This window comes from Dendrobates tinctorius, unplaced genomic scaffold, assembly GCF_039654945.1.
Source record: "Dendrobates tinctorius isolate UK_male_01 unplaced genomic scaffold, ASM3965494v1 ptg000041l, whole genome shotgun sequence".
Taxonomy (NCBI): domain Eukaryota; kingdom Metazoa; phylum Chordata; class Amphibia; order Anura; family Dendrobatidae; genus Dendrobates; species Dendrobates tinctorius.
The window spans coordinates 3,513,747-3,657,925 of record NW_027361709.1 but is presented as its reverse complement, the minus strand read 5'-3'; the positions used below and the strand labels follow the sequence as shown (position 1 = coordinate 3,657,925).

Here is a 144,179-nt window from a genome sequence, read left to right as displayed (position 1 = left end):
GGGGCCCAGGATGGGGGACATTATACCAGGAAGGGGCCCAGGATGGGGGGCATTATACCAGGAAGGGGGACAGGATGGGGGGCATTATACAAGGAAGGGGCCCAGGATGGGGGACATTATACCAGGAAGGAGCCCAGGATGGGGGCATTATACCAGGAAGGGGTCCAGGATGGGGGGCATTATACCAGGAAGGGGTCCAGGATGGGGGACATTATACAAGGAAGGGGACCAGGATGGGGAACATTATACCAGGAAGGGGCCCAGGATGGGGGACATTATACCAGGAAGGGGCCCAGGATGGGGGCATTATACCAGGAAGGGGCCCAGGATGGGGGGCATTATACCAGGAAGGGGCCCAGAATGGGGGGCATTATACCAGGAAGGGGCCCAGGATGGGGGGCATTATACCAGGAAGGGGCCCAGGATGGGGGACATTATACCAGGAAGGGGCCCAGGATGGGGGGCATTATACAAGGAAAGGGCCCAGGATGGGGTCATTATACCAGGAAGGGGCCCAGGATGGAGGACATTATACCAGGAAAGGGCCCAGGATGGAGGACATTATACCAGGAAGGGGCCCAGGATGGAGGACATTATACCAGGAAGTGTCATGGGATCGGGCACATTATTACAGGATGGGGATATTGTTACATGGAGGGGGAAAACGCGTATGTCTTCGCAGGATCTGGAGCACTACAAGGCCAATACATCTGACAACCATGTCGGTGAGGGCCGCGGTCCAAATTTTGCACCAGGGTCCATGGGATTCTTAGTTACGCCTCTGTCTTCTGGAATAATAAAAGAATACTTTAGTCCTGAGGAGATGACAGGTCACCACTATGGAGGGACATGCTGCAGCCCCATGACAACTCTGCCTGGCCTTAGTGCATAGCTCCAGCATTAGACAGCAGTGGAGCCGCCTGTACGGTCACATATCACACAGCTGCAGACACATCTGAACGGAGTCGCGCCTCTCATCTGCGGAGCAAAGCTGCAATAAATGCCACTCCACCTGCATCCTGTAACAGCTGATGTCTCTGGAACATAAATCCCCATCTCTGCAGCGTCAGCACAGGGCGAATCTGCTGCAGGGAAGGTGTGGATAGAAAATAAATGGCTTACAGCAATGGATCCGCTCTGTAAGAGCGAGGCGACAAATCGGCCAAAAATCTGAACGCCAAAGGTACAAAGTCAATCATGCATCCAGATCCTGGGGCCCGAGGAGGCTGAAGACCCTGAGCAGATAAAGAGACCCCCAATGCAAAACATGCATCAGGGCTCTAGTTGCTACCGCAGCCCCCCTATCCTATAGCTATGCTGCCCCCTGTATGAGACCCTTTACACCCCCTGCACTTACTACAAGTCTCCTTCTTCTTCCTTTATTGAAGGATCAGAATCATTTCTTTGCACATGCAGACATGCCAATGGTGTGTAAGAGGGTACGTGACCCCCTCCCGGGGGGGAAATGCTCATTTCAATTACTCTGGCATCTCTCTCCCAGACCCCATCACATTTACTAATGAGATTGAATTGTTTTCTTAATTATCTCCCTGCATGCACTGTAAGACCAGCGAGTTATTCTACAGTCTGTCTGCGGCACCACTTAACCCTTTCCATGAAGTCTCCTTGCCAAAAGTGAAACGTCCTTCCTATATAATTTTTTCCTCTGGGAAAAAAATATAATAATTGTCCGATAATTAGTTAATTTCTTACTTCTGTTTAACAAATAATATTTACAATCTACTGTCTGCCCAATACTGAGACTACACAGCGGAAACAATGAGTAGAGAATGACACAAAGTGCATTTCTACCTGTAAACCCTATTGTTCTGCTAACTTAAATATTACCCTCCATGTACAAGAATATAACTACTACAATACTTTTCCTATGTACAAGAATAAAACTACCATACTATAATACTGTCCCCTATGTACTAAGATGTAACTACTATAATACTGCCTCTATGTACAAGAATATATCTACTATAATACTGCTCCTATGTACAAGAACATAATTACTATAATACTGCTCCCTATGTACAAGAATATAACTACTATAATACTGCCCCTATGTACAAGAATATATCTACTATAATACTGCTCCTATGTACAAGAATATATCTACTATAATACTCTTCCTATGTACAAGAATAAAACTACTATAATACTGCCCCTATGTACAAGAATATAGCTACTATAATACTGCCCCTATGTACAAGAATATAACTACTATAATACTGCTCCTATGTACAAGAATATATCTACTATAATACTCTTCCTATGTACAAGAATAAAACTACTATAATACTGCCCCTATGTACAAGAATATAGCTACTATAATACTGCCCCTATTTATAAGACTATAACTACTATAATACTGCCCCTATGTACAAGAAAATAACTGCTATAATACTGCCCCTATGTACAAGAATATAACTACTATAATACTGTCCCCTATGTACTAGGATATAACTACTATAATACTGCTCCTATGTCCAAGAATATAACTACTATAATACTGCTCCTATGTACAAGAATTTAACTACTATAATACTGCCCCTATGTACAATAATATAACTACTATAATACTGCCCCTATGTACAATAATATAACTACTATAATACTGCTCCTAAGTACAAGAATATAACTACTATAATACTGCCCCTATGTACAAGAATATAACTACTATAATACTGCTCCTATTTACAAGAATATAACTACTATAATACTGCTCCTATGTACAGGAATATAACTACTATAATACTGCCCCTATGTACAAGAATATAACTACTATAATGCTGCTCCTATGTACAAGAATATTACTACTATAATACTGCCCCTATGTACAAGAATATAACTACTATAATACTGCTCCTATGTACAAGAATAAAACTACTATAATACTGCCCCTATGTACAAGAATATAACTACTATAATACTGCCCCTATGTATAAGACAATAACTACTATAATACTGCCCCTATTTTCAAGAATATAACTACTATAATACTGCCCCTATGCACAAGAATATAACTACTATAATATTGCCCCTATGCACAAGAATATAACTACTATAATACTGCCTCCTACCTGAGAGGTTGTGTGTTTGTAGCTCTCCTGATGTCTGGAGCAAGCCCAGGGGGAGGCCACCCTGGGCGGGGTAACTCCCCAAGCAAGGCCCAGGCTTCAAGGCCTAAACTTGGAAGTAACACTCAAGTTGTGTCTAAGGCGGATGCAAGTCCCAAAGTTGTTTCTGAGGGAAAGAAAGCTCAGAATGGAAGTAGCAGCAGCAGCAGCAAGAAAGGTGAAGCTGTGAAAGTGCAAAAAGTAACCGAACAAGGAAAAGCCATGGCTGTGGGTAAGAAAGTTCCAGTTAAGCAGTCGGCCAGCCAAGGCCAGCAGAGTGAAGTGCAACTAGGAGAAATCCAGGAGAAATCTACTGGTGAGAAGCTGAATGGAGGAAAGCAGCCTGCAGCTCAGGAGGTGCCATCACCATCTTCAGGTGTGCAGCTGACTCCCAGCAGACAGAGGAGAACCTCACTGGAGAGACAGATGCTCCAGGAGAACCTGCAGCGGAAGCATGTGGTGGCCAGCATGGCGAGCTCTGGGCGCACAAGGTCGCAGTCAGGTGGCAGCAGTAAAAGTGCTGTGGAGCCTGGAACCACGAAACCAGTGGTGGTGAAAGTTAAGGAGACGTCTGGTTTCAAGCATCCAGGGACATTGCTGAAAGCAGGATCCCAGGAGGGGACGCCATGTGCACCTGAGCTTCAGGTCGCAGAGGAGATCCCAGGACTGGTCAAGAGGCTCGGTGAGTTACAGCAGCACAAAGACTTGCTGCAGAAACAGATAGACATGGGCTATAATGTAAAGGCTGCTAATCCTGGTGGGGATCACACCTTTTATGATCAGACTCTGAACATGCTTGGTATACAGCTGGCAAAAGTGGTGACAGACATGGACTGTGTCCTAGAGAAGATGGAGCCCCTGGCAGAGACTTATAGGAACCTGGAACTGTTTATGTCACACAAGCAGGACTCTGCAGGTTCCAGCTCAGACATTGTCCCAGGTGAGCCCCAGAAGCCGGTGCGGCCAGTGCTGCAGCCTGCAAGTTTCTGCTTCCAAAAGGGTCAAATACTGCAGCCGCAGCAGCCTGCGGCAGACCCCAAGCAGCAGCATGTTATGCAGATTCCAGCAGGTGTACCACAAGTCTCAGAATGCCCAGCAGAGCAGCCTGCAGCAGATTCCAAGCAGCAGCATGGACTGCACTTTCCAGCAGAGGGACTACAAGTCTCAGAATGCCAAGCACCAAGCACAACAGTTGGGAAGTGGACATGTGCCGGTCATTACTGATGGTGCCCAGCAGGGCTCTGATGCTGGGGATAACCGCACTATATCTGGGGGGTCGGGGGCTTGGGGGAGCACAGTATCTTTGGTGGACGCTGCACAGTCTGATAATGACATTGATGCTGATGATAACAATGTGCATGATAATGTCTGTGATTTCCCCCCTTTAATTTCAAGCACACAAGGTGTGGTTGCCCCTCCTGCTGCAGACCTTCACCCCGTCAGTCAACCCAATGTGACCCCGCACGGTCCCCCCAGTAATGCCTGGAGTCGTGGTGCTCCGTCCTTTACCTCTGGTTCCAATTATACAGGCCAGGCGTTTAAACGGAGAAACGTCGTGCGTTTCCGGCACAGAGGTGCCAAGGAGGACCTGCCAGACAGGAGGTTTGTCGTCAGGGAGCTCTTGTGCCACCAGATGGGGTTTGTGCCAGTCAGCATCCTGGCAGTGATTAATCTTCCAGACAGGCAGGGCTATGATGTCAGCTTTAAGCTCATGTCTGACCTGGACAGATTCTGGTCTAGTTTCCCCAAGTTTAGAGACTCGGAGGGCTGGAGTAAGTTCAGCTTTATTCCTATCTCTAAGCCAGATACCGTTACTGTTAGTGTCATCTTCTGGAATGAGTCTGTTCCCCCGCAGGACATTGTGGTGTGGCTCCGGAGGCATTGTGACCTGGTCTCAGACCTCACCAAAAGCAGAGACAGTGATGGGATCTGGACGGGAGGGTGGCGGGTTTTGGTGAAACTGCGCCAATGTAATAACATCACTGCCCATTTACCGAACTCCTTCTTTATTGGGAGGGAGAGGGGTGTGTGTTTCTATCCTGGGCAGCCTCGTAAGTGCTTTAAATGTGGCAAGGCAGGTCACCTGGCAAATACCTGTACTGTGGTGAAGTGCAGCCTGTGTGGGGAGGTCGGCCATCTAGCTGCAGACTGCCAGAACATCAGGTGCAACCTCTGTGGGAAGATCGGTCACCCTCACAGGGACTGTCCAGACGCCTGGCACAATATCTGTAAGGACTTTCCTGACGAGGACTTGGTGGCAGGGGCAGAGATTCTGGAGGAGGCAGCTTTACTGTCAGGGGAAATACTGACCAGACCAGAGGTCCACCAGGGGTCTACTCAGCTAACACCAGAGCAGCAGGGTTCAGAGAGAGAACAGGGGAGTAAGGAGGTTGTACCTCAGGGGCAGCAGTCACAGGAAGGCATTACTTCAGTGCTACCATCTGTGTCTGAAGAGTATAGCAATAATCAGAAAAGGAAGAAAAAGGACAAGGCCTCCCGTAAACCTGAGGGGTATGACACTGGCCAAGGAGCCGGGAAGAAATTCCAGAGCTCTGCAGGTGTAATGGTCGTATCTAACAGGTTTGATGTTCTGTCTGAGTCTGATGGCGATTTTGAAGATGACCTTAAGAGAATTGACGCAGAGTGTGATAGGGACGTAGAGGACTGTCCTCCGCCAAAGCGGAAGCCCTTACCTGAGGGCACTCGGGAAGAGTCTGAGATGGAGACCGGTGGTGAACAGAATAACTCCGACTCAGATCTGTGACGCTGTCAACCAGATAATGTCCGAACTCAGATAGGGAAAATCATTAGGAGAAATTAGGAAATGTTAAGATAGAGAAGGATGAGTCACTGGGTAGGAACATGATGAGCTCTGTTTGCAAGTGTTCTTTTTTTTTTTTTTTTTTTTTTTCTCTCCTCAAACTAGGAGTATGGACTCTAAGTTAATTTGATATGTATAAACTGGATATGTAATGAATGTATGTACAATCCTAGTGAATTCAGTTTTGTATTATTGGAGGAATGTTATTTGTATTTGTTTTGTTTTTACAATAAAAATTGCCCCTATGCACAAGAATATAACTACTATAATACTGCCCCTATGTACAAGAATATAACTACTATAATACTGCTCCTATGTACAAGAATATAACTACTATAAAACTGCCCCTATGTACAAGAATATAACTACTATAATACTGCTCCTATGTACAGGAATATAACTACTATAATACTGCCCCTATGTACAAGAATATAACTACTATAATGCTGCTCCTAGGTACAAGAATATAACTACTATAATACTGCCCCTATGTACAAGAATATAACTACTATAATACTGCTCCTATGTACAAGAATAAAACTACTATAATACTGCCCCTATGTACAAGAATATAACTACTATAATACTGCCCCTATGTATAAGACAATAACTACTATAATACTGCCCCTATGTACAAGAATATAACTACTATAATACTGCCCCTATGCACAAGAATATAACTACTATAATACTGCCCCTATGCACAAGAATATAACTACTATAATACTGCCCCTATGTACAAGAATATAACTACTATAATACTGCTCCTAAGTACAAGAATATAACTACTATAATACTGCCCCTATGTACAATAATATAACTACTATAATAATGCTCCTATGTACAAGAATATAACTACTATAATACTGTCCCCTATGTACTAGGATATAACTACTATAATACTGCTCCTAAGTACAAGAATATAACTACTATAATACTGCCCCTATGTACAATAATATAACTACTATAATAATGCTCCTATGTACAAGAATATAACTACTATAATACTGCCCCCTATGTACAAGAATATAACTACTATACTACTGCTCCTATGTACAAGACTATAACTACTATAATACTGCCCCTATGTACAATAATATAGCTACAATAATACTGCCCCTATGTACAATAATATAACTACTATAATACTGCTCCTATGTACAAGAATATAAGTACTATAATACTGTCCCCTATGTACTAGGATATAACTACTATAATACTGCTCCTATGTACAAGAATATAACTACTATAATACTGCCCCTATGTACAAGAATATAACTATTATAATACTGTCCCCTATGTACTAGGATATAACTACTATAATACTGCCCCTATGTACAATAATATAACTACTATAATACAGCCCCTATGTACAAGAATATAACTACTATAATACTGCCCCTATGTACAATAATATAACTACAATAATACTGCTCCTATATACAAGAATATAACTATTATAATACTGCCCCTATGTACAAGAATATAACTACTATAATACTGCTCCTATGTGAAAGAATATAACTACTATAATACTGCCCCTATGTACTAGGATATAACTACTATAATACTGCCCCTATGTACAAGAATATAACTATTATAATACTGTCCCCTATGTACTAGGATATAACTACTATAATACTGCTCCTATGTACAAGAATATAACTACTATAATACTGTCCCCTATGTACTAGGATATAACTACTATAGTACTGCCCCTATGTACAAGAATATACCATAATTATTATAATACTGCACCTATGTGCAAGAATATAACTACTATAATGCAGCCCCTATGTACAACAATATAGCTACTATAATACTGCTCCTATGTACAAGAATATAACTACTATAATACTGCCCCTATGTACAAGAATATAACTACTATAATACTGCCCCCTATATGTAAGAATATAACTACTATAATACTGCTCCTATGTACAAGATTATAACTACTATACTACTGCCCCCTATATGTAAGACTATAACTACCATAATACTGCCCCCTATATGTAAGAATATAACTACTATAATACTGCCCCTATGTACAAGAATATAACTACTATAATACTGCCCCCATGTACAAGAATATAACTACTATAATACTGTCTCCTATGTACAAGAATATATCTACTATAATACTGCCCCTATATACAAGAATATAACTACTATAATACTGCCCCCATGTACAAGAATATAACTACTATAATACTGTCTCCTATGTACAAGAATATATCTACTATAATACTGCCCCTATATACAAGAATATAACTACTATAATACTGCTCCCTATGTACAAGAATATAACTACTATAATACTGCTCCCTATGTACAAGAATATAACTACTATAATACTGCCCCTATGTACAAGAATATATCTACTATAATACTGCCCCTATATACAAGAATATAACTACTATAATACTGCTCCCTATGTACAAGAATATAACTACTATAATACTGCTCCCTATGTACAAGAATATAACTACTATAATACTGCTCCCTATGTACAAGAATATAACTACTATAATACTGCCCCTATGTACAAGAATATAACTACTATAATACTGCCCCCTATGTACAAGAATTTAACTACTATAATACTGCCCCTTATGTACAAGAATATAACTACTATAATACTGCTCCCTATGTACAAGAATATAACTACTATAATACTGCCCCTGTGTACAAGAATATAACTACTACAATACTGCCCCCTATGTACAAGAATATAACTACTATAATACTGCCCCTATGTACAAGAATATAACTACTATAATACTGCCCCTGTGTACAAGAATATAACTACTACAATACTGCCCCCTATGTACAAGAATATAACTACTATAATACTGCCCCTATGTACAAGCATATAACCACTATAATACTGCTCCCTATGTACAAGAATATAACTACTATAATACTGCCCCTATGTACAAGACTATAACTACTATAATACTGCCTCCTATGTACAAGAATATAACTACTATAATACTGCTCCCTATGTACAAGCATATAACTACTATAATACTGCCCCCTATGTACAAGAATATATCTACTATAATACTGCCCCTATGTACAAGAATATAACTACTATAATACTGCCCCTGTGTACAAGAATATAACTACTACAATACTGCCCCCTATGTACAAGAATATAACTACTATAATACTGCCCCTATGTACAAGCATATAACCACTATAATACTGCTCCCTATGTACAAGAATATAACTACTATAATACTGCCCCTATGTACAAGACTATAACTACTATAATACTGCCTCCTATGTACAAGAATATAACTACTATAATACTGCCCCTATGTACAAGCATATAACCACTATAATACTGCTCCCTATGTACAAGAATATAACTACTATAATACTGCTCCCTATGTACAAGACTATAACTACTATAATACTGCCCCTATGTATAAGAATATAACTACTATGATACTGCCCTATGAATAAGAACATGTAGGGCAGACATTTTTGGACTAACACTTCAGTTTTGTCACTGTTTTCTTGTGAACTGATAGACTTTCGCTGAGACCAGACTATTGCCGTCCTGCTGTGTGTGAGGCTACGTGACAAAGTAATGAATTTTCTATGGAGTGACGCACAGGACAGAAGCTTTGTTAACCACAGAAGATGACAAATATTACAATTCTCAGGGCAACAAGACGACAATAGGAATGAGAAGAAGGCACAGCGTCTTGATAAACAGTCTTATTTATGTTCTCTCTGATCAGACCTGCAGAGACTGTCTTATTACATAAGAAAAATCTCACTTGCATGGTAATGAAGCACCTACATGTCTCATACTCGTAGGTACCTGGTAATCTTTTTCTGATTAAAAACTAATTAAGGAAATTGATTGCGTGAGCTGGAAGCAGAGTGAGAAGAGAAATACTATGCTGGAGCACAATGAGTGTACAGAATATCTTCCCAGAGAATGAGGTTTAAGTCCAAAAATTGCAACCAGTGTAATAGCGGCTTATGGTCAATGTCAGACAACAGCCGCGAAATCCTACAGATATCTCCCCACCGTTGCCCAATGTTCACGAACCAGCACCCCGCTGCCTCCAATGTTCAAGCAATTACGCAATTGGCTGACAATTGATGGATGAGGCTGCGGCTTCTTTGACCACTATGCCAGATATTAGGGAGCTGACAATGGATGTATGGTATATACACATCCAATTCCAAAGCATGGCACATATATATATACTCCAGTTCGGTCACCGCCAAGCTTCCCAATAGCCCACGAAAAACTAGCTGCCACCACCAATCATTTATACATGCTGATTGGAAACTGACAGCTAGAGTATGGCCTCAGGGGTGCGGTTTACAGAGCAAAAGGAACGGAGCAATTAAATTTTACATATTTGTTCCAGAAAAGTAGCCAGTGTTTAAAACAAATATAGAAAGATGTTACAAAATAGGAACAAAACATTACAGTATATACAATCACATGGAATAAAATTGATAACAAAAGAAAAAGTGCTAAACCTGTGTCAGAGAAATGGCTCAGATCTTAGTGGAGGGAAGCACTACTTAGAGCAAATACAGACAGTGTCACAGAGTACTGTGTCTTCCAGAACTGACCAGTGACAGAAACAGAACCTCTGATTTTATTAAATCAAGGTTACGCCTACATACCTCTCCTTGGTGAGCTCCTACAGGGAGCTGGTCGTGGGATGTGCTAGGTCTTTAGAAGATTATGAGATTCCCAACTTTCAAGATATCTTCGTCTCTGGAGGTCCTAGGAGGGAGATATTGTTATGATGTTTCCTATCACGATTCTACCTTTCTATAGAGATGAAACATGGCATGGACAGCATCATCCATCTGACCAATATTAAGTTGGAGGTGTTAGGTTGGCCTTATGGTGGTGTGAGTGAATGCATTATGTTCATTACTTCGCCATGACTCCAAAAATATATCTCCCAGAAATATCGGATCGTTGCAAAACCCAATATTCATTATTGATCACTGGCTCTAGAGTGTCTGAGATAATTCCTTTGAATAGAAGAAGCCCCTACCTGTATGTCTCCGCATCTGAATATACTAATCCTAGACTTGGTGATTGGCTCTCAGCAGATCCTCTGTTGTAATTATCTGTTCATGTCAGGAGGTCCTAATTCAATGGAGGTTGATGTGTCAGCTCTTTCTCTCAGTTATAATTAATCCCATATGTTCAATGTGAGGGTGATATGTCTCCTCTCCGGAGAAATCTGTATGGATTTTACAATTTTTTTCTGCAAAAGGCAATATTTACCATCAATATTTTTTAAACCAGTCAAGCACTAGGGAGTCAGATTCAGAAAAGAGAACTCATAAACTTATCAAATATCTAATTTTATGCCTTGCAAGAACCCTGTTGTCTCCAAAAAGAGTGGTAGGTTTGTCTCTACTAGAACCATCTAGTCCAAGTGTCATTTGACCCTACTTGAACCAAAAGTCTAGGTATGGCTTGACCCTACTAAAACCAACAAGTCAATATTCTGGCTTGATCCTACAAGAAAGAACAAGTCCAAGTCTGGCTTGACTTTACTAGAATCAACAAGTCCATGTTTGGCTTGACTCTACTAGAACTGACATGTCAACAACAGGCTTGACCCTACTAGAACCAACAAGTCCAAGTCTGGCTTGCACCTTCTAGAACTTACAAGTGCAAGTCTGACTTGACCCCACTAGAATCAACAAGTCGAGTTCTCATTAGTAGGTACAACTGCAAGTACATATCATTAAAAAAACACCGAAAAGAGAGTAACTCGAATTTACTGGTCTAAGAAGAGGTCAATAAATATATCAATATAATATAAAAATTATGAGACATACAAGATAAAAATGTAAAAAAAATTGACCTTTATTTAGACATAATTGGTTTACAATAATACTAAAAACAGAACGTGCCGGTACTTGGATTTATATGATAAGTCAAATAGATGATGACGAGTATCAAGCTTGCGAATAACTCGGCGGACCAAACATTTGCATAATATATAAATAGAATACACATGCAGAAAAAATAATAGTAATAAAAGTATATAATAATTGGTCTATATTCAAAGCATGTGTAATATGAATCATCTAATATATAAAGCTCAATGTGTGTGTGTGTGTATGTCCGGGATTGGCATCCGCACCGACGCAGCTACAGCCACAAAATTTGGCACAGTCACACGTCTGGACCCCGAGAGCGTCCTAAGCTATGTTGTGAGGCGAAATTTTAACCCCGCGTGTTCCAATTCACCAAACAATTTTGTCCCTATCTACATACTGGGGAAAAAGTGTGTGCGCGTCAAGCCCCGCCCCTCATTATGATGTCATAATGCCCCTATTTGCATAATGGGGAAGCAGTGTGTGCGTATCAAGCCACGCCCCTCATTATGATGTCACAATGGTTACATGGCGACGCTGATGTCATCATAGGTTGCAAGCCCCGCCGCCGCTAATTATGATGTCATAATGGTTGACTATGGGATGGAGGATGTGTGATGGGTATATGGGCACTGGACTATGGGATGGAGGATATGTATGACGGGTATATGGGCATGGGACTGTGGGATGGCGGATATGTATATGGGCACGGGACTATGGGATGGAGGATGTGTGATGGGTATATGGGCACTGGACTATGGGATGGAGGATATGTATGATGGGTATATGGGCATGGGACTATGGGATGGAGGATGTGTGATGGGTATATGGGCACTGGACTATGGGATGGAGGATATGTATGATGGGTATATGGGCATGGGACTATGGGATGGAGGATGTGTGATGGGTATATGGGCACGGGACTATGGGATGGAGGATATGTATGATGGGTATATGGGCACGGGACTATGGGATGGCGGATATGTATGATGGGTATATGGGTATGGGACTATGAGATGAAGGATGTGTGATGGGTATATGGGCACGGGACTATGGGATGGAGGATATGTATGATGGGTATATGGGCATGGGACTATGGGATGGAGGATGTGTGATGGGTATATGGGCACTGGACTATGGGATGGAGGATATGTATGATGGGTATATGGGCATGGGACTATGGGATGGAGGATGTGTGATGGGTATATGGGCACGGGACTATGGGATGGAGGATATGTATGATGGGTATATGGGCACGGGACTATGGGATGGCGGATATGTATGATGGGTATATGGGTATGGGACTATGAGATGAAGGATGTGTGATGGGTATATGGGCACTCGACTATGGGATGGCGAATATGCATGATGGGTATATGGGCATGGGACTATGGGATGGAGGATGTGTGATGGGTATATGGGCACGGGCCTATGGGATCGTGGATATGTATATATATATATATATATATATGGTGATATATGGTATTTGCTCTTTTGGGTTATATTGGTGTTTAAGTACATATCATTGGCTAGCCTGGAGTATGGTAACCAGCAATCAAAGTACTCGGAAGAGCGAGAGCACAACACCTAGCAGGAAAAGAAGCCCAGAAGGACAACCAAAAAAGAGACTCCAACATATCAAAACAAAAGTGAAGATAGCCCCCAAAAATAAGTATCTATAGAGTCCTGTGCAAAATGTTCTTGATATAAACTCTTACCGAGTAGAGAGAAGTTTAGGCAGGTGACCGATCCACAGCTGAGGGAACTTTACCGATGATATCTTTTGGCATATGGACTATTGACAACCTCTTGGCACTGATGCCGTTTTGTTGAGACTCTCTTTATACAATGGTTAGTGAAGATTTTTGTGCCAGCTTGATCATTCACTGCAGACAGTATTTGGATGGGTCTTTCTCATCACCTTCATCACTGTTAGGTACAACCTCATAGGTTTGGTTTTTTCATTGGTCTCTGATTGAGGAGAGCGATATGCCTGACGAGCCAGTACACGGAAGTTTATAGGCAATGCAACGTTCTTCTGGGAAATTAAATATGCAGAGGCAATTTGCATATTGAATCTAGTAAGTAACTGTTCCTATAAATACATCTGTTCCCATGACCAATCATGACGTACATTGATGGTGTTTTGGGTACAGTCCATGACAAAAATCCACCAATAAGTAATCTCCAGACCTCCTTTCAAGACAGTTATAGGACTTTATATGATTTATCAGATCCATGGGTACAAGAGTTTAGACGAGGCCTGCACAACATAGAACCAGCGGGCCACAGGCGACGGCTCCTTTTACAGATGTGAATACATTTGAACACAGTGGCGCCGCGACTAGGGCAGAGAAATCGCCCATCAGCCCCTGCTCCGACGTGCAGCGGCGTCATGGGGTCGTTGCACTGCTGCCGACGCTGGGGCTGCACAGGCAGAGGAGCTGGTCGGCACTGGTAAACGCTTCACATAGGAGCCGAAGATGAAATGTCATGTTATTTTAGATGAGTCGCTGATGTAATGTGACAATTTGTGACATTGTGGAGGACATTATAGGGCAATTTGATATATTATGGAAGATATTGGGTAAATAGGGGGATTGTGAAAGGGACATAGTGTAGCAGGGGACAGTTGGGTGGGGGGACTCGAAAAGTGGCAGTTTGGGGGAGATATAGAAAGGGGCAGTATGTGGGGGAGATATTATATAGAGGGGCAGTGTGGGGGATATTTTGGAGTGAGACAGTGTGGGGGAATATACAGATGGGCAGAGTGGGAGGATATTTTGGAAAAAGGCAGTGTGTGTGGGGGTATTTTATAGAGAGGGGGGTGCAAGTATTGATGGTGGTTCTGGCTTTGCATTCATGTACTGATGGTGTTTCTGCATCTGCATTCATGTACTGATGGTGTTTCTGCATCTGCATTCATGTACTGACGGCGTTTCTGGCACTACATTCATGCACTGACAGTTTTTCTGACACTGCACTCAAGTACTGATGAAGTTCTTTCACTGTATTCATGTACTAATCATACATCCGATGCTGATTTCATGTAATGATGGTGGTTGTGGCACTGAATTCATGTACTGACGGTGTTTCTGGCACTGCATTCATTTACATATGTGGTTCTGATGCTTCATTCATGTATTGATGGTGATTCTGGTGCTGAATTCATGTATTCATGATAGTTCTGGTGCTGAGTTTATGTAATGATGGTGGTTCTGGTGCTGCATTCATGTGCTGATGGTGGTTCTGGTGCTGCACTCATGTTTTGACAGTGGTTTTGATCTTGCAGACATGTAGCAATCCATAGGGAGTATCATGGCTATGCTAAAACTTGAGGAGGAGTTAGCAAGCTTCTGCTTAAAAAATAGTTTAATGGTAGTTTCGGTGCTGATTTCAAGTAATGATGGCGGTTTTGGCACTGAATTCTTGTACTGACGATGTTTCTGGCACTGCATTCATGTAGAGATGTGGTACCGACGCTGCATTCATGTACTGATGGTGATTCTGGCGCTGCATTCATGTACTCATGGTGCTGCATTTATGTAATAATGGTGGCTCTCGTGCTGCATTCATGTGCTGATGATGGCTCTGGTGCTGCACTCATGTTTTGACAGTGTTTTTGATCTTGCAGATATGTGGCAATCTATAACAAGTATCATGGCTGTGCTAAAACTTAAAAAATGCCAAAACCTAGAGATATGAGATTATTTTTTTACTTCAATAAATTTTTATTGCATATTTTTGAAAAAGAAAACATATAAGCATCCCCTTCCATTTAGCAGCAAAAGTGAGCCTAGCCGCAATCAGAATACGTGACACTATACCCCTGATATCTAAAGGAAAATCAGTTGTCCCTATATGCAACAGTCCCATTGATGGTGTCAAGTTAACCTGAATCCCAGTCACCTCCCTTAACAACACATTTATAGTATTCCAAAAACCGATTGCCACCGGACAGGACCACCACATGCGGCTCAACGATCCCAAACCTCCGCAACCTCTCCAGCGAGCCGCAGTCTGGTTTGGCCCATAATGTACCAGTTGTCTTGGACACCTATACCACCCAAGATATATCTTTTTTAACTGTTCTAGGTGACCAATACAAGATGATACTCTACGTATTTCTCTTAAACTATCCTTCCATTCCTCTAGATCCAACGTTGTTCCCAATTCCTCCTCCCATTTTAGCATATATGATAATTTAGCATCCACCTCTGGATCATTTAATACACTATAGAGGATTGAAACACCTCTGGGGCCTGATTCGGGTTGTAGGAGGAATCTCATGGCTTTGTGATTCACAGACACAGGGGGTTTAAGGAAGGGGGAGTCTGGCATATTTTGGAGCAGATGTCTGATCTGTAGGTATTGGTAAAAAAAGACGCCTAATACTAGGGAATTTGGAACAGAGTTGATCGAATGACATGACAAGAGAGCCATCTATCAGGTCCTGGAGGGATTCAACTCCTGCAGTGGACCAGCGTTGTAAGTTAATAAAGGGGATATGCATTTCCAAAGCTTTTAAGGAAATATTTGTTAAAGGAATATCTAGAAGGCTTGAAGCAAATTTCCTCCAATAACGTATTGCTGTTGATATGGTAGGTAGAGAGATATGAGATTATGAGGACGAGTTAGCAAGTTTCTGCTCCAAAAATTCTCAGTTTAAGTTAGCATGTGTTCACACTGATTTTTTTTTTTTTTTAGCAGAAACTCTCCAAATCCTTCTCAAATACTCAAAATTTGGTTCCGGTGATGTATTAATGCACTGATGATGGTTTTGCGGCATTTGGGATTGGTTCAGTATGGCATTGTGGCCCTTGGACTCAAAAATGTTGTGCACCTGTGGTTTAGACATTAGCTCCATTTATATAATCTAGAAGTAACATTATGATGGGTATAGACCATCAAGTAAGTTCTATCCACAGAAAACTGGGTCGTCTCGAGAAACTTGAAATCGAACACCTTGCTCAACAGAAGACGTGAAGCATAAAAAACTGTCTGAGACACCATGATTAGGTTTCAAGCACGATGTGACACTTGGGAACCCGCTTATCACATTTAAACTTGTAGTATATGTCCCTCAGAAGACAACCTTAAGCTAATTAAGTCCATTAAGCTTCCAGTCAAGCTTGCCATCTGATTTGTCTACAGAGAATGCACAGATTTGCACTCAACACTAGAGCAATTTCACGGTAAACCATGCAACTCCACCAAATGAATGAAACTGCATGCAGGATCTGTATGAGAAGGCGATGGTGTGGCGTGGGGCGTGCCGAGGGCGAGGCTGCTCAGAGCGCCATAGTCTACGGGTTCGTGATTCAATTCTGCCTTCATTCATTACAAGAGCTGCTTTTATATTGGACATTTTTTCTAACCCTAGTTAGAGTTGGTGCTAGGGACTTGCTTAGGGTTTGGACTTAGGCTAGGCTTAGATTTGAGGCTAGGATTAGGGTTAGACTCAGGGCTAGGATTCATTTTAGGGTTAGAGCTAGGGCTAGAGTAATACACTTTGCTTGAAGGTTAGACATAGAGCTAGGGCAATACAATTAGTTTTAGGGTTCGAGATAGGGCTGGGGTAATACAATTGTTACATATGAAAAAACAACAAAAATTATAAAAAGAGAAAATAAAACAAAAAAAAACAACCTACAATTTGAAAAATGTTTAAAACAAAAGCAGAAAAAATAAGAGGTGAAAGCTCCTAATTACAACAATATTTTCCTCAACTTACAATGCTGGACTGGTGGAAGGGACTAAACGGTTCACCGGTCAGGCAGCACAATACTTGCCTTCCTCCAGTCTCTGGCAACCCATATTCCGCAGCTGTGACAAGGGGTCTTGGACAACTAAAGAGAAGCCAAAGTTGGAAGAAGACATTTTTGGGCCATGTAGGTTCCTTCAAGAGATCATAGTTTGATATCCCGAGGCAACTCATTCTACGGAAGAGCTGCAGCACGAGAGAAGTTTTGAAGGAGAATTTGAAGGAAAGTCATACAGCAGGTGATCGGAAAATTGTGTGAATGAAGACCTTCTCGTGATTACTGCTATAATTCCACACAGTAGTGTATAAAATGAATAAGCCGCTCAGCCTTAACTATTATAGCACTGACAGCAGATGTGAAGAGACGCTTCATCTCTACGGTGGTTGTATCCATGGTAATTTTACCTTGAAAACCAGCCACTCGATAGTTTCCCCGCAGATAAATTCTTCTCTCTTTTCATCGCTGACATTATACCTGATGGAGGTGTGCATCCACATTCACCACTCGGAGGTTTAGCATTCTGTATTTCCCTGCGTAACCTCACACTTTAGTCATTACCCGCAGGGAGCAAAAGCAAATCTCTCTACTGTGATATTAGGAACAGAGGGAAGATTAACAGGTAATATTACATTCCGACTACGCTGCCACTGACATAGGTTGGCTGTATGAGTAGTTTGTAACATCGCCACCATATGCTTCCAGGAATCACAGCTATCCGAGGATCAGGGACGAACATTGACAGCAAAGACACCCGAAACCATGACCGACCCACTTATCTAAACGCACCTTTACATGTATGCACACATTAAGCACACACAGTAGTCACACATTATATAAAATACATGCTAAAACTTTACACATATACACAATGAAAAAAGAAGAAATATGCAGCACTCACCAATAAAGCTGAAAAACTGTGCGTCTTTATTTCACATGAATTCCATCAACAGATATGTGGACATGCAGGATATTAGAGGAATGCTAGGGGAGGGAGGTGCCGGCCAACGGCCGTTTCGCGATTGCCCGCTTCTACGGGTCCAGAATTCCTCTAACGTCCTGCATGTCCACATATCTGTAGATGGAATTCATGTGAAATAAAGACGCACAGTTTTTCAGCTATATCGGTGAGTGCTGCATATTTCTTCTTTTTTCATTTCACATTGAAATATTCATGTTTTTTCATGCAAACACCTCCGTTTTTTGACAAATATACACCGCAATACTTCAGATAAATAGCTCCGTCTATTAATGTGGTGATTTGTGTGCCCTAGTATGCCATTCATCTGTTTCCTGAGAACAGACATATATAACATACACACATACACATAGTACACACATACATGTGAAATAAGCACATACACAATACAAACACACAATCAACATATGCACACCAACATATCTATAATAATAAATGCCCTAAGCAGCTTCCGGTTGTAACAACTTCCGTCCAGTTGTAACCGGTGACGTCACCGCACACCTCTTTCCATGTTAACCCTCAACACACACACTCCTCTCACCTTTCACCATCTCCACTCACGTCCACTCACTCTTTCACTCCACATACGACCCTTTCTCTCACTCCGTCTCTCATACTCACGCCGTCATCGCCACTGCTCCACGATCCCCGACATCTTCTTCCACCGGCGCCATCCTGGATCCAGACGTCCTCCACGCCGGCGACATGTTCTTGTGGCGACGCCATTTTGGATCAGCGAAATCCCGCGATAGTCAAGATGGCGTCGCCGCAAGAACATGTTGCCGGCGTGGAGGACGTCGGGATCCAAAATGGCGTCGGCGAAATCTCGCGAGATTTCGCCGACGCCATTTTGGATCCCGACGTCTTCCACGCCGGCGACATGTTCTTCCGGCGACGCCATCTTGAGTATCACGGGATTTCACGACACTCAAGATGGCGTCGCCGCAAGAACATATCGCCAGCGTGGAGAACGTCTGGATCCAGGATGGCGCCGGTGGAAGAAGATGTCGGGGATCGTGGAGCAGTGGCGATGACAGCGTGAGTATGAGAGACTGAGTGAGAGAAGGGGTCGTATGTGGAGTGAAAGAGTGAGTGGAGATGGTGACAGGTGAGAGGAGTGTGTGTGTTGAGGGTTAACATGGCAAGAGGTGTGATGCTATCGCATCCTCCCGATGCGATAGCATCGGGCCATAATCTAGTGTAAAATAAGCCTATAAACATTACACACAGATATATAAAATGAGCACATACACATTAGCTGAAATAAACAAAAAGATCCCACTCCCCCTTTCCAAAGTTAATCCAGTCAGTTGGAAGCCCGGAAAGCACGACACTGCATTGAGTTTTAGGTAGATATGTGCAAGATTTTAGGTAGATACAGTTGTACACAAAAGTTTACATACCCCAGCAGAATTTTTGCTTTCTTGTCCTTTTCCAGAGAATATGAATGATAACACCAAAACATTTTCTCCACTCATGGTTAGTGTTTGGGTGAAGCCATTTATTGTTTTCTCTTTTTAAATCATGACGACAACCCAAAACATCCAAATGACCCTGATCAAAAGTTCACATCCCCTGGTGATTTTGGCCTGATAACATGCACAGAAGTTGACACAAATGGGTTTGATTGGCTACTAAAGGGAACATCCTCACTTGTGACCTGTTTGCTTGTAATCAGTGTGTGTACATAAAAGCTGAGTGAGTTTCTGGGATCCAGACAGACTCTTGCATCCTTCATCCAGCCACTGACGTTTCTGGATTGTGAGTCATGGGGAAATCAAAAGAATTGTCAACGGATCTACGGGAAAAGGTAGTTGAACTGTATAAATCAGGAAAGGAATACAAAAAGATATCCAAGGAATTGATAATGCCAGTCAGCAGCGTTCAAACTGTGATTAACAAATGGAAAATCAGGGGCTCTGTAAAAACAAAACCACGGTCAGGTAGACCAACAAAAATTTTGGCCACAACTGCCAGGAAAATTGTTCGGGATGCAAAGAAAAACCCACAAATAACATCAGCTGAAATACTGGACTCTGAAAACTAGCAGTGTGGCTGTTTCAAGACGCACAATAAGGAGGCACTTGAAGAAAAATGAGCTGCATGATAGAGTCGATATAGGTGAAAGTGCGGATGTCACGGGTCAAATGTACAGCCCGGCATCGTGGGCCAAATATACTCACCCTGCGGGTCAGAGTTTGACATGTGCCATAGAGGAATAACATACACCTGCGATGAGGGCTTAAAGGGAATCTATCACCAAGTTTTTGCCACTTAATCTGATAGCTACATAATGTAGGGGCAGAGACCCTGATTCTAGCGATGTGTATCTTACTGGGCTGCTTGCTGTATTTTTTATAAAATCACTTATATCAGCAGGAGGCCTGCTACCAGCTAGTCAAGAATATTAACGAGCTTTGCCCCTACCAGCTATTGGCAGCTTTCTGCCTATGCACAGTGTACAGAGCTGACAATCAATGCTTTGGGTGGGTTATACAGAGCTTAGCATACCGAGCTCTGGTAGATCTGCAGCAGAGAAAACAGTAAGTGACACATCGTTGGAATAAGGGTCTCTGGCCCTACAATATGCTGCTCTGAGATGGGGTAAAAAAAAAAAACCTGGTGATAGATTCTCTTTAAAAATTAGGGGCCCATCCATACTATTGACTAGTGAGGATCTATACATTAGGAGGGGAATTGGAGAAATGGGGGCAGAGGGGGAAGCAAGCACCAGCCCTGGGTGGGTGGTCCTCTGTGTGCTGGACGTCATATCCGACATGTAGCGCTGGGAGTTACGTGGAGGATCACAAAGGGACATTTTCCGACATATTCTTATCTCTGCCGCGTCCCTGGAGGACGGTGGCGAATGCGCATTCCCTGAGCCCGGCGTTCTCTGTTCTCCTAATGAGATGATTTAATTCTTAATGGAAGTTTGTGTGAGAGCGCGGCGCGCGCAGTAAATGCCAGCACCTCGCCGCTGAATTACCAGCTCCGACATCAAATGCCAAACACTTCAAGTGACGTGAGCGAAAACAAGAAGGATGCGGCCGCCTCGTGCCGGAGCCGAATGAATCTCCGCCAGTTAACCAACATGCAATCAACTTATGCAAATTCATGACAAGCAGGAGATGTTCTCCGATCCACTGGGGGATAAGGAACAGAAGCGACCAAGACACGATCCCGAGGGAAAGAACTAAAAGTTCCGAAGAAAAAAGGAATATATATAAGATTCTTAAAGTGATTGTCTGTTCTTTACACCATATCATGTTGTAATGTGTAAATGGCTCTAATGCCCTGTCCTGAATAAAAACGTAATGTATCTTCATATTGCTTGGAGATTCGTTTTCCTGATACAGATCTCCAAACCTCCTTTCTAGGCAAAGCATTAACAGAAATTATGTCTGCAACTACCACTAGAGAGAGCTCAAATAGATTGCTCACTTTATAAATAATGCACAGAGAGCTCCCCCTAGTGGTGGCTGCAACCAGAATTATATAATGTACTAATGTATATAGGGAGCTCCCCCTAGTGGTGGCCGCAGACAGGCTCTTAATATGTATCTGTGTATACAGGAAGCTCCCCCTAGTGGTGACTGCAGAAAGAATTATTGTAGAACCCGCATCTCTACCTGCAGCTCCTCTCTCCTGCAGAGACATCAGCGTGCTCACCTTTAAGGCTCCCATCCTGCTCCTTCCAGGTCTGCTACTGCCCGGGGTGCATGGACTCCTAGCAGGTCACCAGGCACTGTGCTTAGAGCATGCGCGCACACACTTCCTCTTTCTTAATGGGGCCATGTATTTTCCTCTAAAGTGTCCCCAGCCAATAGTTGGAGGTCTCTTACTATTTAAACCACCTTCTCCAACATGGAGGTGCCTGTGCAATGTTGTGAGTCTGTTCCTAACACGCTTGTCAGTTCTCAGATCCCTGTTCTAGCATCTTAGTCTGCTGCACACGCCAGTGCTCATCTTTCCATCAGACTGTCCTGTCTGCACCTGCGGTTCCTGTCACCTTCTCTACCTGCCTGCATCTGTTGGACATTCTCCTGGGCCATTCCAGCTATCCGTTCCTAGGGGTCAGCCGCCATCTACCCAAGGTCAGTCCTAGATTAGCACCTGGATCACCTCCTTTGTCTCTCCACAGACTGCGGTTTAGTTAGCTGCTGAGTGTCCGTGGTCGGATTGAGTGAGGCTCCTAGTCATGCCCCCCAAGGTCTTCCTTGGGCTTTGGCAGAGTGGTTCCATCACCCAGGCCATCACAAGTATATAATGTATTTACATATACAGGGAGCTCTACTGAGTGGTGGCTGCAGACAGACTCTTATCATGTATCTCTGTATACAGGGATCTCCCCCTAGTGGTGCCTGCAGACAGAATCTTATCATGTATCTCTGTATACAGGGAGGTCCCCCTAGTGGTGGCTGCAGAAAGAATCTTATCATGTATCTCTGTATACAGAGAGCTCCCCCTAGCGGTGGCTGCAGACAGGATCTTATCATGTATCTCTGTATACAGGGAGCTCCCCCTAGTGGTGGCTGCAGACAGGATCTTATCATGTATCTCTGTATACAGGGAGCTCCCCCTAGTGGCGGCTGCAGACAGGATCTTATCATGTATCTCTGTATAAAGGGATCTCCCCCTAGTGGTGGCTGCAGACAGGATCTTATCATGTATCTCTGCATACAGGGAGCTCCCCCTAGGGGTGGCTGCAGATAGGATCTTATCATGTATCTCTGTATACAGGGAGCTCCCCCTAGTGGCGGCTGCAGACAGGATCTTATGATGTATCTCTGTATACAGGGAGCTCCCCCTAGTGGCGGCTGCAGACAGGATCTTATCATGTATCTCTGTATAAAGGGAGCTCCCCCTAGTGGTGGCTGCAGACAGGATCTTATCATGTATCTCTGCATACAGGGAGCTCCCCCTAGGGGTGGCTGCAGATAGGATCTTATCATGTATCTCTGTATACAGGGAGCTCCCCCTGGTGGTGACTGCAGACAGGATCTTATCCTGTATCTCTGTATACAGGGAGCTCCCCCTAGTGGTGGCTGCAGACAGGATCTTATCATGTATCTCTGTATACAGGGAGCTCCCCCTAGTGGTAGCTGAAGTTAGTTTTCTGATGAATGAGGTTCAAAAAAGCTTCATCTTGTACAGACCACACAAGGGAAACTGAATTATTGCATTCAATGGACCCTTTGTATATATGTATATACCCCTGTGCATTAATAAATATGTAATTTTAAAGAATATTTATACAAAAATACATATACACAGTAAATTCAAAAAAATGACGTAAAAAGAGACTCATGGGACAAAGAAATATTACTTAGAGTTGTCTGTTAATTTTTTTTAGATCTAATCTTACAAAAAGTCAAAATCAACACAAATAACAGATTTTACAAAAATTCCGAAGTGAATTGAGTGAATAAATAAACCTCTTTGTTCCTCGCTCTCTGGTTTTGGGTCTTGATGCTTTCAGACCCCTTCAGTCTACATCTTGGTCTCGTTTCGCAGCTTTCTGCTGGTTCTGAGTCCGGCCTCCCTCGTAACTAGAGGTTTCTTCCCGAGTACAGAGTGCAGCTCTGCAGGGATCTGATGGGAGGGAGGGGATCATCAAATCGTGACTGCAGACTGAAAATAAACCAACCGTGAGCACAGTACCGCCATGGGGCCACCACCGATTACATCCACAGCCTCGTCTACTGACTATATGCTTTGTGGCAGCTTATGGGTCTTTCCGGTGATGACAGAACTTGTAGTAATTTGCAGTAATCTGGGGATGCTGTAAATACAGAGATTCATGTCTGCGCTCACATCATTCTTCATATGACAGCCCCCTCCTCATTTATCATAGTCAGATGACAGGGAAAAAATATACCGGAAAATGTACATGTCCTCATCTGTCAAGCAGCAGGTTTAGGCCATGTTTGTATTCCTGTCTAATCTTTACCAGAGAGCTGATCAACGAATATTTCTAAATGTTAACCTACGGCAATGAAGTAATCATCATGAACCTTTAAGAGCAGAGACCCACAGAGCGATTGCTGCAAAATGGTTTTTGGCTGCATCATGACTGTGTCACAGTTGCCTTTTGGATGGACTGGAGTGTCTATGCTGAAACCTACCCTTAAAGGGGTACTTTTACAGAATTTATTTTATTTGGACAGCCTACCTCCTCCAGGAGGTGCTTCTCCACTGATTCTGGAACAGTTTTTCTTTTTCTTCTGTGCCCCTCCTTTCCAAAGTTATGCACCTCGGTAATAATGATGCAAATTATCCCTTCAACAAGATGAGTTTTTCTGTGGGCGTTGTCTTTTTCTTCTCTAATGCTAGCCAATGAAAACACAGCCCCGCCCACAGGGAAGCTCTGAGGTATGCACCCATTTGGTTGTAGGGGATAATTTTGCAGCATTATTACTGGGGGTCATAACTTTGGAAAGGAGGGGCACAGTAGAAAAAGAAAAACTGTTCCAGAATCAGTGGAGCATTGCCAATTGGAAGAGCTACTCTGTTTAAATAAAAAACCTCCAATGAAAGGTCCCTTTAACCCTTGCAATATCACCTTTGTCATTGAGGATTGAGGCCGATATACAAGCCTAAAGTAGCATACTGCCCTCTCCTGTTGAAGAGGCCTCTCAGCCTATAAATATTCACTTTGATACAAATGAGAATTAAAAACCTCCAATATTTTAGCAATCTGTGTAGAGTATTTTAATAGAATCTAATCTGGATGATCGGTCCTCATGACCGTTTTTTGTACAATTTTAAAGGGGTTTGTGAGATTACAAAAAAACACATCTTCCTGTACCCTACTAGTTCACCCTATACCCCATTAATTCAACTTTTCCCTTGGTTCATGGTCGTCAAGTAATAGGACTGAGCTGCAATACCAGACACAGCCATAGATAAAGATGGAGCCATTTCTGAAAAAAAAATTAACAAATATCTCGTAGGCGTTCCTTTGCTTTAATCCTGCCACTGTCATGTAGATCACTGGGGAATGAGAGAGGTCTACAACAGAGTTTTCGTAGTGGCCCAGTGACATACCGCCCCCTAGTGTTGAATACCAGTGATATCAGAAATATACATGGATATAATATATGATTGTATCACAGTTCAAAGAATAAAACAGAAAATTTCAATTTCACAAAGCCTTAGGAAGGACGGGGTAAATGACTAAATAGGAATCTTGGGGAATTAGTTTTCATCCGAACTGTGGGAAGAGGAGAGATAACTCCTGCGCCGCTCGCTGGGGCATCTCCAACTTAAAACAGTTCTCTTTAGGCTGTATAAAAAGACCACAGGGGTCCCGTTGTCAGCATAGCATTGCATGCCTGATGAGGAGTCACTGCAGAATCAGCGGCCCCATAATCGTGCGGATTCTTCTTCTAGGTACCACCAGCTGAGCCCTCATTATAGCTCTGATCCAAAGTCCAAGCTAATCAGTAACTTTGATGCATAAGTAAACGGATTCACTTTTACTCACCGGTTCCAACAGTTCATTAACGTTGCCTTTTCCTTTCACGCATTGTCAAAGTATTTTACCATCCTTTCCCATGCCTGGAAGAAATCGCTTTCTCGGGTCTGTCATTCCACCACTGTCACAAGAATTCTGGGAATTAACCCTTTGATCCCTGTAGGTATGACCATGTACAGAGAATCTAAATTTTAGGGTTTCTGAACTTAGCCCATCATAGAGATCTATAGTGAAATACAATTAATATAATAGACACACAAAGGATCCATGGACATCACTTTGCTTTACTAAATCGTTGCAACATTTTGTGCAGTTAGGTAATATATTTTTAAAGCTGTTGACGTTTCAAATTCCTTATATGGAAAAAGAATGACATTGAAAGATATAATCTTCCTGCAGCCACCACTAGGGGGAGCTCCCTGTATACATGGTAAGATCCTGTCTGCAGCCACCACTAGGGGGAGCTCCCTGTATATATGATAAGATCCTGCCTACAGCCACCACTAGAGGGAACTCCCTGTATACAGAGATACATGATAAGATGCTGTCTGCAGCCACCACTAGGGGGAGCTCCCTGTATACAGAGATACTGTTAGGCGTCGGATTCCGGCGGAAACAGAGCAGTAATCCAGAGCCTCACATTCTGCGGTCTCCCATTATTTATCGACTGCAGAGGAGATTGCTCAGCAATCCCAGCATCACAGATGCTCTGCCCAGACCTGCTCCATGGGTCTGGCTGTTGCTGCCACCTTTTGGGTCAGCAATAGCAATGCAGACATCTCAGCAGCAAATCGCTCCAGAGGCTAAGTCCCTCCGCCGCTCTACTTCTCCTTTTCTCATTGGTCCATCTCAGAGATCTGGAAGGTCCCGCACGACTATAAAAGATCTGCATGGCTGCTCGGCCATGCGCTAGTATAGACTATACTTGCTATGTGTGAATGGTGACAGATGTATGATTCTGGTGACTAACTCATTCTAAAACCCCTTCCCTCTGATATTACCCATGTGGATAGGGAATTAGTTATAGTCAGCGCCAGTCAGTGGCAAGCCATATGCCACAGTGCATACCGCACCGCTACACTAGCGTCCGATAGTGTGATGCCTCACGGCACTGTCGTACAGCGGCAGTAGTTACCGCCGCGCTGCAGTTAGCAGCACTTACTGGCATCCGCGGTAGCGACGCCGCACGCACGGTAGGTCAAGACGGACACCGACCTCTGCCTTGGGCTGTGTCCTGTGACCATATACCATGTGTGCACGCCAGCTGAGACCTGTGAAGCTAACAGACTCGGCGTTTATGCTTTATTTGTACTAAAGCGCCTCTGTGAGTTTAACAGAGTCCTCTCTGCGCACCTCGGGTGACGTTTAACCCAAACGCAGTATACCGCCATATAGCGAGTCTGCCATTACTCAGCAGCAGTTGTTACACCTACTGCACGGGGTACCCCGGGCGGCGAACGCACTTCCTATTATTTATATTTAGTGCATTCCGCCGTCCCTAACAGATACATAATAAGATCCTGTCTGCGGCCACCACTTGGGGGAGCTCCCTGTATACAGAGATAAAGGATAAGATCCTGTCTGCAGCCACCACTAGGGGGAGCTCTGTTGTGAGTTTATTTTCCCCTTCACCGTCGATGTCTGATGAACTCCCTCTTCTGGTGAAGGAAGGTATTGAGGCTGATTACCAAACACCTGATCTGGTAGATGATGACTGGGTAACAGGAAATTCTGACTGGATATAAGGCAGCCGACGCCCTTCTGAGTCGCTGGTGATTTCTCTGCTAGATTCTTGGAGACCAGTCTGATTCCTGCTTCCCAAAGATAAGTTTTTGCTCTGCTATTGAACTCATTAGTTTTGTTTTGTTTACCTTGCTTTTTGGAGTTCAGCCATCCCCGGTCGGGGGTGTGCTGAGTTCCATTTTTGTCTCTGATCAGTTTATCTCTTTGCTCTGTCTTCAGAATTTACCTGAGTGCTGATATAGTCTTTTTGAAGTCCTAGCGACTTCAGGGCCTGTTTTTCCTATCAGATGGTTGTGACATTTTTTGGTAGGGTTTTTTACGGATTGCAGACTGCAGCTTTTCTATCCTGTCCTTTTTAGTTAGGTTGAGCAAACGATGGGGCCCAAGCTATCTTTCTATCTGTGTTAGTGTTTTCATCTTGCTTCACCGTCAGTATATGTTGGGGGCTGCCTATTGCTTTGGGGTCTGCTCTAGGGCAGTTTAGATTTCCCCTTTCTTTCTTTAGGCCTATTTAGCTCTCCGGCTGTGATTGAGGGGTCTAGGGCATCGTAGGAACCCCCCACGGCTACTGTTAGTTGTTGTGGATAGGATCAGGGGTCTGCAATCCGATAGCTACCAACCTCTCCGGTTTTCTGGACTTAGCTTGTATTTTTTGTTTTTTCCTCCTTCGGTGACTCATTCATAACAGAGCTCCCTGTATACAGAGATAAATGATAAGATCCAGTCTGCATCCACCACCAAGGGGAACTCCCTGTATACAGAGATACATGATAAGATCCTGTCTGCAGCCACCACTAGGGGGAGCTCCCTGTATACAGAGATACACGATAAGATCCTGTCTTCAGCCACCACTTGGGGAGCTCCCTATATACTGTACAGAGATACACGATAAGATCCTGTCTGCAGTCACCACTAGGGGGAGCTCCCTGTATACAGAGATACATGATAAGATCCTGTCTGCAGTCACCACTAGGGGGAGCTCCCTGTATACAGAGATACATGATAAGATCCTGCCTACAGCCATCACTAGGGGGAGCTCCCTGTATACAGAGATACATGATAATATCCTGTCTACAGCCACCACTAGGGGGAGCTCCCTCTATACAGAGATACATGATAAAATTCTGTCTGCAGCCATCACTAGGGGGAGCTCTCTGTATACGGAGATACATGATAAGATCTTGTCTGCAGCCACCACTAGGGGCAGCTCCCTGTATACAGAGATATACAATAAGATCCTGTCTGCAGTCACCACTAGGGGGAGATCCCTGTATACAGAGATACACGATAAGATCCTGTCTGCAGTCACCACTAGGGGGAGCTCCCTGTATACAGATACATGATAAGATCCTGTCTGCAGTCACCACTAGGGGGAGCTCCCTGTATACAGAGATACATGATAAGATCCTGTCTTCAGCCACCACTAGGGGACCTTCCTGTATACAGAGATACATGATAAGATCCTGCCTACAGCCACCACTAGGGGGAGCTCCCTGTATACAGAGATACATGATAAGATCTTGTCTACAGCCATCACTAGGGGGAGCTCCCTGTATACAGAGATACATGATAAGATCCTGTCTGCCGCAACCACTAGGGGGACCTTCCTGTATACAGAGATGCATGATAAAATCCTGCCTACAGCCACCACTGGGGGAGCTCCCTCTTTACAGAGATACATGATAAGATCCTGTCTACAGCCACCACTAGGGGGAGCTCCCTCTATACAGAGATACATGTTAAGATTCTGTCTGCAGTCACCACTAGGGGGACCTTCCTGTATACAGAGATACATGATAAGATCCTGTCTGCAGCCACCACTAGGGGGAGCTCCGTGTATACAGAGATGCATAAGATCCTGTCTGCAGTCACCACTAGGGGGAGCTCCCTGTATTCAGAGATACATGATAAGATCCTGTCTGCAGCCATCACTAGGGGGAGCTCCCTGTATACAGAGATACATGATAAGATTCTGTCTGCAGTCACCACTAGGGGGAGCTCCCTGTATACAGACATACATGATAAGATCCTGTCTGCAGCCACCACTAGAGGGGGCACTCTGCGGACAGTTTGTGCAATTAATTCGGAAATAATCCAGACTGCAGACAACTAGCCTCCATATATAATCCCTTACATTCTTTTCGGCTTTATAGCCTTTCAATGCCTTTTCGTTCCATCTATCCCTACCATACCTCCTGTGCGCAGGTAATTGTTGTACTAGGTCCCTGGTATCTCTGCTAAATAAGAAGACACCAGTATCACAAATAGTAAAGGTTAGAGGGGCGGCCTCGTTGCAGATTTTCATCGGTGCCCAGAACGGTCACATTGCACCCTGCTGTCATTTCATTATTCTCTGGACCTGCACACGTTGCAGTCGCCCCCATTTCTTGACATGGAGCCGTTTCCAGGAGGCAGAGGGTTAGGCTGGTACAAAGTATGAAATCTGTGCACTTGCAGAGGTTGCGAGGAACACGGCGGCTGCTGAAGGAAGGCTCTTGTAATTGTCTCCGCAAATCAAGATGAGCTCGGGAGCTGATGGAGCGTGCCGCGCATTAGATTCTTCATATTGTTTAGAGATAGGGACACAGCTGAATGCATTCTGCAAATAAAGATCAAATAACCTGCTGAGAATAATGTCTTAAACCCAAGTTCCCATCAGGGTCTCGTTAGAAGTCCATACACTCAGCAGGGGTAAAAAACGCCGAAAATGGGTTACACATGACTGCGAGGCAACGCAAAGCTGAATCTGCCTAGAAATAGAAAACTCTCTGTGTCTGTGAGTTCGGCCTTCCCTCGGTGTCTTAAATTATGAGAAGAGAGAAAAAGCGTCAACATTTCTAACTAATGATATCTCACAATCCTACACGGAATTTACAGAATACACAAGAAATATTTCTTAATTTGATTATTTTTATTTTAGCTTTATTTTTTAACAAATAAACACAATGTAACTTTGAGAAAAGAGACAAATATACAGGAAAATGTGCAACTGTTATTCAAAAAATGCTACAATCCAATCCAAAAGGAGCAGTATTATAGTAGTGATATCCTTGTATATAGGAGCAGTATTATAGTAGTTATATTCTTGTACATAGGGGGCAGTATTATAGTAGTTATATTCTTGTACATAGGGGCAGTATTATAGTAGTTATATTCTTGTACATAGGGAGCAGTATTATAGTAGTTATATTCTTGTACATAGGGGCAGTATTATAGTAGTTATATTCTTGTACATAGAAGCAGTATTATAGTAGTTATATTCTTGTACATAGGGACAATATTATAGTAGTTATATTCTTGTACATAGGGGCAGTATTATAGTAGTTATATTCTTGTACATAGGAGCAGTATTATAGTAGTTATATTCTTGTACATAGGAGCAGTATTATAGTAGTTATATTTTTGTACATAGGAGAAGTATTATAGTAGTTATATTCTTGTACATAGGAGCAGTATTATAGTAGTTATATTCTTGTACATAGGAGCAGTATTATAGTAGTTATATTCTTGTACATGGGGGCAGTATTATAGCAGTTATATTCTTGTACATGGGGCAGTATTATAGTAGTTATATTCTTGTACATAGGGGCAGTATTATAGTAGTTATATTCTTGTACATAGGGGGCAGTATTATAGTAGTTATATTCTTGTACATAGGGGGCAGTATTATAGTACTTATATTCTTGCACATAGCAGCAGTATTATAGTAGTTATATTCTTGTACATAGGAGCAGTATTATAGTAGTTATATTCTTGTACATAGGGGCAGTATTATAGTAGTTATATTCTTGTACATAGGAGCAGTATTATAGTAGTTATATTTTTGTACATAGGAGAAGTATTATAGTAGTTATATTCTTGTACATAGGAGCAGTATTATAGTAGTTATATTCTTGTACATAGGAGCAGTATTATAGTAGTTATATTCTTGTACATGGGGGCAGTATTATAGCAGTTATATTCTTGTACATGGGGGCAGTATTATAGTAGTTATATTCTTGTACCTAGGGGAAGTATTATAGTAGTTATATTCTTGTACATAGGGACAATATTATAGTAGTTATATTCTTGTACATAGGAGCAGTATTATAGTAGTTATATTCTTGTACATAGGGGCAGTATTATAGTAATTATATTCTTGTACATAGGGAGCAGTATTATAGTAGTTATATTCTTGTACATAGGGGCAGTATTATAGTAGTTATATTCTTGTACATAGGAGCAGTATTATAGTAGTTATATTCTTGTACATAGGAGCAGTATTATAGTAGTTATATTCTTGTACATAGGAGCAGTATTATAGTAGTTATATTTTTGTACATAGGAGAAGTATTATAGTAGTTATATTCTTGTACATAGGAGCAGTATTATAGTAGTTATATTCTTGTACATAGGAGCAGTATTATAGTAGTTATATTCTTGTACATAGGGGCAGTATTATAGCAGTTATATTCTTGTACATGGGGCAGTATTATAGTAGTTATATTCTTGTACATAGGGGCAGTATTATAGTAGTTATATTCTTGGACATAGGGGGCAGTATTATAGTAGTTATATTCTTGTACATAGGGGCAGTATTATAGTAGTTATATTCTTGCACATAGCGGCAGTATTATAGTAGTTATATTCTTGTACATAGGAGCAGTATTATAGTAGTTATATTCTTGTACATAGGGGCAGTATTATAGTAGTTATATTCTTGTACATAGGAGCAGTATTATAGTAGTTATATTTTTGTACATCGGAGAAGTATTATAGTAGTTATATTCTTGTACATAGGAGCAGTATTATAGTAGTTATATTCTTGTACATAGGAGCAGTATTATAGTAGTTATATTCTTGTACATGGGGGCAGTATTATAGCAGTTATATTCTTGTACATGGGGGCAGTATTATAGTAGTTATATTCTTGTACATAGGGGCAGTATTATAGTAGTTATATTCTTGTACATAGGGGCAGTATTATAGTAGTTATATTCTTGTACATAGGGGGCAGTATTATAGTAGTTATATTCTTGTACATAGGGGGCAGTATTATAGTAGTTATATTCTTGCACATAGCGGCAGTATTATAGTAGTTATATTCTTGTACCTAGGAGCAGTATTATAGTAGTTATATTCTTGTATATAGGAGCAGTATTATAGTAGTTATATTCTTGTACATAGGGGCAGTATTATAGTAGTTATATTCTTGTACATAGGAGCAGTATTATAGTAGTTATATTTTTGTACATAGGAGAAGTATTATAGTAGTTATATTCTTGTACATAGGAGCAGTATTATAGTAGTTATATTCTTGTACATAGGAGCAGTATTATAGTAGTTATATTCTTGTACATAGGGGCAGTATTATAGTAGTTAAATTCTTGTATATAGGAGCAGTATTATAGTAGTTATATTTTTGTATACAGGGGGCAGTATTGTAGTAATTATATTCTTGTACATAAGGGCAGTATTATAGTAGTTATATTCTTGTACATAGGAGCAGTATTATAGTAGTTATATTCTTGTACATGGGAGCAGTATTATAGTAGTTATATTCTTGTACATAAGGGCAGTATTACAGTAGTTATATTCTTGTACATAGGAGCAGTATTATAGTAGTTATATTCTTGTACATAGGGGCAGTATTATAGTAGTTATATTCTTGTACATGGGAGCAGTATTACAGTAGTTATATTCTTGTACATAGGGGCAGTATTATACTAGTTATATTCTTGTACATAGAGGCAGTATTATAGTAGATATATTCTTGTACATACCGGCAGTATTATAGTAGTTATATTCTTGTACATAGGGAGCAGTATCATAGTAGTTATATACTTGTACATAGGAGTAGTATTATAGTAGTTATATTCTTGTACATAGGGGAAGTATTATAGTAGTTATATTCTTATACAGTACATAGGGGCAGTATTATAGTAGTTATATTCTTGTACATAGGGGGCAGTATTATAGTAGTTATATTCTTGTACATAGGGGGCAGTATTATAGTAGTTATATTCTTGTACATAGGGGCAGTATTATAACAGTTATATTCTTGTACATAGGAGCAGTATTATAGTAGTTATATTATTATACATAGGGGCAGTATTATAGTAGTTATATTCTTGTACATAGGGGCAGTATTATAGTAGTTATATTCTTGTACATAGGGGAAGTATTATAGTAGTTATATTCTTATACAGTGCATAGGGGCAGTATTATAGTTCAAGGATATAACTGCTATAATACTGCCCCTATGTATAAGAATATAACAACTATAGCAGTTCACCTATTTTTGGGGCTATGCGCTTACATTAGTATGTATTCCTCCTCTGGCTATTGGGTGGTAGACCTCACTTTACTTTCAGATTCTGCTTTCATCACAGTCATGACTGTTTTCTATCAGACCTAATTAAAGTGCTGTTGAGAATCGCGTGTTTCGAGTGATGAGACGCCGCAGTCAGATTAATGGCGGCTTGAAGAAAAACACAATCAGATTTCATTCACTCCAATCAGAGCAGAGGTTTCCCTGCATGGCGGAGTCTATCTCTGTTCCCTATCATATCTGTGAATCATACTAATTGCGTTCAACAAGCTTCTCCTGTCATGGACTCACAAAGAGAAGTTATTTGGCGTCAAATATTTCCATGAAATTTGTTCTTTTTTTTTTCTTCTACTGAAACTAAAAGTTTCTTTTCACAGTCTGAGCAGCCATTTGTCATCTCTGGTGGATGAGTTTCTGACATTTCCAAAAATTCCTTTATGGGAGGAGAGGAAAGGAAAGTGGAGAAGGAGGGAGAGAGACATGCAAGGGAAAGAAAAGGATGGAAAGGTAAAAAGGGAAGTATAGAGAAGTGTGGAAGAGGGAAAGAAAGAAAACGGAAAGAAGTGATAGAAAAAGCAAAGAATGGATGAAGGGGAAAGAAGGAAGGAAGAAAAGGGAAACGTCAAGGAGAAGGAAGTGGGGAGATGAAAGGGAAAGAAAAGGAAGGAAAGGAAAAGAGAGGGAAGATGCTGGAAGTGAAGAATGGGAAAGGAAAGGGAAATAGAGGGAAGGAGAGAAAAATAAAGAAGAGAGAAAGGAAAGAAAGAAAAAGAAAAAAGGGGAAAATTGAAAAATTGAGGACAGAGAAGGGAACAACAAAAAAGGAGTCCGAGTAAGAAGTGGAGAGGGAAGTACAAACGATAAGTAAGAGAAGAGACAGAAGGAAACAGAGGAAAAGGATGGAAAAGAGAGGAAACTGATGGAGAGAAAAAGTGAAGTGAACGAAACAACTAACAGAAAGGATTGAAGAGAAGAGGGAAGGAAGGAAATGGCAGGGAAATGAAAAAGAGGGAAATAAATCATATTTGGGGTCACTTCTGTATCTGAGCTGCAGGTCACAGTTTATGGATGAAGGAGAAGATTAGATAAATTGTCGTCGTCAATCTCTCCATTATTTCTGAACCAATCGCTATACCGATGCCTCTACCTTGTGCCAGTCCTTACACTGGCTACCCATCCACTCCAGAATTCAGTATAAACTTATTACCCTCACCCCCAAAGCCCTCCATGGTTCAGCACCACCCTACATCTCCTCCCTTGTTTCAGTATACCACCCTACCCGCGCCCTCCGTTCTGCTGATGACCTGAGGTTAGCATCCTCAATAGTCAGAACCTCCCACTCCCGTCTCCAAGACTTTTCACGTGCCACGCCGATTCTTTGGCATGCGCTACCCAGGCTAATACGATTAATCCCCACAGTTTTAAGCGTGCCTTAAAAACACAATTGTTCAGACTGGCCTTTCACCTTAACGCACTAACCTAAATATCCCTGTGTGGTTCATTTCAAAATTTTTTACCATAACCAGGTTCCTCAAATCATGTTCTCACATGCTTTTTGCATTTCATAGCCCTCTGTGTCTGTACTGTTGCATATTTAGACTGTTAACTGGTTCAGGCAGCAACAGGAACACCCGATTCTTACACTAGGGATGGTCCAAACAATAAAAACAATTGTTACCATCCACCTTTTTTGTCTCCCCTTTTTCCTCATAGATTGTAAGCTTGCAAGCAGTGCCCTCATTCCTCTTGGTATCTGTTTTGATCTGTGTTTATTGCCATGCTGTAATGTCTATTGTCTGTATTTGTCCCCTCTATAATGTAAAGTGCTGCGGAATATGTTGGCAATATAGAAATAAAATTATTATTATTATTATTATTATTAACGTTGAATAGAATCTTTTAATTAGCACAAATGAATGAATACCTGAAGCCGCACCAGGTGCTGATCAGGAGCAGCGAGAAGTACAAGGCGCAGCTCACACATAAAAACGGGTTAAAACGCAAGAGAAAAATTGTCCCTTTTTACTGTGAAGCAGGTATGCAGTCTGAGAGCGGAAGATACAGGTGTCATCTGCACCGAAACATCCGCGACCACAAGCGATGAGTAACGAAACATCACTGAGAAGGCAAAGGAGTAACTTTATTATTATTTTTATGCATTTATATAGCGCCATTTATTCCATGGCACTTTACATATGAAAAGGGGAAATATAGACAAGTACAATAAACATGTGTAAGACAAGGGACACACAAGTACATAAGGAGAGGGGACCCTGCCTGCGAGGTCTCACAATCTACAGAAGATGGGTGAGGATACAGTAGGAGAGAGTAGAGCTGGTTGTGCGGTGGTTCAGTAGACCGAGGATCATTGCAGGCTGTAGGCTTGTCGGAACAGGTGGGTCTTCAGGTTCTTGTTGACGGTTTCTGTTGATGGTGAGAGTCTGATGTGTTGGAGCAGAGAGTTCCAGAGTATGGGGGAAGCACGGGAGAAGTCTTGTATGCGGTTGTGGGAAGAAGAGATAAGAGGGGAGTACAGGAGGAAATCTTAAGAAGATCGAAGGTTGCGTGTGGGTAGGTACCTGGAGACCATGTCACAGATGTATGGAGGAGACAGGTTGTGGACGGCTTTGTATGTCATGGTTAGGGTTTTGAACTGGAGCCTCTGGACGATAGGAAGCCAGTGAAGGGCCTGGCATAGGGGGGAGGCTGGGGAATAGCGGGGAGACAGGTGGATTAGTCGGGCAGCAGAGTGTAGGACGCACTGGAGTGGTGCCAGAGTGCTAGAGGGGAGGCCAGAGAGTAGGAGGTTGCAGTAGTCGAGGCGGGAGATGATAAGAGCGTGCACTAGTGTTTTTGTGGTTTCGTGGTTGAGGAATGCGTGGATCCGGGAAATATTTTGAGTTTGAAGCGGCAGGAGGAGGCGAGGGCTTGGATATGTGGTTTGAAAGAGAGTGCAGAGTCGAGGATCACCCCAAGGCACCGAGCGTGTGGGACTGGGGAAAGCGAGCAGCCACTGACATTGATGGAAAGGTCTGGTGGAGGGGTAGAGTGAGATGGGGGAAAGATGATGAATTCTGTTTTGTCCATGTTCATTTTGAGAAATCGAGCAGAGAAGAAGGCTGAAATAGCAGACAGACATTGTGGGATTTTGGTCAGTAGGGAGGTGAGGTCGGGTCCAGATAGGTAGATCTGCGTGTCATCGGCATAGAGGTGATACTGCAAACCGTGGGATTCTATGAGCCGTCCCAAGCCGAAGGTATAGATGGAGAATAGTAGGGGTCCTAGGACAGAGCCTTGGGGAACACCGACAGACAGGGGGCGAGGTGAGGAGGTGGTGTGTGAGAGGGAGACACTAAATATTCGGTCTGTTAGATATGACGAGATCCAGGATAGGGCCAAGTCAGTGATGCCAAGAGATGAGAGAATCTGTAGCAGGAGGGAATGGTCCACGGTGTTGAAGGCAGAAGACAGGTCCAGGAGAAGGAGGACAGAGTAGTGTCGCTTGCTCTTGGCGGCTAGTAGGTCGTTAGTGACTTTCGTTAGAAGTTTCAGTTGAGTGATGTGGTCGGAAGCCAGATTGTAACCGGTCAAAGAGGGGGAGGAGAGGTGGGAGGACAGTTCATGATGGACATGCTGCTCCAGTAGTTTTGAGGCGTAAGGGAGAAGAGATATTGGGCGTTAGTTAGACACAGAGGATGGGTCGAGGGAGGGCTTTTTGAGGATGGGTGTGATTGAGGCATGTTTGAAGGATGAGGGAAAGACACCATTTGTAAGTGAAAGGTTGAAGAGGTGTGTAAGAGTTGGGATGAAGACTGTGGCAAAGATAGGGATGAGGTGGGATGGGGCGGGTCAAGCGCGTAAGTGGTGAGGTGTGATCTTGACAGGAGGGTGGAGAGCTGATCTGTCATGGTGGAGAAGCTGGATTTGGAAGAACAGGGCTGAGCAGCTAAGAGGGGCATTGGGGGCTGCGGGCCAGAGTATTCTAACCTATACATACACAATTATATACAGGAGATGCCCAGGTTATACCGGCTGTACATACAGTACATTATATACAGGAGATGCCCAGGTTATATCGGCTGTACATATATAATCACATACAGGAGATACCCAGTTTATGCCGGCTGTACATATATAATTATATACAGGCGATGCCCAGGTTATACCAGCTGTACATATATTATTATATACAGGAGATACCCAGGTTATACCAGCTGTACATATATAATTATATACAGGAGATGCTCAGGTTATACCAGCTGTATATATATATAATTACATACAGTAGATGCCCAGGTTATACCAGCTGTACATATATAATTATATACAGGAGATGCCCAGGTTATACCAGCTGTACATATATAATTATATACAGGAGATGCCCAGGTTATACCGGCTGTACATATATAATTATATACAGGAGATGCCCAGGTTATACCGGCTGTACATATGTAATTATATACAGGAGATGCCCAGGTTATACCAGCTGTACATATATAATTATATACAGGAGATGCCCAGGTTATACCAGCTGTACATATATAATTATATACAGGAGATGCCCAGGTTATACCGGCTGTACATATATAATTATATACAGGAGATGCTCAGGTTATACCGGCTGTACATATATAATTATATACAGGAGATGGCCAGGTTATACCGGCTGTACATATATAATTATATACAGGAGATGCCCAGGTTATACCGGCTGTACATATATAATTATATACAGGAGATGCTCAGGTTATACAAGCTGTACATACAGTATATAGAGGAGATGCCCAGGTTATACCAGCTGTACATATATAATTATATACAGGAGATGCCCAGGTTATACCGGCTGTACATATATAATTATATACAGGAGATACCCAGGTTATGCCAGCTGTACATATATAATTACATACAGGAGATGCCCAGGTTATACCAGCTGTACATATATAATTATATACAGGAGATGGCCAGGTTATACCGGCTGTACATATGTAATTATATACAGGAGATGCCCAGGTTATACCAGCTGTACATATATAATTATATACAGGAGATGCCCAGGTTATACCAGCTGTACATATATAATTATATACAGGAGATGCCCAGGTTATACCGGCTGTACATATATAATTATATACAGGAGATGCTCAGGTTATACCGGCTGTACATATATAATTATATACAGGAGATGGCCAGGTTATACCGGCTGTACATATATAATTATATACAGGAGATGTCCAGGTTATACCAGCTGTACATATATAATTATATACAGGAGATGCCCAGGTTATACCGGCTGTACATATATAATTATATGCAGGAGATGCCCAGGTTATACCAGCTGTACATATATAATTATATACAGGAGATGCTCAGGTTATACCGGCTGTACATATATAATTATATACAGGAGATGGCCAGGTTATACCGGCTGTACATATATAATTATATACAGGAGATGCCCAGGTTATACCAGCTGTACATATCTAATTATATACAGGAGATGCCCAGGTTATACCGGCTGTACATATATAATTATATACAGGAGATGCTCAGGTTATACAAGCTGTGCATACAGTATATAGAGGAGATGCCCAGGTTATACCAGCTGTACATATATAATTATATACAGGAGATGCCCAGGTTATACCGGCTGTACATATATAATTATATGCAGGAGATGCCCAGGTTATACCAGCTGTACATATATAATTATATACAGGAGATGCCCAGGTTATACCACCTGTACATATATAATTATATACAGGAGATGCCCAGGTTATACCAGCTGTACATATATAATTATATACAGGAGATGCCCAGGTAATACCGGCTGTACATATATAATTATATACAGGAGATGCCCAGGTTATACCGGCTGTACATATATAATTATATACAGGAGATGGCCAGGTTATACCGGCTGTACATATGTAATTATATACAGGAGATGCCCAGGTTATACCAGCTGTACATATATAATTATATACAGGAGATGCCCAGGTTATACCGGCTGTACATATATAATTATATACAGGAGATGCCCAGGTTATACCGGCTGTACATATATAATTATATACAGGAGATGCTCAGGTTATACCGGCTGTACATATATAATTATATACAGGAGATGGCCAGGTTATACCGGCTGTACATATATAATTATATACAGGAGATGCCCAGGTTATACCAGCTGTACATATATAATTATATACAGGAGATGCCCAGGTTATACCGGCTGTACATATATAATTATATACAGGAGATGCTCAGGTTATACAAGCTGTACATACAGTATATAGAGGAGATGCCCAGGTTATACCAGCTGTACATATATAATTATATACAGGAGATGCCCAGGTTATACCGGCTGTACATATATAATTATATACAGGAGATACCCAGGTTATGCCAGCTGTACATATATAATTACATACAGGAGATGCTCAGGTTATACCAGCTGTATATATATATAATTATATACAGGTGATACCCAGGTTATAGCAGTCTGCTCTGTACCTGGTGTACACAGGATTAGGTATGAAGTGGCCGCTATAATCCTCTTGTTCTCCCATCGTCAGACATCTCAGGATGGAGATGATACGCGGCGCATGGTAAAGTCTGATTTTCCTACTGTAAGTGAGTCGGATCCAGCTGGGCTAAATGTAGCGTAAAACTTGTTTTCAATACTATACTGAATAAATAAGGTGAGAATTCTGAGAACAGATGATATGTGTGCAAGCAAAACACCGCCACACCAGACCGCTCCGCCGCCGCGGATTAACCCACGAGCTCCTGGATGGGTCAGTCACACGCAATTTATGGTTTACTACAAAAGGGCTTAAAATAAAGACCTCAGTTTTTTGATTCTCCGGACATTGTAAACTACAACTCCCAGCATGCAATGACATCCACAGGGCATGATGTGAGTTTTATCTGCAATATGTTGGGGACCGGCGTCCTGGCACCACCTGATCCCGGGTGCCCCCCAGTGCACATGTGGTGGCATTGTGCCATACAGCAGACTGGCTCCATGAGCTTCCAGCTAGTACAGGTCCAGATCGTGAAGGGTCACAAACCCCCCTATTAGTGGCCATCCACTCGCTACCCCACATTCACTTGTTCTTATTATAATGGAAAAAACTAGTTCTCAACATGGCGTCCTTTTATTTGACATTATTAGCATTATTATTATTTATTTATTTATTTATTTATAAAGCGCCATTGATTCCATGGTGCTGTACATGAGAAGGGGTTACATACAAATTACAGATTTCACTTACAGGAAACAAACTTACAATCACAGTCTGATACAGAGGGGAGAGAGGACCCTGCCCTTGGGGGCTTACATGCTACAGGATGGTGGGGAAGAAGACAGTAGGTTGGGGGGTTGCAGCAGCTCCAGTGATGGTTGAGGTGATATCTCCAGTAGTGGTGAGGTGGTAGCGGGGTCATTGCAGGCTGTAGGCTTTCCTGAAGAGGTGGGTTTTCAGGTTCCGTCTGAAGGATCCGAGTGTGGTTGATAGTCGGACGTGTTGGGGCAAAGAATTCCAGAGGATAGGGGATATTTGGGAGAAGTCTTGGAGGCCGTTGGGTGAGGAGCGAATAAGTGTGGAGGAGAGAAGGAGGTCTTGGGAGGACCGGAGATTATGTGAGGGAAGATATCGGGAGATTAGTTCAGAGATGTATGGAGGAGACAGGTTATAGATGGCCTTGTAGGTCAGTATTAGTAATTTGAACTGGATACGCTGAGGGAATGGGAGCCAGTGAAGAGATTTGCGGAGGAGTGGCAAGGAGAGAGATGAATTAGTCAGGTGGCAGAGTTGAGGATGGACTGGAGAGGTCCGAGGGTGTTAGCAGGGAGGCCACAGAAAAGGATGTTGCAGTAGTCGAGGCAGGAGATGATGAGGGCATGCACAAGCATTTCAGTAGATTGAGGGTTGAGGAAAGGATGGATTCTGGAAATATTTTTGAGCCGGAGGCGGCAGGAGGTGCAGAGAGCTTGGATGTGCGGCTTGAAGGTGTTACACCTGGTCCCCGTCCTGGCGCTGCGCCCAGGTCTGCTGCTGTTACACCTGGACCCCATCCTGGCGCTGCGTCCAGGCCTGCCGCTGCTCTCCGTTCTGGGCACTCACCTCAAGCCTCTCATGCTGCTGCTCAGCGTTCTGTCCTCCCTCCTGCCTCCTCCTCCTGGCGCCCTGTGAGATCTGTAGCTAAGGCTATTAGGGCACGCCCGCCCGCTCTCTTGCCTTCTTAAAGGGGCGGCGTGCATTATTCAAAAATGCAATCAACCAATGGCAGCACACTGGCTGCTATTTCAGGCCTCTCCTCCATACGGAGAGCGCCGGAGCAACGAGTATCTATCATTGCTACATCCGGTTCTCATGCTAACCTGTCTGCGCTGCATCTGCAGTCTCTGTGCATTGTCTAATGCTCTTTGTTTCCACAGCATGTCAGTATCCTGTGTTACCTGTTATATCAGCAACCATCTGGGCCTAAGCCATCCCGTTCCGCCTACAGCCATCCGAGTCCAAGGACTGTGTGAAGGTCACTGGAACCGACTCCTTACCAACTAACCGGATCCAGGACCCAGTGCATTACGGACTCTGCTGTAACTTTTGTTATCCCTTTTGGTCCCGCTGGGACAGCTGCCATGAGTTCGGGGTCTAACAGGAGGTAGCACCTGTGTCCTCCGGGTATTCCATTCTGGCCCTGCCAGAGGGGCTTTACTACGGGTACCTGGGGCTCACTAGTCCCGCCCCCTTTGGAGCCCTCCGGACCGTGGTCCCGAGTTTCCACTTAAAAAATAAAAACGACTGTGAACTTCACCATCTCTGCCTCCGCTTCCATTCGTTACAGATTGCTCCGGCCATGGAATCCGCTGGACCCAAGAGGCCTCCGACGTTGGAGTTGTGCCAAGAGGTGACCTGTTTAAGAGATCAACAGGATAAGATCACGACGTATCTACGTAACCTGTCCACCCGCATGGATTCTCTGCAGAACCCGACTGCTCCTGACTCACCTAGCAACACCCAGGTACCTGCTGTCATGACAAGCAAGAGCCCCCGCCTGGCGGCTCCTACCCACTTCCATGGTGATCCCACTCAGTGTCGGGGTTTTCTCAAATAGTGTACCCTACACTTCGATATCTTGGGGCATATGTTTGCTTCTGACCGTGCCAAAGTGGGCTTCATTATGTCACATCTAGCAGGAGAGGCTCTCGCCTGGCTGAATCCGTTATGGGAGAGAGGAGACCCGCTGGTTAACGATCTTCAATCTTTCCTAGAAACTTTTCGCAGGACCTTTGATGAACCTGGCCGGGTCACGTCGACCGCTTCTGCCCTGCTTCGTTTACGCCAAGGAACCCTTACGGTGGCTCAGTATGCTGTTCAGTTCCGCACCCTCTCGTCTGAGTTATCCTGGAACAATGAGGCCTTGCTGGCTACCTCTTGTGAGGGCCTATCTGGAAAAATTAAAGATGAGCTGGCGGGATGGGACAGGCCTACCATCTTGGATGACCTGATTACCTTGGCGACCCGGATTGACCTGCGTTTTCAGGAGCGTTCCATGGAGATTAAGCGTGACAGGAGGTCCTACCACCTTGACTCTAATTCTTCCAAGATGTCTACCTCATCCTCTTCTCCCGAAGCTATGGAGGTAGATCGAGTAAGTCTGGCCAGCCGCCGCCAGGAGGCGCTTCGCAAAAACGGAAGCTGTCTGTACTGTAGTAGTTCCGAACACCTGATCCGCTCCTGTCCAAAGAAGTCGGAAAACTCCTGTGCCTAGGCTTGGTAGGAGAGGCCACCCTAGGTAGAGAACGTTCCTCTCCTTCGTTGCAGATCTCAGTCTCCGTGACCTGCGGAGCAATACAATTTTCTGGACTCTGTCTGTTGGACTGCACTAAAAATAGGCTGAACTAGATGGACATAAGGTCTTCCTTCAGCCTCCAAAACTATGTTACTATGTTACTATGACTCCGGAGCCGCCGGAAGCTTTATCCAGCAGACGCTTGTGGATCGCTACCACTTACCAGTTCAGGCTCTTCCCAACCCGTTGCGGGTAACCGCTGTTGATGGCCAGCCTCTGACCGAACCCGTCCAATTCCAGACTGAGCCAGTGGAACTCCGGGTAGGTCTTATGCATTCTGAAAAAATCCGTTTTTATGTGTACCCTGGTTTGTCTCACCCCTTGCTTCTAGGTTTGCGTTGGTTTCAGAAACATGAACCAGTCCTTAATTGGAGAACAGGCGAAGTTCTACGTTGGGGTGATTCTTGCTCGGACCGTTGTTTGACCCGGATTGAACCAGCTTCACCCCCGGTCCAACCTGCTACCTTGCCTGGATTACCATATGTGGTGCCCCTGAGGCTCAGTCGCCACAGAGGTACTGCACCTTCCTCTCTCCTAAGGTGTGGTGCCCCACCATCCAGGTAAGTTGGAGGCTCCTGACCACGCTCCAACACTCGCACCCCACACAATAGAGTAGTTCAGCATAACCACATTGCGACTCCTTGCTTAGAGAGTAGCAGAGCACCTTTGGTGGTTCCCTGCTTGGAACACTAGACGTGCTGGGAGGTGGGTGGAGTTCAGAATATATATATATATATATGAGAGGGGTGGTTTAGGATGACAGGTTAGTCTGACAGGAGGTCAGTGAGGAAGGAAGCCACTCTGAAGGAGTGGGGATCCCTGGAAGAAGGGATGGAGGAAGGAGTGCAGCAGCTGCCTCAGTGACCTGAGCCAGCTGGCATGGGAAAGGAAAGGAAAGAAGGAGAAGGACGTTGACCTGAAGCCTGAGCTTCCATAAAAGGGAAAGGACAGGTACGGAACGTAGGAGTAAAAGGGAACACAGAGGACATGGGTTAGAGGACGAGCCCTGCCTAGAGGTTCGGTCCCCGGGGTTGTGTGAGCGCTGGTGGTTCTGCAGCAGACACCGGTGGATTAGTGGGCTGTAAATGCACTGCTCCCATCTAAGACTTGGGGCACAGCAGCAATACGGATGGAGAGCCGGGACTTAGGAGTGGGGGGGTCCCGAGGCAGACTGCGGCTGTCTGTCGTGCAGGTGGAGTTCTTGGGGGCATCTGTCGGGAGGAACTCCAGTGTACCACAGTACTGGAGATCTTCACACTTAGGGGTGCTATAGGGGAGACGTTCGGAAGGGGCACATGGGTTGGCGGAGTGTGGAAGGGAGAATTCCATCTTGCCTGGAGGTTGACTCAGTCCCTGACCCGGAGGACACGGCACAGAAGCGGGCACTACAGACTGTGAGTAAAGCATTGGAACTACATGCCCTGGTGTCCTCCATTCCTTCCTGCGTCCGTCCGCCTGACACTGCTATATCCCCTGCGCCGGACACTACACCATCTAAGTGTCTCCACATCTACACTGCCCTGGGACAACAGCCCTGCCTGTGGAGGGCTATACCACCATTGCTGCACCACACCATCTGTCCTGGAGGATCTGCATGCAGCGTCGGCTTAACACCTCCCTTGCCGAACACCACAGGTGGCGTCACAAACTATTCATTTAATAACATTCAAACCACAACATCTTCCTATTTACTTGGGCGCCCAGGGCCACGGTCCGGGTCACCGCCACTGTGACACATCCCCCTGATACCGGCCCGGTACCGAGTACCCCACAGCCCTGGGAGGGTGACCCACATACGCTTACTGGTCCTTCTCTGATGTCTTCGGGAAAAAGGAGGCTGAAAAACTTCCTCCTCACAGGTTGTATGACTGTCCAATAGACCTTCTTCCTGGAACATCTCCTCCCCATGGGAGAGTTTACCCTCTTTCCCAGGCAGAGACTCAGGCTATGTCGGACTACATCCAGGAGAACTTGGCCAGAGGGTTTATCCGAAAATCATCGTCACCGGCAGGAGCAGGCTTCTTCTTTGTGAAGAAAAAGGACGGATCCCTGCAGCCCTGTATCGACTACTGAGGACTGAACCAGATCACGGTAAAAAACAGGTACCCTTTGCCTCTAATTTTGGAACTGTTTGACCGTCTCCGAGGGGCCAGGATCTTCACCAAGCTGGATCTCAGAGGGGCTTACAATTTGATCCGAATCAGAGATGGAGACGAATGGAAAACAGCCTTCAACACCCGTGATGGCCACTACGAGTACCTGGTAATGCCGTTTGGTCTAAGCAATGCTCCCGCTGTTTTCCAAGAGTTCGTCAATGACATTTTCAGGGATCTGCTTTACACCTGTGTTGTTGTCTACCTAGACGACATTCTGATTTTTTCTACTGACTTGGTCTCACATTGCAGACAAGTGCGCCTGGTCTTACAGAGGCTCAGGGAGCACAGACTGTACGCCAAGTTTGAAAAGTGCCTCTTTGAACAATCCTCTTTGCCTTTCCTCGGTTACATTGTTTCCTCCACAGGATTAAAAATGGATCCAGAGAAGTTATCGGCTGTACTCAAATGGCCTCGTCCGTCTGGGTTGAAGGCCATACAGCGATTCCTGGGCTTCGCCAACTACTACAGGCAATTCATTCCTAACTTCTCCACCTGAGTGGCACCCATCTCAGCTCTAACCCGGAAAGGTACAAATCAGAAGGATTGGCCTTCTGAGGCTGAGGAGGCCTTTGTGTTAGGAACGGCGGAACGCACTAAATAAAACACTAATAAAGTGCGTTTGCCGCTCGGGGTCCACCGTGCAGTAGGTGATATAACCGCTGCTAAGTGGCGGCAGAAGCAATATGGCGGTATTGTGCACAGGGTTAACCATCACCCAAGTGCACAGAGCAATCTCTGTTAAATCACAGAGATGCCTATGAACATAAACAAAAGAGCTGAGCCTGTTAAGGTCACAAGTACTCAGAGTAGTTACACACACGGTATAAGGTCACAGGAATAGCCAAAGATGGCGGTACTAAGTCCTTCTAGACCTACCGTGTGTGTAGCGTCACAGCCGCGAACGCTTAAGTGGGCTGCTACTGCAGCACGGCGTAGGACACTGACCCTAAACGACACTGCTAGATGCAAGCGCAATGTCGGACGCTAGCAGCTGTAGACAATGAAGCAGAGGCGCGCTGGCGCTGGTACTGAACTCAATCCCTCACACAAGCGTAATATCAAAGGGTAGGAGTTTCAAATGCGTCATTCACCAGAATCATGCATTCATCGTCATTCACACAGCAGCAAGTATGGTCTATACTAGCGCATGGCGGAACAGCCATGCGCGCCTTTTATAGCAGCCGAGACCTTCCGCACGCCTCCAGATCTCTGAGATGGACAAATGAGATTTGGAGCAGGACCTGAGCACATGACTCCCGATCTCCAATGGGAGATCGTCCCATGAGCATGCTCAGTAAGAGGACAGAAGGACTTAGCCTCAGGAGAGATTTGCTGCAAGGCAATCTCCTCTGCAATCTCTTCTGCAGTGGATAAAGAGCAGGAGACTGCAGAATGTGAGGGTCTGGATTCCTGCATAGCGACCGCAGAAACCTGATTCCTAACATTACCCCCCTCCTAGGGCCCCCCCCCTGAGACTTCCAACCCGCCAACTTGTGCCTATTAGTGGCGTAGGCCTCAGACTCATCCGAAGGCAAGTCTGATGTCCGAGTAGGTGACAAGGAAACCCGGGACACGCGGAAGGCATCAGGGATGGCAAGATCGCCAAGTTTGAGAAGGGACACATGGGAGACAACGGGAGCGGAAATTAAAGTGGGACACCGCCGTGTGTCGGCGGGCGTCGCCACTCTCCATTTGGAGAGGCTATCCCGTGAACAAAAGGCACAGGCTCGAATATATTTTTTTACATCCCGAGCCCTGTGCGGCCACCAATAAGACCTAGCCAGGAGTTTTGTGGTCTGCATATAGCCGCAGTGACCACCCCTCCTGGAAGCGTGTGCCCACGCGAGAACCCTCGGCCGAATGTGATGAGGGACAAAGGTCTTACCCGGCGGCACAGAGTTTGGCCATTGCGGGGCGCTGTTGTCTGGAGCAACAGCATGTTGACAACGGTAACCGCAAATGGAGTCTTGTGCCGGACACGCCTCGAGAACGGCACGAGACACCTCCATGGGCTCAGGGGGTGGAATCTCTGGCTCAGGTGGTTCCACTACCCGGTCTTCCAACTGCTCCTGAGTTAGCGCACCTGTTCATCCGGCACATCTTCCGTCTCCATGGTTTCCCTCTCCACATCGTGTCCGACAGAGGAGTCCAGTTCACCTCAAGATTCTGGAGAGCAATTTGTAAACTGGTAAGAATTGAACTGGATTTTTCCTAAGTGTACCATCCCCAGTCCAATGGACAAGTGGAGAGGACAAATCAAATCCTGGCTGGATTCCTGCGTCACTTTGTCAACGCCCATCATGAAGACTGGGTAGCTTTACTTTCCTGGGCCGAATTTTCTTACAACAATCAAGTAAGTGAATCTTCTGGAAAGTCTCCCTTTCAGATTGTCTTCAGATTGCAACCTGGAATACCTCTTCCCATCTCCGGATCATCTGGCGTTCCAGCTGCTGATACTTTCTCCGAAGATTTTTCTAAGGTCTGGAGGGATACCAAAACTGCTCTGGAGAAAGCCTCCCAGCGTATGAAAAGGCATGCGGACAAGAGAGGTTTGGATGCGTCTATCTTACGTCCCGGAGACAAGGTATGACTCTCTTCTAAGTACATCTGGTTAAAGATGCCATCCTACAAATTGGGTCCCCGGTTCATCGGACCATTTGAGATCTTGAGACAGATCAATCCAGTCTCGTACAAGCTGAAGTTGCCCACTTCCCTACGTGTGCCTAACTCCTTTCATGTTTCTCTCCTCAAACCAGTAGTTTTGAGTCCCTTCTTTAAGGATCCGGGTACCACTCCTGACCCTGTCTCGGAGGATGATGTTTTTGAGGTAAAACATATCCTGGCCGTAAAAAAAGTAAGGGGTAAGACCTACTACCTGGTGGACTGGAAGGGTTTTGGTCCTGAGGAGAGATCTTGGGAGCCTAGGGAGAACATCCAGGCTCCTCTTCTCCTTAAACGGTTCTACGCAGGCTTGAAAAAGAGGGGGTGTAAAGAGGGGGATACTGTTAGATCCGGTCCCTGTCCTGGCGCTGCGCCCAGGTCTGCCGCTGTTACACCTGGCCCCCGTCCTGGTGCTGTGTCCAGGTCTGCCGCTGCTCTCCATTCTGGGCACTCACCTCAAGCCTCTCATGCTGCTGCTCAGCGTTCTGTTCTCCCTCCTGCCTCCTCCTCCTGGCGCCCTGTGAGGAGATCTCTAGCTAAGGCTATTAGGGCACGCCCGCCAGCTCTCTTGCCTTCTTAAAGGGGCGGTGTGCATTATTCAAAAATGCAATCAACCAATGGCAGCGCACTGGCTGCTATTTCTGGCCTTTCCTCAATAGGGAGAGCGCTGGATCAACGAGTATCTATCATTGCTACATCCGGTTCTCATGCTAACCTGTCTGCGCTGCATCTGCAGTCTCTGTGCATTGTCTAATGCTCTCTGTTTCCACAGCTTATCAGTATCCTGTGTTACCTGTTATATCAGCAACCATCTAGGCCTAAGCCATCCCGTTCCGTCTACAGCCATTCGAGTCCAAGGACTGTGTGAAGGTCACTGGAACCGACTCCTTACCAACTAACCGGATCCAGGACCCAGCGCATTACGGACTCTGCTGTAACTTTTGTTATCCCTTTTGGTCCCGCTGTGACAGCTGCCACGTGTTCGGGGTCTAACAGGAGGTAGCACCTGTGTCCTCCAGGTATTCCATTCTGGCCCTGCCTGAGGGACCTTACTACGGGTACCCGGGGCTCACTAGTCACGCACCCTTCGGAGCCCCCTGGACTGTGGTCCCGAGGTTCCACTTAAAAAATAAAAACGAATGTGAACTTCACCATCTCTGCCTCCGCTTCCATTCGTTACAGAAGGACAGGGCAGAGTCAAAGGTAACTCCGAGGCAGTGGACCTCCGGTATGGGGGAAAGCGTGATGTCATTGTTATAACTAGGTCGGGTAAGGAAGATCTGTGAGATGGGGGAAAGATGATCAGTTCAGATTTGTCCACATTGAGCTTGAGGAAGCGAGAGGAGAAGAAGGAGGATATGGCTGATAGACACTCTGGGATTCTGGACAGCAGAGAGGTGATGTCTGGGCCAGAGAGGTAGATCTGAGTGTCTTCAGCATAAAGATGGTACTGGAATCTGTGGCACTTTATGAGTTGCCCCAGGCCAAGTGTATAGATTGAGAAGAGTAGGGATCCTAAGACAGAGCCTTGGGGGACTCCAACAGAGAGAGGGTGAGATGAGGAGGTGGAGTGGGAGATGCTGAATGTGCGGTTGGAAAGGTATAAGGAGATCCAGGATAGGGCGAGGTCCTTGATGCCAAAGGAGCAGAGGATCTGTAGTAGGAGACAGTGGTCAACTGTGTCGAAAGCAGAGGACAGGTCTAGAAGCAGGAGTATAGAGTATTGTCCGTTTGTTTTGGCTGTAAGTAGGTCATTAGTAATTTTGTTCAGGGCTGTCTCAGTGGAGTGATGTGGGCGGAAACCAGATTGTAGATTGTCAAAGAGCAGGTTAGATGAGAGATGACATAGATTTGAAGGGGACCTCGCAGTTCGTACTTGGCCTCAGTACCATAGACTTAATAGAGCAACTGGGCACAAACTCTACCTCAGTGCCAAGCAAATCCCCCCAGCCATTTTCTTGGGGTACAGGTGACCCTGTAGAGGTGCACCTGAATAATTGGGCTCATAGAGCTCTAATATTTTCAATAGCATCCCGGCCTCCAAACATGGAAAAGGCCACATAGGAAATCACGCATTGTTCCGAAGAATGGAGCCGGCACAGGGTCTCACCACCCAATATGACTGGCCGACCATGGCTGGGCTCCCTCTTCTTAAAGGGTCCCATATCAAAGTAGCTCCAATGATCAACCACAATCCGAGGGAGAACTTGGAAGCAAGTGTTCAGTTTCCCTGCAGCACCTCCAGAGGAAAAATGAAGAATTACATAAGGAAATGAGAGTGCTGTCCTGGTCCTGGACCAGGGAACATCCCTCTCATAAGGCAGAATTCCTAACTAGCGACATAAAAATGGGATTTAACAGGAATCAGAGAGGGTTCAGGCCGTGCACCTGCGCCTTTAACCGTTGCTGTATATGTGGCGCCCCTGAGGCTCAGTCGCCACAGAAGTACTGCACCTTCTCCTAAGGTGTGGTGCCCCACCATCCAGGTGAGTTGGGGGCTCCTGACCACGCTCCAACACTCACACCCCACACAATACAGTAGTTCAGCAAAACCACATTGCGGCTCCTTGCTTAGAGAGAAGCAGAGCACCTTTGGTGGTTCCCTGCTTGGAACACTAGACGTGCTGGGAGGTGGGTGGAGTTGAGAATACATAAAAGAGCGGGATGGTTTAGGATTACAGGTCAGTCAGTCAGTCAGTCAGTGAGTGAGGCTGAGAGAGGAAGCCACTCGGAGAGGAGTGGGGATCCCTGGAAGAGGGATGGAGGAAGGAGTGCTGCAGCTGCCTCAGTGGCCTGAGCCAGCTGGCACGGGAAAGGAGAGAAGGAGAAAGACATTGAACTGAAGCCTGAGCTTCCATAGGAGAGAAAGACAAGTACGGAACATAAGAGTAAAAGGGAACACAGAGGACGTGGGTTAGAGGAAGAACTCTGCCTAGAAGTTCTAAGCGCAAGGCCGGGGCCCAGTCCCCGAGGTTGTATGGACACTAATGGTTCTGCAGCAGACACCGGTGGAGTAGTGGCCTGTAAATGCACTACTCCCATCTAAGACTTGAGGGCACAACAGCAACACGGATAGAGAGCCGGGACTCAGGAGTAGAGAGTCCCCGAAGCAGGCTACAGCTGTCTGCCATACAAGTAGAGTTCTTGGGAACATCTGTCAGGAGAAACTCCAGTGTAACTCAGTACTAGGAGGTCTTCACACTTAAAGGCGTTATAGAGGAGACGTTCAGAAAAGGCACATAAGTTGGCGGAGTGTGGAAGGGAGAATTCCATCTTGCCTGGAGGTTGACTGAGTCCCTGACCCGGAGGACACGGCACAGAAGCGGGCACTACAGACTGTGAGTAAAGCTTTGGAACTACATGCCCTGGTGTCCTCCATTCCTTCCTGCGTCCATCCGCCTGGCACTGCTACATCCCCTGCGCCAAACACTACACCATCTAAATGTCTCCACATCTACACTACCCTGGGACAACAGCCCTGCCTGTGGAGGGCTATACCATCATTGCTGCACCACACCATCTGTCCTAGAGGATCTGTCTGCAGCGTCGGCTTAACACCTCCCTTGCCGAACACCACAGGTGGCGTCACGAACTATTCATCTAACTACATTCTACCATTCACTTCCCCGATTACTTGGGCGCCCAGGGCCACGGTCCGGGTCACCGCTGCTGTGACACATCCCGCTGATACCGGCCCGGTACCGAGTACCCCACAGCCCTGGGAGGGCGACCCATATGAATTCCCTTACAAGGTTTACAAGGGCCCTTCAGAGGGTGCAAATGAAATGCTTGCTGCACATTGCCTGCAGTGCCTGCCTATGTTCTCTCGATGATGGCAGGCTGATTTCTATCTGTCAGGGCCAAGTGGGCAGAAAGCCAGGAAGCCGAGAGGGAAAAAATTAGCTTTTTGGATGCATCTAAAATCATCGCCCTTCTCTCCGAGCCCAGAGCCCCAGCGAGCATCAAAATAACACAAGAGCATTAGAATACATTTTCCATTACCGGGGAGAAGCGGCGGCGGCAGAGAGCGGCTCCTGTAACCTGTACTTATAGCCTGATAAGAAACAACGCAAATTGGACTCTTCATTGAACTGCGAAAGCCGACCTTGGAGGAAGGGGACCCAGATCAATTTCAGCTTAAATGGACTGATTATGTATAGAAGGACAGAAAATGAGTCTGCATGTAACACTCCAAAGACAGATTACAGTCCGAGACACAACAGAGTGAAACAGTGTAATATAATATGCAACGTTCATATAGAGCTAGAGTTACATCCTGTATTATACCCCAGAGCTGCACTCAGTATTCTGCTGGTGCAGTCACTGTGTACATACATTACATTACTGATCCTGAGTTACATCCTGACTATTATACTCCAGAGCTGCACTCACTATTCTGCTGGTGCAGTCACTGTGTACATACATTACATTACTGATCCTGAGTTACATCCTGTATTATACTCCAGAGCTGCACTCACTATTCTGCTGGTGCAGTCACTGTGTACATACATTACATTACTGATCCTGAGTTACATCCTGTATTATACTCCAGAGCTGCACTCACTATTCTGCTGGTGTAGGCACTGTGTACATACATTACTGATCCTGAGTTACATCCTGTATTATACCACAGAGCTGCACTCACTATTCTGCTGGTGCAGTCACTGTGTACATACATTACATTACTGATCCTGAGTTACATCCTGTATTATACTCCAGAGCTGCACTCACTATTCTGCTGGTGCAGTCACTGTGTACATACATTACATTACTGATCCTTAGTTACATCCTATATTATACCCCAGAGCTGCACTCACTATTCTGCTGGTGCAGGCACAGTGTACATACATTACATTACTGATCCTGAGTTACATCCTGTATTATACCCCAGAGCTGCACTCACTATTCTGCTGGTTCAGTCACTGTGTACATGCATTACATTACTGATCCTGAGTTACCTCCTGTATTATACTCCAGAGCTGCACTCACTATTCTGCTGGTGCAGTCACTGTGTACATACATTACTGATCCTGAGTTACATTCTGTATTATACCCCAGAGCTGCACTCACTATTCTGCTGGTGCAGTCACTGTGTACATACATTACATTATTGATCCTGAGTTACATCCTATGTTATACCCCAGAGCTGCACTCACTATTCTGCTGGTGCAGTCACTGTGTACATACATTACATTACTGATCCTGAGTTACATCCTGTATTATACTCCAGAGCTGCACTCACTGTTCTGCTGGTGCAGTCACTGTGTACATACATTACATTACTGATCCTGAGTTACATCCGGTATTATACCCCAGAGCTGCACTCACTATTCTGCTAGTGCAGTCACTATGAACATACATTACATTACTGATCCTGAGTTACTTCCTGTATTCTACTCCAGAGCTGCACTCACTATTCTGCTGGTGCAGTCACTGTGCACATACATTACATTACTGATCCTGAGTTACATCCTGTATTATACCCCAGAGCTGCACTCACTATTCTGCTGGTGCAGTCACTGTGTACATACATTACTGACCCTGAGTTACATCCTATATTATACTCCAGAGCTGCACTCACTATTCTGCTGGTGCAGTCACTGTGTACATACATTACTGATCCTGAGTTACATCCTATATTATACTCCAGAGCTGCACTCACTATTCTGCTGGTGCAGTCACTGTGTACATACATTACTGATCCTGAGTTACATCCTGTATTATACTCCAGAGCTGCACTCACTATTCTGCTGGTGCAGTCACTGTGTACATACATTACTGACCCTGAGTTACATCCTATATTATACTCCAGAGCTGCACTCACTATTCTGCTGGTGCAGTCACTGTGTACATACATTACTGATCCTGAGTTACATCCTATATTATACTCCAGAGCTGCACTCACTATTCTGCTGGTGCAGTCACTGTGTACATACATTACTGATCCTGAGTTAAATCCTGTATTATACCCCAGAGCTGCACTCACTATTCTGCTGGTGCAGTCACTGTGTATATACATTACATTACTGATCCTGAGTTACATCCTGTATTATACCCCAGAGCTGCACTCACTATTCTGCTGGTGCAGTCACTGTGTACATACATTACATTACTTTTACGAGCTCGGCTCTGCTACATTCATGGACTCAGCTCTGCTGTGTTCGGAATATGGGAGCGGGTTTATACTTTGCGTCTGTTTGGAGCTCGTCAGTCAATCCATGAACTGTGTGGGGAAACTTAGGACATAGTGAGTGACGTGTGATGAATTGTGCAGGGATAGTGCGCCCCCCGCAGAGTAGCTGTAGCGCCCCCCGCAGAGGAGCTGTAGTGTATCTACCTGACAGACCGTCACCTGCAATGTCCTTCATCCTCCAGCTGTCAGACAGGATCCATCAGGCCCCTCGCTGGTTAGTGAGATGCCTCCATCTCTGTCTTCCTTTCTCCCACTTCCTAATTAACTTTCCCAGTGACCCGGGTACGAGCCCCCTCTCCCGCTCGGGCGTTGGCAGATTGTGGCGCACTGCGGTGATGGGTTTATAGTTTTTCTCTCATTTACGCTCACAAATCATGCATAAATAATGGGCGAATTTCTCCCTGCACCTGATTGAAGCCCCCTCTTACAGAGACGGCGTGATATCCTCATCTTCATACTTGCAGTGAATGGCTGGAGGGTCTGTTTACTTAAGTGTCTTGCATTAAAGTTTAACCCGCTGCCCTCCGCAGAGGATTGCAGCACACAATGGAGACATGTAATCCCGCGTTGATGGTCCTCGTTCCTGCGAGTGTTTCATTTTTCATCATTAAGTTGCATTGCAAATATTTGGACACAACGTAATCCCCTAATGCCGAAAATTCATTAATCTGCCGTGTAGAAATACTCAGCGGTGGAGGGAGCGCAATATGGGAGATGGAGTGTGAAGCTGTTCACACACAGAGCTTTGGGGACACACAGGCAATCATACACATATCCACACACACACATTATATATATATATATATATATATATATATATATATACACATATATATATATAGTTGTGGCCAAAAGTATTGACACCCCTGCAATTCTGTCAGATAATACTCAGTTTCTTCCTGAAAATGATTGCAAACACAAATTCTTTGTTATTATTATCTTCATTTAATTTGTCTTAAATGAAAAAACACAAAAAGAATTGTCCTAAAGCCAAATTGGATATAATTCCACACCAAACATAAAAAAGAGGGTGGACAAAAGTATTGGCACTGTTCGAAAAATCATGTGATGCTTCTCTAATTTGTGTAATTAACAGCACCTGTAACTTACATGTGGCACCTAACAGGTGTTGGCAATAACTAAATCACACTTGCAGCCAGTTGACATGGATTAAAGTTGACTCAACCTCTGTCCTGTGTCCTTGTGTGTACCACATTGAGCATGGAGAAAAGAAAGAAGACCAAAGAACTGTCTGAGGACTTGAGACACCAAATTGTGAGGAAGCATGAGCAATCTCAAGGCTACAAGTCCATCTCCAAAGACCTGAATGTTCCTGTGTCTACCGTGCGCAGTGTCATCAAGAAGTGTAAAGCCCATGGCACTGTGGCTAACCTCCCTAGATGTGGACGGAAAAGAAAAATTGACAAGAGATTTCAACGCAAGATTGTGCGGATGTTGGATAAAGAACCTCGACTAACATCCAAACAAGTTCAAGCTGCCCTGCAGTCCGAGGGTACAACAGTGTCAACCCGTACTATCCGTCGGCGTCTGAATGAAAAGGGACTGTATGGTAGGAGACCCAGGAAGACCCCACTTCTTACCCCGAGACATAAAAAAGCCAGGCTGGAGTTTGCCAAAACTTACATGAAAAAGCCTAAAACGTTTTGGAAGAATGTTCTCTGGTCAGATGAGACAAAAGTAGAGCTTTTTGGGCAAAGGCATCAACATAGAGTTTACAGGAGAAAAAAAGAGTCATTCAAAGAAAAGAACACGGTCCCTACAGTGAAACATGGCGGAGGTTCCCTGATGTTTTGGGGTTGCTTTGCTGCCTCTGGCACTGGACTGCTTTTCCGTGTGCATGGCATTATGAAGTCAGAAGACTACCAACAAATTTTGCAGCATAATGTAGGGCCCAGTGTGAGAAAGCTGGGTCTCCCTCAGAGGTCATGGGTCTTCCAGCAGGACAATGACCCAAAACACACTTCAAAAAGCACTAGAAAATGGTTTGAGAGAAAGCACTGGAGACTTCTAAGGTGGCCAGCAATGAGTCCAGACCTGAATCCCATAGAACACCTGTGGAGAGATCTAAAAATGGCAGTTTGGAGAAGGCACCCTTCAAATATCAGGGACCTGGAGCAGTTTGCCAAAGAAGAATGGTCTAAAATTCCAGCAGAGCATTGTAAGAAACTCACTGATGGTTACCGGAAGCGGTTGGTCGCAGTTATTTTGGCTAAAGGTTGTGCAACCAAGTATTAGGCTGAGGGTGCCAATACTTTTGTCTGGCCCATGTTTGGAGTTTTGTGTGAAATGATCAATGTTTTGCTTTTTGCTTCATTCTCTTTTGTGCTTTTTCATTTAAGACAAATTAAATGAAGATAATAATACCAAAGAATTTGTGGTTACAATCATTTTCAGGAAGAAACTGAGTATTATCTGACAGAATTGCAGGGGTGTCAATACTTTTGGCCACAACTGTATACACATACACACATACAATATATACACATATCCACACACAATAGATACAAACATACACACATATATAAACACATACATACACACAATCTCATGTACCTACACATACTGTGCCTTAAAATAGTGTTCATATCCCGTGAACATTTACACATTTTTTCATCATGAAAACCAAGGAGCACGCCAGACAGGTCAGGGATAAAGTTGTGGAAGAGATAAATCAGGGTTGGGTTATAAAAAATAGTAGAAGCTCTAAACACCTCATGGTGCACTGTTCAATCTATCAACCAAAAATGGAAGGAGTATAGAACAACTGCAAACCTACCAAGACCTGGCTGTTCACCTACCTTGACATCCCAAGCAAGGAGAACACTAACTAGAAAAGCAGACAAGAGGCCCATGGTCACTGGAGGAGCTGCAGAGATCCGTAGCTCAGATGGGAGAATCTGTCCACAGGACAACTATTAGTTGCATACTCCACAAATCTGCCTTTTATGGAAGAGTGGCTAGAAGAAAGACATTTTTGAAAGCCATAAAAAGTCTCATTTGCAGTTTGCAAAAAAGCCATGTTGGAGACACATTAAGCATGCAGAAGAAGGCGCTCTGCTTAGATGAGATCAAAGTAGAACTTATAGGAGTAAATTTTAAATGCTATGTGTGAAGGAAAACTAACATTTCATAACACCCTGAAAATATCATCACTACCGTCACACATGGTGGTGGAAGCATCATGCTGTGGGGCGGCTTTTTTTAAGCAGGGGCAGGGAAGCTGGTTGGAGTTGATGAGAAAACAGATGGAGTTGAATACTGGGTAATCCTGGAGGAAACCTGTTAGAGGCTTCAAAAGACTTAAGACTGAGGCATAGGTTCACCTTCCAGCAGGACAACGACCCTAAACATCCTGCCAGAGCTATAATGGATGGTTTAGATCAGAGTATATTCCTATACGTCACAAACACTCACTACTTTGTATTGGTATCACATAAAATCCCAATAAAGTACATTTAACCCCTTCACGACCAATGACGCCACATAGGCGTCATGAAACCTGGTTCAAATCTGACCAGTGACGCCTATGTGGCGTCATGACTTCAAAGCCCCCCTGCGGGTCGGGTGACCGGGGTCACTGAAAGGTCACCCGACCCGCAGATACAGGGGGCTTTGTAATTCACCACAGGGGGCGTGCCTTCGCCCCCACGTGGCTACGATCGCTCTGATTGGCTGTTAAAAGTGAAACAGCCAATCAGAGCGATAGTAATATTTCATCAATGAAAATTGATGAAATATTACAATCCAGCCATGTCCGATGCTGCTGTAGCATCGGACATGGCTGGAGACACCGATTCCACCCCCCCCACCGGCGATTGCCCCCCGCAACTGAATGACAGTGGCGATCTGCCGCCGCTGTCATCATCTGCCCCCCTCCCATTCCCTCTGCTCCCCGCCAGCCTCCGATCCCCCCCTCACCCCCCCCCCGGTACCTCCGGTGTCCCCCCGTCCCTCCCGGTGTCCCTCGGGTCCGGTTGATGGGTGCCGCCATCTTTGAAAATGGCGGGCGCATGCGCAGTGCGCCCGCCCGAATCTGCCGGCTGCAGATGCCATTCTTTCATTTTGATCACTCTCACAGTGATCAAAATGAAAGAAAAAGTAAATAAACCCCCCGATTATCACCCCCATAGGTAGGCAGAACTAATAAAATAAAGATAATATTTTTTTTTTTTTTTCCATTAGGGTTAGGGTTAGGGTTGAAAAGAGGGTTAGGGTTAAAAAGAGGGTTAGGGTTAGGGTTGAAAAGAGGGTTAGGGTTGAAAAGAGGGTTAGGGTTAGGGTTGGAAAGAGGGTTAGGGTTAGGATTGGAAAGAGGGTTAGGGTTGGAAAGAGGGTTAGGGTTGGAAAGAGGGTTAGGGTTGGAAAGAGGGTTAGGGTTGGAATTAGGGTTAGGGTTGGAATTAGGGTTAGGGTTGGAATTAGGGTTAGGCTTGTGGTTAGGGTTGGGATTAGGGTTCGGGGTCTGTTGGGGTTAGGGTTATGGTTAGGGTTGGAATTAGGGTTAGGGATGTGTTGGGGTTAGGGCTGTGGTTAGGGGTGTGTTGGGGTTAGGGCTGGAGTTAGAATTGAGGGGTTTCCACTGTTTAGGCACATCAGGGGGTCACCAAACGCGACATGGTGCAACCACTGATTCCAGCCAATTTTGCGTTCAAAAAGTTAAACGGTGCTTCCTCCCTTCCAAGCCCCGACGTGTGCCCAAACAGTGGTTTACCCCAACATATGGGGTATCAGCGTACTCAGGAAAAATTGCACAACAACTTTGGGGGTCTAATTTCTCCTGGTACCCTTGGGAAAATAAAAAATTGGGGGCTAAAAAAATATTTTTGTGGAAAAATTTTTTTTTTATAATTTTCACGTCTCTGCATTATAAACTTCTGTGAAGCACTTGGGGGTCCAAAGTGCTCCCCAGGCATCTAGATAAGTTACTTGGGAGGTCTAGTTTCCAAAATGGGGTCACTTGTGGGGGGTTTCTATTGTTTAGGCACATCAGGGGCTCTGCAAACGTAATGACGACCGCAGACCATTCCATCAAAGTCTGCACTTCAAAACGCCACTACTTCCATTCCGAGCCCTTACGTGTGCCCAAACAATAGTTCCCCCCCATATATGGGGTACCAGCGTACTCAGGACAAACTGGACAACAAGATTTGTGGTCCAATTTCTCCTGTTAGCCTTGTGAAAATTAAAAATAGCATGCTAAAAATCATTTTTGAGGAAAAAAAATTATTTTTTATTTTCACTGCTCTGTGTTATAAACTTTTGTGAAGCACTTGGGGGTTCAAAGTGCTCCCTACACGTCTAGATAAGTTCCTTAGGGGGTCTAGTTTCCAAAATGGGGTCACTTGTGGGGGAGCTCCAATGTTTAGGTGCACAGGGGCTCTCCAAATGCAACATGGTGTCCGATAACGATTGGAGCTAATTTTCCATTCAAAAAGTCAAATGGTGCTCCTTGCCTTCCGGGCCATGCCGTGCACCCAAACAGTGGTTTATGACCACATATGAGGTATCTGTGCACTCAGGAGAAATTGCTCAACAAATTTTAGGATCCATTTTATCCTGTTGCCCATGTGAAAATGAAAAAACTGAGGCTAAAAGAAAATTTTTGTGAAAAAAAGTGTTTTGTTTTTTTTTACAGATCAATTTGTGAAGTACCTGGGGGTTCAAAGTGATCACTATGCATCTAGATAAGTTCCTTGGGGGGTCTAGTTTCCAAAATGGGGTCACTTGTGGAGGAGCTCCAATGTTTATGCACACAGGGGCTCTCCAAACACGACATGGCAACCGCTAAATATTCCAGCATATTTTCCATTCAAAAAGTCAAATGGCGCTCCTTCCCTTCTGAGCCGTGCCGTGCGCCCAAACAGTGGTTTATGACCACATATGAGGTATCGTTGTACTCCGGAGAAATTGCCCAACAAATTTTAGCATCCATTTTATCCTGTTTCCCATGTGAAAATGAAAAAATTGATGCTAAAAGAAAATTTTTGTTGGAAAAATTAAAATGTCCATTTTTTCTTTCCACATTGCTTTAGTTCCTGTGAAACACCTGAAGGGTTAATAATCTTCTTGAATGTAGTTTTGAGTAGCTTGAGGGGTGCAGTTTTTAGAATGGTGTAACTTTTGGGTATTTTCTGCCATATAGACCCCTCAAAGTGACTTCAAATGTGAGGTGGTCCCTAAAAAAATGGTTTTGTAAATTTTATTGTAAAAATGAGAAATCGCTGGTCAACTTTTAACCCTTATAACTTCCTAACAAAAAAATATTTTGTTTCCAAAATTGTGCTGATGTAAAGTAGACATATGGGAAATGTTATTTATTAACTATTTTGTGTCACATAACTCTCTGGTTTAACAGAATAAAAATTCAAAATTTGAAAATTGGAAATTTTCCAAATTTTCACCAAATTTCTGATTTTTTGACAAATAAACGCAAAAATTATCAACCTAAATTTACCACTAACATGAAGCCCAATATGTCACGAAAAAACAATCTCAGAATCGCTAGGATCCATTGAAGCGTTCCTGAGTTATTACCTCATAAAGGGACACTGGTCAGAATTGCAAAAAATGGCCTGGTCATTAAGGTCAAAATAGGCTGGGTCATGAAGGGGTTAAGCTTATGGGTGTAACGACTTATTTAATACTTTAGTTACTACGAATGAGCACAGGTTTTTTTTCTTGCAGTCCTATGTAAAACAACCCGTTGGGACGCTTTGCATGCAATAATTAAGCAGCTCTGCTTGATCCGTGTTTTGTGGTCTGCAGTGGGGTAGTGGGCAGCTGAGGTCGGCAGGCCGCCTGCCCTGTGTACCCCAGTGACTGTAATGCAGGTGGTGGTGCGGCGGAGGGGACGAGCACCTGTCAGCATCTCCTGCAAACGACCTTGACAAGTGCACTGCCCACTCCAGGCTGGAGGAAGGAGCGCCGCACTTGACATTAATATCCACCCACTTATCCCGCCAAGTGTTTCCTATATTCCCGGCCTATGTTTTGCACTCATAGAAAAAAAAACACTGGAGAATGGAAGAAGCCGCTTCCTCCAGCGAGATCATTAGGAGCCATTGTGCAGGTAATTATCCCCGAGCTCCTTCAACAATTGTAAGCTGATGGGGTGGGGAGGGCGACAACAGACCGGCGGAGCGGAGAAATGTTTGGGCTTTTTTTTTTTGTTGTTTAAATAGAGATGAGGTCACTAATGCCCCCCCAAAAAAATTCATGTGTACCTGGCGAAGCGAGGGAGGGGGCGCAGCATGGAGAAAAGGAACAGCTGGGCACAGATATGGCAGAATCCCGGGCATCTGCGCCAGCTCCACATTCGGCAGCTCGTCCTGCTGGACACAATCCACTCTCATTACTCATTATCCGGCCTGCTGATTCTGCAAGAAAAGGTGTTTCTGATTATTAATATCCTTTACTTTACCCCTAAATTGCATCTCGCAGCACTTTACAGCCCGGTTTATTTCCATCCCTCTAATAATATGCTTGGCGAGCAAAGATGAGGGCATAAAATTAGCCGCTCGTTTACAGAGGACTTGGTCTAACCGGAATAATCTCTCTGCGTCCAACAAAAAAAACATTACCAGGAAAAAAAAAGACAAATATGGATGACTGTATAGCGTGCGTCCCATATATACCCATATATATAATAAAACTTAATCTATGGGGAGTTTGCAACTTTCTTTTACACTTAGTCCTATTATTTTCACCATTTCAATATCTCTGCTTGCTGTCGTTAAATGAAGGCATTAATGTTTTACCCAGCATGCACCTCTGATGTTACAGCTCTCCGCCCCCTTTTAGGGCAGCCCGGGCGGCTGCAGCACACCAGCTGAGTACTGAGCTAGTGCAACATCCTGTCTACGATGTCCTGATACTACTTGACCAATTCGGCTCTGCTTAAGCATTGGGCTCTGCTAACTTCCAAATTGTGACCCTTGACAAACTATTCTCTGCTACTCAACACACTCAGATCTGCTATACCCAGGTGCCTACTGTATCTGCACACTAAGCTCTGCTGTACCAAGGTGCCTTTTTATATCATGTCTCTACTGGTCCAAGATATCTGTCCACACACTGACTCTGCAGTACCAGAGTACCTGAGAACCAGGAGAAAAAGGAGTCACAAGTGATATGTGTATAAAAGGTAGTACAAATTTTATTCAAGTTTATAAAATCACAGAAAAAGTCACAATACTCAATATAGTCCCAGACAATACAGACAGGAAAATGTGAAGGAAACTAATAGCCAATAGTAATAACAAGGGAAGTCCCCAATACAAGTAAGCAGCAGGCTTACCAGGATAGAATGACCACAAAGAGGAGGTTTCCTCGCCAGATATCCGCCCCCGACGCGCGTTTCACTGGCACACAACGCCGCTTTATCAAGGGGATCCTTGGCTACACTATGGGCTTTTCTTGGGTGCTATTGCTAATGGGAATATCAATTGTCCCTCACATCTGATAAGTATACTATGCGGAGGTTTCCTTCCGATTTTCCTGTCTGTATTGTCTGGGACTATATTGAGTATTGTGACTTTTTGTGTGATTTTATAAACTTGAATAAAATTTGTACTACCTTTTTTACACATATCACTTGTGACTCCTTTTTCTCCTGGTTCTCTATGCTTAATGGAGTTGGTGTAGATTTTCCAATAGGGTGAATCACCACTTGGTGTGCCCCCTTTTTGTTTTTGTGTTATAATATGCAGCTGGAGGTGTTATCAGTACCAGAGTACTTGTCTGTATACTCAGCTCTGCTTTTCCAAGTTGCCTGTCGACACTCTCGATTCTGCTTTTCTAAGGCACCCCTCCAGCATATCGAGCTCTGCGACTCCACGACACTCCGAGTGCTGACCTGCATATCCAGCTTTGCAAGTCCACAACACTCCGAGTGCTGACCTGAAATACCCAGCTCTGCTGTTCCCCGTGCTGTAAATGCAAAGCAAATTAGAAAGTTGCAGAACTTTTATTCTAAAGGTTAAAAAAGTAAAGTATCAATAATTTAAAAAGTAACAAAGTTCCAGGCCCTGACGGTTTCCCAATAGAATATTACAAAACATTTCAAAAAGACCTTGTCCCATATCTAACAAATACTCTAAATTTCATAAAGTCAAGAGGTGTGTGTAGTGCAGACATGCTGAGGGCCACAAGAGTGGTAATTCCTAAGCCGGACAAAGACTCCACAAAAATTGAAAACTACAGACCCATATCCCTTCTGAATGCAGATATTAAAATTTATGCAAAAGTATTAGCGGAGAGGGTGCAGAATATTATTCCTTGCCTTATACACCCTGATCAGGTGGGTTTTGTAAAACATAGACAAACCTCTGACAGTTCTAGAAGCGTTCTGCACCATATACATTTATGCAATAAGAAAAAAATTCCCAGTCTGTTTATAGCCCTTGATGCCGAGAAGGCTTTCGAACGTGTCAATTGGGCTTATGCTTTCGCAGTACTTGAAAGGATGGGTTTTGGTGGGGAGATGATAAAGGGAATTCGGGCTCTTTATTCTCAGCTGTCTGCCTCTGTACTGGTCAATAGCACCATGTCTGAAAAATTCTTTATAACAAATGGGACAAGACAGGGTTGCCCCCTGTCCCCAATTATTTTCATCCTGAGTCTGGAGCCACTGGCTCAAATGATAAGGGAGTCGGATGGGGTGCGGGGTATACGGCTGGGAGATTCAGAGCATAAAATAAATCTATATGCAGACGACATCATCCTCACATTGACAGACCCTGTCGCCTCTCTGAAACAGACTTGGGACATCATAGATCTGTTTGGATCGGTTTCATATTACAAGCTTAATATAAAGAAGACTAATGTTTTGTCACTTTTGATTCCAGCACCCATTAAGCAACAATTAAGAGACAGATACCCTTTTAATTAGGACTGTACTAAGATCCCATATCTCGGAATATGGCTCACAGGTAATCTTACACACGGGCGAAGTGAACACTGAATGTCTTTTACGGTCTCTCGAGCTCAAGTTGGGAGAACTGTCAAAAACCCCGGCCACTTGGATGGGTAGAATAGTTCTGTATAAAATGTTCTGCCTCCCAAAGGTACTGTTTTTCTATAGAAATGTACCTTTACCTCTCTCAAAGCAGTCTATACAGAAACTCACCTATCAAATGAATAAATTTATATGGAATAACCAAAAATCTAGAGTGAGGAAACACACCTTACTCAAATCCAAAGAAAATGGTGGGATAGCCCTCCCAGATCTAGAGGCATACTATTTTGCCACCATGGCTGAGATAACAAAAATGTGGTTTACGGGGCGGACCGGGATGGGGTGGCCAGAAATTGAGAGAAATCTGATGCCTAACAAAGAGCCACTACTATACACAGGGGCGTATCTAGGGGGGGGGCAACCGGGGCAGTTGCCCCGGGCGCAGCCGGCAGGGGGCGCAGTCCGGGCCGGAATGCAGCGGTCAGCAGTGTCCTCCCTGGCGGCTGCATTCTGCCGCCCCCCCGGCCTGAGAGTCGGCGGTTCTCTGTGTCAGCTGTCAAGCTGACAGCAGGCGCAGAGAAGGTGCGCGTGCCGGCTCCCAGGGAACAATTGTACTGACGTCTGTATAGACGCCAGTACAATTACGGTTGAGGCTAAATCATCCGCAGCTTCCTCCTGTCTGCTCTGCTGCTCTATGGAGGAAGAGGCGCCGCCCCTTCTGGTCACATGGGCATGACGTCAGCAGAGGTCCTTTAGCCGACTTGGATTTAGCCTCTACCGAACGCTCAGCACTGGTGGTAAGTGTGCTCCAATGTGGAGCTGAAGAAACCACCGAAGATGGGGGGTGTTAATGTGTGGCAATGGGGTTAATGAGTGGTGATGGGGTTAATGTATGGGGGGGTTAATGAGTGGAGATGAAGTTAATGTGGGGATGGGGATTAATGTGTGGGGATGGGGGTTAATGAGTGGAGATGGGGGTTAATGAGTGGAGATGGGGGTTACTGTGTGGGTGTAAAGGGGATGGGGTTAATGAGTGGGGATGGGGGTTAATGTGTGGGGATGGAATTAATTTGTGGAGGGTTAATGAGTGGGGATGGAATTAATGTCTGGGGGGTTAATGAGTGGGGGATTTGGAGTGGGGGAGTACATAATGTGTTGGGGGATTTGGGAGTATGGATGGGGGGGTTAATGAGTGGGGATGGAATTAATGAGTAGGGATGGGAGTTATTGTTTGGGGGGGTTAATGAGTAGGGATGGGGTTAATATGTGGGGGATTTGGAATGGGGGGTACATAATGTGTGGGGGGATTTGGGAGTGGGGATGGGAGTTATTTAATGTGTGGGGGATTTGGAGTGGGGATGGGGGTTAATGAGTGGGGATGGGGTTAATGTGTGGGGGATTTGGAGTGGGGGGGACGCCGAACCAAATTCTTGCCCCGGGTGCCAGGAAGCCTAGATACCCCTCTGACTATACATATCTTATTTTCTCTTGCGCAAGAAAGAGATTCCAAATATAGAGAACCCAATACTTAGGGCTTCAATAATTTGCTGGACACATCTGTGCAGGAGGAAATTTAATGCCTACCCTCACTCGACTAAACAGTTGAGAATTCCTTTTTTGTCGCCTGTCAGAATCTCTTTGAGACCATTGTTTGACAGCTGGACAAAATTCTCCATCACTTTTGTTGATGATTTACTTGACAATAATAGAGTCATACCTTTTGAACTGGTTAAAACCAAGTTTGGAGTCCCCAATACTGAGTACATGACATATCTCCTGCTCAAAGAGGAGTATAGTAATTATAAGAAATACTTTTGTGGAGTAGTCATGATTAATCATACTATTCACAATTTTTTAATTAACACACCTCCCAGCCACAAGAGTTTCTGAAAACCTTTATACAATATTCTAACCAACAAATACACCTTTTCCAATAAAGGATGTTTTGAAAAGTGGGAAACCACTCTACAGAAACAAATACAAATTCCTCAATGGACAACATCATTTAAAATAGCGGCAAAAGCCACAAAATGTATGAATATTCTTGAGACTCATTATAAGCTGGTCCATAGATACTATCTCACTCCGAATAGACTCAGACACTTTGGAGGGGGAGGATCTGGACTATGCTGGCGCGGTTGTGGTTCACAAGCCGACTTGCTTCACGTGTTTTGGGGATGCCCTATCTTAAAAGTATATTGGCTCAAGGTTTTTCATCTAATCTCGATTATATGTAACTGGCGTGTCCAACCATACCCAGCTCTAGCCTTGTTACTCATTGGAATTTATAGGTTTAAAAAAGAAAAATTTCTGGTCGCTCATATTCTAATGTCTGCTGTGTATCTAATAGCGAAAGGTTGGAACAACATGCAACCACCTGATGTTGTTACATTGATTATGTTGGTCGATAAACATTACACATATGAAAAAATTCATTATATTAATAATCTATCGATAAAACTATTTGGAGATAGATGGAATAAATGGATAGAACTTAAATCTAAAATAGAAGATGCTTTTATATCCTGAACCCTTTTTTTCTTCTTTCATTTGCATCGTGTTTAAGAACTTCATAGTTCCAGATGCCTGCCGGTGTTCCTACAGTTGCCTATTGGTTGTTTTGTTTATTGTTGACTACATTCATCTCAAGTGTCGTTGTTCTTGATACATGTTGAAAAATACTATATTGTATTGCATTGATATACAATGTTCTAAATGCCATATAGAAATGACTCACACTATATGAATGTGACGACTCCTGGAGTGGACCCTCTGGGTCGTGACACCAACCCTCCCAGGGCGAGCTGACCTAGTAAAGACCACCCCCTATACAGGGAGTGTCAGGGGCAAGCCCCAGGGGGTGAGGTACCACGACTGCTGGCACCAGGCTGCCGGCTCACAGGAGACACGAGTGGGTGAGTGTGTCTGCAGGAACGTGTAAAGCGTGGACACGGGAACATGTGGTATACAGAGACTTCGTACGTCCGGGTGTGAGTGAAGCAGGATGCGTGCGAGGAGCACGTCAGAGCACTGAGTCAGGCCGCAGGTGTGCCAGGAGGTGTAACAGAGTACAGGAGCAGGGTGTGTGCCAGAGGGCACAACTGAGCATAAGACAGAGCGCAGGATTGGTACGTGTGCCATGAGGCACAACAGAGTAAGAGACTGAGTACAGGATCAGAGCAGGTGCCAGGAGGCACAACAGAGTATGAGACAAAGCACAGGGTCCGAGTGTGTGCCAGGAGGCACAACTGAGTATAAGACAGAGCACGGAATCAGAGTGTGTGCCAGGAGACACAACTGAGTATAAGACAGAGCACGGAATCAGAGTGTGTGCCAGGAGGCACAACTGAGGATGAGACAGAGTACAGGGTAAGAGCGTGTGCCAGGAGGCACAACCGAGTATGAGACAGAGTACAGGGTCAGAGCATGTGCCAGGAGGCACAACCGAGTACGAGACAGAGCACAGGGTCAGAGCGTGTGCCAGGAGGCACAACCGAGTACAAAGCAGAGTGCAGATTCAGAGCGTGTGCCAAAAGGCACAACAGAGTGCAAGGCAGGGGACCTGAATACAGCGCACAGCCAGGCAGGGACACGGCAGACCAAGCCAGGAAGCACAACAATAATCAGGCACCTCCCCTAGGGGGAGGTCGTCTGATATAGCACATGACTACTACTGGTTCCGGGTCAGGACCTAGCCAGAAAGCACATGACCACTACAGGTTCCGGGTCAGGTCCTCCATTACCATAGAGAGGACCGAGCCCTACACAGCACTGACAGGAGCGCGCAAGCGCAAACGTGACATGTAGGAGGAGACCCGGGGACGAGAGCTGCGCATGCGCACCCGACGGGACCCCCGGAGTGACCGCGGCTCCGGAAGAGATGACGTCGGGACCGAGGTCCCGCCCCCAGGTGAGCACGGCGTGACAATGAATGTATGTTTCACATTTCTGTTATCTTGAAAACTTTAATAAAAACATTGTTTAAGAAAAAGTAAAGTATCTAAAGGGAGTAAATATTTAGGTATCGTTTGTTGGAAGTGGTGCAAGATGCCCCCAGTCAGACAATGGTCTCAGTGCCCATGGGCCATACACCTAATTGAAAGGTTTGAGAAAGGGTTAAAGCAGCCATGCCCTTAGAGTTGGAATATTCCAGGTTTATAGTTGTGGACTGTCTCCCACAGTGGTAGGTGGTCGTACTTAGTGACTCTCCTCTATTATGTCCCCTCTTTCACTTCTATGATGTTCACATGACCCAATAGGGCATTTGAAAAAAAAGTGTGATGCACCTCAGGGGCAGGGTTTTCTCTCAGCCCAGGTCTAACGTAAATTACTGAACTCTAAGAATGGTGAGAAATATGCAAATGTCAGTTTTAAGAGCGTTCTGAGCCAATCAGAGGCCTTGAATGTTCACATCTCATTTTAATGGCTCCTCAGGGGAGGGACTAATCTGATTTGTGATCTGATTTAAAGAGATATCTATTAAGGAATGTGGCATACTGTTAGGATTTACATCACTTTATGATCTGCAGAGCTTAAACTTTAAAGATCCCCAGGATCCTGAGAATAAATAAGGGCACCGCTGGGCAGGGAAGCTTAGAAGGGGACACAATTTAAAATCAGCTCTAGGGTTCCTTTCTTCTTAGGACTGGTGGGGTCCCAGTGATCGGACCCCTATAATCACAAGATCCCTGTAAGTGAAGTGTGTAACTTCTTACAAACTGTTGGTGGAGACTTTGAAAGGGGCCCCTAGAGAAACAGAGGGGCCCCATCCAGGTTGGGTGGTAACTACCTTCAATCTGACATTATATCTATCGTGATACTGTGACGAGGACTTTCTGAGGAGGGATTTTTGTCCAGCGGCTCCTGAGAGGCCCCCAATTGGTATCTTTGCCTAAAGAATATTTTAATTTAATTCTACCATTTCTCTATAAGAGAAACTAGAACAGAACAAAAGGAAAAAATAGATTTTCTGCTGTATCTTACAGTAAAACCCTTTCACAAGTGCATTTCAGACCTCGGCCGGGGCCGCTGGATGCTTCAAAATGACCCACAGGTCAAACACAAGCCGCAGAGTGTTAACAGGAAGGCAGCGGAGGTCACGCTTTCTATAAACAGGCGAGCAGTCGGCTTCTCTCCTCTCTTTTGCCGTCAGATCGGAGTTTGTTGTTTATTTCAGGCTGGAAAATCAGAGAAAATCATTTTACCAACTCTGCAACGTTGAAACGCTAGTGGGGGTGCGGAGAAGCAATGTGCATGGCTGCACGTACCCTATAAATAACCGCTGGCCAAGTGCAGCCAATCACCCCAAACACAAGAGAGGGGCATTGGGTGCCAGGCAGTGCCTAGTGTCAGGATGGACATACATGCGCCCCCTAGGGGTTGAATAAGGAGCTCCTAGACCCTCACTCCTAATTGCCTCTCTGGAGACACCAGTATAATAGACACATTTCTCTCGCTGTTAGTGCAGTTTTCTCATATAAAGCTGTCTCTGCTTACAAGTTTGGAGAGTGTGACGTGTGGACCAGTAATGCAGCCATGCCGCCTGCCCGAACTGTCAATCATCAGAAGTGCACTGCTCCTTACACAAACTAGGAGCCAGGGAACTGTGCACTGATGAAGAGAGGATCCTGAGTAAAAAAAAAAAACAAGAGCAGATCTTTAGACATTCCAAATTTTCTCCCCAAAAATTATGCAAGTCTCAATAATGCAAAGCCTCTAAGTCCCTGGAAAATACATGTATAACACTTGGAGGTCTCCTAGGACTGTATTGAACTCCATCTGAACTCTTTAAGGACACAAAAAATTAGGACAGAGGGGTATAGTGCTGCCTTTCTTGTTTGTGAAGTGGGACAAATGAAAAAAACACTGTTAATCAGGTGATGTTACTGCAGTATATCACAAATTAATCAATTTACAGTCACACTGACTCTGAAGCTACAGAACCTCTCTATTAACAATCACACTGACTCTTCAGATACAGAACCTCTCTATTAACATTCACACTGACTCTTCTGCTACAGCACCTCCATATTCACAGTCACACTGACTCTGTAGCTACAGAACCTCCCTATTCAGAGTCCCACTGACTCTGCAGCTACAGCACCTCCCTATTCAGTCACACTAAGGCTAGGTTCACATAGCGTTAACCAGCCCTATCAATGCATAGCATTAACGGGCTGTGTTAACGCTATAGCATAACGCGATATGCGTTATGCTATACCGCTAGCACTGATGATTCATCAGTGCTAGCTGTGACATGCTATACCGCTAGCACTGATGAATCATCAGCACTAGCTGTGACGGAGTCTCAGACACTACAGGCCGCGTCCGAGGCTCCGTCAGTGCTTAACGGCACATTGCAAACGCGTGCCACTTTAGGCATACGTCGCGATGCGCCACATAATGGTGGTGTTTGGCAGCGTTAAGGGACTGCGTTACACCACGTTAAACCGTGGTGTAACACAGTCCGTTAAACAAACTGCCATAGTGCAGTGAGAACCTGGCCTAACTCTGCAGGTCAAACACCTCCTTATTTATAGTCACACTGACTCTGCAGCTACAGCACTTCCCTATTCACAATCACACTGACTCTGCAGCTACAGCACTTCCCTATTCACAATCACACTGACTCTGCAGCTAGAGCATCTTCCTATTCACAGTCACACGAACTCTGCAGGCCCAGCACCTCCCTATTTATTGTCACATTGACTCTGCACCTACAGCACCTCACTATTTAGTCATACTGACTATGCAGGTCCAGCACCTCCATATTCACAGTCACACTGACTCTGCAGCTACAGTACCTCCCTATTCACAGTCACACTGGCTTTGCAGCTGCAGCACCTCCCTATTTATAGTCACACTGACTCTGCAGCACCTTCCAAACTGAGGACTAAGAGCACTACACGTGTTCAAAACGCGTCCAGTTATCTAGGACATTCCTTCCTCCAGTATACACTGGTTATCTAGCAGCTTATTACCTTTTAATTTGTTTCAATAAAGATTTTGGATTTTATCTCCGGAGCTGGATACCTTCTTTTTTCACAAGCACCTCCCTATTTATAGTCACACTGACTCTGCAGCACCTCCCTACTGACAGTCTTATAACTCTGCAGGTCCAGCACTTTCCTATCACTTGAATCTTTTTGTTAACTTTCACAGACACAAACTACCATTCCCAATCTGCTTCAGCATTGCAGTAGTATATCTTAGGTATTTTTCTATCCCTTTGTGGAATAAGCTGTGCATTAGGACCTTCAATTCCTACAATGTAAAGTCCTAAAATGACGTTACTTGGCCGTCCACTATCTTTTATACTTGCATTGATATTCCCTCCTGATTGGCTGCGCTAGGCCATGTGATGTAATACCTGCAAGGCATTAAGGGGAGGCCCACATGGCTGCCACTGAACTTATGAGCCCACTCTCTGGCTGATGCAAGCTTCAGTAATATGTGAAATGGCGCTGGACATATTTTTACTTTTCTTTTTTTGTGATCCTGTTGAATCGAATGGGAAGTTGTTTGAATTCGCTGGGAGACGAGAATTTTAGGAAACTCGATTCACAGCAGATCGAACTGCTCATCCCTTTAAGGGCATGGAATGTATTTATTGTGGCAAACATGCACAATTTGGTGTTTTTTCCAATTGCAGGTTTTTTCCCCGGCATATCAGTTCCACATGAATGCACCTTTACTATTTTTCTCTCCTGCGGTTAAAGCACGGTTCACATTTACGTAGCATCTACCATCAGTAGGAGGAGGAGGGTGTAATAATCTGCATTTCTGTACACATCCTCCGGTCATTGCTCCGTTCACTTCCTCCAACTCTCCAGACTTTATGCATTACATTAGCATTTTTCTTTAAAGATAAGCAGAAGAGGAAATAACCGAGTGCAGAAAGTGGCGCATTACCGGGGAAATATGGAGGAGATTGAAATCTGATGGTCGTGTCGGTGTTACAGGCTGTGTGATGGAAGATGGATCTGATCTCCTGCGGATGATGAGACTTGTGCCAGTCAGAAAAGGCAGCGGTATGGGGTGCACCCATGCTGATTGCACCCTAGGGAGACGAATGTATCAGCTACGTGGCCTATTGATTTCATGTCTTTCTTTCTAAAAGGGCCAAACTCTATTCCGCATATTTTGCCCGTACGGCCCCATTTTAATTCCTCCATTGCTAATTAATACAATCCTGCACTGAGGGATCAATTTGCAGATCAGTAAAGCCAGGAAGCGCCCGTTTCCTTGGCCGGCGGAGTCCGCACCCACATCTTCCAGCAGAATAGAACAGATGCTTGCAAGAGTAGGCAGTCATGGTTGGTGCCATGGCAGCGCAGATCCGAAACTGTGTGCCAGTGCGGGAGAGAAAACAGATGTTCGCAGCCATTTGAGGTGTTTTTGAAGACAGTCATTTACTAAGTAAATGTTTGCAAATTCACAAGCGTTCTCCCCACGTCGAGGAACATTCGAAGAAAAGCCAGCAGCGGAATTGTCTGCAAAGGCGACTCCGCTCTTTCAGCTGCGGAGGAAGGCGAGTGCGGTACGTGACGTCCCGCCGTATGAGATACACGTAAAGTCCTCATAGACTGCTGCATCCGGCCACTCGCCTTTCCTGGTCAGGACTCTGCCGGACGCCGTAGGTACGTGCGCCGACTGGGCGGTGGTCCACTTTCCGCCGCGAACAGACTTGAGACAGAGACAGGTGTGCGTCCAACAGGTCCTCTTTATTGGCCGTCCTCTCGACGACCGCAGCACCACACAGCAGCTGCTTGACACCTTCCGCACACAGGCCCGGGAACCTTCACTTTCTTATTTCCTAATTGACGTCCCTCGCAGCTCTTTCACTGTGGCTGCCCTAGGCCTACCACCACAGTGCTTCACCCATCCGAGTCCGTCCGTCTGGTACCCCCAGGCTTCCTCTGTCCTGTGGCTTCTCTTGTCAGGGCCACCCCCTGACCGTCTCTCTTCTCGGTCCCTTCTGGAGCTTCTTCTCGGTCTGTCTCTCCCTTCAGTCTTCTCCTCTCCTGAGCTAGTCTCCATGGACTGACTGACTTCTGGAACTCTCTTCCCCTTCTTATATCCCTCTCTCTGGGAATTCCCCTCTAGAGTTCCTGTAACTCCGTCCCCCATGGCTCTGCGTTTTCATAGCCTTAAGCTGATGTTAAGCCCTTTCCTCACTGTTCTCTGCTGCCATCTTGTGGCCAAACTACAGTATTACACTGTCTTCTGTTTCTGCGGTCCTTGGTCTCCCCCTAGTGGCCAAAGTCAGTACTTCACCATCCTTTACTATCTCCAGTTGTCTCCCACCTTCATATACAGCAGTCCACATCAATCAAGCACATTGTACATTTATCTTCCTGCTGCAGACAGGTCCATAGGTCAGTCCACTTCCCCTACAACGCCATTAGTGTTGGACAAAGAAGAGCCAATCAATTCTAAGACAATTTAGCTACAAACTTTCTCCAAATTTCTGATTGTCAAAGCAAACATTTTTTGCATTCGTTTATCTCAAATCCTACAATTAGCGACGGACCAGCTGACAATTTTGTGCAATTTTTTATAGTAAAAAAAAAGTTAAAATACCATAATTAAAAAACCTTTCCTCACCCGTCCTTGCACCGTCACACCTCCTCGGTCCTCTACACTGGCTTTCTGTTCTTCCTCCGTTGGTCGTGTTATTGACTTGTGCGATCACACAGGAATCCGACGCAAAGGACCAAGAAGCTCCTGCCGAGGTAGCGTTAGATCCGGTGAGGAAAGGTGAATATGACTTTTTTTTAACCCCTCGGGGCAGTTTTGATCCAGACCCATTTTATTCAGCCTGAATAAATCAATTTGCCCGACTCGAAGTTCAGTAAATTTGCTCCTCTCCAGTGATGCTCGTTTTTTTTTTTACACTATTAATCGATGTAACTAATGACAAGTTCTGCAACTTTTTCCTATATTTCTCTATTTTTAAGATCACCTTTTTATACTACTTTTCTCCTCGGGCTGTAATAATTTTGTTTTTAGCATTACCTGTACACTTTTAGTTATGGACTCACCTGGTGGGGCGGTTTAGCTAAGCAGTAGGTTGGAGTGAGCAGCACGGACCGGTGGCATTGGTGCAGCGGAATGGCACCTAGAACAGCGAGAGCCATTAGAACTGGAAGCAGGATGGTAGGTGGATCAGCAGAGACGAATGTGTGGATAGTACAGAATCAGCAGAGTCGTACAGACAATATGGCACCTTGTTGCAGGAGAGTAGTAATAGACCGGAACCGTAGAGTTTAGGGCGTGACAACCCCAGGAATAGCTGAAACTGAGCTTGGTCATAGAAGCTGGTTTGTAGCAATCATAAGCAGATCAGAAGATAATCAGGCCTGACTGGAACAGCACTAAGTGGAAAGTGAGGCTTGACGCCTGGAAAACACATGGTAGCAGAGTGCACTACTACGACTTGAATACTCAGGCCGTGCACAGCAGCATTGGGTGATGGCATGAGAAGGGCATTCAGGGTTACTGCAACAACACAGCACGGACTAGCACAGAAGGAACGGCAATAGAACAAGGAAGATGCAAAGGCCAGGCTGGGAATGGTAATACTTCTCATAATATTTTGTTTCCATGTGTTGCCCTTGATGCTGTTGTTTTGTGCTCTGGGCAGAAGCAGTCTCCTTCCCCCTCTGGCAGCTGACACTATTGTTAATTCTTCTCACCTATGTTGCCTTGTATTGCAGTCAGATGTTCTACTCCTTCCCTGACAAGCAGGCAGAAATCCATTTTTATCAGCTGCCCTGCAGTGAACAGAGGATCATTATGCAGAGAGCTGCCTGCGAGGAGAGTGACTGAGCATGTGTGTCCACCAACACTCCGCTTATTAAGTGGACATGCACATTCCTATACCCTCGGAACACTAGGTGGTGACACCTGATCATTTATTAAAAGCATGTAAATGGCAAACAACCCCTTTAATAAGCTGGAACCCACCCTGATCTCATTCTTGCTATACAGCTGATAGGGGCATACATGAACCACCCCTCCATTATAGGAGTGCATCACTTTTGACTTATATTATCTTCATACATGAAATCATACTGTCAAATTTAATCCATTTCCTACAGAGAAATCCAAACGACCCCTTTATTGCCCACATTTTGCTGCTTAATTTCATAATATATAATAATATATTTTCTGACTTGATAAATGACATAATCGTGGCTTCCAGAAGTCGCCACAAGGGGGAGCTCACCGCACATAGACTATACAATTAGTGTGGAGCTGTATGAATCTCTTTGGAGGGAGCTCCCTCTAGTGGAGGCTGCCGGTAGCTTCTCTGACAGCATCATGGTAGCCGTGAACAGTACAGAAATGCTTTGCAGGCTAAACTCAACAGCAGCTGCTTCTATTCACTGACAACAAGCTTAGATCTTGAAAATGATGCGAAATTGAAACTCCTAGGGCATTAAATCTCCATATTAATCTTTATTTACATAAATCTGGTCAAGCCCTTTAAATTGATGTATATCCAGGGTCTTATAAATGACCATGTAGTAATTGTGGTGTATTTAGCGGGGGCCGCACCACCCTGACGGACTCGTTAAGCTGTGACCCGCACACATTGTAAGCGCCTTTCATCCATTATTTACCGCCCACAAGCATCGGGGGGTCACCCACAAATACCAGCTTCCTCATCATTGAGGACCCTTCCATTAAACTTCTGAGGGTCACGGCGAAACCTTTAAATATCAACATCTTTATTAACACAATACGGCGAGAACAAACAATCGTCAGATGATCCTAATTATTTCTAGTAAAATAGGGTAAAAAAAAAAATTAAAAATCAGCATTTTTCTGTATTTCTTTGTGGCGCGGACATCACACGGAATAATTATCTTTTTTTTTTTTTTCCCGTCACTTTTATTCCTTATGGTTTATTTTTAATGAAAGGTTCTGAAATCCACAACATCAAACGGCGCGAGGAGCCGACAATGGCGCGTTTAATCTTCGCTCCGTAACTGCCGCGTCGTTGCCAAAAAACTATTGGCCGAGGAATGACAGACGCCGTTTGGCTGGAGAGTAAAATGAGCCGCTCGTCTTTACCCAGGAAAGTGCTGCCTGGCGCGGATCTCGTGAAAGTTTCCCAGAAAAGCCGCTGACGAGATAAATCTCAGCTTTCTCCTAAATAAAATATCAGTCTGTCGTCTTGCGGCTGATCCTCGTCTCCTCGAGAAGTCTCCATATTATCTGTCCCTGCGACCAATACATGGAGGAGAGAACGCGGATGTTCCCTGCAGCACTTCACAGATTAAAACTGCAGAAAAAGTTGAGTCATACTCTAGTCACATCCAAAGCTGCAATTAGAATTTGTAAACCTTCATAGTTCAGATAATGTTTTGCTTTACTTACCTTGTAATAAACCTGAGTTGTGAAATGTTTTTATACTCTCCATTCACATCTAAAGCTGCACTTAGAATTTTTGCTTGACTTACCTTGTATTCATTATGAGTTACAAAATGTTTTTATACTCCATTCACATCCAAATCTGCATTCAGTATGCGTTACTCTGCAATAAAAAAAAAAAAAGCTGTACTCCAATCACATCCGAAGATGCATTCAGAATTCTTCAGTTTGCATAACAAGTCGAACCAATTTGTGAATACTTTGCTTTACGTATCTTGGACTGATCTTGAGCTATTTTATATCTTATACTATAGTCACATCCGGAGCTGCATTCAGAATCTTCATACAGATGTGCGTCACATTGTAAAAGCTTTGCTTCACTTATTTTATACTTATCCTGAGTTGTATAATGATTTATACACAAGTCGCATCCAAATCTTTCCCAGGTATGCTTTAACCTGCAGTAAAAAGTAGAGTCTTGTACTCAGATCACATCCAAAGAGGCATTTAGAATTTTGTCTTTACTTACAGTACTTTGTATTCATTCTGAGTTGCAAAATGTTTTTTATACTCCTTTCACATCCAAATCTGCATCCAGTATTCTTTAATCTGCAGTAAAAATATGCCATACTCCAATCACATCCGAAGCTGCATTCCGAATTCTTCACTTTGCATCACAAGTTGAGCCACTCTGTGAATATTTTGCTTTATATTGTTATATTTTTTGCTTTATATATGCATATTTTATACTACTGTCACATCCAAAGCTGCCTTCAGAATTCTTAAATCTTCGTAGATGTAGCAATATAAAAACTTTTCTTTACTTACATTATAACAATCCTGAGTTACATGTTTTTGACTCCAATCACATCCAAATCTGCACCCAGGATCTGCATTAAAAAGTTGAGTCTTCTGCTCTAATCACATATAAAGCTGCATTCAGAATTCTTCACTTTGCATAACTGGTTGAGACACTTTGTGAATACTCTGCTATATATCTTTAAACCATGTTTTATACTATAATCACAGCCAAAGCTGCGTTCGGTATCCTTAAACCTGCATAAAATACTTGTCTTCTTCTCCCATCACATCTAAAGCTGCATTCAGGATCTTTAAATCTGCATCTATTTTTATTTTACTCATCCTAAATTGCAGCATTTCTGGTACTTGGTGACACCCAAAGCTGCAATCAGATGCTCACTTTGTCAAAGTTTTGCTCCATTTGTGTTATACTAATCCTATACTCCAGTCACAGCCAAAGCTGCATTCAGAATCCATATAGCTTCATTAAAAGGTTGAGTCACTTTGTAAATAATTTGCATTGCTGAATTGCTACTGATCCTAAATTACTCCTTGCATTATACACAAGTCACATCCAAAGCATCTGGAATCCGTCAGCAGGGTGCTGAGTACAGTTCCCATAATTCAGCAGAGAAGGTTTTATACAGAATAATCAGATTATAATCGATAGAGATATGAAGTTATGTAGCTGGAGATCCAGCAGGAGAAATGGAAAATTATGAATGCAGCTCTGGAGGTGACTGGAGGATGCATTCTGAGCACACATCTGATGTGTGTAGTCTCGCTCCCATGTGACATGAAGAGGATGATGGCGTGCGGTGACAGCGGACGGGAATGTGACATCTCTCCAGTAAACTCTCTATAATTGTGTTTGTAAACAGAAGTCAGAGACGAGCGGTGACATTACTGAGGCGAAGAAACCCTGAGAAAGAGAGAAAGACGGCGGAGCGTCACTCCCAACATCAGAGCATTCAGGAACAGTGAGTGCAGCTCTGGAGTATAATACAGGATGTAACTCAGGATCAGTAATGTAATGTATGTACACAGTGACTGCACCAGCAGAATAGTGAGTGCAGCTCTGGGGTATAATACAGGATGTAACTCAGGATCAGTAATGTAATGTATGTACACAGTGACTGCACCAGCAGAATAGTGAGTGCAGCTCTGGGGTATAATACAGGATGTAACTCAGGATCAGTAATGTAATGTGTGTACACAGTGACTGCACCAGCAGAATAGTGAGTGCAGCTCTGGGGTATAATACAGGATGTAACTCAGGATCAGTAATGTAATGTATGTACACAGTGACTGCACCAGCAGAATAGTGAGTGCAGCTCTGGAGTATAATACAGGATGTAACTCAGGGTCAGTAATGTAATGTATGTACACAGTGACTGCACCAGCAGAATAGTGAGTGCAGCTCTGGAGTATAAGGCTGTGTGCACACGCTGCGGATTTTGCTGCGGTTCTGCAGCGGTTTTGGCCGCTGCGGACCCGCAGCAGTTTTTGCTGCGGTGTACAGTACCATGATTCCCTATGGGAATCAAAAACCGCAGTGCAGACGGTGCGGAATTTTCCGCGCGGATTATCTGCGGTTTTCAATCCGCAGAAAGAATTGACATGTCAATTCTTTCTGCGGATTCTCCTGCGGTTTGCCATCTCCTCCATTGAGGAGATGAAAAACCGCAGGGCAAAACCGCAGAGCAATCCGCAGGTAAAACCGCAGGTCTTTTGACCTGCGGTTTCACCTGCGGATTTTACAAAATCCGCACGGATTAATCCGCACATAATCCGCAGCGTGTGCACACAGCCTAATACAGGATGTAACTCAGGATCAGTAATGTAATGTATGTACACAGTGACTGCACCAGCAGAATAGTGAGTGCAGCTCTGGAGTAAAATACAGGATGTAACTCAGGATCAGTAATGTAATGTATGTACACAGTGACTGCACCAGCAGAATAGTGAGTGCAGCTCTGGAGTATAATACAGGATGTAACTCAGGATCAGTAATGTAATGTATGTACACAGTGACTGCACCAGCAGAATAGTGTGTGCAGCTCTGGGGTATAATACAGAATGTAACTCAGGATCAGTAATGTAATGTATGTACACAGTGACTGCACCAGCAGAATAGTGAGTGCAGCTCTGGAGTATAGTACAGGATGTAACTCAGGATCAGTAATGTAATGTATGTACACAGTGACTGCACCAGCAGAATAGTGAGTGCAGCTCTGGAGTATAATACAGGAGGTAACTCAGGATCAGTAATGTAATGTATGTACACAGTGACTGCACCAGCAGAATAGTGAGTGCAGCTCTGGACTATAATACAGGAGGTAACTCAGGATCAGTAATGTAATGTATGTACACAGTGACTGCACCAGCAGAATAGTGAGTGCAGCTCTGGGGTATAATACAGGATGTAACTCAGTAATGTAATGGATTTATTCATTGTCACTCCACTTCTTACATGGATGAAATCAATCAATAAGTATAAAGAGTTGTCAGGATTTTCTCCTTACATGATATTCACAATATTAGGTAATCTGTAGATGATGATGGAGGGTTATTTCACCAGCCTACAAATATAGCATAATAATTCTCCGAATATTTGTTGTGCATTATAAGACTCATTTCTTGGCGGTGATTGCAGCAGACAAAACGGCCAATTCATCAGATTTACAGGTCAGGAAGTCTCCACCGTCAGTGATGGTTTGGGGAGCCATGTCATCTGCTGGTGTAGGTCCACTGTGTTTTATCAAGACCAAAGTCAGCGCAGCCATCTACCAGGACATGTTAGAGCTCTTCATGCTTCCCTCTGCCGACAAGCTTTATGGAGAAGAAGGGGAAGAGTCTTGAGGAGATCATTTGCATATTCCCAGTGCCTTCTGGGATAAGTGAAGAGTCTCCGTGAGCTCAGCGATCACTGGGTTTTGGCCATTGCAGCTGAAAAGAGGAAATCGGAAAACCGTGCGCCGAATTTTGGCTCATCTTTCATCGTTTTTAAGAAATCTCTATATGGAAGAGGCCAGGAGCCATTTGGTGAGCTGCATTTCTTGCTACATGTTCACAGATTTACCAGTGGAAAAGCCAAACTTCACATGCCACAAATGCAAGCTTGTGTCCCTGTTGGAGGAAAAGTTGCAAAATCTGGAAGAGAGGTTAGCTACGTTGAAGATCATTAAGGAAGGTGAAGAGTTCTTGGACAGAGCAGAATTATCTCTTCATGTTACAGAAAGAGAAGAAATCCGAAGTGCACCTGAAGAAACAGAGGATTGGAGACATGTGACCCAGAGAAGCAGGAGGATCAGGAGGCAGTCAGCACCCATACTGCTCAGGAACCAGTACCAGGCTCTCACGCAGGAAAACGATGAAGAAATACATCAGGATAAGACTTTGCCAACAAACAGCAACCTTGTACGCCTTCAGGGTCCTCCTGGATGGAGAAAGAAAAATGTTGTGAAGAAGAAACGGAGAGTGGTGGTCATGGGGGATTCCCTGTTGAGAGGAACAGAGGCCGCTATCTGCAGACCGGATATAACTTCAAGAGAAATGTGCTGTCTTCCAGGTGCAAAAATTAAAGATGTGTCTGACAGGATATCAGGACTCTTCAGACCTACAGATGACTACCCATTCCTGCTACTACATGTGGGGACAAATGGCACCGCAAGAAACGACCTGGAAACCATCTGCAGAGACTTTGAAGAATTAGGCAAGAAAGTGAACGAACTGGGAGCGCAGGTGGTCTTCTCTTCCATCCTCCCAGTGGATGGCCATGGAACAAGGAGGTGGAATAAGATTCTGCAGGTGAACAACTGGCTACGTCGATGGTGCCGTCAGCAACGATTTGGATTTCTGGATCACGGAGTGAACTACTTATACGATGGACTACTTGCTAGAGATGGGGTGCACCTTACGAAGACTGGAAAGCATGTATTTGGAAGTCGCCTTGCTACACTTGTAAGGAGAGCTTTAAACTAGAACAACATGGGAAGGGAAGCAAAAGACCAGAAAAAGCCATACACCTGACACATGCTACTGAGAACTCTGCTATTAGAAGTGGAAAGGAAGAACAAAGACGAAAGAATCTAATTAATAAAAATATTGGAGAAAGAGAAACCAATCACAAACTAAAATGTTTCTATACTAATGCACAAAGCATGGGCAACAAACAAGGAGAATTGGAACTACTAACACAGGAAAAGAAATATGATGTCATTGGAATCACTGAAACTTGGTGGGACAATACACATGATTGGAATACAAGACTAGAAGGATACAACTTATTTGCAAGAAACAGACTTGATAAACGAGGAGGGGGTGTCGCATTGTATGTTAGAAACGCGTATATCTGCACAGAGATCCAAGCTTCAGAGACTGGGAGTTCTGTGGAAACTGTTTGGGTAAGAATACAAGGACAGAACAATGGAAAGGACACCATTGTAGGCATTTACTACAGGCCGCCTGTGCAAGCTTAAGATATGGATGAACTCTTTATGCATCAAATGGCCAAGTTCTCCAAAAAATAAGACATAGTTGTCATGGGAGATTTCAACTATCCAGACATTTGTTGGGAATCTCTCTCAGGCAAAACTAACAGGTCAAGGAAATTCTTATCCTCTCTTGCTGACAACGTTATCTCCCAAAAGGTAGGGGAGAAAACAAGGGGAACTGCTACCTTGGATCTAATCCTTATAAACAGGGAGGAAATGGTTGAGGAGGTAAAAGTGGCTGGGACCCTAGGAGGTAGCGACCATGCTATTTTAGAATTTTGGATAACTAGAGGAGGAAGACCTGTGAAGACTCAGACGTCAAGGTTAGATTTCAGAAAGGTAGATTTTAAGGGATTCAGAAAGAGAATTGGAGGGATCCAATGGCTGGATATCCTTAAAGACAAAAATGTCCAAGAAGGATGGGAAATCTTGAAAAATGAAATTATCAAAGCACAATTGTTAACAATTCCGAAAAGAGGGAAGAATAGGAAGCATTTGAGGAAGCCAGGATGGATGAACACAGAACTTAAGTACATGCTAAAAAGGAAGAAAAAAATGTTTATAAAATGGAAAGAGGGAGGCATATCTAAAGAAGAATATAATGCTGTCTGCAGAACCTGCAGGGCACAAATCAGATTATCTAAAGCTGACAATGAATTGAGGCTTGCAAGAGATGTCAAAAGCAATAATAAAGGATTTTGGGGATATGTCAAAAGTAAAAGAAAAGTCAAAGATGCAATAGGATTTTTACAGGATGAAAATGATTAAATGGTAAGACAGGATGTTGAGAAGGCTGAACTTTTAAATTCCTATTTTGCATCTGTTTTCTCTCAGAAAGGAAATGTGACATCAACTGTTATTCACTGTCCTATTAAGGGAATAGAAGAATCCAGGATATCTATAAACAGAAAGATAGTGAGGAAACACTTAGCTAACCTAAATGAATTCAAGTCTCCAGGTCCAGATGAATTACACCCCAGAGTACTGAAGGAGATAGCAGAAGACATTTTTGAACCCCTCTCCATAATCTTTGAAAATTCTTGGAGAACAGGAGAAGTCCCAGAAGACTGGAGAAGAGCAAATGTTGTTCCTATCTTCAAAAAGGGGAAGAAGGTGGACCCAGGCAACTATAGGCCGGTGAGTCTGACTTCTATACCAGGAAAGATCTTTGAACAAATAATTAAACAACATGTATGTCAGTACCTGGATAAGAATGAAGTGATTAAACAGAGTCAGCATGGGTTTGTAACTAATAAGTCATGTCAGACTAACTTAATTTCCTTCTATGACGGAATCGCTGATTGGGTGGATCAAGGAAATGCTGTAGATATAGTATATCTTGACTTCAGCAAAGCATTTGACAAAGTCTCTCATACAATCCTTATTGAAAAAATGACTAAGTATGGAATGGACAAGGCAACTGTTAGGTGGATTCATAACTGGCTTAGTGATCGGACCCAAAGAGTGGTCGTAAATGGCTGCACATCCAGTTGGAAGAATGTCCCAAGTGGGGTACCACAGGGCTCTGTCCTGGGCCCTGTATTGTTCAACATCTTTATCAATGATTTAGATGAAGGAATTGAGGGTAAACTGATTAAATTTGCTGATGACACAAAGCTAGGAGGGATAGCTAATACTAGAGAAGAGAGAGGATTCAAAAAGATATAAATAAACTGGAGAAGTGGGCAGCAACTAACAGAATGGTTTTTAACAGGGAAAAATGCAAAGTACTACATCTGGGCAATAAAAATGAAAAAAAGCATATACAGAATGGGAGGAATAGGGCTAAGCAACAGCACATGTGAAAAAGACTTGGGTATACTAATAGATCACAGACTGAATATGAGTCAACAGTGTGATGCAGCAGCAAAAAAGGCAAATGCAATTCTAGGATGTATTAACAGAAGCATACAGTCTAGATCACGTGAAGTCATTATTTCCCTCTACTCCTCTTTGGTCAGACCTCATCTGGAATATTGTGTCCAGTTTTGGGCACCACAATTTAAAAAAGACATCAACAAACTGGAGGAAGTTCAGAAAAGAGCGACCAGAATGGTGACCGGTCTGCAAACCCTGTCTTATGAGGAAAGGTTGCAGGATTTGGGAATGTTTAGTTTGCAAAAGAGAAGACTGAGAGGAGACTTCATAGCTGTCTACAAATATCTAAAGGGCTGTCACATTGTAGAAGGATCAACTTTATTCTCATTTGCACAAGGAAAGACTAGAAGCAATGGGATGAAACTGAATGGGGGGAGACACAGATTAGATATTAGAAAAAACTTTTTGACAGTTAGAGTGATCAATGAGTGGAACAAGCTGCCACGAGAAGTGGTGAGTTCTCCTTCAATGGAAGTCTTCAAACAGAGGCTGGACAGACATCTGACTGGGATGATTTAGCGAATCCTGCTTTGAGCAGGGGGTTGGACCAGATGGCCCAGGAGGTCCCTTCCAACTCTACGATTCTATGATTCTATGAGATGGAAGTGTCATTCTCCAGCAGGACTTGGCCCCTATCCACACTGCCAAAAGTACCAATACCTGGTGTAAAAACAACAGTATCACTGGGCTTGATTGGCAGCAAACTCACCTGACCTTAACCCCATAGAGAATCTATGGAGTATTGTCAAGAGGAAGGTGAGAGACACCAGACCCAACAATGCAGACGAGCTGAAGGCTGCTATCAAAGCAACCTGGGCGTCCATAACCCCTCAGCAGTGCCACAAGCTGATTGCCTCCATGCCACGCCGCATTGATGCAGTATTTGATGCAAAAGGATCCCGACCAAGTATTGAGTGCATTTACTGATCATACATTTCAGTAGGCCAACGTTTCAGATTTTACAATCATTTTTCAAGCTGGTGTTATAAAGTATTCTAATTTACTGAGATAATGACTTTTGGGTTTTCACTGGCTGTACGCCATAATCATCAACATTACCAGAAATTAACACGTGAAATAGATCACTCTGCTCCTGGCAGTTTCTCATACCCTCTTTCCTCTACTCCCTCCTATGCTATTTCGATTGCACGTGAGTCATCATCACGGCCGATCACCACAGTCACCGCTCACCACAGCAATTAGCAGGAGAAGAAAGTCTCTGCGCTTAATGATCTCACTATTATGATCACTTCAAATTGCCTTTGACTTGCAGGCTCCTGAAATCCTCTGCGTTAGAGGAAGGTCCCAGGGTCCCAATTAAATCACAAACTCCGCAGTCATTGGAATTGTATATTTTTTTTCTCTTTGGTGGCATAAAAGAGCTCATTATAAAGAGGGGAAATTAATATTATTAATCTTTTTATCACAAGTTAACAGCCACCTCTGAAGACGGAGCGAAGAGACGTGACGATGGGGCCGGAGAGACGAAGCGTCAACTCAAGGAAAGGACTGAGAAGCTGAGGTCTGACTCCAACTAACAACAAACCTGCAAGTAAAGGTGGAGCCGTCTCCAGGGCACGAAAAACTGACAGCAGGGGAGGGGAAGGTGACATATAGTGATATGGAGCAAGCTGGTATAACCTGAGCATCACCTGTATATAATTATATATGTACAGCCGGTATAACCTGGGCATCTCCTGTATATAATTATATAGGTACAGCTGGTATAACCTGGGTATCTCCTGTATATAATTATATAGGTACAGCTGGTATAACCTGGGCATCTCCTGTATATAATTATATATGTACAGCTGGTATAACCTGGGCATCTCCTGTATATAATTATATATGTACAGCTGGTATAACCTGGGCATCTCCTGTATATAATTATATATGTACAGCTGGTATAACCTGGGCATCTCCTGTATATAATTATATATGTACAGCTGGTATAACCTGGGCATCTCCTGTATATAATTATATATGTACAGCCGGTATAACCTGGGCATCTCCTGTATATAATTATATATGTACAGCTGGTATAACCTGGGCATCTCCTGTATATAATTATATATGTACAGCCGGTATAACCTGGGTATTTCCTGTATATAATTATATATGTACAGCTGGTATAACCTGAGCATCTCCTGTATATAATTATATATCTACACCTGGTATAACCTGGTATCTCCTGTATTTAATAATATATGTACAGCCGGTATAACCTGGGTATCTCCTGTATATAATTATATATGTACAGCTGGTATAACCTGGGCATCTCCTGTATATAATTATATATGTACAGCTGGTATCTCCTGTATATAATAATATATGTACAGCTGGTATAACCTGGGTATCTCCTGTATATAATTATATATGTACAGCTGGTATAACCTGGGCATCTCCTGTATATAATTATATATGTACAGCTGGTATAACCTGGGCATCTCCTGCATATAATTATATATGTACAGCTGGTATAACCTGGGCATCTCCTGTATATAATTATATATTGTAGGGATTCTACTCGCTTAGGTGCGACGGGAGACAGTCAGGAGGCAGGTTCCCTTAAAGTTCATGTGGTTTATTACGTCATAAACCAAACAGCACGTCACCAAAATAAACAGCCTTCAGTTCAGGCGACAAAATAACATCAAAATGTCCTTTCCTTCAGGCTCAGTCCGCGAGCCTCAGCGCACACAGGAGGTGTATACCCTCCTCACATACAGCTGCCTGGTTCAAGAGTAGGCCACATTATAAGGGTGTAGCCACACCCACGAACCCAGCAGCTGACTAGGCACATGACTGTGACCTCACCACAGGTCCTTCAAAATAATAATAATACAGCAATATTTGTTATGCCTTACATTATGGAGACAAGCCATTTATGAGACACATATCTCCCATCGATTACACGACCCTTAGCCCTGCCACATACCTCCCCCCTCTGCCTAAAGCCATGGGGCTTGGCACTTTCACCTACCAGGCAAGGGATTCTGGAAAGGGCATCGGCATTCCCATGTAGCTTCTCGGCCCTATGCTCTATATGTTAGCTGAAGTCTTGTAGGGCTAAGAACCAGCGGGTGACCCTAGCATTCTTACCCTTTGTTTCCCTCATCCATCTGAGCGGGGCATGGTCGGATATTAATCTGAACTTCCGTCCCACCAGGTAGTATCGTAATGTATCCACTGCCCATTTTATGGCCAAACACTCCTTCTCTACAACTGAGTAATTTCTCTCACAAGAAGTCAACTTCCTACTCAAGTAGAGAACAGGATGCTCCTCCCCACGTATCTCTTGGGAAAGGACTGCTCCTACCCCGACATCTGAGGCATCTGTCTGGAGGACAAATTCATGTTTAAAGTCTGGGGCCACCAAAACGGGTTGCTTACAAAGAGCTCCCTTCATTTCTTGGAAGGCTGACTCTGCTTCTTCGGACCAGTTGACCATCACTGACTTTGTCCCCTTAAGCAGATCAGTTAGAGGTGCAGCCATTGTGGCGAAGTTTGAGATGAACCTCCTGTAATATCCCACAATCCCCTGGAAGGCTTTAACTTGCTTCGACAGAGGTCTTGGCCATGTTTGAATTGCCTCCACTTTATTGATTTGGGGTTTGATCTCGCCACGCCTCACTACATATCCGAGGTACTTGGCTTCCTCCTTACCCAAGGCACACTTTTTCGGGTTTATTGTAAACCCCGCCTCCCTTAGAGTGTCAAACACTGCTTGGACCTTTTCCAGGTGAGATTCCCAGTCCGGGGTAAAGATGACGATAGCATCCAGGTCCGCGGCAGCGTATAGTTTATGAGGTGCAAGGATTCTATCCATAGCCCTCTGGAAGGTTGCCGGAGCTCCCTGCAGGTCAAACGGCATCCAGACATACTGGAGCACCCGTCTGGTGTGGAGAATGCTGTCTTCTCCTTGGCTTCCTGTGCCATGGGGATCTGCCAGTATCTCTTTGTCAGATCCAAAGTGGTTATGTACCTGGCAGGTCCAAGCCTCTCGATGAGCTCATCAACGCATGGCATGGGCTAAGCATCGAACTTGGAGACCTCATTTAGCTTCCGGTAATCATTGCAGAACCTCCATTCACCATCAGGTTTTGGGACCAGGACAATCGGGCTCGACCAGCCGCTCTTGGATTCCTAAATGACCCAGAGTTTCAACATACGTTGCACCTCCTTGGAGATTACCTCTCGCCGGGCCTCAGGAATATGATACGGTTTCACGTTCACCCGCACATGTGGCTCGGTCAGAACTTTGTGCTCCACCACCTTCGTGCACCCCGGCAACACTGAGAACAGGTCCCTCTTTTTCTGGAGTAACTCCTGGCACTGCTGTTTCTGGGCCTTCGATAGCGTCTCCGCTATGGTAACCACTTCAACCTCCCCTTCTAGGTTGCCGAGCAAGCACGGAGTTACCACTGGCTCTCTATATTGCCACGGCTTGATGAGGTTGATATGGTAAACCTGGCATGGCTTCCGTCTTCCGGGTTGGTGGATCTTGTAGTTCATGTCTCCCAGCCTCTTCACCACCTCATATGGCCCTTGCCACTTGTCCAAGAACTTACTCTCCACCGTCGGGATTAGCACGAGAACTCGGTCTCCCTGATTGAACTGCCTCACTCTGGCTGACCGGTTGTAGACCCTGGCCTGAGCCTCTTGTGCCTGGCGGAGATGTTCTTTAACAATGGGCATCACCTTCGCAACCCTCTGCTGCACTGCTGCATCAGTGCCACATGCTCAATGACGCTTCTGTGGAGCGTGACTTCGGCTTCCCAGGTTTCCTTGGCTCTATCTAGGAGACCTCGCGGATGCCGGCCATATAGAAGCTCGAAGGGCAAGAACCCCGTGGAGGCCTGGGGAACTCCACGGATAGAAAACAGTAAATACGCTAAGAGACAATCCCAGTCTCTACCATCTTTCTCTATGACTTTTCTCAGCATGCTCTTCAGTGTCTTGTTAAACCTCTCAACAAGGCCATCTGACTGCGGATGGTACACTGAAGTCCTCAACTGGGAGATTTGCAAGACTGCACAATTCCCTCATCACCTTGCTCATAAAAGGTGTTCCCTGGTCGGTCAGGATCTCCTTCGGCAAACCAGTCCTGGAAAACACATGGACCAGCTCGCGGGCTATACTCTTCGCGGAGGAGTTTCTCAGGGGAATGGCCTCAGGATAGCGTGTGGCATAGTCCAGGATGACTAATATATACTGATGGCCCCGAGCTGATTTAACTAAGGGACCAACCAAGTCCATGGCAATTCTCTCAAATGGCACCTCAATAATGGGCAGTGGCACAAGAGGGTTCCGAAAATGACATGTGGGGGCAGTTAACTGATATGTCGGGCAGGACCTGCAATAGTTTGCTATTTCCCGGTGACACCCAGGCCAATAGAACCTCTGTACAATCCGTTCCTGCGTTTTTCCACCCCCAGGCGTCCCCCCTACCTCTGTACAATCCGTTCCTGCGTTTTTACACCCCCAGGTGTCCCCCCAAGATGTGTGAATGGGCCATGTCCAACACTTTCCATCTATAGGGGCCTGGTACTATTAACTGCTCTATCACCTCCTCCCTTATTTTCGTGACCCGGTACAACAATTCCCCACTCAACATAAAATAGGGAAACCTTGTGTCTGCTCCCGGCTCTTGTGCAACCCCAACGGTGACATTGTTAAGGGCTTCCCTCAGCGAGGGGTCCCTATGTTGGGCAGTCCCAAAATTCTCCCCGGCCACCCCTAACTCCGGGATGTCAGGTACAGGGGACCCTTCCTCTCCATCCCCAACAAGGACACATAAAGGAAACCCGTCTACATCTGGTGGTGGCGATACCTCATTGGGGTGGATTGGTTCCCTGCTCTTGCTAGCACACTCAGAACCCTTCCCCCACAGATCCCAAAACAGACAGAAATCCCGGCCAATAATTATAGGATGCAACAAATCTCGAACAATGCCAACTTCATGCGACACGGTGCCATGAGCTGTTTCAATGTTCACCCTGGCCATAGGGTAGTCCTTTGCATCGCCATGTATGCACCGAACGCCAGTCTTTTTACCCGGGAGTATGTTGAGAGGAAAACTGGCCCTCACAAGGGTCACCAAGCTCCCGGAGTCTAGAAGCGCCATTGCTGCTCGTCCGTTCACCTTCACGGGACACGCATGTGGCCCCTCGTTAGGTGGCGAATTCACACTGCAAGCTGGATATGCGTAGTATGAACTACGGCGTCCCATGCTGCAGTCCATCTGCTCGGTGGTCTGGGAACAACGGGCAGCTATATGTCCTGGCCTATGACACTTCCAGCAAATAATATCACCCGAGGGGACCTTGGGCACCGCCTCCCCCGCCCCTTTTGACCTTGGACACACCACCCCTTTTTGGGACTCCCCTGCTGGGACCCCCAATACGGAATGGGCTGCTTCCCCAAGGAACCTTCCATCCCCTGGTATCTCTCGACCAGCCCAACCAGTTCATGGGCATTTTGGGGGATCACCCTGGGCCACCCAAGTCTGTAGGGGTCTCTGCAGAGAATGCACAAACCAATCCATGACCACTCGCTCTACCATCTGTGTCGGGGAAGACGGCTCTGGCTGCAGCCATTTCTAGACCAGGTGCAACAGGTTGAACATTTGGGAGCGCGGCGGTTTGTCCCGGTGATAGGCCCAGCGATGAACTCGCTGTGCCCTGGTAGTCAATGTTACCCCCAAGCTTGCGAGAATTTCTGCTTTTAATTTGGGATACTCTCTGGCGTCTTGTACAGTCAGGTCAAAGTACGCCTTCTGGGGCTCCCCCGTTAGGTATGGGGCCAGTACCTCTGCCCACCTCTCTGGCTGAAGTTTTTCCTTCTCAGCCACCCTCTCAAACACCGTCAGGAAGGCCTCCACATCATCCTCAGGGGTCATTTTTTACAATGCGCGTCTTACCGCCTTCGTGACGTGGGTGGCATCAGCCGGACCTGGGGTTGGGGCGCTCGTCCTGCCCTCCTGGATGGCGGTTGCCAGAAGCTGCATCAGCTGCCATTGCTCCTGCTGGCTCTGCTGCCGTTGCTCCTGCTGGCTCTGCTGGAGCTGCTGTAAGAACAGCCTGTTGGCCTCCTGTTGCTGTGTCTGGGCCTGGACCAGGTGTTTCAGCAGGTCCTCCATTATTCCGGGTAGAGCTTGCTGCCTCGCTGAAAACTTTACCCAGGACATGCAGCAACGGTCTCAAGTCTCTGCTGGGAACTCTGCCCGCACGTCTAGCACCAATTGTTCAACTTCACCCGAAGTGCGCACAGCGGGCTCTGTTCACACGCAGAGGCGCCGCAACAAAAACATACAAAAAGGCTGAGCCTGTTAGAGTCACAGGCCTCAGGTAAATGCACACAAGGTATAAGGTCACAGGAGCAGGAACTAAGACAGAGCGGCTATGTCCATCTAGACCTACCATGTGTGCGGCGTCGCTACTGCGAACGCCAAGAAGGGCTGCAACTGCAGCGCGGCGCAGGACACTGCCGCTGGACAACACAGCTACAAAGCAGGCGCTATGTCGGACGCTAGCACAGAGGTGCGGTGTGCACAGTAGCCTAAGGCTTGCCACAGACTGGTGCAGACTACTGAACTAATTCCCTAACCACATGCGTAATATCAGAGGGAAGGGGTTTCATAATAAGTCAGTCACCAGAATCATACATCCGTCACCATTCACACATAGCAGTATAGTCTATACTAGCGCATGGTCGAACGGTCATGCGCGCTTTTTGTAGCCGTGCGGGACCTTCCAGATCTCCGAGATGGACCAGCGAGATCTGGAACAGGACCTGGGCACATGACTCCCGATCTCCAATGGGAGATCGTCTCGTGAGCATGCCCAGTAGGAGCACAGAGGGACTTAGTCTCTGGAGCGGTCTGCTGCAAAGTAATCTCCTCTGCAGTAGATAGACAGCAGGAGACCACAGAATGTGAGGCTCTGGATTCCTGCAGAGCAGACGCAGAAACTTGACGCCTAACAGAAAGTATAAGCAACAGTTGCGTATCCAAAGCAGAATCAACTTAAAAAACCTAAGATCTACCCAGAAATAAAAGTCATTTTAAGGAAAAATGTGAGTTTTGTCTGCAAGAAATCAGGGCACCTAAATGCTGACTGCAGAGTCTGGAAAGATAGAATAAATCAGCTGAAAAAAGTAAAATAATCAAAGGGTTAAAAGTGCCATTACTGAAGAATATGTCACTTCAAGTACTGACGCTGAGTTTACTGTTAATGCATGTACATCAAAGCGTGCATGGTGCATAAACTCTGGGGCAACTTGCCATATGACTAATGACAGAAGCTTCTTCTCTAACCTTGACCGAAGTAAGTCAGAGAATGTGATCTTAGCTATTGGTCAGTATATGAATTCAGAGTAAATAGGAAATGGATACATTAATTGTCAAGTCTCCCCAACCCAAAGCAGAGAGATCCCAGTAATGGAAGTGTTTTATGGCCCTAGTTTTGAAAGCAATCTGTTATCTGTGAGACAAGGAGATAAAGTTACATTTAAAGATGACAGCTCTATCATCTCAAAAGAAGGTCACACAATAGCAGAAGGAAAAATCAAAGATGAGTTGTACCAGTTAAAATACAAGGAATGTATATACACTGCTAAACCTGAACAGCACAAGAATTGTATCCGTGTGTGGCACACGCATCTTGCACATAGAGACCCAGAAGCAATAAGAAAGTTAGTTAAAAAATGACACGCTGATGGTATTACAGTCAAACTGTGTAATCAGACAATGAAATATATAAGCTGCCTTAAAGGGAAAATGTCAAGAAAATTATTTCCTAAGAATAGTACGACAAAAGCAGAACAGCTTCTGGACTTATTGCACACAGATGTTTGTGGTCTAATATTTTCTCACTTTTATTGATGATTATTCAAGATATACCATTGTTTTTCTGCTTCACTGCAAAGATGAAGTTCCAGAGAAACTTGAAATGTATCTTGCTGAAGAATATAGCAAATTTGGGAGAATGCCAAAAATTCTTTGTGCAGATAATGGAACTGAATATACAAGTAATGAGACAGAAAGTGTTTTAAGGAAAACATACAACCCTGAACAAAATGGTGTAGTGGAATGAAGGGACTGGATACTATGTGAAAGTGGAAGAAGTATCCTATTTGATGCAGATTTGCCAACAACATATTGAGGTGAAGCAATCATAATAGCTTGCTATCTTCAAAACAGACTACAAGGTAAAGCTACTGTGAAATCTCCATTTGAGCAATGGAACAGTAAGTAACCTGAACTACAACACATAAGAATATTAGGAAGTAAAGTCATTGTACATATTCCCAAAGAAAAATGTACCTGTCATGATCTGCTGAGTTCGTGGGATCAGGTAGTTTAGAGGATAATCTGACAGCCTCACTCTGAGATTCTGGGAGGCTTTTTTATAGCCTCATTGTGGGCTCACTCCTTGTCACTTATACTCAGACCCTGGAGTGTGTGACTCTGGTGTGCTTTGTGACTGCGATACTTTATGCTTGCTTGGTTTTGATCCGGTTCTGTTCCTGTTACGAGTTCTGCCTGTTCCTTTTGTACTGCTCTGCTATTCCCGTGTATGACTCTTTTGCCTTGGACCTGACTACTCTCTGACTGCCTCCCTTATACTGCGCTGCTATCTCTGTGTATGATTCATTGCTTACGTTTTGACTATTCTCTGCTTGTCCCTCTGGTACCGCGCCGTCCTCCCCGTTTATGATCCCTGCTTGTCTGACCTGAGTTTCCCCAGCCTTTGCTCCAGGATTCCTGAAATTGAACCCTATCCTGCAGCAGGACGCTAAGCCACGCCCCCTGTGGTCACATGATCGTAGGTTCTTGTACTGCTAAACTACTTTCAGTGTCGCAGGTCCTGTTGTCTGAACTTTCCCTGCAGTATTGGACCCCGGGTCCTCCCGTAGTCTGGGTGAGTTACCCTGTTCAACCGCGGCAGCACGCCAGCGCTGACAGGATCCTGATAGTCCCAAGTGGGAATCTCATGTAAAAGAGGGTATCCTGATGGGCTAAAGTGAAACCCAGAAAGGATAAAGAATCCTGCCCCCACAAATAAACAAAGTCACAATAAGCAGAGATGTAGTGATTGATGAGGACTTTGTGTCGCTAAAGTTTCATGACATCATACCAGTAGTCCAGCTGAAGCAACAGCAGTCTCAGACACAATTTCAAAGTAACAAGGAAAAGAATGTAGAAGTATGGACCACTGAAGAAGCAACAGAAAAATCAGGTGAACCAGATGTCAGGAGATCGCCGAGATCAAACAAGGGTATACCAGCTAAGTGTCTATCCTACTTTGTTAAAGCACTGGCTGAGTCAGAGCCGCAGTCATGGGATGAGACGCAACAACTACCTGTCCATGAAAAACTGAAGTAGATTATTGCTGCTAATAAGGAAATGAAATCACGTCATCAACTTAAAACTTGGAAATTCACCAAACTATCACAAGGCAAGAAAGCGATCAAAAGCAAATGTGATTTTTAAGACCAAGTATGACTCTGTGGGCAAGGTTCACAGATCTAAAGCAAGATAAATGACAGAGGTCATTTGGTTAAAGCAATAATTAGGCGATCTTGGTAAGCCATCAACTCAGTCGACTGTGATTTATGAAGAGAACTAAGGATGCATTAAGCTTGCATGCAGTGAGTAGATCAATGTGAGAACCAAACACATTGACTTTACACATCATCACCTGTGTGATTTGATAGAACAAGGCATAATTGAGTTTGTTTATTGCGAGACTGACCAGATAATAGCTGATGTTATGACAAAGCCACTTCCAATTTGAAAAATTAAGAACCACTATGCGACTAACGGGATAAGTAGTTATTGACTGGGCTGGGGGGGTTGGAGTAATGCTTATTATTATATATTGCATCAACTACTATTTACTACTGTTTAGTGGTGACAGTGTTTCTGTCTCCAGCGGTAGTGTTGTACTGTCAGTGAAGTACTGTTACAAACAAAAAAATAACCAGGAGGCTCCTATTCGCTGTGTTGCTGGAGCACATTTTACTATCACTTTGCAAGTTGCTGATTTTGCTGATTTTGTAAATTTTCCACTGACAAATACATGAACAGTCTATAATGTTAAGAGTAGGTTAATTTTAACATTGAGAGACATTGGATTTTTATTTTATCAAAAATAAAATCCAGAAAATCACATTGTATAAATTATATAAATTTATTTCCATTTTGCAGTGAGAAATAAGTATTTGATCCCCTACCAACCACTAAGAGTTCTGGCTCCTACAGAGCAGTTAGACGCTCCTAATCAACTTGTTACCTGCATTAAAGACAGCTGTCTTACATAGTCACCTTTTATAAAAGACTCCTGTCCACAGACTCAATTAATCAGTCTGACTCTAACCTCTACAACATGGGAAGACCAAAGAGCTTTCTAAGGATGTCAGGGACAAGATCATAGACCTGCACAAAGCTGGAATGGGCTGTAAAACCACACGTCAGGCGCTGGGTGAGAAGGAGACAACTGTTGGTGCAGTAGTAAGAAAATGGAAGAAATACAAAATGACTGTCAATAGACATCGATCAGGGACACCATGCAAAATCTCACCTCGTGGGGTATCCTTGATCATGAGGAAGGTGAGTGATCAGTCTAAAACTACACTGGGGGAACTTGTTAATGATCTCAAGGCATCTGGGACCACAGCCACCAAGAAAACCATTGGTAGCACATTATGCCATAAAGGTTTAAAATCCTGCAGTGCCCGCAAGGTCCCCCTGCTCAAGAAGGCACATGTGCAGGCCCGTCTGAAGTTTGCCAATGAACACATGGATGATTCTGTGAGTGACTGGGAGAAGGTGCTGTGGTCAGATGAGACAGATGAGAAATGCTGCCTATAACCGAAAGAACACCGTCCCCACTGTAAAGCATGGAGGTGGAAACATTATGTTTTGGGGGTGTTTCTCTGCTAAGGGCACAGGACTACTTCACCGTATCAATGGGAGAATTGATGGAGACATGTACTGTAAAATCCTGAGTGACAACCTCCTTCCTCCACCAGGACATTAAAAATGGGTCGTGGCTGGGTCTTCCAGCAAGACAATGACCCAAAACATACAGCCAAGGCCAAAAAGGAGTGGCTCAAAAGAAGTACATTAAGGTCGTGGAGTGGCCTAGCCAGTTTCCAGACCTTAATCCCATAGAAAACTTATGGAAGGAGTTGAAGCTCCGAGTTGCCAAGCGACAGCCTCAAAATATTAATGATTTTGAGATGATCTGCAAAGAGGAGTGGAGCAAAATTCCTCCTGACATGTGCGCAAACCTCATCACCAACTACAAAACACGTCTGATGTCATAATGGTTGCCATGGCGACGCTGATGTCATCATAGGTTGCAAGCCCCGCCGCTCATTATGATGTCATAAGGTTGACTATGGGATGGAGGATATGTATGACGGGTATATGGGCACGGGACTATGGGATGGAGGATGTGTGATGGGTATATGGGCACTGGACTATGGGATGGAGGATATGTATGACGGGTATATGGGCACGGGACTATGGGATGGCGGATATGTATGATGGGTATATGGGCACAGGACTATGGGATGGAGGATATGTATGATGAGTATATGGGCACAGGACTATGGGATGGAGGATATGTGTGATGGGTATATGGGCACGGGACTATGGGATGGAGGATATGTGTGATGGGTATATGGGCACGGGACTATGGGATGGCGGATATGTGTGATGGGTATATGGGCACGGGACTATGGGATGGCGGATATGTGTGATGGGTATATGGGCACGGAACTATGGGATGGCGGATATGTGTGATGGGTATATGGGCACGGGACTATGGGATGGAGGATGTGTGATGGGTATATGGGCATGGGACTATGAGATGAAGGATGTGTGATGGGTATATGGGCACTCGACTATGGGATGGTGGATATGTATGATGGGTATATGGGCACGGGACTATGGGATGGAGGATGTGTGATGGGTATATGGGCACGGGACTATGGGATGGAGGATATGTATGATGGGTATATGGGCACGGGCCTATGGGATGGAGGATATGTATGATGGGTATATGGGCACTCGACTATGGGATGGAGGATATGTATGATGGGTATATGGGCACTCGACTATGGGATGGAGGATATGTATGATGGGTATATGGGCACGGGCCTATGGGATGGAGAATATGTATGATGGGTATATGGGCATGGGACTATGAGATCAAGGATGTGTGATGGGTATATGGGCACTCGACTATGGGATGGAGGATATGTGTGATGGGTATATGGGCACGGGACTATGGGATGGAGGATAATTATAATTTGCTATAACTAACCACAGTTAGTTACTATGTCCGGGCAGCGCCGGGCTCTTCATCTAGTTATATATATTAATGTTATATGAACCATGCTGGTATAACCTGGGCATTGTGTGATACATTTTATGATTTTTTACATCTAGTCTCTTTCTTAAGAATTCAATATATATGCTGTAAAGTCTTCTCTCAAGGTTGCCAATAGTTTCATTAAGGAGGCACATGATGCAGAACCGCAGAGCAGTGAAGGGGTTAACCGCATTGAGTGCAGCAGAGGTGGATGAGAGATATTTGTCCAATTTAGTAGGAAAAAAAACAGAAGAAGAAGAGTCTGGCCGATCACATCCTGATCAGACACCTTCCTCCTTAAGAAGAAATCAAAGCGTAATAGTTATGGATAGGCTATTAAGCTGCAGCCCATCACTGTTCAAAGAAATTACCATTTTTTACAAGGTGTGATGTATGGTTCCCATGTAGCCGTCATAAGCCATTTCCCCTTAAATAAGAACGGAATATGTTTTCCCACCAAGCTGTCACATTAACCGGCTTTGATTTGTATTTCAGAAACACAGAGAAAATGAATGTGAGATGCGGTGGGATTCGCTCTGCGTCGCAGACAAGAGGAAGCTCCGTGCTTCCCGTCCATGTATCACCATCACCGCTAATTCCTGCAACATCCGCTGTGTCTGATCCGCACAATGCCCCCGATGCACACAACGCACTCACCGGTCGGGCCGCAAACCCACCAAGGGAAAAATACGCTCAGATCATAAAGGATCACATCCTGATATATCATAATCTCTGGGTTTGGACCTCCTAAAAAATAAGGAATTGTAGCAATGACCCCAGTAATGAGATTAAGAGATTAATGGAATTGCTTTATTATGCGGCATCGACTCTAGTAATGTCCCTGCAGGACTGCGGGAAGGAAAAGATCTTCTCTCCTCTCCTTCAAATGCTGAATGAAGAGGGGAGGCGCTGATAATGGCAGCCTGTATTCTGCAAGGGATTGCTCCATTTTCCTTGTGATTGGAGGAACTCTGGTAATTGCCTTGTAAGACTGAGGGAAAGAAAAAAATCTCCACTGCTCTAATGCAGAAACCACATGAAGACTGGAGCCTTAATTCTCGAAAAGGAGCGCTCCTTTCTCTTTACAGGATGTAGCAGCCCGTACTCTGTGAATGGAGTTCTCTGCCATGGAAGTAACTCTGATAATAATCCTTCAAGACAGTGAAGTGAAAAGATCTCTAGGACGATCCTGTAAACACCAAGTGAAGATTTCAGCTGCTGTTGTAGGCAGCCTGTATCCATCAATGGAGCGATCAAGCCCTTTTGTAGCAGAGGTGACTCCGACAAACACCAAGCAAATTTTTGGAATCAGTAACTATAAGCTGGGTCCTGTCTGCCACAATCAGTATATAGCTGCTGTTTATGGCAGCCTGTGTTCTGTGAATGGAGTGCGCCACTTCCTCTACATACATATCAGCAGTTAATATAAAGTTCAATAACTCTGGAATTGTACGGTAAATTTCAAAAATGAAAAAATATGAATAGTCAAGGGAGCAGGGGAAATAAAATAAGAGCAAAATACTGTCCTGGTGACAGGTCCTCTTTAAAAACCATACACAGCAGTCAGGCAGAGAGTTCAGGAACAGCGGCCAGGCAGAGCTTTCAGGACCAGGGACAGCGGCCAGATAGATGTTGGGAAGGTGACTTGACGGACAGACTGGACAGGAAGTAGGAGGGGACGGTTTGTGCACTATAGATGGAGATGGCAATGACAGAAGGGTAACAGCTGGGAAAGATAGAAAAGGGAGTGCAGTACCTAGAATTGACCACAAGATGGCAGGGGGGAGTGAAGTTCGGGACTTGACATCAGCATAGGGCTTAAGAAACCGCTTAGTCATGGGGGGCGGGGAGATAGGAACCCAGGAGGGAAATTCCCACTGATAGAGGGGATAAATAGGACAGGTTAGGGTTCCAGGCGAGGCTAGTCCCGGGAGGAGCTCAGGAGGAGAGGACAGAAGACTGAGACCGGTGGAAGAGTTCGACCCGGGGAATGACAGGAAAAGACAGTCAGGGGGCTGGCCCTGACACGACAGACCGCAGGGCAGATGAGGCCCCGGGGGCACCGACTGGACGACAACCTCGGGCAGGAGAAGCGCTGGCGGTAGATTGGTCTAGGGCAGCCCCAGCAAAAGATCCGCGAGGGACGTCACTTCGACAGAAGGAAAGGTGAAGGTACCCGGGCCTGGAAACGGAGAACTGTAAAGGAACTGCGGTGCATGGCTATGGTCGTCAGGAGGACGGCCAATAAACCCGGATCTGTTACAACTGAAATCTGCCTCCGTCTCGTCTTTGCATCGCCTGGTGTCTGTGTCGTCTGGACGTGGTAAGCAGTGGACCACCCCCCCAATCTGGCCCCTAGCACATTGACACCATGTAAGATCGACCACAGAGAGGTGAGAAGTTGTGTCCTGGTTGCCTATATGGTCAGGGCTCGATCACAGCCCCCCTGTATTGTACAGGGAGAAGCCGCCTTCCCAGGAGAGACCCCACTAATTTCCTTCCAGGCTCTGCTACGTTTGTAGCGAACTTGTCTTGATCTCCCTGTCTCAACTTCCAATCCTGAGTGAATGTTTCCCCGATTCTCCTCCGGTGCTGCCCCTATCAGTCAGAATGAGTGACCACCCATTATGGCACTACTTCTGTTAGTACTAGACATTACAGCGAGAGATCAGCAGCGCCCACCCTGTGCACGAGTGACCTTGCCCACAACATCAAGGAGCTTCGACCAATAAAAAGATATATAAAGGCGTAAATCAGCCTGACATTGGTGAGATTCACTTTATGGGGGATGTTTCTTCCTATCGATTGGTGGAGGAGGTCTCATCTCCCATATTCCAAGGTCCAGTACAGCCAGAACGGCGTCCATTATTTTCAGTGACATTTCCAGGAAGCCTTTCCTCCTGCTCCTCTGTCACACCAACATATCCCAATGATTTAATGGCGCCCTAGAATGAACCAATCGTTTTCCAGCCCGGAGAATCCTCCAGCGACGCGGGTCATGAGCGAAAATAAAATGTTAAGAAAAAAATAGAGACAGGAGTTAACGCAACGTCTGTTCAATCAGCTTGGAAAGTATTTCTGCATGCGGACGCCGGGTGCGTTCTGCTCAATTCCCTCCGGCTGAAATGCCAATTTTCTGCATTGCCGGCGCTGCGGTTGCCGATGGAACGGCTCTGTTAATAAACTGCACAAAATAACTGAGCAATTAAGCAATTAAACTGTTTTGATATTTAATTTAAGGCGCTGGCTCTGAGCTGCTGCTTCATTTCTTTGCTTTTTTTTTTTAGTGTGGCAAACAGGACGACGTGGGGTCAAGCAGAATGACACTGGAGGGCGCAGATTGTGCATCCGGGGTGCAATCATTAAAAGTCCACGGGATTAAGTTATGATGACTAAGAATATTTAAATGAGTAAAAGTGGAGACAGTCAGAGCAAAAAGCATCTGAGAAGACGCGCCGTCCCATGGAGACCACCGCAAGACAAGAGCAGTAACAGAGCCTGGGAGCCGGGGTGGGCACACCGCTAGTGCAGCATGGGGCCCAGGAGGTAAGGGGCCACATCCAGCTCTACAACTGATAGAATTGTGCATTGTGATGAGATATTGGGCTGCACAGGGCCCATATATTGTTCTTGCACAGGGGTCCTCTTCTGTCTGTATGTGTCCGTCCCTGCCTTGAAGAACGGGAGATCCCCAAAAAAGTCAGCACGGGGGGGGGGGGGGACACATAAAGTGAAGATCACATATAATACCTGGGTGCTGACATTCCCCGATCACACCCTGCCGGAGTTCATGCATCACTCTTCATATTAGCCAACACCTGTCTTCCAAAAAGTCAGTAAGACCCCAAAACTGCAAGATGCTCCCATTCCATGCCCGCTTCCATTTCTGCGACGCTATAAAAAGACTTTGGTGCCGATTCATCATTCATTATCAGCTGTTTTTCTTGCACCAAATTCTTCAAAATGGAGCAAGTGGTTCATGAATTTTTCCCCAAAATAAAAAAAATGGTCTTTAGTTTTGCATTTAATCCTTTTTTTTTGCATCATTTTAGAGCAAAAAGTCATGTGATCCACAAAATGTCAAACACAAAATAAAAGAAGATTGGAAAGACACAAAGCCCAAATATGGTCTTATCTGGGTAAAATGCCAAAAGGAATAATTGTCTAATGGTGCTCACCTGTTCGGGTTGTGCGCTAACGCTTAGGCTGCTGCAGACCCACGAATGGATGAAAGTGCAGATAATGGAGAAGCGAATGGGTTAAATCTGCGCTGCCATGTGGAAATCAAGAAGGATGAATCCGAATGTAGGTGGTTTCTTTGTCAACGCGTTTCGAAGTATACATACTTCTTCTTCCGGACAATCACGGTCATGGCAGCGCAGATTTAACCCATTCGCTTCTCCATTACCTGCAAACACCAAAACTCTGGCGTCCAAAAAAATTCTCTCTGGGGGAGAGGACTGGAATACAATTGTGCAAAAAAAAACCCTGCAACTTTTTTAAAAAAGTTGCTTTTTTTTTAATCCGTCTAAAAGATTTGGAGAGGTCACAATGATGTAAGAATCGGAAAATGAGCAATGCAACAAGAGACAACTTTTAAAAAAGGTGCAAATGAATTCGTCAGAGATACTGAAACTCATTAATGGAGAGGTATTCACGCCAAAAATACTGGCGAAAATGTAATGATGAAGTGTGAACTTTGTACTTTAAGACTTCATCATTTTTCAAGATTTTTGCTCCCTGTCGGCGAATGAAAAAACATTTGACATTTTTGCTTGTTTTTTATGTTCAGAAAACCAGTCATAGATGGATAGATAGATAATGATGGCTAAAGAGATCCCACCATTGCCCCCAGGCTCCAAAAAGAAAAGTCACTTCTGCTCTGTGGTCTGGGGATCTCGTAGTCGTGGCGTCGTGTTCGCGGTCGGTAATCCAGACAACAAATGTGTAATCGCTTTCTGATACATTAAACTTGCTTTGTTTTTAATCTAATTGAAGTTGGCATTTAAGCAGTAAATTGGCATCATAGGCGGCGGAGATAAGAAGGTAGCCGGTCATTACCGTACTTATTAAATGTCAATCAGCAGCTTAGCAATTAATGCTTATGTAATCACCGCGCTACAACGAGATGGTTAAATGCCAATTAAAGCGGTTCAACAATCTCCCGCCATCTGAGGCATTAATAAGGCTCTTATTACAGATTAGTTGCCATCAGCGTTTTCGTGGCATTCTGGTTCACTTCACCTACCTATGGCAACTTTCACTGCGACTGATTGCGGTTAACCCGTGATTGTGATGTATCGGCCTCCCGGGGAGTAAACGGTTAACGTCAATGTATTAGAGCCGGAATTGGGATCCCAGGCTTTAATAAGCGATGAGAGGCTGGCGGCCATATAAACGGTGCAGCGGTTATCGCCCAAGTATTCCCAATTCAATATCAACACATATTCAGCAATCTTGGAAAGTTTAGTAACAACCACAAAAAATATCTCCTATCCGGGTCACCCAAACCAGTCGCTGCGTCATCGGGACTCTCATAGAAGTGAATGGAAACATCACTGACAGCAAGCAGATATAGCAGATATCAGTCTGGACACGTCATCCGGACCAGCAGGAGAGAAGTTCATTCATCTTCAATCTTTCTTCAGACGTTTAGCTCATTTGCAATTTCTCTGGGAAAATATCGCACCTCGCACCGTAATTGTCAGGCGAGTCGTTATCACCTGAGCGACAAATAATGGGAGTAATGATAGGTTGGTGTCACCGCCGCCGGGTAAATAGCTGAACGCAAAAGTTACCATCTTTCTCCTGTCAATGGCGCCGCTGAGTAAAGTACAGGACTCGGCTTCAATCCATTCAGATTTGAGAAAAGTCACTGATTATCAACAGGATAAATTCACGGACGCGGTCGTCCGGCTCAATGACTTAATGAGGCACGGCCGCGTCTACGAGCCATTATCGCCATTAACTGCTTGACTGCAGCTCAGGAGATGCCATTGTATCAATAGAAATCCCCTTCTACGGCGTCTTGTCAGCGAACAGTATTCCATCATAGGATTTACAATCATGTTCAATGCGGACAAGGGAAAAAGAACCAAAATAAAGGAGAAGAGGGCGGCAGAAAAAGACCCAAAATATAAATATGGTGAGCTGCACTCACTATTCTGCTGGTGCAGTCACTGTGTATAAACATTACATTACTGATCCTGAGTTACATCCTGTATTATACCCCAGAGCTGCACTCACTATTCTGCTGGTGCAGTCACTGTGTACATATATTACATTACTGATCCTGAGTTACATCCTGTATTAAACTCCAGAGCTGCACTCACTATTCTGCTGGTGCAGTCACTGTGCACATACATTACATTACTGATCCTGAGTTACATCCTGTATTATACTCCAGAGCTGCACTCACTATTCTGCTGGTGCAGTCACTGTGTACATACATTACATTACTGATCCTGAGTTACATCCTGTATTATACTCCAGAGCTGCACTCACTATTCTGCTGGTGCAGTCACTGTGTACATACATTACTGATCCTGAGTTACACCCTGTATTATACTCCAGAGCTGCACTCACTATTCTGCTGGTGCAGTCACTGTGTACATACATTACTGATCCTGAGTTACACCCTGTATTATACCCCAGAGCTGCACTCACTATTCTGCTGGTGCAGTCACTGTGTACATACATTACATTACTGATCCTGAGTTACATCCTGTATTATACTCCAGAGCTGCACTCACTATTCTGCTGGTGCAGTCACTGTGTACATACATTACATTACTGATCCTGAGTTACATCCTGTATTATACTCCAGAGCTGCGCTCACTATTCTGCTGGTGCAGTCACTGTGTACATACATTACATTACTGATCCTGAGTTACATCCTGTATTATACTCCAGAGCTGCGCTCACTATTCTGCTGGTGCAGTCACTGTGTACATACATTACATTACTGATCCTGAGTTACATCCTGTATTATACTCCAGAGCTGCACTCACTATTCTGCTGGTGCAGTCACTGTGTACATACATTACATTACTGATCCTGAGTTACATCCTGTATCATACTCCAGAGCTGCACTCACTATTCTGCTGGTGCAGTCACTGTATACATACATTACATTACTGATCCTGAGTTACATCTTGTATTATGCTCCAGAGCTGCACTCACTATTCTGCTGGTGCAGTCACTGTGTACATACATTACTGATCCTGAGTTACATCTTGTATTATGCTCCAGAGCTGCACTCACTATTCTGCTGGTGCAGTCACTGTGCGTGTAGATGCACTGACACCCGCCTGCTGCCATCCCTGAGCACGCTCTGCACTGATGATAAACCGATCTCATAGCTGAATCCTATTTAGGAGATGGTCCTGGCATTTACTGGATTTTCTTGGGCGCCCTGAGGCCTTTTCACAGAAAATGAACCTCTATCTTTGAAGTTCGTGATGATCTGATAAATGGATGATTTAGATTTGCAATTCATCTTCATAACAATCTAAAGTTAATGCAAATTAAGAAAACATAAATTTGTGTCAATCTCAAACAATAATCCAGAAAATCCAATAATCCATAACTGCCCTCATTAGCAGAAGACGGAGCAGCGAAGGAAAAATCTATATTATTGGGCACAGGACTGTATAATGCATGTCCTAACCCAGATACCGGGAGAAATGAAAGGGAGAGGAGAGGGTCAGACCGAGCTCTAGGGAACACAGACACAGTGACAAAGGGCTGTTGCAAAATAAAAACTGCAACTGTCCAATTTATGTGCTACAAAAACAGCCTCCAAGCACTGCCCAAAAATGAGGCAAAAAGTAACAAACTGCACAAAGTTTTTGTTTTTTGCTCCACAATGGACAAAGTTAAAAAAGGCATAGACTTTTAGAAGTTGTTGCCTTTTCAATTTTTTAACTTGCTAACACAGTACCAAACCTTTTCTTCTTTTAACTTTTAAGATTACACCTGGACCCAAAAATAGTCATGCACAAATTTTTGTGCAAATATGCCCCTACTTATAGCAGGTGGAGATTTCATATTTTTAATTTTTTTTTGTTCCTTTAGGATGGTCCAAAATGCAAAAAATAAATTTTACAGTTTCGGTAAACCCCTCTCTGCCTCGGCTGCAGTTTTTTCTTAGTCATCCTCCCCGGGTCCAGCACTGAGTCTCTGCCGCTCCTCCTGGTTCTGCAGGTTAATGTTCTTCCTATTACGGCCGCCACCACCCCGGATACTCACCTTCCTGCTCCAACGTCACGGTGTCTCTCTGGCCGAGGCTCGCGGCGTCCTCCTCCAGCGCTGACAGGTCCACGGGCGACAGCGTCACTGCACTCTTTGTGCATGCGCTGTAGGCCACGGCCGCGTGTCTCCCCTCCTCCTTGAGCTCCGGCGGTGCCCTGACTCGAAAGCACTGTCGGACCAATGGGAAGCTGTAGTCAAGTATAGCAGGCCGCCCTCCTTCAGCAGAGGCGCCTGATCTTTGTGTTTTCTACTTATGGTTAGGCCTGTGTTCTCTCTCCCTGCCTAGTTCGAGCCACTCTCTCTGCTTGTGTCCCCCCCAGCCCTGCTCCATCCTGGTATCCCGTGGTCCCCTCCTGGCTCTGCAGGCCAAGTCCTTCCTGCCTCCTATGTCGGCTCCATCCTGGTATCCCGTGGTCCATTCCTGGCTCTGCAGTCCAAGTCCTTCCTGCCTCCTATGTCGGCTCCATCCTGGTATCCCGTGGTCCCCTCCTGGCTCTGCAGTCCAAGTCATTCCTGCCTCCTATGTCCGCTCCGTCCTGGTATACCGTGGTCCCCTCCTGGCTCTGCAGTCCAAGTCCTTCCTGCCTCGTGTGCCCGCTCCGTCCTGGTATCCCATGGTCCCCTCCTGGCTCTGCAGTCCAAGTCCTTCCTGCCTCGTGTGTCCGCTCCGTCCTGGTATCCCATGGTCCCCTCCTGGCTCTGCAGTCCAAGTCCTTCCTGCCTCCTATGTCCGCTCCGTCCTGGTATCCCATGGTCCCCTCCTGGCTCTGCAGTCCAAGTCCTTCCTGCCTCCTATGTCCGCTCCGTCCTGGTATCCCATGGTCCCCTCCTGGCTCTGCAGTCCAAGTCCTTCCTGCCTCCTATGTCCGCTCCGTCCTGGTATACTGTGGTCCCCTCCTTGCTCTGCAGTCCAAGTCCTTCCTGCCTCGTGTGTCCGCTCCGTCCTGGTATCCCGTGGTCTCTACCTGGCGCTGCAGTGCTGTCCCGCGTCAGTCTTGTTCCTATCATTTGTCCTGTTATCTTCTCACCTGTTCCCCTCTGTGGATCCTTCCACGCCATTCTAGTATTCTGTCAGCCTCTCCCGCTCGACCCTCCCCGCAGCTGTCCTCTGGGGTTCCTCCTGCGGCTCTCCCTGTCCCATGGGTCTCTTCCTGCTTCCCTAAGAGCCGCCCCTCTTGGTACCGGCTGTCATGGTACTTGAACCCTTAGGCCTGCTCCTAACGATCCCTGTATAGAGGTTGGTACCACCTGGCTCGCTCACCCGGCGTCTCTCGGTGCTACAACCCAGAGGGTCCACTCCAGGAGGCTTGCCTCGCCGAGCCGTAACACTTCCAAGTTGCAGTCAATTAGTGAACTCAGCAGCTCATTCTATCAACTCAGGCCGCTCAGGGATTGGCTGCAGGGTTGCTGACATGACTTCAGCTCTACAGCTAACGGGAGCAGGAGGACCCGGGGAGGGTGAATAAACGGTTATTTTGTTAGTTTGAAAAAACAAAGTGCAACCGGGAGAGTGGATTTCAGAAAACCCCATTGAGCAGCATGCAACTTTTAATAAATTTAGTGCCTTTTACTCTAATGATTAATTATTTTTGGACCAGTCTTGCTAAATCTTCCCCCGTTCCTTCGCACGTTATAAAGAGAAAGGAAAAACACTTGGGAATATGTGTGGTCAGTAAACTGAGCCAGAGCAGCTAGTGTCAGGCAGCTGCTGCTAAAGCAAATGGTATGATAGGGTCGAAGTGTACACAAATTTTTTAACTGGCTAACACAGTGCCAAACCCTTTTTATCTTGGTGTGGGAGTGCAGATATGTCAAATATATGTTATTATATAGGTAGAGATCAACTCACATCCATGGGCAAGGGTTGGCGCTGTTTCTGCAAGAAACCAGCCATATTTTTTAACCCTTCAAGAAAGTGGTGGAAACTTGTATCTCAGACTTCTCCTATTGTAAAGGCTCTGATCGCGTAGACATGTAGGAAGTTGGGTATAATTACACCTGTCATCAGACCTCATTATGATGACGGACTAATCATCTTCTCATCTACCAAGGATTGGGTTCCTAGAGATGTGTCGTTCCGTTTTTAACTCATCCAGTCCCATGTGCCCAGCTGCCATGATGAGTTCCATACAGATGTGTAGATGCCCCGATAATTAGAATGTTTTCACCTCCACGCCGGGCATGCATCATCATCATGACCTATGACCAGCTCTTCGGCAGGGTGCCATTAATTAGCGGGAATCATGCCTGGACTCTGCTTCATTAGCGGGAAGACACTGCATGACAGGAAAGCATCTCCTGCAAAACTCCACCACCTCGAACCGCCAACCTGGAAGGGACAGTCGGTAATTAAATCTTCGTTACACCGTGTGGACGATCTTCTGGAAGTTAACGAGCATCAGAAATGCAGGGAGGGCTTTATCCGCAGTGTCTGGACGTTCGTAATTTGGAGTTAGTTCCATTGATTTTCTCAATCAGCTCCTCGAATCTCCTGTGATGTTACGGGGACATAAACATTAGAAAGTTTCCATTTCTGATTATAATCCTCTGTGCCAAGAAGTGATCAGATTTTACACAATGTTATGAAGATATTTCTGCAAGGAATTGATGAGGAGGTCAATGGTTATTTCTCCCTACAACCCATCACACATGCACGCTCTGCTCACTGATCATCCATGTCTGTAGAAATGGAGAGAGAATATAAGTCATTGCCTTTAGGGAATTCCACTGCCATGAAGGACGCACACACCCCACAAGATCTGCAGTGTAGTGGGAGTGTAAAGCTGCCAAGAGCGTTAGTCATGACCGAGCTGCCGTCCGGTTACAATCTGGCTGTTTAGAGGAAAACAGTGTCCTAGTTCCAATGTGCTGCCAGGTGTGGGGGGCATCACACCCACTCGTAGACCTCAGGCCTCTGATGTCTCCAGGCCTCCATCCTCAGGAGCCGCCGCACACAACTCAGGGGACACCAAGTTCATTGCAAAAAGCAAATGTTTACTGGTCAGTTCCAGTTCATCAGGGGGCAACATGTGAGATAAGGCACAGCACTCCATGTTTCTTAATTCCTTAGTACAACACATCTTCAGCTCTACCACTCGTTTGTCCTGGACTACCCCTAAGCCCACTGACTCTGTCAGCCTCAGGAATTTCCTGTCCACTTCAGCAGTGTACCATCACCTCCCGTCTAAATGGTCTGCATCCATCTTTCTTTTTACGCCAGAGGACATGATGTGCCCAGCAGCTCCTATGCCAGACCATGGGCTCTTGACGCGACAGGGGCGTCCGCTCGGGATTCCAGTAGGGCTTCCCACTGCTTTAAACGACTGGTACATGCTGGCCTTAGCAGCCCACTGTTCATGACCTTGACCTTGTCACGGTATTTCCCTATCTGATCCACTATCAGGAAGTTCCCACTTTTCACCAACACTAGTCCCTACCCTCTGGGCTAGTTCTATCCATTAACCATATCCTATCATATAGACTAAATTTACTGTCCTTAACTCATGTCCTATAGTGTTATAGTGTTTCTAAGCCACTTAACCATATAAACAGTGCTAATACTATCCCAAGGCTAACCCTGCATTATGTACTGCACACATTATACATTAACACTCTTATACGCTGTACATTACCATCATACAATATAAAAGACACACATCACTATTTACATGACATGTAAAACCGTATGACACTGTACACATAGCGTGATTATCTTCAGGGATAGGAATGCAGCAAAACAGTCCATCACAAGAGCGCCTGCAAGACCCACTGTATACTGGGAGCATCCAACACGACCTGCCGTATAGTGGGAGCAAACCATAAGATACGCTGTTTACAGGGAGCACCCCGCCAATCCAGCTGTATACTGGAAGCAATCTACAAGACTCGTTGCATACTGGGAGCACCCTATAAAACCTGCTGTATACTGGGAGCCCTCCACAAGACCTGACGTAGAGTGGGAGCAACCAACAAGACTTGCCGTATACTAAGAGCAACCTATAAGACCCACTGTATACTGGAAGAACCCCACAAGACCTGCCGTATACTGGAAGAACCCCACAAGATCTGCTGTATACTGAAACAACCCCACAAGACCTGCCGTATACTGAGAGCAACCTACAAGACGTGACATATAATGGGAGCATCCTACAAGACCTGCCTTTTGCTGGGAGCAATCTACAAGACCTGCCGTATACTGAGAGCACCACACAAGACCTGCCGTATACTGGTAGCAACCTACAAGACCTGCCGTATACTGGTAGCAACCTACAAGACCTGCCGTATACTGGTAGCAACCTACAAGACCTGCCATATACTGGTAGCAACCTACAAGACCTGCCGTATACTGGTAGCAACCTACAAGACCTGCCATATACTGGTAGCAACCTACAAGACCTGCCGTATACTGGAAGAACCCCACAAGATCTGCTGTATACTGAAACAATCCCACAAGATCTGCTGTATACTGAAACAACCCCACAAGACCTGCCGTATACTGAGAGCACCACACAAGACCTGCCGTATACTGGAAGAACCCCACAAGATCTGCTGTATACTGAAACAACCCCACAAGACCTGCCGTATACTGAGAGCACCACACAAGACCTGCGGTATACTGGTAGCAACCTACAAGACCTGACATATAATTTGAGCAACCTACAAGACCTGCTGTATACTGGGAGCAACCTACAAGACCTGACATATAATGGGAGCAACCTACAAGATCTGCCGTATACTGGTAGCAACTTACAAGACCTGACATATAATGGGAGCAACCTACAAGACCTGCCGTATACTGGTAGCAACCTACAAGACCTGACATATAATGGGAGCAACCTACAAGATCTTCCGTATACTGGGAGCAACCTACAAGACCTGACATATAATGGGAGCAACCTACAAGACCTGACATATAATGGGAGCAACCTACATGACCTGCCGTATACTGGTAGCAACCTACAAGACCTGACATATAATGGGAGCAACCTACAAGATCTGCCGTATACTGGTAGCAACCTACAAGACCTGACATATAATGGGAGCAACCTACATGACCTGCCGTATACTGGGAGCAACCTACAAGACCTGACATATAATGGGAGAAACCTACAAGATCTGCCGTATACTGGTAGCAACCTACAAGACCTGACATATAATGGGAGCAACCTACAAGATCTGCCGTATACTGGTAGCAACCTACAAGACCTGACATATAATGGGAGCAACCTACATGACCTGCCGTATACTGGGAGCAACCTACAAGACCTGACATATAATGGGAGCAACCTACAAGACCTGACATATAATGGGAGCAACCTACAAGACCTGCCGTATACTGGTAGCAACCTACAAGACCTGACATATAATGGGAGCAACCTACAAGATCTGCCGTATACTGGTAGCAACCTACAAGACCTGACATATAATGGGAGCAACCTACATGACCTGCCGTATACTGGGAGCAACCTACAAGACCTGACATATAATGGGAGAAACCTACAAGATCTGCCGTATACTGGTAGCAACCTACAAGACCTGACATATAATGGGAGCAACCTACATGACCTGCCGTATACTGGGAGCAACCTACAAGACCTGACATATAATGGGAGAAACCTACAAGATCTGCCGTATACTGGTAGCAACCTACAAGACCTGACATATAATGGGAGCAACCTACAAGATCTGCCGTATACTGGTAGCAACCTACAAGACCTGACATATAATGGGAGCAACCTACATGACCTGCCGTATACTGGGAGCAACCTACAAGACCTGACATATAATGGGAGCAACCTACAAGACCTGACATATAATGGGAGCAACCTACAAGACCTGCCGTATACTGGTAGCAACCTACAAGACCTGACATATAATGGGAGCAACCTACAAGATCTGCCGTATACTGGTAGCAACCTACAAGACCTGACATATAATGGGAGCAACCTACATGACCTGCCGTATACTGGGAGCAACCTACAAGACCTGACATATAATGGGAGAAACCTACAAGATCTGCCGTATACTGGTAGCAACCTACAAGACCTGACATATAATGGGAGCAACCTACATGACCTGCCGTATACTGGTAGCAACTTACAAGACCTGACATATAATGGGAGCAACCTACAAGACCTGCCGTATACTGGTAGCAACCTACAAGACCTGACATATAATGGGAGCAACCTACAAGACCTGCCGTATACTGGTAGCAACCTACAAGACCTGACATATAATGGGAGCAACCTACAAGATCTTCCGTATACTGGGAGCAACCTACAAGACCTGACATATAATGGGAGCAACCTATAAGACCTGACATATAATGGGAGCAACCTACATGACCTGCCGTATACTGGTAGCAACTTACAAGACCTGACATATAATGGGAGCAACCTACAAGATCTTCCGTATACTGGGAGCAACCTACAAGACCTGACATATAATGGGAGCAACCTACAAGATCTGCCGTATACTGGTAGCAACCTACAAGACCTGACATATAATGGGAGCAACCTACAAGATCTGCCGTATACTGGTAGCAACCTACAAGACCTGACATATAATGGGAGCAACCTACAAGATCTGCCGTATACTGGTAGCAACCTACAAGACCTGACATATAATGGGAGCAACCTACAAGATCTGCCGTATACTGGTAGCAACCTACAAGACCTGACATATAATGGGAGCAACCTACAAGATCTGCCGTATACTGGTAGCAACCTACAAGACCTGACATATAATGGGAGCAACCTACAAGACCTGCCGTATACTGGGAGCAACCTACAAGACCTGACATATAATGGGAGCAACCTACAAGACCTGCCGTATACTGGGAGCAACCTACAAGACCTGACATATAATGGGAGCAACCTACAAGATCTGCCGTATACTGGTAGCAACCTACAAGACCTGACATATAATGGGAGCAACCTACAAGACCTGCCGTATACTGGGAGCAACCTACAAGACCTGACATATAATGGGAGCAACCTACAAGATCTGCCGTACACTGGGAGCAACCTACAAGACCTGCTGTGTACTGTGAGCAACCTACAAGACCTGCCGTATTCCGGGAGCACGCTGCCAAACCAGCAATAACATGGGAACCCCCACAAGACTCGTATACCAGGAGCACCCTGAAAGATCCGCTGTATACTGGTAACCCCACACAAGATATATTGGAGCACCCTGCAAGACCTATTGTATACTGGAAGCATCCCACAAGACCGGCCACATAGGAGAAGACTCCACAAAACCCTCTGTACAGGCAGCATCCCGCAATACCTCTATACACAAGAACACCTAAGATTTAAGTCCGTCATCTCACATCACTTACCTGACACTTAAACCTCCAATAAGATGTTGAAAAATTAAGTAATTTCTGTGCATGTCACTCAACACTGCTGATATCAAGGGGGGTATAATCTGGCATGAAGGGGTATGAAATGGCCTAGGCCATAATATACCTGGGGTGTAATGAAGCCTAGACTGCTATAACCCTGGGTAAAGTCAGGATTCGGGGTATACTATGGCCTGTTACACTGGGAACACCGAAGAAGACTTGCAGCATATGGGGTACACCCCACAACCCTCATAGAAGACCATGAACTGCATACATTATTAAATAGATGTCTAAGACCTGATGAGGCTTATGTACTTACAGTAAGTAATCCTCATATTACATTGAGTATTTTTAAGTTCGGCTAGCGCTCATTTTAATATTTGGAAAATAAATTTTCACAAAGCACTATACATGAAGTCTGATATTGATTTTCAAAGTAAGTACACCAGCTTCATCGATTCTAATTAACGTATGAAGCCTGTATTGTGAAATCTGGTGACAGATCTGATTTAATGTTTTGGCTGATCGGTGTAAGCATTGGGGCATGTTTTTCATAATCTTGACCTTTATTGTGTTCTCACTTCTTTTCCTCTGTAGGAAACACACAGACTCTACAGACAGATACGGACTAGAATAAAAAGCCATTCTGCTACTGAGCTCAGACAATCTCGGCCCCGCGGGTGGAAAGAGTTAAGCTGAGATTTCGCCTTGACTTTTCGGCTTGCGGCGCTCTGATTGGACCAGGAAGCCATCGTTTCACAGGCAATCACATATATTGTTCTCCTGGTTACATCGGATCCAGCATCTGTGACTGATAAGGTTTCCCCATTGTTTTATTGTAGGAGCTGCTGCTATGTGTGAGATGGTGGAGATACGAACAGAGGAATTAACCCCTCTGCTCTCTCCGCATGTGTCCGACGGAAGCTATTTCCTGTATCTTTATTCGGCCAAGATGAGCATCTTCGAGACTTATGCTCGGCTCCAAATATTTTTTAGTAATGAATCTATGGGTGACAGAAGGGGGGAACTTATTGGATTTGCCATTATGGACTCCAAAGAAAATTGAGAATTTAATAGGTTTTCCAATCACTAAAAACATTCATCTCATTTTGGCCACCATTCTACTGCCTATCATGATGGTCATGTTGCATTTGGGGAGTATGACAAAATTGAGCGGATTGCTTTCCTTGTCACTTTCTTCCAAAATTGTCCATCATTATTGGGATTTTCTTCTTCAAGGCAGACAGTAGTTCGAGGAGAGTAGTGTTGTGAGTTCATTTTCCCCTCCGTCACTGAGGCCTGGTGAACTCCCTATTCTAGTGAAGGAAGGTAGTGAGCCTGATTATCAGGCACCTGGGACTAATGAAGAAGATTGGCTGAGTGGAGTCACTGACTGGATTTAAGGCAGCCTACGCCCTTTCTGCCCTGCGGGTGACTTCTCTGTGGACTCTTGGACACCAGTCTGATTCCTGCTCTCCTAAAGCTAAGTTTTCTGTTTTGCCTTTTTGCGTCTAAGTTTTGTTTTTGTTTTTCTTGCTTTTTGGATTCTGCCACTCCCTGCTGGAGTGTGCAGTGTTCCTTGAGCTCTGTCTTCTGAAAGTACCTGAGTGCTGATTTAGTTTTTGAAGCTTAGTTGCTTCAGGGCCATTTTTATATCAGCTTGTTGGCTTTTGTCTCTGATAGGGTTTTGGCAGATTGCAGACAGCAGCCTTCCTATCCGTTCCTATCTAGGTAGTTTTTGGCCCCGTCTTTGCTCAGCCTGTCTTTCTGTCTGTGTAAGTGTTTTCATCTTGCTTCACCGTCATTATATGTGGGGGGCTGCCTATTGCTTTGGGGTCTGCTCTGGGGCAGTTAGATTTCCCCTTTCCTTCTTTAGGCCTATGTATCTCTCCGGCTGTGATCGAAGGGTCTAGGTCATCGTAGGAACCCCCCACGGCTACTGCTAGTTGTGTTGATAGGTTCAGGGGTCTGCAATCTGATAGTTGCCAACTTCTCTGGTTTTCAGGACTTAGCTAGCATTTCTGTTTTTGCCTCCTACGGTGACTCAATCATAACAGAGTAGGTTGGTGCAGGATAACGTGAGCTGCAGAGATTTAGGTATCCACCATTATTCATCCTTAACCCTCATAATGGAGAAAGGACTTTACTAGTCAGATACTGTCACGATCCATTTTTGGATCTGTGTCAGAGTCTGGACTCTCTTATATAAACCTTTTTCCTTTCTGGCCCTCGGGGGTTAATAAGGGTTTTTGCCCCCGATGGCCGCTCATGTTATTACAAGTTTAGTGAGTTTGCTGCTGGGTCCCCCCCCGGTGGTCGCTGGTGTTACTACATGTGTAGTCAGTCAGCGGTTGTGACCACTCCCTCCTTCCTATAAAGGGTCATCAGGTGCTGCACTCACTATTGGTAACCAACCAAGCTGGACTCAGGAGCAGGCTGTGTTGCAGTGGAGCCCCAGTTATCCCCTTGTTCTGGTGCCTTACTCTGCTGCTCAGAGCATTAGCAGCAGAGAGAAGCTAAAGTCTTGTTTTTTTAGTTTAGTTTACCCTTAGGTGTCTGTCGTATCTTTCCTTGTTTGCTATTTGGTGCAGTACACGTTTCCCTGTCTCACCTCCTGGGGAAGGGGTTGGGAGTTCAGCTCAGGGCTAAACAGGAGATAGGGACAGGTCAGGGACTTGGGCCTCACTACCATCAAGTGTACCCCCAAGTTAAGGAGAGTCAGGGCACCCCCTTAGCCTGAGGGGCAGTTCAGGGGCCCAGGTTCCTGTTTTCCCCCTACTGCCCTGTGACAGATACTCAGGTTGTGGACTCCAGTAAAGGGACAGGCAGATGATAGGAGGCTGGAGAAGAGATGTAGTTTGGAGAGATCCAGTTTGGAAAATACAAATAAACATCAAGGCCAAAAACTGTATCAGAAGAACGGTATCGAAAGGTAAAGTCAATCAAGTTGGATTAGGTAGTCGCAAATCCAAATGTGAAAAAAAGCCAAAATCATCAAAATACTGATAACCAAACAAATGTAGACTGGATCAGTTGCTCTTTTAAAGTCCTGGGAGAGTAATGACATCTGCAGCCCTTGGCCTTGATCCTTCATCATCAGTAGACAAAAACCATAGAAACAACTTAGCAAAGGCATGCCTCAACTCTCGGTAATCCGACTTGTTCTTCTTCTGCCTGGAGAGGCATGAATCACAAAGAGCTCAAAAACAATATGTACAGTTGGGCTACTGCTCCTTGGGCCCACCAGAAAAAAATTATCCTGAGGACCCATCCAACTTCAGAATATACTGTAAATGACAGCATTGCTATTATTAGCACTAAAGTCAAGTCCGGACAAGGTTGTCTTCTGCTGGACCTTTGGGATCAATGATACTTGCCATTCTCCCAGAATGCTCCTCGTCACGGGGTCCTTCTCCGATACTACACAATCAACAGAGCGAGGGAAGTGTGAACAATCCCAAGACCTTTATTACAGGCAAAACTAAAAGGTCCATAAACAATCCACCACACTGAGGATACAATAGTCCAGAATATGAATGCAGTTCAGTAACAGGATGAATGTCCAAGGAGATGAGAGTCCAATAATCCAGCAGACAGAGGATAAAATGGGTCCATATGCTTCCCCTTCTCTCTGAAGTGCCGTCTTCACACGATCAACACCACACACGGTCTGACTTGTCCAGCTCCTGTCCTCCCCCAGCCTCCTCCTTATGTCCAGGGGTAGTCAGACAGGTTGGGGCGGTTTTCAGGCCTCCCAGACCTGACAAAGGTGCCTTGGGGATTAAAGCCCCCGTTACACACTGCAATATCGCTAGCAATATCGCTGTAAAGTCACCAATTTTGTGACATAGCAGCGATATTGCTAGCGATATCGCTGTGTCTGATACTTACCTATGACCGGCTCCCCCGCTGGTAATCGCTGATCGCGCGAGAAGCTGCTGGACCATTCCTTGTCGGCCACTTCCTGCTGCGCTTCCTGCTGTGACGACGAGGGATGCGTGGAGCCGGGCGGGAGGACGCAGCATCGCCGCGTCTGGCAGGTAAGTAGCGATCCCTGTCCCCAGCGATGTCGCTGGTGAGTTCTGCCTGTGTGGCAGCTCACTAGCGACCACCTAGCGATGCACCAGCGATCCTGACCGCGTCATATCGCTAGTCGGGATCGCTGGTGCATCTCTAGGTGTAACGGTACCCTAAGGCACTGCAGGGGGTTCATCAAGAGGCATAGATACAGTCAGGCTGCAGACAGTTAGTGAGCTAATTCAATTATCAGACTTTTGGAAGGTAATTGAGACTGTAGACAATATGGGGAATACACGGAATGATAGAGGGCAACAAGAGAACACTATGGAAATCCGTAAAATATAAATAGACACAAAATTATACCCACATAACATATCACACCATCATATTCCTGGATAAAGGAAAATGTCCAACTTGGCTAATCTCCAGGGAGACTTCCAAACCTACAAGAAGAGTTTCTTGAGCATGTCACTGTAATGCTCCATCATTACAAGGCATGACGCACATATTTAGGGAGCATGTAAGGGGCAAAGAGGTGGTTCGGAATATGCAAGAGGGCATAACCTGAAAAAGAGGGGTTGTGACGGGGAAAAAAAAAACATTCTAATGGAATGGCGTCCCAAGCATACTATCATTGGGTAAGGTCATAGGCCTCTGGAGGTCCTAACACCTCTCGACAGCAGGTTCACCATATTTGGGCTCATGTAGCTTTTACATTTCTTCCATTTTCCTCTCTTTTATACATTGAACAGATAAGTAATTTTTATCTTCATTCACAGCTGCAATTTTATCTGCATCTCCAGAAGTCAATGATGCCACCGTGTTCTTCTATCCCTCCCGGAGAACAAACCACTTCAGCCCCCCGTAGACTCTCGCTGTCTTGGCAAATACTTTAGCTTTGTTTCAGGAAGTTGAGAGATTCCCCAGTGGCACAAGCAAAACTTGCAGGGCACATCAGTCGCCGGTGCTAGGCGGAGAAGAATTATTCCGGGAAATCTCTAGGGCTCTTGACTGAGCTTGTCATTCCAGATGAAACAGTGGTGTAGCCTGTATGTGGATTATATATATTACGCAAGCCGACCTCCTCATGACTTTAAAGGGACGGGTCAGGGAAGGTAAATGTCGTATTTATATCTAGTGAAGAATAAATCGACATTTGGCTACAGACTGACACTGGAATCCTGAGGACTCAATTTTTCAGTAGCTGCCGCTCCAGAAAAAATAATAAAAATTCACGAGGACAACTTCAGACTATTAGTATTTTTCTTCTTCATAATCTCTCAAAATACTTACAACCCATCAACTATTGCTACTATATTTGAAAAATGATGCCAATATTGATAAATTGGAGACATTTTCAAAGGAATGAAGCCCTATTGATGCCTTCATCAAAAAGTAATCAATTAAACTACAGAAGATTAAAAAAATTCACAGGACCATGACCCAGTAGCCAAATCAATAGTCCAGAGAACCTTTCCCACCTGTCGGTATCCCAGTCACATTTTCAGGTTTGGAGGCCCAGCACAATGTCTTTATTGTGATGTAGAATGACTGAGGAGGTAACAGGTAAGAGGGGGCTTGTAGGGCTCTAGTTGGCAGCTACGAACTACCGACGTGGCTGCTGGACTAGAGTCTTGGGAATTTTCGATCATCAGTACTATGGACCCATTTGTCTCATACATCGATCATTTTACTGACAACATCATGGGCTTCTTAGGTTGGTACGTTAATGGAAATAGAAGGTGCTAGAATGTCTTAGAAGAGTTGTCCAGTGTAGAAAAATCTTTCACGTACTGATTTTCCATCAGAAGTTGAGCTAGAGCTATCTATCAAAGCGCCTGTCTTAATCCTGCTCATTTAGACACAGTTCATATGTTCAGGTATTAAATACATTAGATAGGGACTGCTTCAATACGGGTTACCTTGACGTTGGTGAGGCAGCTTGGTATACATTTTTTTGCAAAAAAACGTATAGACTAAATACCCTGTGTTTGTTATTACCTTTATCAGCACTTGCTGACTACTGTTATGTGTCTTATTGCAAGGTATTTTTGCACATTTGTCATTCTGTGCTTTTTGTTTGTGTTTCAGTCAGGGTGGAGTGAACATGGTCCAACAGACTTGTTCACATTGTGCATGTCACATGTGTGTTTTTAATCCAGTTTTTTTCATGCTTATGCATGATTTGAGAGACCCCACCCCTCTCTTGTGTGACATGCACATAAGGAGCTGTCTTGCATCACGTGCCCATACCAGAAAGTGCCTGTCTTAATCCTGCTCATTTAGACACAGTTCATATGTTCAGGTATTAAATACATTAGATAGGGACTGCTTCAATACGGGTTACCTTGACGTTGGTGAGGCAGCTTGGTATACATTTTTTTGCAAAAAAACGTATAGACTAAATACCCTGTGTTTGTTATTACCCTTTATCAGCACTTGCTGACTACTGTTATGTGTCTTATTGCAAGGTATTTTTGCACATTTGTCATTCTGTGCTTTTTGTTTGTGTTTCAGTCAGGGTGGAGTGAACATGGTCCAACAGACTTGTTCACATTGTGCATGTCACATGTGTGTTTTTAATCCAGTTTTTTTCATGCTTATGCATGATTTGAGAGACCCCACCCCTCTCTTGTGTGACATGCACATAAGGAGCTGTCTTGCATCACGTGCCCATACCAGAAAGCGCCTGTCTTAATCCTGCTCATTTAGACACAGTTCATATGTTCAGGTATTAAATACATTAGATAGGGACTGCTTCAATACGGGTTACCTTGACGTTGGTGAGGCAGCTTGGTATACATTTTTTTGCAAAAAAACGTATAGACTAAATACCCTGTGTTTGTTATTACCTTTTATCAGCACTTGCTGACTACTGTTATGTGTCTTATTGCAAGGTATTTTTGCACATTTGTCATTCTGTGCTTTTTGTTTGTGTTTCAGTCAGGGTGGAGTGAACATGGTCCAACAGACTTGTTCACATTGTGCATGTCACATGTGTGTTTTTAATCCAGTTTTTTTCATGCTTATGCATGATTTGAGAGACCCCACCCCTCTCTTGTGTGACATGCACATAAGGAGCTGTCTTGCATCACGTGCCCATACCAGAAAGCGCCTGTCTTAATCCTGCTCATTTAGACACAGTTCATATGTTCAGGTATTAAATACATTAGATAGGGACTGCTTCAATACGGGTTACCTTGACGTTGGTGAGGCAGCTTGGTATACATTTTTTTGCAAAAAAAGTATAGACTAAATACCCTGTGTTTGTTATTACCTTTTATCAGCACTTGCTGACTACTGTTATGTGTCTTATTGCAAGGTATTTTTGCACATTTGTCATTCTGTGCTTTTTGTTTGTGTTTCAGTCAGGGTGGAGTGAACATGGTCCAACAGACTTGTTCACATTGTGCATGTCACATGTGTGTTTTTAATCCAGTTTTTTTCATGCTTATGCATGATTTGAGAGACCCCACCCCTCTCTTGTGTGACATGCACATAAGGAGCTGTCTTGCATCACGTGCCCATACCAGAAAGCGCCTGTCTTAATCCTGCTCATTTAGACACAGTTCATATGTTCAGGTATTAAATACATTAGATAGGGACTGCTTCAATACGGGTTACCTTGACGTTGGTGAGGCAGCTTGGTATACATTTTTTTGCAAAAAAACGTATAGACTAAATACCCTGTGTTTGTTATTACCTTTTATCAGCACTTGCTGACTACTGTTATGTGTCTTATTGCAAGGTATTTTTGCACATTTGTCATTCTGTGCTTTTTGTTTGTGTTTCAGTCAGGGTGGAGTGAACATGGTCCAACAGACTTGTTCACATTGTGCATGTCACATGTGTGTTTTTAATCCAGTTTTTTTCATGCTTATGCATGATTTGAGAGACCCCACCCCTCTCTTGTGTGACATGCACATAAGGAGCTGTCTTGCATCACGTGCCCATACCAGAAAGCGCCTGTCTTAATCCTGCTCATTTAGACACAGTTCATATGTTCAGGTATTAAATACATTAGATAGGGACTGCTTCAATACGGGTTACCTTGACGTTGGTGAGGCAGCTTGGTATACATTTTTTTGCAAAAAAAGTATAGACTAAATACCCTGTGTTTGTTATTACCTTTTATCAGCACTTGCTGACTACTGTTATGTGTCTTATTGCAAGGTATTTTTGCACATTTGTCATTCTGTGCTTTTTGTTTGTGTTTCAGTCAGGGTGGAGTGAACATGGTCCAACAGACTTGTTCACATTGTGCATGTCACATGTGTGTTTTTAATCCAGTTTTTTTCATGCTTATGCATGATTTGAGAGACCCCACCCCTCTCTTGTGTGACATGCACATAAGGAGCTGTCTTGCATCACGTGCCCATACCAGAAAGCGCCTGTCTTAATCCTGCTCATTTAGACACAGTTCATATGTTCAGGTATTAAATACATTAGATAGGGACTGCTTCAATACGGGTTACCTTGACGTTGGTGAGGCAGCTTGGTATACATTTTTTTGCAAAAAAACGTATAGACTAAATACCCTGTGTTTGTTATTACCTTTTATCAGCACTTGCTGACTACTGTTATGTGTCTTATTGCAAGGTATTTTTGCACATTTGTCATTCTGTGCTTTTTGTTTGTGTTTCAGTCAGGGTGGAGTGAACATGGTCCAACAGACTTGTTCACATTGTGCATGTCACATGTGTGTTTTTAATCCAGTTTTTTTCATGCTTATGCATGATTTGAGAGACCCCACCCCTCTCTTGTGTGACATGCACATAAGGAGCTGTCTTGCATCACGTGCCCATACCAGAAAGCGCCTGTCTTAATCCTGCTCATTTAGACACAGTTCATATGTTCAGGTATTAAATACATTAGATAGGGACTGCTTCAATACGGGTTACCTTGACGTTGGTGAGGCAGCTTGGTATACATTTTTTTGCAAAAAAACGTATAGACTAAATACCCTGTGTTTGTTATTACCCTTTATCAGCACTTGCTGACTACTGTTATGTGTCTTATTGCAAGGTATTTTTGCACATTTGTCATTCTGTGCTTTTTGTTTGTGTTTCAGTCAGGGTGGAGTGAACATGGTCCAACAGACTTGTTCACATTGTGCATGTCACATGTGTGTTTTTAATCCAGTTTTTTTCATGCTTATGCATGATTTGAGAGACCCCACCCCTCTCTTGTGTGACATGCACATAAGGAGCTGTCTTGCATCACGTGCCCATACCAGAAAGCGCCTGTCTTAATCCTGCTCATTTAGACACAGTTCATATGTTCAGGTATTAAATACATTAGATAGGGACTGCTTCAATACGGGTTACCTTGACGTTGGTGAGGCAGCTTGGTATACATTTTTTTGCAAAAAAACGTATAGACTAAATACCCTGTGTTTGTTATTACCTTTTATCAGCACTTGCTGACTACTGTTATGTGTCTTATTGCAAGGTATTTTTGCACATTTGTCATTCTGTGCTTTTTGTTTGTGTTTCAGTCAGGGTGGAGTGAACATGGTCCAACAGACTTGTTCACATTGTGCATGTCACATGTGTGTTTTTAATCCAGTTTTTTTCATGCTTATGCATGATTTGAGAGACCCCACCCCTCTCTTGTGTGACATGCACATAAGGAGCTGTCTTGCATCACGTGCCCATACCAGAAAGCGCCTGTCTTAATCCTGCTCATTTAGACACAGTTCATATGTTCAGGTATTAAATACATTAGATAGGGACTGCTTCAATACGGGTTACCTTGACGTTGGTGAGGCAGCTTGGTATACATTTTTTTGCAAAAAAACGTATAGACTAAATACCCTGTGTTTGTTATTACCTTTTATCAGCACTTGCTGACTACTGTTATGTGTCTTATTGCAAGGTGTTTTTGCACATTTGTCATTCTGTGCTTTTTGTTTGTGTTTCAGTCAGGGTGGAGTGAACATGGTCCAACAGACTTGTTCACATTGTGCATGTCACATGTGTGTTTTTAATCCAGTTTTTTTCATGCTTATGCATGATTTGAGAGACCCCACCCCTCTCTTGTGTGACATGCACATAAGGAGCTGTCTTGCATCACGTGCCCATACCAGAAAGCGCCTGTCTTAATCCTGCTCATTTAGACACAGTTCATATGTTCAGGTATTAAATACATTAGATAGGGACTGCTTCAATACGGGTTACCTTGACGTTGGTGAGGCAGCTTGGTATACATTTTTTTGCAAAAAAACGTATAGACTAAATACCCTGTGTTTGTTATTACCTTTTATCAGCACTTGCTGACTACTGTTATGTGTCTTATTGCAAGGTATTTTTGCACATTTGTCATTCTGTGCTTTTTGTTTGTGTTTCAGTCAGGGTGGAGTGAACATGGTCCAACAGACTTGTTCACATTGTGCATGTCACATGTGTGTTTTTAATCCAGTTTTTTTCATGCTTATGCATGATTTGAGAGACCCCACCCCTCTCTTGTGTGACATGCACATAAGGAGCTGTCTTGCATCACGTGCCCATACCAGAAAGCGCCTGTCTTAATCCTGCTCATTTAGACACAGTTCATATGTTCAGGTATTAAATACATTAGATAGGGACTGCTTCAATACGGGTTACCTTGACGTTGGTGAGGCAGCTTGGTATACATTTTTTTGCAAAAAAACGTATAGACTAAATACCCTGTGTTTGTTATTACCTTTTATCAGCACTTGCTGACTACTGTTATGTGTCTTATTGCAAGGTATTTTTGCACATTTGTCATTCTGTGCTTTTTGTTTGTGTTTCAGTCAGGGTGGAGTGAACATGGTCCAACAGACTTGTTCACATTGTGCATGTCACATGTGTGTTTTTAATCCAGTTTTTTTCATGCTTATGCATGATTTGAGAGACCCCACCCCTCTCTTGTGTGACATGCACATAAGGAGCTGTCTTGCATCACGTGCCCATACCAGAAAGCGCCTGTCTTAATCCTGCTCATTTAGACACAGTTCATATGTTCAGGTATTAAATACATTAGATAGGGACTGCTTCAATACGGGTTACCTTGACGTTGGTGAGGCAGCTTGGTATACATTTTTTTGCAAAAAAACGTATAGACTAAATACCCTGTGTTTGTTATTACCTTTTATCAGCACTTGCTGACTACTGTTATATGTCTTACTGCAAGGTATTTTTGCACATTTGTCATTCTGTGCTTTTTGTTTGTGTTTCAGTCAGGGTGGAGTGAACATGGTCCAACAGACTTGTTCACATTGTGCATGTCACATGTGTGTTTTTAATCCAGTTTTTCTATCTATCATAGAGCAGCATCTCTTGCTTAAGATACCTCTCTGGGTGCCAGAATGAAGAACGGTTCTGAAAAAGTGGCGCCCACTCTGCTATACCCAGCACACTAAACATTACATGGACCACCAATGTTTTGCAGAGCTACACTTCCTTGGCAGTGGCCACTAGAGTCCTGATGTGTAACTACTCATGGTGAACCCAGGACGCCCTGGTATCTCTCTAAACGGAGGCTGCATTCACAAAACAACCCACTCTTGAAAATAAAAAAACATGACAAGGAACACAGCAAAATCACTAAAGCGTGGAAAGAGAAAACACAAAATGTAATACGTGAAGAAAATAAAACCTTGCCAAACTTTCAGACTCTAAGAGGTGGAGACAATTAGACGAAAAAGACTTTGGAAATGAGAAAAAAAAACATACCAAAAGTTGTGGTGACAAAAGTAAATAACTAACCAAAGAACTGAAGGTTTCATTGTGACAACAGAAAGGTGTATGAGAGAGGACGAGGAGCAAGTTGAATATTAAGAAGTAGCCATATTGGATATTGATACTGTCAACGACATTGGGCAACTCTTCTTGGGCAAGTTCAGGTTAGGGGGGAGTGGAAAGCCACTCAGACACGACCACAGATCCGTTGTAAAAATATATAATACATATCTTTATTGGGACATACAAACAGATCCTAGACAAACAATGCTAACGTGTACAGAATGAATCCACGCGATATGGAAAACACAGCGGATCTCCCTAGATCATACAGATAATGTAGTCCAAATAGGACATAAAATTCTCCTCACCAAGGTAACGTAAAGACACTCCCTATCATTGGTCCTAGTCACATAGTATACACATACTAATACAAAGTCGATGAATAAATGTAAACAGATATACATGTGCATAAACACTGGAGCAGGACAATGATACTACATAGACATAGTATGGCATCCTCATTGTAACCATTACATATGTTATATATTACAAGCAGGCCTTGTAAGGGAGATGAAAAATATTGGAGGGAAAATCCCTCTAACCCTCACCCTCCATGACCGACAGGAGTGAAATTGCTGCCTTGCACACAATGACAGGCAGCAAAAAAACGGTAATAATTACCAAAATGTACGGTGGTGGGAGGGGAGTCACAGGGGAGACCGCACGTGTGCCCCGACGCGCGTTTCGGAGGCTCGTCCTTCGTCAGGGGGCGTCACACACAGCAGAGCCAAACAGCTAAAAAAGGCCGTGACCGGAAATGAGGAGGTGTCGACCGGAAGTGACGCATCCGCCGCTATGGCAACCAGGGACGCGGGGCGGCGCTGACGTCACCAGTACGCAGCCTGCGTCAAAAACGCCATGGCAACACACTGGAGGAGACACCAGAAGCCGCGCCGCGGCCCCGGGCCACAACGCGCATGCGTGCAGGTTAATCAACCTCCCCATCTGGCCTCAATGGGTTCAGTGCAAACAAAAAGAATTGATATATTCGCATACCATGGCCACATTTGATCGCATCAAACATGGAGAGCACCTATTAATAGTCGACATGAAATAAAGAGCACATTAACCCATACCATCGTGGAAAATCATAGTGTATAGATTTGGGCACAGATACCTCACATATTATACCATAAGTGTGATCATCCACATTATAAAAGATAGAATAAAGCTGGTAATCACGCAACCCATACATAATACCATATAATATATATACCTCAAAACTCATTAATGCATAACACATATACATGGCATATAAAACAAATCATTCCATGGATTGTAGATAATACACAGTAAACAATGCAGAATAAATAGCCGTGTCCCACAGATAGACAACTTGAAATCCAATTGTTCACCGATATGACTCCACGATGTACAGTCCTAATATGATGGTATGCAGTATCCCTTGACTGTATTGGACCAATGCCCCAAATTTCAATTACAACTAAAGATGCTCTCCAGTAATTGACCCAATGCTGTGGTAGATACTAAATACGTGGCCTAAAGTGAAAATATATAAGAAAAATTAATAAATAAAATACAATAAAAACAAATAAAAATAAAAACAACCACGTACACGTGAAGAAATTCAATGCACATAACAGTACAACCAGGAGGTGATCATAGAAACGATGCAAAATTTAAAGATTCATTAAGCCCATTAGGCTGGACCGTATTTAGGGTCCATATCCATCTAGTCTCAATTTGAGCCAAACGTTGTGATACTCTACCTCCCCTAATACCAGGATCTAATAGATCAATCCCTCTAACTCTGAGGGTCCTGCCATCACATTGGTGATATAATTTAAAGTGCTTAGGTATAGTCTTGAGCACTGATGTATCATTTTCACTTGCCGCAGCCTGTATACCTAAAACGTGCTCCCTGACCCTAACCTTTAACTGACGTGTAGTCAATCCTACATAGATCAGGGAGCACGGACAGGTGGCATAATATATCACACATTTTGATTGGCAGGTGATCCTCTTTTGAATTTTATACACTTTGGAGCCAGATGAGTCCGTAAAGCTCTCACTTCGATCAATGTTCACACAAGCCACACATTGGCCGCAAGAGAAGCACCCATTACGTTGGGCACCACCCCGTAAAAATGTCAATGGTGGATTAGTCTCATAATGACTCTTGATTAAGTGCCCTCGTAAGTTCTTTGCCCTTCGGTACGCTATTCTGGGTTTATTTGATAATATCTTGGCTATTATGGGATCGGTTAGCAGAATCGGCCATGACTTCTCCAAAATCTTACTTACCCTATCAGATTGAGAATGAAAAGTTGTTACAAATCTCACTTGGTCTAATTTAGATACAGTGTCCTCATTCTTATACAATAAGGCATTACGCGTACTATGTTTAGCGCGGTTATACGCTTTTTTAATAGATCTGTGGCTATAACCCCTTTCTCTAAACCGCTGTATTAAATCATCAGCCTGTTGTTCATAGTCAGCATCAGTCGAACAAATACGCCTTAGACGAAGGAATTGTCCTATCGGCACTGCATTAATCATATGATTGGGGTGAGAGGAGGAGGCATGCAACAAAGAGTTCGTGGAAGTGGGCTTTCTAAATATGTTAGTCTGGATCATATCTCGGCCATCCCTCTTCAGGATAACATCCAAAAATTCAATTTTGTTCACATCGTAAACAGTAGTCAACCTGATGTTCAATGTATTGTCATTTAACTGCTGAAAAAAATCCTCTAATGAACATTCAGAACCCTGCCAGATCAAAAACACATCATCTATGTACCGCGTCCACAAAAGGACGCGGTCCACAGATGCGTGCAGATCTGACTGGAAGAGGTCCCTTTCCCACAGACCCAGGAACAGATTAGCATAAGAAGGCGCATAGGCCGCTCCCATGGCTGTCCCCTGGGTCTGTAGGAAAAAGGACCCCTTAAACGTAAAAAAATTATGCGTTAATGCAAATTCCAAAATCTCTAATACAAACCGTTTAAGACCCATCGGCAAGCTAGAAGTACCTAGAAAAAATTCCACTGCTCTCAAACCATCGGCGTGCCGGATACTAGTATACAGTGACTCTACGTCAGCCGTCACCAGTATCGCATCTCTATCAAGAGAGAGCCCATCAACCTTCCTCAATAACTGATTAGTGTCTTTAAGAAAAGATGGCAAAACCTCCACTAACGGTTGTAGTATTGAGTCAATCCACCGGCCTACATGTTCAATTAACGCATAATTTTTTTACGTTTAAGGGGTCCTTTTTCCTACAGACCCAGGGGACAGCCATGGGAGCGGCCTATGCGCCTTCTTATGCTAATCTGTTCCTGGGTCTGTGGGAAAGGGACCTCTTCCAGTCAGATCTGCACGCATCTGTGGACCGCGTCCTTTTGTGGACGCGGTACATAGATGATGTGTTTTTGATCTGGCAGGGTTCTGAATGTTCATTAGAGGATTTTTTTCAGCAGTTAAATGACAATACATTGAACATCAGGTTGACTACTGTTTACGATGTGAACAAAATTGAATTTTTGGATGTTATCCTGAAGAGGGATGGCCGAGATATGATCCAGACTAACATATTTAGAAAGCCCACTTCCACGAACTCTTTGTTGCATGCCTCCTCCTCTCACCCCAATCATATGATTAATGCAGTGCCGATAGGACAATTCCTTCGTCTAAGGCGTATTTGTTCGACTGATGCTGACTATGAACAACAGGCTGATGATTTAATACAGCGGTTTAGAGAAAGGGGTTATAGCCACAGATCTATTAAAAAAGCGTATAACCGCGCTAAACATAGTACGCGTAATGCCTTATTGTATAAGAATGAGGACACTGTATCTAAATTAGACCAAGTGAGATTTGTAACAACTTTTCATTCTCAATCTGATAGGGTAAGTAAGATTTTGGAGAAGTCATGGCCGATTCTGCTAACCGATCCCATAATAGCCAAGATATTATCAAATAAACCCAGAATAGCGTACCGAAGGGCAAAGAACTTACGAGGGCACTTAATCAAGAGTCATTATGAGACTAATCCACCATTGACATTTTTACGGGGTGGTGCCCAACGTAATGGGTGCTTCTCTTGCGGCCAATGTGTGGCTTGTGTGAACATTGATCGAAGTGAGAGCTTTACGGACTCATCTGGCTCCAAAGTGTATAAAATTCAAAAGAGGATCACCTGCCAATCAAAATGTGTGATATATTATGCCACCTGTCCGTGCTCCCTGATCTATGTAGGATTGACTACACGTCAGTTAAAGGTTAGGGTCAGGGAGCACGTTTTAGGTATACAGGCTGCGGCAAGTGAAAATGATACATCAGTGCTCAAGACTATACCTAAGCACTTTAAATTATATCACCAATGTGATGGCAGGACCCTCAGAGTTAGAGGGATTGATCTATTAGATCCTGGTATTAGGGGAGGTAGAGTATCACAACGTTTGGCTCAAATTGAGACTAGATGGATATGGACCCTAAATACGGTCCAGCCTAATGGGCTTAATGAATCTTTAAATTTTGCATCGTTTCTATGATCACCTCCTGGTTGTACTGTTATGTGCATTGAATTTCTTCACGTGTACGTGGTTGTTTTTATTTTTATTTGTTTTTATTGTATTTTATTTATTAATTTTTCTTATATATTTTCACTTTAGGCCACGTATTTAGTATCTACCACAGCATTGGGTCAATTACTGGAGAGCATCTTTAGTTGTAATTGAAATTTGGGGCATTGGTCCAATACAGTCAAGGGATACTGCATACCATCATATTAGGACTGTACATCGTGGAGTCATATCGGTGAACAATTGGATTTCAAGTTGTCTATCTGTGGGACACGGCTATTTATTCTGCATTGTTTACTGTGTATTATCTACAATCCATGGAATAATTTGCTTTATATGCCATGTATATGTGTTATGCATTAATGAGTTTTGAGGTATATATATTATATGGTATTATGTATGGGTTGCGTGATTACCAGCTTTATTCTATCTTTTATAATGTGGATGATCACACTTATGGTATAATATGTGAGGTATCTGTGCCCAAATCTATACACTATGATTTTCCACGATGGTATGGGTTAATGTGCTCTTTATTTCATGTCGACTATTAATAGGTGCTCTCCATGTTTGATGCGATCAAATGTGGCCATGGTATGCGAATATATCAATTCTTTTTGTTTGCACTGAACCCATTGAGGCCAGATGGGGAGGTTGATTAACCTGCACGCATGCGCGTTGTGGCCCGGGGCCGCGGCGCGGCTTCTGGTGTCTCCTCCAGTGTGTTGCCATGGCGTTTTTGACGCAGGCTGCGTACTGGTGACGTCAGCGCCGCCCCGCGTCCCTGGTTGCCATAGCGGCGGATGCGTCACTTCCGGTCGACACCTCCTCATTTCCGGTCACGGCCTTTTTTAGCTGTTTGGCTCTGCTGTGTGTGACGCCCCCTGACGAAGGACGAGCCTCCGAAACGCGCGTCGGGGCACACGTGCGGTCTCCCCTGTGACTCCCCTCCCACCACCGTACATTTTGGTAATTATTACCGTTTTTTTGCTGCCTGTCAATGTGTGCAAGGCAGCAATTTCACTCCTGTCGGTCATGGAGGGTGAGGGTTAGAGGGATTTTCCCTCCAATATTTTTCATCTCCCTTACAAGGCCTGCTTGTAATATATAACATATGTAATGGTTACAATGAGGATGCCATACTATGTCTATGTAGTATCATTGTCCTGCTCCAGTGTTTATGCACATGTATATCTGTTTACATTTATTCATCGACTTTGTATTAGTATGTGTATACTATGTGACTAGGACCAATGATAGGGAGTGTCTTTACGTTACCTTGGTGAGGAGAATTTTATGTCCTATTTGGACTACATTATCTGTATGATCTAGGGAGATCCGCTGTGTTTTCCATATCGCGTGGATTCATTCTGTACACGTTAGCATTGTTTGTCTAGGATCTGTTTGTATGTCCCAATAAAGATATGTATTATATATTTTTACAACGGATCTGTGGTCGTGTCTGAGTGGCTTTCCACTCCCCCCTAATCTTATAATTGCTGTTTGCGACTGATCTATATTTAGGTCCGAACATTTCAGTGGAGGCATCTAGGTGTAATTCATTATGCCAGGAATATGCCCTCCTGTCTGAGAGTGTTTATGAGTATTTTGCTTCATGTATATTTTTCTGTGTTTTGCACAGGTGTTACTCATATAAGGATGGACTACAAGGCCAGAGAAATAGCCTGGCTGGGACAGGTAGACCAGGTCTTTGGCAATAATGGTGCTTGCAGTCAGCCGGTTGGTGATCTTGGATTCGAAAGTCTCTGTGATTCAGTACAGACTCTACTGTTGCGACGTACCAGGATCTGGTGGAGCCGTGCATTTTTACAGAAATATATTGCACGTAAAATGATCCCTAGAGGGCTGAGGATAAGAGTCACACCCACATTTGTGGTTGAGGATCAGTCTTTTATAAATGAGTGGGAGGAGGCATGCAACATTTGTTCTGGGAGTCTGATGCAATTATTAATTGGGCTGAATACAAAGTTGATTAATGAGCTGGATAATAAAATCGATTCCATCCTATCCGAGTTACGTGGAAATGGGTCAGAGGAGTGTATCAAGGTATTTGAGAACGAATTGGAGAAGACGATAGATAATGCAGTCAAAAAAATCAGTGATTCACAGACTTCTAAAATCAATCGAGATACAAAGGACTATCAGTCCAATGGCGTTTACCATTGGAGAAAAGTGCCCACGAATGGGCGCCAGTTAATACGGGCTGTTTCGAATCAATCTGTATCCTCACTGGGCAGTCAATCGGATACATCAACTTCCTCAATGACAACTCGATCAGGAAATATTAACAAACGGGCTAGGAATCACGACTATCATCCCTATAAACGGTACAGGACTCGATTCCGTGAGAAGGATGATGATACTAATAAGGTAATTAACTTAAGCCAACATACACTATCGGATCTTGATTGTTCGTTATTGTATAAGGGTTTATCGTTTTCTCCATCCTCTGGTCCGGACGTTTTTTCGATAGTGAAGGATTTACATGTCTTTGCACGTTCCCTTTTGTTTAAACGTTTTTTCTTTAATAATGATACACATAAACTTTTTCCCACAGAAGATGAACAGACCGCGCTAAGAATTTTGGAGGATTTGTCTGAAGAGCATACCACAATTGAAGGAGGTAAGATACCTCCTTCGATTAAACCGCGGTCTAGATGGTTTCCTCCACTGTCCAATTGCGGTCCAATAGACCTATTTGTCAAAGTTGTATCTAATGAACTATCGACAATGCCACGATTTATCCGTAATGATAATTTGAATAGAGAAGAGCGTATCAGACTTAAGCAATTACGTGATCTCTCGGATGTGGTAATCAAACCGGCGGACAAGGGGGGTAACATGGTGATATGGCCGAATTCAATGTATGAGAAGGAGGCGTTTCGACAGTTATTAAATAACATCTGTTACAAAAAACTTACGTTTAACCCCTTGTCCGCCTTTGATACCCAACTCAGAGGGATCATATCTAGAGCTATTGAGGCAGAGATTATCACGAAGGAACTGGGATCGGCCCTAGTGGTGAATGAGCCTACAGTAGCGACTTTCTATCTGCTCCCCAAAATCCATAAGGATATACAATGTCCACCAGGAAGGCCGATAGTTTCAGGTCGGGGCAACTATCTTGAACATGTAGGCCGGTGGATTGACTCAATACTACAACCGTTAGTGGAGGTTTTGCCATCTTTTCTTAAAGACACTAATCAGTTATTGAGGAAGGTTGATGGGCTCTCTCTTGATAGAGATGCGATACTGGTGACGGCTGACGTAGAGTCACTGTATACTAGTATTCGGCACGCCGATGGTTTGAGAGCAGTGGAATTTTTTCTAGGTACTTCTAGCTTGCCGATGGGTCTTAAACGGTTTGTATTAGAGATTTTGGAATTTGCATTAACGCATAATTTTTTTACGTTTAAGGGGTCCTTTTTCCTACAGACCCAGGGGACAGCCATGGGAGCGGCCTATGCGCCTTCTTATGCTAATCTGTTCCTGGGTCTGTGGGAAAGGGACCTCTTCCAGTCAGATCTGCACGCATCTGTGGACCGCGTCCTTTTGTGGACGCGGTACATAGATGATGTGTTTTTGATCTGGCAGGGTTCTGAATGTTCATTAGAGGATTTTTTTCAGCAGTTAAATGACAATACATTGAACATCAGGTTGACTACTGTTTACGATGTGAACAAAATTGAATTTTTGGATGTTATCCTGAAGAGGGATGGCCGAGATATGATCCAGACTAACATATTTAGAAAGCCCACTTCCACGAACTCTTTGTTGCATGCCTCCTCCTCTCACCCCAATCATATGATTAATGCAGTGCCGATAGGACAATTCCTTCGTCTAAGGCGTATTTGTTCGACTGATGCTGACTATGAACAACAGGCTGATGATTTAATACAGCGGTTTAGAGAAAGGGGTTATAGCCACAGATCTATTAAAAAAGCGTATAACCGCGCTAAACATAGTACGCGTAATGCCTTATTGTATAAGAATGAGGACACTGTATCTAAATTAGACCAAGTGAGATTTGTAACAACTTTTCATTCTCAATCTGATAGGGTAAGTAAGATTTTGGAGAAGTCATGGCCGATTCTGCTAACCGATCCCATAATAGCCAAGATATTATCAAATAAACCCAGAATAGCGTACCGAAGGGCAAAGAACTTACGAGGGCACTTAATCAAGAGTCATTATGAGACTAATCCACCATTGACATTTTTACGGGGTGGTGCCCAACGTAATGGGTGCTTCTCTTGCGGCCAATGTGTGGCTTGTGTGAACATTGATCGAAGTGAGAGCTTTACGGACTCATCTGGCTCCAAAGTGTATAAAATTCAAAAGAGGATCACCTGCCAATCAAAATGTGTGATATATTATGCCACCTGTCCGTGCTCCCTGATCTATGTAGGATTGACTACACGTCAGTTAAAGGTTAGGGTCAGGGAGCACGTTTTAGGTATACAGGCTGCGGCAAGTGAAAATGATACATCAGTGCTCAAGACTATACCTAAGCACTTTAAATTATATCACCAATGTGATGGCAGGACCCTCAGAGTTAGAGGGATTGATCTATTAGATCCTGGTATTAGGGGAGGTAGAGTATCACAACGTTTGGCTCAAATTGAGACTAGATGGATATGGACCCTAAATACGGTCCAGCCTAATGGGCTTAATGAATCTTTAAATTTTGCATCGTTTCTATGATCACCTCCTGGTTGTACTGTTATGTGCATTGAATTTCTTCACGTGTACGTGGTTGTTTTTATTTTTATTTGTTTTTATTGTATTTTATTTATTAATTTTTCTTATATATTTTCACTTTAGGCCACGTATTTAGTATCTACCACAGCATTGGGTCAATTACTGGAGAGCATCTTTAGTTGTAATTGAAATTTGGGGCATTGGTCCAATACAGTCAAGGGATACTGCATACCATCATATTAGGACTGTACATCGTGGAGTCATATCGGTGAACAATTGGATTTCAAGTTGTCTATCTGTGGGACACGGCTATTTATTCTGCATTGTTTACTGTGTATTATCTACAATCCATGGAATGATTTGTTTTATATGCCATGTATATGTGTTATGCATTAATGAGTTTTGAGGTATATATATTATATGGTATTATGTATGGGTTGCGTGATTACCAGCTTTATTCTATCTTTTATAATGTGGATGATCACACTTATGGTATAATATGTGAGGTATCTGTGCCCAAATCTATACACTATGATTTTCCACGATGGTATGGGTTAATGTGCTCTTTATTTCATGTCGACTATTAATAGGTGCTCTCCATGTTTGATGCGATCAAATGTGGCCATGGTATGCGAATATATCAATTCTTTTTGTTTGCACTGAACCCATTGAGGCCAGATGGGGAGGTTGATTAACCTGCACGCATGCGCGTTGTGGCCCGGGGCCGCGGCGCGGCTTCTGGTGTCTCCTCCAGTGTGTTGCCATGGCGTTTTTGACGCAGGCTGCGTACTGGTGACGTCAGCGCCGCCCCGCGTCCCTGGTTGCCATAGCGGCGGATGCGTCACTTCCGGTCGACACCTCCTCATTTCCGGTCACGGCCTTTTTTAGCTGTTTGGCTCTGCTGTGTGTGACGCCCCCTGACGAAGGACGAGCCTCCGAAACGCGCGTCGGGGCACACGTGCGGTCTCCCCTGTGACTCCCCTCCCACCACCGTACATTTTGGTAATTATTACCGTTTTTTTGCTGCCTGTCATTGTGTGCAAGGCAGCAATTTCACTCCTGTCGGTCATGGAGGGTGAGGGTTAGAGGGATTTTCCCTCCAATATTTTTCATCTCCCTTACAAGGCCTGCTTGTAATATATAACATATGTAATGGTTACAATGAGGATGCCATACTATGTCTATGTAGTATCATTGTCCTGCTCCAGTGTTTATGCACATGTATATCTGTTTACATTTATTCATCGACTTTGTATTAGTATGTGTATACTATGTGACTAGGACCAATGATAGGGAGTGTCTTTACGTTACCTTGGTGAGGAGAATTTTATGTCCTATTTGGACTACATTATCTGTATGATCTAGGGAGATCCGCTGTGTTTTCCATATCGCGTGGATTCATTCTGTACACGTTAGCATTGTTTGTCTAGGATCTGTTTGTATGTCCCAATAAAGATATGTATTATATATTTTTACAACGGATCTGTGGTCGTGTCTGAGTGGCTTTCCACTCCCCCCTAATCTTATAATTGCTGTTTGCGACTGATCTATATTTAGGTCCGAACATTTCAGTGGAGGCATCTAGGTGTAATTCATTATGCCAGGAATATGCCCTCCTGTCTGAGAGTGTTTATGAGTATTTTGCTTCTTGGGCAAGTTCAGGGAAGAGCGACCAGAATAGTGAGCGGTCTGCAAACCATGTCCTATGAGGAACGGTTACAGGATTTGGGTATGTTTAGCTTGCAAAAAACTGAGAGGAGACTTAATAGCTGTCTACAAATATCTCCGTGATGTCACATGTGACTGGATACCCTGCCTCCAGCAGGGCGAATTTCTAAGACACTCGTGACCCTGGATACACCGCCTCCAGCAGGGCGAATTTATACAATGTAATGTGCAGCCGGGTACACCGCCTCCAGCAGGCGAATTTCAATAATTACACGTGTAGCTGGATGTACCGCCTCCAGCAGGGCGAATTTACAGAGTAAAGGGGAACACCGGGGAAAACAGTTACAACGGTGGGCCCTACTCTAGGGAACGGGACGTGGAGACTTCCTGCACTCCCTTGAGCCAGTGTCCCTGCACTCCTCACGTTCCCTATACAGGCTCCTCTCCTGTCGCCGAGTAGGATACCTTTAAACCCTAGCTCACCATGCACCTATCCCTTACTAGTGAGCTGGATGGTGCAGAGACTAATCCCACCGCTGCACTAATACACACAATATACAAACAGGGAAAACATCACTTAGCTTTGCTTTGTTTCTGTCGCTCCCAGCAACAGAGTCCAGCACCTGAGTACAGCTTTCCTCCTGAATAGCTGATACTTCTCCAAGGCTTTGTCAAAGCTGCAATGAACTCCACTCTGTAGCTCCTTCCACACCAGAACTCTGAGTAAGCTGCAAGGAACTCCTCTCAAACTCCTTCCTTCACCAAGCATGGTTGGAAATGACCAATATCACCAACCATCCTTGGTGAAGGAAGGAGCTTGAGAGGAGTTCCTTGCAGCTTACTCAGAGTTCTGGTGTGGAAGGAGCTACAGAGTGGAGTTCCTTGCAGCTTTGACAAAGCCTTGGAGAAGTAGCAGCTATTCAGGAGGAAAGCTGCACTCAGGTGCTGGACTCTGTTGCTGGGAGCGATAGCAACAGAGCAAAGCTAAGTGGTGTTTTCCCTGTTTGTGTATTTTTCCTTGTGTGTGTATTAGTGCAGCGGTGGGATTAGTCTCTGCACCATCCAGCTCACTAGTAAGGGATAGGTGCATGGTGAGCTAGGGTTTAAAGGTATCCTGCTCGGCGACAGGTGAGGAGCCTGTATAGGGAACGTGAGGAGTGCAGGGACACTGGCTCAAGGGAGTGCAGAAGGTTTCCACGGCCCCGTTCCCTAGAGGAGGGCCCACCGTTGTAACTGTTTTCCCCGGTGTTCCCCTTTACTCTGTAAATTTGCCCTGCTGGAGGCAGTGTATCCAGCTACACGTGTAATTATTGAAATTCGCCTGCTGGAGGCGGTGTACCCGGCTGCACGTTACATTGTTTAAATTCGCCCTGCTGGAGGCGGTGTATCCAGGGTCACGAGTGTCTTAGAAATTCGCCCTGCTGGAGGCAGGGTATCCAGTCACACGTGACATCACATTATCACCAACCGTGAGTGAGACCAGCTGACACTCCTTTATAGACAAGAGCCAGAGTAATCACACCTGCTAGTGATTCCCGTGTAATAACGCTAGCCACCACCGGGGGCACACTAGAACTAAAGCCACCACTGTGTAATGACCCTAATGGCCACCGGGGGCAAAACTAACTTTAAGCAAACAGCTTAAAGGAAAAAAAAAGTTACGTATGCTTTTATCTGTCACAATCCAGCATGGATCTCAAGGGCTGTCACATTGTAGAAGGATCATCTTTATTCTCATTTGCACAAGGAAAGACTAGAAGTAATGGGATGAAACTGAATGGGAGGAGACACAGAATAGATATTAGAAAAAACTTTTTGACAGTGAGGGTGATCAATGAGTGGAATAGGCTTCCACGAGAGGTGGTGAGTTCTCCTTCAATAGAAGTCTTCAAACAGAGGCTGGACAGACATCTGACTGGGATGATATAGTGGATCTTGCTTTGAGCAGAGGGTTGGACCAGATGGCCCAGGAGGTCCCTTCCAACTCTACCATTCTATGGTTCTTCCAGGTCATTGGTTGGTTGCTCTGTTTGCTCCACATGTTCATAGACAACCCTGCACTATAATAGTGGCTCTTCGTTGCCACTTTGAGCTTTGCTAATGTTTTTTGCACTAACCTAGTTAGAAAGGCCCCAAAGGAGTCAAAAGGCCCATAATGTCTACCATACCGAGTCCAGAAGCGCTTCCATTGCTCCAGGGACACTACATCACATATTGCCCCGCTATTGTGCTAGCGACACTTTCCGTTCTGCTACACGGACCATTCTCGGTTCTGAGCTGCCACTTTATACCTGCCAACACGATTCTTTTTCACAGTGAGATATTAGTCTCCTTTCTCTGCTTTTCACACTAATTTTCCAGCTGCAATAACTAGAAACTTAAGTCACAAATGCATTTCATGCCAACTGAATTCATCCCCGCTGACTGCAGCCAGAAATGAAGTATCAGAAGCAAAAGCAGGTTATTATCTCACTGTGCAAAACACTATGGATGACGGCAGTCAATCTAATATATAAAGCTCAAAGTGTGTGTGTGTGTATGTATGTGTGTATGTGTGTATGTCCGGGATTGGCATCCGCACCGTCGCAGCTACAGCCACAAAATTTGGCACAGTCGCACGTTTGGACCCCGAGAGCGTCCTAGGCTATGTTGTGAGGCACAATTTTAACCCAGCGCGTTCCAATTCACCAAACAATTTTGCCCCTGTCTACATACTGGGGAAAAAGTGTGTGTGCGTATCAAGCCCCGCCCCTCATTATGATGTCACATTGGTTGCCATGGCGATGCTGATGTCATCATAGGTTGCAAGCCCCGCCGCCGCTCATTATGATGTCATAACGGTTGACTATGGGATGGAGGATGTGTGATGGGTATATGGGCACGGGACTCTGGGATGGCGAATATGTATGATGGGTATATGGGCATGGGACTATGGGATGGAGGATGTGTGATGGGTATATGGGCACTGGACTATGGGATGGCGGCTATGTATATGGGCACGGGATTATGGGATGGAGGATGTGTGATGGGTATATGGGCACTGGACTATGGGATGGAGGATGTGTGATGGGTATATGGGCACTGGACTATGGGATGGAGGATGTGTGATGGGTATATGGGCACTGGACTATGGGATGGAGGATGTGTGATGGGTATATGGGCACTGGACTATGGGATGGTGGATATGTATGATGGGTATGACGGGCTCTTCAGCTAGTCTAAAATATAAAGCTCAAAGTGTGTATGTATGTATGTATGTATGTATGTATGTATGTATGTGTGTGTGTATGTCCGGGATAGGCATCCGCACCGTTGCAGCTACAGCCACAAAATTTGGCACAGTCACACGTCTGGACCCCGAGAGCGTCCTAAGCTATGTTGTGAGGCGAAATTTTAACCCCGCGTGTTCCAATTCACCAAACAATTGTGCCCCTATCTACATAATGTGGAAAAAGTGTGTGTGTGTCAAGCCCCGCCCCTCATTATGATGTCATAATGTTTGACTATGGGATGGAGGATTATTATAATTTGTTGTAACCAACTACAGCTTGTTACTATGCCCGGGCAGCGTCGGGTTTTCAGCTAGTTATATATATAATGCATTCCAATGCACAGGGCAACGCTTGTCACATTACCATCCCCAATACCAAGGAAGAAGGCGAGAAAAGTCCCATTGTGAACATCCATTCACACACATATTCTTGTACATAGGGGCAGTATTATAGTAGTTATAGTCTTGTACGTAGGGGCAGTATTATAGTAGTTATATTCTTGTACATAGGGAGCAGTATCATAGTAGTTATATTCTTGTACATAGGGGCAGTATTATAGTTATATTCTTGTATATAGGGGGCAGTATTATAGTAGTTATTTTCTTGTACATAGGAGCAGTATTATAGTAGTTATATTCTTGTACATAGGGGCAGTATTATAGTAGTTTATTCTTGTACATAGGGGCAGTATTATAGTAGTTATATTCTTGTACATGGGGGCAGTATTATAGTTGTTATATTCTTGTATATAGGAGCAGTATTATAGTAGTTATATTCTTGTACATAGGAGCAGTATTATAGTAGTTATATTCTTGTACATAGGGGCAGTATTATAGTAGTTTATTCTTGTACATAGGGGCAGTATTATAGTAGTTATATTCTTGTACATAGGAGCAGTATTATTGTAGTTACAGTATATTCTTGCACATAGGGGTAGTATTATAGTAGTTTATATTCTTGTACATAGGGGGCAGTATTATAGCAGTTATATTCTTGTACATAGGAGCAGTATTATAGTAGTTATATTCTTGTACATAGGAGCAGTATTATAGTAGTTATATTCTTGTACATAGGGGGCAGTATTATAGTAGTAATATTCTTGTACATAGGGGGCAGTATTATAGTAGTTATATTCTTGTACATAGGAGCAGTATTATAGTAGCTATATTCTTGCACATAGGGGCAGTATTATAGTAGTTATATTCTTGTACATAGGGGGCAGTATTATAGCAGTTATATTCTTGCACATAGGAGCAGTATTATAGTACTTATATTCTTGTACATAGGAGCAGTATTATAGTAGCTATATTCTTGCACATAGGGGCAGTATTATAGTAGTTATATTCTTGTACATAGGGGGCAGTATTATAGTAGTAATATTCTTGTACATAGGGGGCAGTATTATAGTAGTTATATTCTTGTACATAGGGGGCAGTATTATTGTAGTTATATTCTTGTACATAGGGGCAGTATTATAGTAGTTATATTCTTGTACATAGGGGCAGTAATATAGTAGTTATATTCTTGTACATAGAGGCAGTAATATAGTAGTTATATTCTTGTACATAGGGGCAGTATTATAGTAGTTATATTCTTGTACATAGGAGCAGTATTATAGTAGTTATATTCTTGTACATAGGGGCAGTAATATAGTAGTTATATTCTTGTACATAGGAGCAGTATTATAGTAGTTATATTCTTGTACATAGGAGCAGTATTATAGTAGTTATATTCTTGTACATAGGGGCAGTATTATAGTAGTTATATTCTTGTACATAGGGGCAGTAATATAGTAGTTATACATCATCCATATTGAAGTAAGATATGGAAATAAGTTGGTGCCTTATCCTTCCTCACTATAGCACTGACAGGGTCTTTTTCTTTTTTATCTTTGTCACTGGTTCAGGCCATCTGGATTTTGCAGACCTCACTTGCTTGTCTTCCCTCTGGATTTGCTCCATAGCTGCAGATTAATAGTCGTCTATGGTCTTGATATTAGCGGCACTAGTCCAGGTTCTGTCTGCACACTTAATTAACAGCAGAGTTGGCTCACAGATGACTTTTCCTTCGTGGTGTGAGAGAGGTAGGTAGGGTCCTGACCAAGTGTTCTAAGAAAGCAATCATACTGGGATCCCAATAGAATATAATCACCAGTTTATATTTTTCTTTGTCACTGCGCAGACAGCATAATGACAAGAAGATGATGCAAGGAGTAGAGAACCAGAGAGAGAAATAAGCCCAGAATGGCGGATTCCAGCCTTTACCAACTCCCCGGTGGGACCGACTGTCTGACCCAATGTGTCAGTTCTGATGTCCATTTTCCTTACCAGTTTATAAACCAGCTGAGGGAATCTTTGAAGTTTCTACTCTCCATTTCTCCTCTGTGGAAAGGTCTAACTCCCTAATTGCCTCCATTTGCTGAGCCAGCTTCCCGTAAAGTGAAGGATTTTCGTTCTCCGCCATTAACTTTCCAGTACGACGATTGATAATTCGTCGGTGCCATCTTCAAGACAGGACCCAGGATGGGGCGTCTCGTAAGACTGGGATTGAAGCTGCTAGGAAACGGTTAACTCCGTGCATGCATGCTAATGGATTTCTCAGTCTTTGCATGTGGAGTAAATGTGTTTGTTGAATGTGTGCAAACTGAGAATTGATTCTTGCAGGTGCCAAGACGGTATAGGGTTACATTGTAGCTTCTTGCGCAAAAAAAGACTTAATTTTGACTCCCTTTTTTTCCATTGAGGGTTATGGTACTTCCCACGATTTTGTACCTCACCGGTCATTAGATACCATCATTATTCCACCATTTACATAATTTCAACATTTCTTATGCTATAATCTGTGGTGCCACCTTAGGGGGCGCTAACATCACAGTCTGGACTCCTACCAGAGAGGGTTTTACTATCACTCCGGCTTCATTTAGTGTTGATTTTTATTTCTCAGTTAAAAAAAAAAATTTGAAATTGCGTTTCTCGACCGCTCTTGGGAAATTATGTGCCAATGTTTTATTAACTTAAACTGGAAAAAATGTGAGAGAAGTGTCTCTAATCATAAATGAAGAAATGACGGCAAGTACATTAGAGAAAGTGTAAAGTGCCAGATAGATGTCAGGCGGCAGTAGTGGGAAAACAGAGGACAAGGAACCTGGGCCCCTGAACTGCACCTCAGGCTAATGAGGTGCCCTGACTTTCCTTAACTTGGGGGTACACTTGATGGTAGTGAGGCCCCAGTCCCCGGCCTGTCCCTATCTCCTGTTAAGCCCTGAGCTAAACCCCCAACCCCCTCCCCAGGAGGTGAGACAGGGAATAAAGTGAACTGCACCGCAAACCAAAGGAAAGATAAAGCAGACACCATGGGGTTAAAGCAACCACAAACCAAAACTTAGCTTTATCTGCTGCCAATGCTCCCAGCAGCAGAGTAAGGCACCCGATCAGCATCCAGCAGCATCACCACTGCTCCAGATAAGCTGAACCCCCTCTGCACCAGGTAGGTCCAGTCTTCACCAAGGTTGGTTAGCAAATGACCAGTATTACCAACAATGATCTGCAGCACCAGGTGGGCTTATAAATGGAAGAGGGAGTGGTACCCACCTGCATAGATAATTAATCACCATGCAGTAACACCAGCAGCCACTGGGGGGAAAAACCTATCAGCAGACCAAGTACAGTTCTACTAACACCAGCGGCCACCGGGGGGGCAAAACTGACATTAACCCCTGATGGCCTGAAAGAGAAAAAGTTTATAAAAGAGATTCCCGAATCTGACAGATCAAAAAATGGATCGTGACAGTAGGACCTTGTTATCTAGCACAAAACTTTAGTAAATACTTGCATCTAGTGACAGTCTGACCTGTGGTCCTTGGATAGGTAGTGATTGCCGGGGTTTCCATGTGACATCGAAGAATTTCTCGATGGCTTCAATTATCTGATAAGCTTCTAAAGATGTTCCAACCCAACATCAATGGTCTATTAAATGTGCTGATTTCAGAAGAGGACTCTGCCGAGTCTCCCCTCGATCAGACACGATCATGACAGTTTTAGGCAAGAGCTTCTCCATAGTGAGACCATACAGCTTCCATGAGGCCCTTGTAGAGAGGGGCTTGTGTCCAGATTTGTTCTAATTCTTAATCTCTGCAGGGATCCCCTCTCCTCAACGTGAAGGAATGAATGACGCCAATCAAGAAACCAGTCTTTCTGCCCAGGGGATAAAGTTTGTTGTGATGTTACTGAGCACCAAAAAAATGACCCCATTCTAATCTTCAGAGCCCCTTCTCTCCGTTTACACATCATGTGTATGGAAGGGTTCTTTTGTGTTATTTTCGGCGGTTCTCCCCCCTTCAAATCTAACTCAAAGAAGGTCTACGACCAAGTGCCAGGAAAGATGGACTTTGGACCACATCATAACTAATTTTATCACTTTTTGTTATTCTTTGTTCACTAGAAACTCCAGGTTTGTCTTGAGAATTGCGCCCTTTGGTGGGTATAAAAGGTCTATGCCGGTCATCAAAGTGGGCTGATGTTGGCTTAGACGTCCACTGATTTGCTGCTGCTATTATTGAGTTGGATTGAAATCATGGCTGTGGGTATATAAACTATGAGCTTCCCAAGAGACCCCTTGTGATCACATCTAATCTGCATGCTGGCTTCATTATTTTATATACTTGATCTTTCTCACTCTTTTTATAAATGTTTT

General features: G+C 44.4%; 2 long non-coding RNA genes across 3 annotated transcripts; both read left to right on the top strand.

Annotated features, from left to right (window-relative positions):
• Window positions 1-61,942: 61,942 nt before the first annotated feature.
• On the top strand, window positions 61,943-101,133 carry LOC141088822 (uncharacterized). Of its 2 annotated transcripts, XR_012232069.1 has the most exons (3): window positions 75,151-75,530; window positions 79,017-79,115; window positions 98,390-101,133. It is a non-coding gene; the product is annotated as an uncharacterized lncRNA (long non-coding RNA). The 2 variants fall into 2 exon arrangements; XR_012232070.1 differs by lacking the exons at window positions 75,151-75,530; window positions 79,017-79,115 and adding an exon at window positions 61,943-62,067.
• Window positions 101,134-131,269: 30,136 nt separating this feature from the next.
• On the top strand, window positions 131,270-136,021 carry LOC141088821 (uncharacterized). The gene is made up of 3 exons (XR_012232068.1): window positions 131,270-132,216; window positions 132,404-132,469; window positions 134,671-136,021. It is a non-coding gene; the product is annotated as an uncharacterized lncRNA (long non-coding RNA).
• The last annotated feature ends 8,158 nt before the right edge of the window (window positions 136,022-144,179 follow it).